Raw genomic sequence first — 142,972 nt, 5'->3', positions numbered from 1 at the left:
CCCCCCGGCTCCAGCGGAGCAGTGAACTGTAAAGCATTGTGATGTCTTAATTAACAACATACACACAGCAACAAGTCTGGGAAGAGGCGCCTGTAAATCAGAAGTGAGCAGCAGTGTTTACAGATATTACGTTTCCTGAAGTGTCTTGAAGCTCTGTGGTTTGACAAGAGAAAATGCAGATAGGTGTCAGCCGAAATTATGCTCAAACATGTTTAAACACGTTCAGTAACAGAGCGGGACGAAATGGCTTAGCAATGAAATCTCTGATTTTTTCACTCCAGATCCGATCTCAATCGATTTTATTTTAATGCAGATACAAACAGAGGTGGGCAGAGTCTTAAATAACTGTACTGAAGTAAGAGTACCACTACTTCAACATAGTTTTACCCAAGTAAAAAGTAGCCAAGAGATTACTCAAGAGTAAAAAAGTATTTTGTGAAAAGTCTACTCAGGAACTGATCAAATTATTTAAGAATTACATCATCAGACGAACCAGAATATAAAGTTAAGTGGAATCTTTTGGTATTTTAAGGACGAAAATGATAATAATACACATAAGTAACAAACAATAAAATCAGGCAAAAAATGTTTTACAAATTAGTTTTTTCAATGACAAAAACTTCTGAAACTTTAACAAAAACTGCAGGTGTGTGTGTCTGTCTGGTGAGTTAAACCATGTTTGTTTTTCATTCAGTGGGTAAAAGAAAATCCAGACGTTTTACTCAAGTAAGAGTAGAAATACTTCATGATAAAATTACTCAAGTAAAAGTAAAAAGTACAACATAGTAAAAATACTCCTAAAAGTAAATTTTTTTTCAAAAAAGTTACTCAAGTAAATATAATTGAGTAAATGTAGATAGTTACTACCCAACTCTGGAGACAAATGATAGAAAATATTTTGTGGATTTTACTTCCAGCATCACTCCTATGATGGAGTATCAGGGTCAGGCTATGAGAATTTTCAATTGTGAGAATATAGCCTTAACATTAGCAGAAAAAATATGCAATTTTACCAGAAAAAGTGTCTTAGAAATGCAAGAAGAAAAGTTGTTTTAATGAGAAAAATGCTTATTTATCAAGATCTAATGCAAAATAAACAGTTGTTTGCACAATTGTTTAAAAATCATCCTACTGATAATAATTTTATGCTGATTTGTTAATCTGAGTATTTCCATTTAGCATTATCTGTGAAATTTATGCTTCACACGGTGCTCGATATTTCTTATTTTCTTTTATTTTTTGTGTTAGCATTCTCTTAAAATTGTTTCTTTATTCTCCAAATATTATGGCATTTTTTTCTGGTAATTTAATAAAACACACTTGTCAAAGAAAATAATAAGCCTTAGGTGCGCTGATATCATTTCCCAAAAACCAACAAAAATCAATTTATTGCCCAGCACTAGTTTCTCCTTTATGACGCCTGGAAAAAGATCAGAGCAGGTGGAGCCTCAAAGTAAAAAACCTGACTCACTTGAACATAAACTGCAACAAGGTGAGAATAAAAAAAATTAGAAACACACGAGCTTGGCTCATGATTAATGAAATACTGAATAAAACACAAATTACACCAAACAAGCTTTTAGTGTCAAATCCAAAGTGCAGGTACACAAACCATACGTAGCAGGAGGCTGAGCGTAATGAGTGAGACTCCACAGCACCTTGGCTTTGGTTCTTGGTGTAATCACTTTAGCATGTTTCCATTCACAGTTTGGGCTTTTCATTTTGAAACAAACAAAAGGAGAAAGTCTGGTGAGAAGCCAGTACCCTCAAGTGACCGCCTGCCCTGGCCAAACAGTGAGGACAGCACTGCAGGAGCCAAGAAGGAACTGAAAAACCTTCACAAAATGTGAGCATGATGTGGGAGTCATGCTCTGAATCAAAGGTTTCCACAGGCGTTTTCATTGTTCTGTCCAATGCTGATGCTTAACCTTGTTAAGACTTGGAAAAGTCAGTGGAGGTATAGACTCAGGTTCCAGCAACTTGGTGCCAAATCACAAAATATTGTAAAAGAAAAAAAAGAGGAAATGTGCCGTTTTCTTGCAGCAAGAAGGTTCTGAGTTTGAATCCCAGCCTGAGATCTTCTTGCATGATTTTGGACAACGATAGGTTTAGGTTTGTATGGAATAAACACAACTTCTTTCCAAAATGATGAGTTTACTAACAAAAAGAAAATTCAAACTTACCTTAATAAAAAAACTCACTAAACTAGTAACCCTCAACTTAACTACTAAGTAAAATATAAAGGAATAATGAAACTAATAAAAAGTAGAACCGCAAAAATGTAAAAGAATGGAACCAATAAAATGATGAAATTATGTCACAGTATGAACTGTCAATGTTGAGTCGGAAAGAGGAATTTAGATATGAGGCCAAATTAGCTTTCAACAGATTTTAGATTATATTGGAGCAAAATATAATGTGAATTACTCACAACAACATGAAATGATTCATTGAAAGATGTATAGTAAAATAACTGTCAAGTATGAATGTGAGAGCTTGAAGACAAAAGTTTGTACTGAAGAATATGGAAATGAAGCCAAATGAATTCTAAAGTAAGAACATTTGGTATGTAGTCAAACAACTGGTTTGAATGAATTAATGAAAGATTAATCATTCCTTAGTATTTCCAATTAAAGCAATATTTCATTATTTCACCAAATAAGAAATAAAAAAACTTTGAACAATTGACTTAATATCGCCGCAGTTGTGGATCTAATTTTGTATTTTGTAATATAAAGATGGCGGATTTACGGTGTTGCCTCTCACAAGATGGCGGTTTAAACGGACGTACGAAGATCGTGTTTTGCTGTTTCAATCCATCTCTTTAAGCACCGTAAAGATATATACATATAATATAAAAAATTCCCTTCTCACCCACCGCGGGTGGTTCTTATCCTCTGAGCTCGGGTCCTCTACCAGAGGCCTGGGAGCTTGAGGGTTCTGCGCAGTATCTTGGCTGTGCCAAGGACTGCACATTTCTGGACTGAGATGTCTGATGTTGTTCCTGGGATCTGTTGTAGCCATTGATCCAGTTTGGGGGTGACTGCCCCGAGGGCCCCGATGACCACAGGCACCACTGTGGTCTTCACCTTCCAGGCCCTCTCCAGTTCCTCCCTGAGGCCCTGGTATTTCTCTAGTTTCTCGTGCTCCTTTTTCCTGATGTTGCAGTCGCTTGGTATTGCTACATCTATCACAACGGCTTTCCTCTGTTGTTTATCCACTACGACAATGTCTGGTTGGTTCGCCATTACCATTTTGTCTGTCTGGATCTGGAAGTCCCACAGGATCTTAGCTCTGGCGTTCTCCGCCACCTTTGGGGGTGTTTCCCACTTTGATCTCAGGGTTTCCAGTCCATATTCTGCACAGATGTTTCTGTACACTATGCCTGCAACTTGGTTATGTCGTTCCATGTACGCTTTCCCTGCCAGTATCTTGCACCCTGCTGTTATGTGCTGGACTGTCTCAGGGGCCTCCTTGCACAACCTACACCTTGGGTCTTGTCTGGTGTGGTAGATCTGGGCCTCTATTGCTCTGGTGTTTAGGGCCTGTTCCTGGGCGGCCAGGATGAGGGCCTCTGTGCTGTCCTTGAGTCCAGCTTTTTCCAGCCATTGGTAGGATTTACTGATATCAGCCACTTGGGTTATTTGCTGGTGGTACATCCCATGTAGGGGCTTGTCCTGCCATGATGGTATCTCTGGCATCTCAACCTCCGTTCCCTGTTGTCTGAGATATTCACTGAGCACATTGTCTGTTGAGGCTTTGTCCCTGATGTATTTATGGATCTTAGTTGTTTCGTCCTGGACTGTGGTTCTCACACTCACTAGTCCTCTGCCTCCTTCCTTGCGGCTCGTGTACAGTCTCAGGGTGCTGGATTTGGGATGGAATCCTCCATGTATTGTTAGTAGTTTTCTAGTCTTAATATCAGTGGCTTTTATCTCCTCCTTTGGCCAGCTAATTATTCCAGCAGGGTATCTGATTACTGGCAGGGCATAGCTGTTTATTGCGCGGATTTTGTTCTTGCCATTGAGCTGGCTTCTCAGGACTTGCCTTATTCGTTGGAGGTATTTAGCTGTGGCTCCTTTCCTTGTGACCTCATCGAGGTTGCCATTTGCTTGTGGTATACCTAGGTACTTGTAACTGTCCTCTATGTCTGCTATTGTTCCTTCTGGGAGTCCTTCTGGGATATATATTACCTTTTATATATATATATATATATATATATATAAAAGGTAATTGTTTGTGAGTGCCGGGGGCTGTGCTGCGGCTGACCGAGCAGACGGGCGCTACGTTTGAATCGCCGCAGCACTAGCTAGCTTTAGCATCAACCGTTACGGTGAAGCTTTTGAGAAAAGTGGTATTTCACAGGTATTACGGATCTTTTTATGTAGTTTAGTGAGACGGAAAACTCTGGTAATGTAGAAAAAGCTCATGTTTCATTATGAAAATGACTGTTAGTAATTATATAAAATGAACCTCTGACTACCCGGAAGGGGGCTAGCAGTGAGCCAACAGTTCTTTTTTTTTTTTAGTCTCGTCATGTGATCATGCGGCGACACTTTTTTTTTCTCCTGAAAATTGATGATGCGTTCTAGTTATACTCGGAAATTCTGATTTACCAGTCAGAAAAGTCAACTGGAACGCTCTCCGAAGTCGGATTTCTCACTGGGAAACTGGGAGCAACTCCGACTTCGCGGTTCAACATGGCCGCTCCTCACATCACCAGTGGTAAGATGCGCAGAAACATGTTTATTTGTGAAGACACGCATGTAGACGGGCGTCTAAAATCAAAGTTACATGTTGCAAATATAAACCGAAAAAACGAAAAGGTTGTTTACTTATGGAAAGTAAAGCTTAAAGTTATGTTTGTAAGAGCTATTGAAAACAATGTTTCTGGGTGTCGCCATGTTGAAATCAGGGCTTGTTAACCAGTGGTGGAGAAAGTACTCATACAATGTACTTAAGTAAAAGTACAAATACACAGACAAAAATTTACTCAAGTAAAAGTCAAAGTACCACATTATTATTTTACTTAAGTAAAAGTAAGAAAGTACAAGCTTTTAAAACTACTTAAGTATTAAAAGTAAAAGTACTTGCCGACCATAATACCTAACGGCTTATATAATGTCATTAAGTGTACCTATCGTATTTAGTTTTAATAAATCAGTAATGTACCATTTTAATGAGCAATGCTGCAGATAAAGCATGTTTTCATTGAGTTTACCCCCTGTGACAGTTTAGATTTAGATATTTTATTCTATGCATCAGAATTCCAGGGATGACCTGCAGGGTTACATGTAATTAGGCAAAATGAGAGAAATTATTATACCTTTGAAATGTTTTATTTAATTCAAAATAAACACGTTCAAAAGAAAATTGTTTCCCTGAAAAAAGGGACTTTAAACTGACCTAACAAACATCAAGCGATTTGGAAACATCTAGTCTTTCGTCCTAACAAAACATGAACTTAACTTTTTTGCCAGCTATTTTGAGAGAACTGTTAACAGAAAGGGGCTGACAATAAACACCTTCCAGGCAGGGGGGGTACGGCTGACTCTGTGGGCGGGAATGTCCGCCAATGTCGCCGGACTTGCGACAATTGCGTCTCATTGGAACCCATATTCTAATTTATTGAATATGACTGTAACTGTTACATGGAGATTATTTTAATGGCGCTAACATTTATTCAATAACCAGGACGTGAAGGAGTTTAGCGTCAACTTATATGTAACATTCATGGCGGGAGACGTGATCACGACCGCAGTAATCACTGTTACTTGCAAGTTCATGCTAGCTTATAACAATATACAGTAATCGTATTTATTTACTGCAGTCGAGTTCAACAAAAAGCTTGCTAAGATTACATAAAACTTCACTAACACAAATTAATTTAACGTCGATAGCGTTTAGCAACTTAACTTACCTCTATATGTTTTTTCAAATTTGATGGTGAATTTTTGAAAGATAGAATTTCATGCTTTCGGGGAAGGCAAAGGCGGCATTGGAATCTCCAGGAGGCGTTTTTTGACCCAGTTATTTCAAAGAAATCTTTTAAATAAGGCCATGGGTGGGGCAGGTCTTCTGGAGGATGACTATCCTTGGACTCCATTCTGGGAGTTAATGATTCTGCAGGTCCTGCGTACTGTGCTGCTCTTCTTGAGGGAGGGCCTAATGGTTATTTCCCGCTTTGGATTGGTTCAGCGGACTGATTCTGCTCTCGCCATTGGATACTTTCAAACTAACGAACAAATCAAAAAACTGAAATGCGTCTTGGATGTAACGAGTAACGAAACGCTATATAGAAATGTAGTGAAGTAGAAAGTACAGATACTTACTGTTAAATGTAGTGGAGTAAAAGTAGAAAGTATCCATTATTAAATCTACTTAAGTAAAGTACAGATACACGAAAATTGTACTTAAGTACAGTAACGAAGTACTTGTACTTCGTTACTTCCCACCACTGTTGTTAACTAGAAGGCTGAAGTTTGACAAGTCAAAATGTCCATTTCCCAGGTAACTGGAATGCAGGGTGAAAGTGGGTCAGTGCATTCTGGGATTAACAGTTTTATACCAGTCTCTTTTAAGGCTGGAGGCCCAACAGTGGAGTTTGCATGTTCTCTCCGTGAACATGTGGGTTCTCCCTGGTTATTCCAGGTTCCTCTCACTTTCCAGTTCTTTAGTAAAAATAAAACTGGACATTTTTGAGATCAGAACAACCTTAGATAATCAGACCAACGTGTTATAACATTGTTCACAATGAAAGAAGTGGTGAATGTTCAGCAACAGTCTTAAACAATAACTCTTTCTTGTGTCCATCTTTTACATACAGGAGGAGTTCTTTGGTCAGCTCGAAAGAACTCACCAAGCAGCATGATCCAGTTTGGACTAAGTTTCAGATTACCTCACATTTTGACTCTTACTTTGGCGAACTTTGGGGTTCAGAGTCTTTTGAGTGACTGCAGAGTCCTCATGTTCTGTGTTTGCAAAACCAGCACAAATCATGGCACAATAGTGTGTTTTCACATACCCTAAAAAAGATATGCAATGCTTGACGTTTGTTGTGAACCTTTTTTTTTTTTTAAAAATCCCCATTTTGTCTCTGCAGTGAAAATAGATGAACGAAGCTGTTCTGACTGATAAAGCTTTCTCCTAGCAACATTTCAAAACATAGGCAATCTAGTCTACAATTTTCTTCTTCAAAGGCTTCAAACTGTAAGAAATCTGAGTGATTTCATTCATTGGACGGTGCAGGAACATCTGATTGTGAGAAAACACACAGCTGTCTTAAATCTTCCATGAATGTCTTCCAATTTTACCACTATTCTCAAGTCTGAGCCCAGTTCCCTATAAAGGAAGCTAACACCAGCTAATTTGATCCATGATCTCTTCTTTTTGATCATCATTCATATGTCTATAGACACAACAGACTAAAGTATTAAATTCTTAATTTGGACCTGAGGAAAGTTTCCACAGACTTTTTGCATGTTGTTGCAGTTTGTTTTTGGATTTTGGCAGCTTTTGTATTTGAAAAACCAGCAAAATATTTTGTCAGAGACCCTCAGAAACCTGACCATCTGAAATATTCTTTGAAGGGATCTGTTAATTTTGCGTGAGTTTTGAAATTGTGAAAAACTTGCAGGACTCCTTTGGAGGTACACAGATAATCAGTCAAACTACAAAGTGCTTTACATCATAAAAAAAAAAAAAAAAATACAAAGTCATAAAAAACACCATACACTTAATTGGGAAAACCAGTAAGAGAAAGAACATTTTGATGAGTGGCATAATTAAATCATCAATACTTATTAAATATTTTGGTCAATGTTTCATTTATCATGATTCAAAAACTCTGAGCAGGTGGGTTTATAGCCTAGATTTAAAGGAGCTCAGTGTTTCAGCTGTTTTGCAGTTTTCTGGAAGTTTGTTCCAGATTTGTGGTGCATAGATTTATTTATTTCAAACATATTTTTAAAAACAAAAACAAGTAATCAGTCTTGTTGAACATGTAGGTTACAGCGAGCCAGATTTGGGCTCTGGGCCTTTAGTTTGACACATGGAGATGTTTACATCTTCATTCTGAGCAGAGATCTCGTCCTGTTCTCAGCACTGAGCCTCTCTTACAGTCATGCTGCATTTAGGGCCATCTGGAGAAACGAACGTCCCAGTAAATGGAGGCCTCCCTCCGTAGTGCAGCTCAGTTATGGAAACAGTGATGCCGCATGGCTTCCCTAGCTATCTGACCTCGCCGGTCATGATCCCTGCGTTTGGGAGAAGACGGACTGCAGCAGCTTCTGGAGTCAGCGTGAAAGCTGCTCATTTGCGAACCCCCTGCTGGGTTAAATCAACCCCTGCATGAGTGTGTATGTTTTCACGCTGGCCCACTGAACTCTTTCATTTCATGCCATCACAGGGCCTCTTCTGTGGACCAGTGAACCCCTCACAGCTGATGAACAAGACCTGATATTTCTGTGGAAAAGATGCAAAGAAATATTTCATATTTTGCTGCTAAAAATGTGTGACTTTTTGGGAATTATTAACTGAATTTACACCCAAGTTTGAGACAGAAAGTGAACATTTTCAGTGTGATGTGTCCTTTGAGTTGTTTTCACAGCTGGTTTTGATAAAACTGGACTTGAAGGATCAGAAAATGGAGGGGAAGCCAGGATTTACAGCGCTAAGCACCATGATAGAAAATAACGCATATATCACAGCCCCCCGTTGGTTCAGGCATGCAGGTATTTTCTCTCCATCTTGTGTGGCATCAGCTTGTAAAGGGAACAGAAGCGGCACAGACTCCTAATAATGAGGAGAGATAGTAGCAAATTAAATGCATGTTACCATCTTTTTAATGCGTATCAAGCTTTTGTGTGGTTTATTTTATAGGTTTTAAACACGTTTTCTTGTTGACTTTTATGGGATTTTTGTTCAATCGGGTTTTATAACATCACTTTTCATTTTGTGGGTTTTATTGTTGAATTTTCTTCCCTCACTCTCAAGTTTCTTTACTTTTGACCCACCCTGCATGTGCCTTGCTGCCACCACAAACCGGACTAAATATGTAATCTACTGAGATTTTCTTATAGAAATACCTTAAGCGAAATAATCTAGTACTTTTTAAAAATCATTATTAAGTAATGATTGATTTAAAACAAGCTGCTGTATATTGCTGCAGATACTTGTTAGCTTTGTATATAGCAGTTTGTATTACAGCAGTTCTGAATAGGCCTCTGACTGAAGACGCTGTCGTTGTGTGAAAAGGATGATCAGAGTTGTCTGTGAAGTTATTTTATTAAAAACCCTTCTCTGAAAAATAATTTCTTTCCAGCACAGAACCGACCTTGTCTGCTCTGTCTCTTCTTCTAGACGGCTTCGCTGTTCCATCTCTGATCCACCCGACAACTGCAGAGTCATCCGAGTATTTCTGCAGATGACAGGAGTTTGTTTTGTGCTGGAAGCTCTGACGTGCACAGAGTGAACTTCAGAGTTCACTCTGAATTGAATTGTTTTCACAGCTGGTTTTGATCAAACTGGACCTGAAGGATCAGGTCCTCACTGTGTGAGTACAGTTCCCTGTGGTACTCCTGTGCTGCTAACCACCTGGTTGGACACACAGTCCTTCAGTTTCACAAACTGTGGTCTGTTTGTCAGGTAGGTATTGATCTAGGTGATTATTGAGGCCTCTTCTTGTGTCTTCTGGAGTTTTGACAAAAAATCCTGTTGAATTTTGTTAAATTTCCTGCAGAAATAAAATCTCCACATAATTATTCTCCTTTAAGATTTTTTGTTTTAAAACCAAGACTGCACGCTAACCAACTGGCTCATTCAAGGTTTTCCTTGATTTAAACTCTTCACTTGTATGGACATCGATGCTGCATTAGAAACAAATATTTAGCATTAGCCAGTAGATGAAATAAATATGATAAATAATATCTGGACTTCATAAAGTGATGCTAATGCTGCTCCCCATATTAACGGTTATTCTGTAGTTTTTGCCGTCATCTAAGACTGTTGAGAATTTATCAGTCATATAAGCTTCAAAACTCTCAGGATGTGGGTTTTCTGGTGGTACTGGTGTGGACTGGGAACCAGTACTATGGTTTTCATACTCCTCGCTCCTGGAACAAACTCCCAGTTTCTATTAACAGGCTTCTTGCGTTTTAGTAAATGACTTAAAACTTTCTGTTTGTGATAAAGCTTACATTTGCAAACTTTTCCTCTTTAATGTCTTTTAGGATTACTAATATTACTTGCTGTTGGTAAATGTCATAATAATGAGGAAATGTTTGTTTAAACTGAAACATTTGAACACACTAATGTTGCTACACCTTAAGACACTTTTGGAAAACCCAGATGATGATGATGATGATGATGTCATGGCTTTAATGTCAAACACACTAACTACTCCTTTGTGCCATCAATTGAAATAAAAAGGTATTGTGAGTTTCCAGAAGTCTGTTTCATCTTTACGCACAGTTTCCAGATGCCTGAAGGGGCAAATGTTGATCTGTTCAAACAATTACTGTAAATCCAAACATAAACAAAATCTTACCAAGGATTTTTGGAATACATTGTAGTGCAAATATCTTCCTTCCTGCCCGCAGCATCATCATCTGCAGCAACTATTTGATGAAACGTAATATGGATTGGACATTTAATTTAGGGATTAATCAATAGTTGACAGAATTTTCATAGAATTTAATAATTGATTAATCATTAACTGGAGTATACAGATGTTAAAAAAGCCATATGATGAAAGAATAACAGTCAGAGCTGCAATAAAACCAGGACTGTAAAAAAATATACATTTTTCATTGAAGATAAAAAACAAAAACATTGCAAATATGTTCTATCCAAAACTCTTTTTTAGCTTCACCCAGTTCAAATTCTGTAAAGAAAATTTATTAAGCACATTTTCTGTCATATTATTAATAAAAACAACTAAAGATAATTTCACATGTTGATATTAAAAGTATTTTCTTTAAGATGCAGATGCATCCTTTGCTAAAAATGACTAGCAAAGACTATCTAAACTCTATTGCTGTCATATTGCATCTTAGGCAATAAACGCTATTTCCTTTATTTAAGTGGTTATATAAAAAATCTTCAGAATGTGGCAATGGGTTTATCTGATTAATCAATTAATTGTCAAAATAATTGTTAGTTGCAACTCTAATTTAATTAACTTTCTGACTAATAACATTCTTCTGAAGTGAAATTAGTCGATTTGTTTTTCTGTCAGGTCATTTTCAGCGCCGTTAAACATGAAAAGTATTTTTTGAATAATATTTCTAGTCCTATTGGCCAATTTGAGCATCTATTTCTGCAGATTTTCAGAGTCCAAACTTTTTGGACCGACGGCCAAAATCCCCAAGTTGAAAGTATTCAGGGGCCAAATTCCATCATCCATTCATTTTCTTACACCCTTGTCCCTAGTGGGGCCCGCAGGGGGCCTGGTGCCCATCTCCAGCGAGAGATTTCGGTCACGCTGGACAAGTCGCCAGGAGGAGCAAGATTTTTCTTCCCAATTAGAAAACAGAAATATCATTGCGAATTATTTCTCTTTTACCTGAACAGTGAATAAAATATTTTATGTTTGTCTTTCCATTTACAGTCACTTAACTTTTTGGGCTTATTATTTTAAATTTAAGCCTATTAAATGGTTTTAGTTTATTCCAAGCAACAAAACTGAAAATTCAAATTTACTTTGTTAAAGGGAAATTAAATGTTGTTGTAACTCAATTTAGATTTTTCAAAAAGTTTCTTTCACAAACTTTGCTTTATTTAGCCAAATAAAATGGATGGATGTAGCAAAGTTTGTTTTTAAATAAAAACTGACCAAACTTATTATGAGATAGAAATAAAATGATAATAAAAGAAAAAATATTTCTATTATACTTCATATTTTCTGCTTAAGAAGATATGAACTCTTGATGGAAATTACAAAAAGTGTTGCAGGGTCAACCATTCAGTCAAGGGCCACACAAAATCAATCCAGGGGCCACATTTTAGCCACCCCTGGTCTGAGGCCTTTAAATAAAAATCAGGAAGTCTTTTCATTTCGTCTAGACTCTGGCTGCAGGCGCGCTTTGAGTCATGTCAGCCACAGAAAGAAATTCACCCTGCAGAGGTTGCAGGAACTGTGGGAGGTTTCGGTAGCCGACAGCTCAACAAATCGCCTCCCTGGACTCTTGTTAAGACGCAGCTGATCACCTCTGTGGTCAACTCCTGCTCCGACTCCGTCACTCTCTGCAGAAACACCCAGGAAAGTTTTTTTTAAGTCCAGATAAGTGGAAACTGTGGCAAACGTCTCCTCGCTACATTGTGAAAGAGCCGTTTGTTGAGAGATTTGAGGATTGTTGAGAATCTCTGCCAGAGTTAAGTAGCAGCAGACCAGAAAACAGCTGCTGGAGTTCAGCTCGGTGGAAACTTTAACTCCTCAGCACGCAGTGATGACAGCTTTCCATGCGACGCTCAAACTGTTAAATTATGTTTTTATGCCTCTAAACTTTCAAAAACCAAATACCACGCTGTAGTATTAGGCTTTTATTCCTAGTTCCGGACTACTTAAGACATTTTTTAAACACCTTATTTAGGATCCCGCATTAGGCTAACAGAGGGACACTGCCACCTACAGGCCAAATAGAACAATACACCACCTATCTGAAGAGGACATTCACTGAATAAAATCAGTTAAACAGAAACTGATGAAGAGTTTTGGATTGACTATTCAGTCTTGGATTAAGTTTGCAGCATTGGTTTTTGTATTCATGGACAAAGAGGAGTGATAGTTTCTTTGCTACAGTTCTGGTCCGTTCCTCCTGATAAAAACAAACAAAAAACATATTAAAAAAAATCATGAGCGCTTCAATTCGTTTTTTTTAATTTCTTATTTTCCCTACAACTTTCTGAGGCGTCCTCTTTGAGTCTAATATGCACCACATTGTGTTGGTCTAACATGTAAAGTCCCAATAAAATGAACTGAAGTTTGGAGTTGTAATCATGGCTGTAACTATTCTTCTAGTAATCAATCTATTTATCATTTTGGTAATTGATTAATCAGATAAAAAAGTGCCACATGCTACAGGTTTTTCATTCAGCCATTTAAGCTTTTATGCAAGAAATGCATTAAAAAAAAAATCAAAAATAATTACATTCCTTTTTTTAAAATAAGAAAACATTTTATGGCCCAATAGTAAATGTGATAATGTTCCTTTAGTAAATCTGAAGCAAGTGAAGCTAAAACTCTACAACTTGAGGAGTTTAGAAGCTAAGGTGTTTAAATATTAAATGCAAATATGTTTCGTACAGTTTTGAATCAATTGCTGCTGTGAATATGTTGTTTTCAGCAACTGACTTTGTGGAGTCAGTTCACAATTAATCGATTACTAAATTAGAAGATAATTTCAATAATTAATCAAATTTATCATTTCATCTGTAGTTTTAATGTAACAAAATGTGAAAAAAAATAATGTATTATAAATTTTTGAAGGAACAAGTGAGGAAATGGGTGATAAAATTTTGAATAGGAGAATTTTATAAATTGTTGAACCAATTTGATATCTTTAGAAATGATCTAAGATCCCAACCCAAGTCTATTTGCAACATGATTTTCTGCTAGGTTTTCCTCAGTGTACTGTAAGCCTGGCGGGCCACCAGGCTGAGCATTGTTAATTTATCTTAGTTTTTAAAATTATTGTCTTTTTTAAGACTTAATAGTTGGTGTTTGGGTATTAATATTCCAGTATTCCAAAAATGCATAACTATCAAGTAATATTTTCAAATTTCCTGTCAACTTTAAACATTTTTTAACTCAAAAATGTGGCTGCATGAATGACTACCAAGCGCCACGAGCTTAGTACGTTTTCTGTTTGTGTTGAAAATTAAAAACCCAAAAACTGAAAAAAAAAAGAATCTGAACCCAAAGAATCTGCCTTATGTAAAGATTTATTAATTTATAATACAAGCTTTTATGTTGACCACATTGCATTTTAGTTTTTTTTTTCTTTTACATGTATTCATACTGAGCTAAAACTTCATAGCAGTGACACTGATTGACAAAAACACAAACCAAAGGACACTCAATGGAAGGAATCGAAAGGTTTCCGCAGCCTGTCACAGTGCATCACTTCAAAATAAAAATCTCACTAGTCCTCACACAGTATGCAACGTGCATCACACACCCTCAGACAAACTCGCACACAAACTCAACAAATACCTATACACAAGATAAAAATTGATATATTTAAATTTCCTTATTAATGATATTAATGAATTCCACAATAAAAGGCAAACATGAAATATAGACGGTATCCAAAATGAAAGGGAGGCGAAAACCTACCCTGCTTTCCTGTTTTCCCCCATCCATCAATATTCTGCCTCGTTAAGAGCCTCCATTGGTTGGAAGGAGAATTAAACTAACACCATCTCTCCCTCCCGTCTTGTTTTTCCGCTTTTGTTTCTACTCACCTTCCGTTATTACAACAAAATACCAAACGAATCCGTGGATCCAAAACAGTTTCTCTTCGCCAAAGCTTCTCCGACAGAAACGAACAAACGCAGGCAGTTCAGTTAGTTCTGCAGAAAATGTTTGGCAAATTTTCTACTACGTGAGAGAGAAAAGAAAAAAAAAAAAAAGAATAAAAACAATGTTGAAGGAGGAGATTAATCAATAAACACTTCATAATTAGACAGGTTAAGTGCAGCAGGACCCGGGGAATTGTCCACGTAAATAGTAGAGGCGGCTCAGAGCCCACAAAATCCTTTATAAGTCCGTTAAAAAGCTGTGAGCTTCCGGGTCTTTAACACTAAAAATGCCAACTTTTTAAAAACACCTCATGGGTGGCAGAGAGCGTGTGTCGGTGAAATCCTAAAATTAAAAAGAAATGGCTACAGGAAGTAATGCTGACAGTAAAAATTGTGTTGGTGGGGTATATTGGCACGAATAAAAACAACAGAAAAAAAATGCCTCAGATTGGACAAGAGTTCAACCAAAGCGTCCCCGAAATGGGACTTCCTGTGATTTCTTCCAGATCTGCAGGCGAAGAGGCGAGCAGCAGGAGAAAAAAGTGAGGGAGTTTGTGCATGTTTAGGTGTGCGTTATGTTTAGTTTGCACGATGTCGGGGTAGGAGGAGGGAAGGGGGTTTCGGATGCTTTACAAGAGGAGGCAGCAGTTGCTTTCTGTGGTTTTTTCTCTGTTCCTCTGACCTACAAAAACAAGACAGGAGAGACGTGCAGATTTAAAACCTCGAGTCGATGAGAAGCTCCAGCCGTAAACAGGATGAGCAATGAATCTCTGCCTTAGTTTGTTCCAAACATGAAAATATTTACTAAATATTCCAGTCAACAAATTAAATCTTGGAAGGAAAACTCTCTTGGTTTTATGACAACACTAACCATGAGAGTTGGGCTCTGGAAGAGTCTCCCTGGCAACCAAGTGCATGACGGTTGTTCGTCCCGGTGGCAGTTTCAGAGCTTCAAACAGGAAACAAACATCAGTAAACCGTTTTATTAATTATGCTTCTCTATACAAAACATGTGCATTACATTTGTTGCACAAAATTATTTTTAGATGATGAGATTTTAGCCTAGCCTTTGAAAATATTAATCACCTGAATGAAATGATTTTAATCCGCATGTAATTGTTGAAAATTCAAATAAATGATAGCCGTGTCGCCTCAATTTCACTAAACCGGGTTGTTTTAAGTTTTGTTTTATCATCAGTAAAACTTATTTCTGGGCCAATAATCAATCAATTTATATAAATATATATATAGAAATTTCTCTCTCTCTCTATATCTATCTATATATATCTATATATATATCTATATGTATAGATATATATATATAGATATATATATAGATATATATATTTATGTATTTATTTACATTCAGTATTGAAACGTTTCTGCTTTATTTTATCACGTTACACCCTGAATGTTACAGATTGGTAAATCAGACTAGTGATTAGTCAGCTAACAATCAACCCGTTCATTTGACTTCGAGCCAGTGAGCGCAGGTGGAGATCAGGCGGAGAGTAGCTGGGTCGAAAGGTCAACTGCTTAATGAGTTTAAAGAAAACAGATGATCACATTCATTTGCTCCTTAGACCGCTTTGGCAAGGCTTAGCCGTTAATTTCTGAAATCACAACCTGCTTAGATAAAGGAAGACTACTACTGCAGCTGCAGGTCACTTCATTTAGCTCAAATTTAAAGTAAAATCCGTCATCAAAAATGTTCCTAAAGATTTGGTGCAAACCGTTTTTATTTTCTCCATTAGATGAACATTATTTGTTTGGTTAGTTTGTTCATTTTTGATCATATTTCCTTCTGTTCTGTACCTCTTACTTTTTAAAACTGTTTTAAGCACTTTGGCTGTATGAAAACTGCTCTACAAATACAGTTTTATTGGTTGTCGGTGTGATCGGGTTGCATTAGAGATGGTCTCACCTCCCAGCGTAACGTTGCCATGAAGGAAGCGCCCCTGGAAAATGAGGCGCAGTATACTGGGACTGCTCACCTGCTCTTCCTCCCATCCTGTCACAAAACACCGTGTGCACATTTATTAGACTAGTAAGTATTTTGACCAAGAAATTGTGCAAATATGGCATGAAAATAAAATCTCCAACTTTTTGGGACCATATCTAATTTTAATAAATTTTTTTCTGCTAGCAAGCTGCTGCTGTGCAACCACACATCTTTGAAAAGCAGAAAGTGAGCCTCCTGTACAACCAAATGTAGCAATTGATTTCTGGATGGTAAATCAACAACAAAACACTTGTCTTTTCCAGCAGCTATTTTACAGTGCATAGATCCATAAAACCAGTTGACCAAATGTTCTTGAGTTCCGTTTGGGTTGCTAGGTAACAGCCTGGGCTTGGCAGGGGTTGCTAGGTAACGGCGCAGTGTCCATGGAATGTGACTTAGCATTTCAGATTTTTTAAACTGTTTTGAGAAGCAATTCAGTCCCAAATGGAAGAACAAAAATGTGCAAATAGTGAATTTTGCATAACAGATCCCCTTTAAAACATTAATGTTTAAAAAGGTTTATTGACATTTAGAATTAACTGGGAAATTTAAAAAACTTTTTTCCCCTGGGGCCAAAATTGGCAAATTTAAACAACTCACGGGCCACAAAATTTATTAAACTAAAAATGCAAATGTAATTTTTCTTTGACTTTAGTTTAATTTGCTCAATAAGTTACATTTTTATTACATTTATACATCTTTAAAGATTCGAAACATAAAAAAGGCTTTAGACTGTTCCCTTATTAAAAGATAAACAGACAATTTAAAATATTTGGGGTCATTGGTAGATTTTTATTTTGTTGGCCAAATTTTTATTCTTCTTGACTTTTGATCAATCAAAAATGATTTCAAGGCCAAAAATGGCCCCTGGGTCACACTTTGGCCACACCTGGTGGAAATGTGAAAGTGTACTAGATATAAATAAACTAGATTTATTATTTGGTGAAGTGCAACATAATTTACAATATCCCACACTTTGGATTAAATGTACTTCAATACATTCACTGACTGCCTGCATCTTATTGGATAAAACTGACATCCTTCATACAGTTGAAGTAGACTATTTTCACTTTGTATCAAGAATATGTGTACGCACATCTTATTCTTCAACAATATAATATAAAATATACAGCTTTACAAGAGGAGGCAGCAGTTGCTTGTGTCGTCAAAAATGTATGGCAATATCAGGAGGATAACTGAAGGTTTACATAAAGGAAATGTTCAAATTATAGAATCCATACAACGTACCTGCAGGCCAGTGGTCAAACACATGCTTGGCGATGTCTGTGGCCGAGTCGTTTGGAGAGAAAGTGAAGTCTTGTGTTTTGCCGCTGACCAGGATAAGGCGAAGATGCACCTAAAAAAAACAACAAATGAAAACATCTCAGTGCGTCCAAACCCAGAACTCGTAGCATCCGAGTCAAACGGCGTTCATACAGATGCAATCTTCCCAATTATCAGCGTTGAAACTCTTGCACTTCCTCTAACCTCTTCTGGCATGAGGTGACCTTCCGCAGGCTCAGAGGAGACGGGCATTCCAGTCTAATTAGATTTATCCACAGCAGATCTCCTCTCTTTGACTGGCTGACTTTGTTTGGAGGGGGCTTACGGTGAAGTGAGCCCTTGGTGCCAGAGACAACAACAGATGAGGGTGGGGTTAGGAGGGAGAACATGGCCCCTTTGGTGTCAGGGTGCTGCCGCTCCGCTCCGGACCGTCAGGCTAATGCGATAACCCCAGGTGTCCCAGACAGCGCCGGGTTATTAATTTAACATGGAGTCAAAGGCTGATAGTGGGTTTAGTTTAGAAGGGTTTGTAACAGTGAGGCTGAATTAATTCATTAAATTTTTGGCTTTTGAAGATTTAATTTTTGGGTTTCCATAGTTCAGAGTAACGTCAGCATGCCTAAGCATGTCTTGTTTGACAAGCGAGTTTTACAGTTTGTATTTAATTGGACTTTGAATTCTGGTCAACTCAATGACAGAATATAGGGATCAGACAGGACTGTTCAATAAATCAATAATATGTATCGCAAAAGGCACGCAATCAATATCAGTAGATAATACGTCTGATATAACATTCAATGTTCTTTATAGAGAATATTCACTGAAATTCAACTCAGAACTCACTCACTCTTTGGTTACCTAGCAACTCACTCACTCTTTGGTTACCTAGCAACAACTTGTAGAGTAACTGCCACAGCAGCAGTTTCAGGTTTCGCCACAGTGCCTCATAACTGTTTAAAAATAAAAAACAGCAGCGTGGAGTGAAAGCTGGATAAAAAAAAGAGAAAGGATGATGCCACCAGTTTGGCAGCATTTCATATATTTAAAAACTAATCACTAATTATAGATATTGATTGATATGAAATGCTTATATCGTGATACGTTTTTCAGCCATATCGTCCAGCACTAGTAGCATCAAGCTACAATTATTTTTTTATCATGAAAATAAAGTCACAATATCATTACAATAACATTTTACAGTAAAGTCGAAATGATACTAGAATAATGTCACAATATTAGCAGAATAAAGTCGGAATAAAGTAGCAATTTTATGAGACCTCCAACCCAAAAACATAAAATGAGGAATGTTGAGCATGTTGTGAAGTTATAATTTGGTATCTGTTTTACAGATAAGGAAATACTTCATCTTTTAACACATCAGCAACAAATTATTGTCAGTATACTAAAACTCTGAAACAACTGAGGTAGTGAGAGTATTTCGAAGACCGAACCACATGATGTGGATAACTATCAAAGCTTTTCCCCCACATTAATTTTTTTTCTTTTGATTTTAAAAAATGTTTCTGGTAAAATTGCATCTTTATGAGTCTGCTTTGTAATGGCTTCATAAAAGAATCCATTATAAAGCGTTTGTTATTGAGAGCGACCCAGGTGAAAGCCTTTCCTGACATTTGCCACTGATTAGCAGGCGGTCCATGAACTTTCTTCTTTTGATAAATCACAGCAAGCAGAACAAAGCGACTTAGCTGAATGAGCGTGACGTCAGGGAGAGAAAGGGGTCGACCCCGCTTCCTGATCTGTTTACAAACACAACCCACCGCCCCCACACCGTCTCGCCCTGAGGGTCCCTGTGAACCGGATAACCTCGCCGTTTGGTTGCACGTGTGTGTCATCATCATCGTCATCAACAGGCTTTGTTCACTTTTATCCCCAGCGAAATAAAAACAAAGTCAAACCTACCTGGTTGCCCATGGCAACAGCATACATCACAAATTCCTGAAATGTTTTTCTAATCCGAATAAATGTTTTACAACAGAAACACGCTTGTAATTGCCTGTTTTATGGATTTGGGAGTGCTTAAGGAGACAAAGGTTTGTGTTTGGCTGTTTTTGTTAAAATATTATCAACCATAACTTCCTTATGGACAGCAATAGAATATATGTTAATTTTTTCAGATGAAACATGTGAATATAACATAATATAACCAAGTAAACTCTAAAAAAAACTATTGATATAATGATGAAAAAGAGATTTATATCCTTTTTTTATTAAATAAATCTAAATTAAGAACTGCCAGCATTATTAAACAATAAAAACATTTGTCCCTATATGTTAATGCATTTTTTGAGTAGGCCTGTTGCAATAAACAATAAATCAATTAATTGCATAATAAATTAAAATGAGCTCAATAATTTCCATTTGCATGATTCATTGTTTTTCTCTTTTCTGTCTACCAAAAACTGCATGACAAAAGTCTTCAATCTGGTGCTTTAGTCTCAACTATCTCTTCTTTTAAAGGACAATTTTGTTAACGGAGACTTCATAATTTATTTTATTTGTTGTTTTGTTTATTTATTTTATATATTTAAAATATTATCCAGTTCCAGTGTTAAATGTTCATTGAAAGTGGAAGTTTATTGATCTTTGAAAATCAATAAACTTCTTGTATTATTGTGTTCTTGTATTATTATTATTGCATCACATTATATTACTTGGAAATGGTCTCTAAACAACAATATTATCGTTTATCAAAATTAATTCTGAGACAATTTATCATCCAGTAAAATTTATTATTGCGAGGCCAGTTGTGAGTAAAAATCAAATGGGACATATGTATTTACAATGCATTTTCTGTTGGATTTAAAACCATTTCTACAAAAGAACCTGCAGAATGTTCAAATTTATGCATTAGCCCTTGGAAAAACAAAAACAATACATCAGATTTAGCCAAAGACAAATCAGTAGGTAGCAATTCAAATAAAAACCAGAAATGTTCTGGTTTAGTCATTTGAAAAGATCCAATATAAAGACATTTATATCCCAAATTCCAGTGTCGCTTGACTAAATAATCTGACTTAACATGTGACAAATATTTTGGTTGAAATTGGGGGCAGCACACAAAGAGGGTACAATCAATTGGTACCTAAACCTTGAAAGGAAAGTAGGCCAGCGTTTAACCGAGATTAGACAGATGGTGTTCACGGGAACAGCCGTCACGATCCCAGATAAGTGTTTGTGGAAGTTGGCTAATCCACAACCCCCCTTCCACGTCCGACCGAAACCCAAAACACTTAAATTATCCCAACTTGAGCTGCTGCTTGAAACGCCATGGCAATCATACACAATGATGGCTGATTAAAACATCTTTTTGCTCACTGTTGTTATTGTTCAGGTTGCACTCACCAAATCATTATCCATCTGGGTGGTCATGGCTCAGACAGGAGGAAGGCCGTGGAGCAGAGAGGACAGGACGGGTGCGCTTCAGCTGCTGGAGACGGGGCCAAAGCCCTGGCACAAACAACACCAACACTGTGAGGCTGGATCCCACAGCCTGGCACCAAAACTGCACCGCACTCACACTGCGACCCGCTGAGCTGGCATGCTGCTAACACTACAGACAACTTCACTGCACCGTCAGTCAAATGTAATCTATTAATCAAACAGCTGATGCAGCAAAGCGAAATAAAGTTATAAAGAAAAACGTTCGCGGAGCTCAGCGGCTTCTGCCAGATTCCAGCAGTTAACATGCAATAAAACTAGCTCGTAGGCTACGATTTCGTTTTTAGCAACAGTAAACCACCATAGCTACTTATTTTCTTAAACCCGAATGAATATTTATAGGTTTTTGGTGCAAGAAATCGAATTTTGTCAGAGCATACCAATAAACATTGTGTCCTGTCCTGACAAATCTCGACTTCAGGTCTATGCTAACGGTAGCATTAGCTTCTCTGTTAGCTTAGCTGTTACTGATGCTATCGCTGGCTAACCAAAACCTGAGAAATGACGATGTTTCTGCGCCTTTGGCCTCACCTGCATCTGATGAATCGGATAAAATCTTTCATTCAGTTAAAATCAAGGATCGACATGAAGTAGTTTAACGACGTATGTTCTCGAAGGACTGCAGATGGATATCGTTAGGTTGGTTCGGGTTTCTTGGATGCTAATGGACGGGAAGACACCGGATGTTAGCAAAGGCTTGTGGGGATTGAAGTCTACAATAACAAAGCTTCGCTCTGACCCTTAAACTGCATTTTACGGGAAGAGGATTAGGCACACTGTAAAAAAAAAAATAATAATTCTGACTTTAATCTTAGAATGTGGGATTAAACATTCAGATGTTTGATCTCAGTGGATCTCTGAGATTCTGAACAGTGTGATTAACGTTAGCATTATTTTTTTTTTGAAAAAAGTCATGTTTCTGAAAAAAAGTTTAAATTCCGAGATTAAAATCAGAGTTCTGTCTTTTGACAAAAGGGCGTCTGCCTATTAAAAATGTCGACATCTAATGTTTGACCAAAGGTGGGTAGAGCACCCAAACATTTTACTCAAGTAATAGTAGCACTACTTCAACATATTTTTACTCAAGTAAACCTAAATTAACCATCCAAGAAATTACTCAAGAGTAAAAAAGCATTTGGAAAAAGGTGACTCAAGTATTGATCTGATCAAAACATCAATAATTTAATATTTAAAAATTCCATAATCAGACAAACCAGAATGTAAAGTTATATGAAAAGTTGGGTATTTTACATTCAAATTTAAAAACACTTTATTAATCTCAAATGGAAATTAAATGTTGTTATAAATCATTAATTTAGATTCTTCAAAGAGTTATTGAAGATCAAGATGCCTGTTGGCAGGAAAGATCTTCTGCAGCAGTCTGTACTGCACTGAAAATAAGGACCAAAATAAAAATAATTATCATAAATATCAAAATCAGGCAAAAGAAAACAGTTTTCAAATCAGTTTCTTTCAACATAAAACTTACGAAACTTTAACAAAAAATGCAGGCGTGTGTCTGTGTCTGGTGAATATTTGAGTAAAACAAACTTGTTTGTTGGGTAGAATATCCAGAAATTTTATTCAAGTAAGACCAACAAAAACACCCAAAAATACATATTTTTTAAAGAAGTTGTGCAATGTAAAGTAAAATAAATATAACTAGTTACAAACCAACATCTTTGAGTAGAGCTTTCTGGATTGGACAATATAACTATCCCCAGATATTTGAATCCAAAAATTCTAACTTAGAGGATCTTTAATCCATAATGATACTGGATCCAATAGAGAAATTTGACTGACATGAAAGAAAAACTCAAACTGGTGGTTACTTTCCTTTACGTCACCACAAGTGCTTTCAGGTTAGTGTGCCAGGAACAGGCAGAGTGGGTCTGCACCTGGCAGTCAGACACCTGGAGCCAGTGGACCGTCCCAAACAGGAAACCTCTCAGCATCGCCGTCTCAGGCATGACTCAACTAACGAGGAGCGGCGCAGGTTTAAAAACAAACATTAAAGATGGAGATTAAGTGCAGTTTCGGTGGGGCGTGTTACTGTTCATCTCAATGGACAGGAAGAGTCACTGGTATGCAAGATGAATCAGGATTACGACACAAAAAGCTACTCAGAGGTTAAACCACAAACATATGCTGTTAGATTAACACGCAGATAAACTACAGTCGTCACTTCTTAGTATACAAAAGTGGAATATTTTTCAGTATTATAGAGGCTCAAATAACAAAATAGTAAAGATAGACGATCAATGAAGACTAACTATGACAACTTACTTACCTTTTCATGGGTTTATCCATCGATCAGAACTGGCTCAGAGATGAAAAGAAGTGCAGTTAAAAGTTTAGCTGGTGCTGAAAATCAAGAGAGGATCTGCCATTCTGCTGGGGTGTATGCTGGATTAAAATTAATAAGCCATTACCCCTTTTTCAAATCCAGCATGTGGATTTTATTGATTTGCTGCATAAAGAAAAGCATTAAGAAGTACTGTGCAGCATAGCATTTAGAGTACAATCTAATTTGCAACCTAGGTTAGCATTTCAGTTATATAACAGGCAATTTAAAACAGCAATAAATGACAAAATATAGGCAATAAACAAATAAAGCCAAGCAATTCATGGAAAAATAATGTTCTAGCGTCACCAATCTGTTATTCCACCTTCATTTTTTTTTAAGTGGCATATTGGAGAATATTTCCAGCAGTGACCTTTTGAGAACAGACATATGCATGCATTACTGTTAAAAGTACAGACATTACCTGGATAGATAGATAGATCATGCACATCTACACAGGAAGTGCAGAATAGTGCCTTAAAACAGCCCCTTTATAGCATAATTTAAAAAATGGAATGGCAGTAATTCTTAAAAATATTTGTTGGAAATGTTATTTAACAATAATCATAATAAAGCACATAAATATATGCCATTATAATGATTATTGTCTTCTGTATTTAGACCCTAAGCAACAACAACAAATTTTGGCTTGATATTTCCTGAAAACTTTGTGTGTTTTTTTATATAAAGATACTTCAAAATCTAAAATTTTAATATATTATTATTTTTATTTATGACTATTTTTGTAGTCAAGTTAATAGTTGTTTCTGTTCACTCTTTATTCCCCTATTTTATATATGTAATTTTATTTGTCCTATTTTATGGCAGTCTTAATAGTCTATATTTAGTCATGTGACATAAATCACAATAATTCGTAAATATAAACCGGTACGGTCTAGAGCTCTGAGAGCAATTACCGCTCTAACCTGTTTAATTGCCAGTAATCATCTTAAACGGACAAAGTGTACTCAGCAGTCTTTCATAAACAGTTACATAATACAGGTACATGTCGCCTCTTGGAGCTGCTGTTTATGTCTGACACATGGGGGGACTCCGTTTCCCAGAGTTCCGCAGGGCGCAGGCGCAGATCGCGTTGCCTAACAGTGGTAAACAGACGTCAGAAGGGAGTCTTCGCCTCGAGTCAAAACAAAACAAAGCAAAATAAGTCAAAAAGAGAGCGAAGAAGCGGGTATTTGGATCGCTACGACGACAGAAAGTTTCTCAAAACTCGTCTAGGATCTGGAACGGCTGCTCAGTGGAGCCTATCCGAGGTTTTTCGCGGACTTTTTCACGGATTGTAAACTCTGGAGTAGCAGGAGCTTAAGCAGCTAGCGTTACGGTGGCTATCGTGCTGTTTGGAAAGTGCGGCGGCGACTTGGAGCCGACAGACCCGCTGACGACCGAGCTCCGCTGAGTCCCCTGGAACAAACGGTAGGATTCCTTCACCGAGTCCACGAAGGCGACCATCAGTCTGGAGTTTAGTTTGGAGCGGGGCGGTGTGTGAAGTGTTTGACCGCCGTGCGAGGCGGCAAGACTGGGAGAAACATGGCAGTTGGTGACATGCGCCTGGCCGCAATGTGGCGCATGGAACGGACCTAAGGCACGGACTTCAGGACTGCGTTTTTTTAAAAGTTTTTTTTAACACTTGTTTTTTTTTTTTACTACAATAAACTTTATCAAGGTTAGAGTAAAGCACATTCCCTTCCCCTTTTGTCTATTTTAGATATAAGTTTGGATGTTTAAATCCCAGTCGGGACACAGAGACAGTGGACAAAGTCTCAGGATTGTTTGCACAAAGTCGCTCCTTCTACATTTTTACTATTAACTCTAATTCAGCCGCGCTGGTTAGTGACTGCTGATTTTTATATTCTTGCTACTTTTTGTTTGTTTTTATTTGCAATCGTGCTCTTCAAACATAAAAAAATGTTTTTGACGGAAAAGTAAGAAAAAAAAATCTGGAAATTTGGTATAGGAAGATATTTTCACTCATTTCTAAAATACTACTTTGGTGGTTTTTAAAAACTTTGAATACTTAACGAACTTATTATTTTTAATATGAGCAGAAACCTCTGTAGATCCAGATGTTTCGGTGCTCATTGACACTCCTTCACTGTTGTTTGTGTTTCATTGAAACAAAGAGACTTCTTCTATATATATAAATCGGAAGGTTTATGATAGTTACTATTAAGGAGATTATTTGGGTTCCCTAATCTCCAATCTGAGGATTAACAGAGGCCATTGGTGTGTCCAGATTATTGCGTCTCCTTTCTAGGCCCCTTAGTTGAAGCCCCCCCTGTTGTGACTGAGGTATATATTTATGTCAGAAACTTTTTAATTTACATTTAAATATTGAAAAGGTAAATGTTTTAGGAGAACAGAACTTTGTCAGAGGGAGTTTAGAGAACCAGCATGGAGGAGTCTTCAATGCCCCCCATCGATCCCGACTTTGAGCCGCAGAGCAGACCCCGCTCCTGCACATGGCCGCTCCCGAGGCCCGACATCTCGGCTGTCAAAGTAGAAGGGGCGGATGGCGCCGAGTCCGCCGCCGGGACCCCGCCCGCAGCGGACGAGGACAAGCCCGAACCGCAGCAAATCATCTCCGAGCCCGAGAAAGCCGCTGCCGCCGCGGCGGCGGAGGAGGGCGGGGTTGTGGCCGGCGTGGGCGGAGCCGGAGCGACGCCCCGCAAAGGATCCTCCAGGCGCAATGCGTGGGGGAACCAGAGCTACGCGGATCTGATAAGCCAGGCCATCGAGAACTCGCCAGAAAAGAGGCTGACCCTGGCTCAGATCTACGACTGGATGGTGAAAACTGTGCCTTACTTCAGAGATAAAGGAGACAGCAACAGCTCTGCCGGCTGGAAGGTGAGCCCTAGCAAAAGTAAACAGCCTCTTGTGCATAATGACTTATTTTTTTGCACAACAAATCAAAACAAAGTCAAAACTACAAGATAATTTAAGATTAGGAAAGATCTATGGTTGCATTTTATGAGATTATTATTGTTTTAGATGTTTCCCACCCTGAACAACTGATTAAAATTATTGCATTCCCTCCTTAGCATGCATTCAGCTGCAGCAGAAGCCTGTTAATCATCCATTCATTTAAGCCATGTGTGCAGCAGCAGGGAAACACCTCAGACATGAAGGGAACCATGATTAAGTACAGAGTCCCTATGCAATCTGGAAAACTATTGACTTTAATTATTCTGTATATGCTTGGAAAAAGAGCATATGGGAAAATATTTAAAGTAGAAATATAAAACTATATTATCCACACAACTGTATAGAACAGTGGTGTTCAATATATTTTGTCACACAAGCCAAAATTACTTGTATGCCAAAATAATTTCTAAAACTACAAAAAAGTAGTCATTGTATTTCTCTTTTCACTACTCAACAATAAACTAAACGTACAATTTTTCTAATTAAACGGGTAGAGAAGGTCAATTTTTTATAGGAAAGGGAAGATCAAATCATTGTATAGCTAAAAGTATATTTAAAAAAGGACAACAATAACAAAATAAACATTAGGAATCTATAGATAGGAAAGAATTTGACAAAGTGAAGTAGCTGTTACTACATTAACAATTAAAAAAAATTAATATGGTACAGATTTAAGATTTAAAACGCAGACACTGTAAGAGAGAGCGAAAATGTGGATTTCTTTTTTTACCTCAACAAAATTAACTGTGCTACAAACTTATGATCCATACCACCTAAATAAACATCACTAATATGCTAATTAAGGATCAAAATAATAATAAAAAAATCACTTCAAAGTTCAAGTTAATTGAAACTGAATTTAAACTTTAAAAGCCAAATCAGTTGCACTGTAACACAGAAACAGGATTTATTCCCTTGATTAAATCTAATATTATTAAACTCTTTACTATGCTGGGGAGGTGAGAAACTGCATCCAGGTGTAAAAATAAAAATAATTTTTAAGCTTCAGAAGTTGCATGTTGCTTGCTTTTCCAAGCAAAGCACATCTAGCATTTTTTTTTAAATTTAATTTAAGAGCAATACATGCTGAAGAACATGTACAAGTTGTTCTGTGAACAGCTGATTGTTTTGTTCCACCTTTAATTTGTTGCCACTCTGTATGGAAAGCCATGCAGGCCAAAACAGATGCAGGAATTAGGAAAAATTGACTCCTTAATTTTGGGATATCTGTGATTGGCTAGAAAATTGCAACCTATATTGGAAAAAAATATTGATCATCTAGTTTGTTTTCAAACTTAGACTTCACTCATAGCACTCTGGTTTTAAAAAGTATGGACTTAGAGTAATGACTTCCTGTTGCTAAGCGACAGAATTTGTGTTTCTTGAATGTTGTGGAAAAGTCTTGTGAACATCTTTCAGCCAGCTGGCAGGCAGTTTCTCTGACATCTGGATAAGAAACAGGGGCATGAAGAAGGCTTTAAAACTTTGGCCCGTTCTGCAGTGGAACAATATTTAACTCTGTATCTTTGCAGCCATAACAGAAAACCTCCATGACCTGATGTCCGATAGGGAGGCCGCTGTGTTCTTAAAACACCTCCAAAGATTTCACACCAACCATCTGTGTTCTTTATTTTAATTTTTATGCATTATGAAGGTAAATTTAAGAAAATAATTTAGATTTTACTGGATTTCTGATTACCAGGTCCAGATCAGATTTTTCCCACATAATGTTCCAGATTCAGAGCAATTATTCTGACAATTAATGAGCTAAAAATATTTTTACTGAAGCCTTTTTGTACAATATTATAACTAAATTAAGAGTCAAATCCATCCATTTTCTTTACACTATTGTCCCTAGTGGGGTCAGGAGGGCTGCTGGTGCCTATCTCCAGCTAACGTTCCGAGCGAGAGGCGGGGTTCACAGAGGCCGACAGGACAAACAACCATGAACACACACACTCACACCTATGGAGAATTTAGAGAAACCAATTTAAAAAATGTCATGTTTTTGGACTGTTAGAGGAAGCCGGAGTACCCGGAGAGAACCCACGCATGAACAGGGAGAACATGCAAACTCCATGCAGAAAGATTCTGGGCCGGGAATCGAACCCAGGACCTTCTTTCCGCAAGGCAATAGTGCTACCAACTGCGCCACTGAGCAGCCCATATTTATTGGATTTTTTAAATAATAAAATAAACATTTATTACCTAACATACAGTAAGATAGCGTCCCTTTAGTTAACGCTTTATCATTTGAAGCAAATGATCCATCCACAGATAAAATATACTCCTCATCTAAAGTCAGCCTTTCTGCTTGACTTAACATTAATACAGTGTAGGTCTGATCTGGTGATTATTTTTTGCATTAACCTAATAAGTAGGAGATTTTTATTTATTTATTGTTTTACAAAATTTGTACCAGGTGCAGCTAAAACTATACAACTTGAGAATATGTTTACATTTTTTATTTCAAAAGCACAGTATATATATTTTTGTACAAATTTGGCTTAATTATTGCTCTGAATATGTTTTTTTTCAGCAAATTTTCTTTCTTGACTCTGTATACTCCAGTAAACGATTAATTGAGGGATAATAAATCAATAACGATATCCGTCGGGATTGTCACGTGATCAATATCGATAGATAATCTGATAGAATATTCTCTGAACTTTTCACAGTGGAATCAACTAGGCCGGTCATTCTTTGGTTACCTAGCAACAACCTTCTGAGTAACTGGTGGTTACCTAGCAACAACTCGTTGAGTAACATCCCCAAAATGTATCTTGTGTGCAGCTCCACAGCTAAATATATTTATCAAATTTTTGGCTTTTGAAAATTAAATTTTTGGAAAAATCTGGATTCTTTTTTCGCCAATGAACTCCTTGGGTTCCCAGGGTGTTTTATAGCTTCTGCTTTTTTGGACTTTGATAGAATATTCTTATTAATATATAGAATAATCAACTAACTCACTGTTTGGTTACCTAGCAACAATTAGTTGAGTAACTGGCACAGCAGCAGTTTCAGGTTTTGCCACCGTGCGTCATAACTGTTTAAAAATGAAAACTGTGAATAAAACAGAAAAGGTCACGCCAACAGTTTGGCAGTATTTCATATATTTAAAACAAAAAACTGATCATAATTATTGATATCGACTGATATGAAACGCTGGTATCGTGATATGTTTTCAGCCATGTTGCCTTTTTCAGACGTAACTGAGAGTTTTTTGTTTTGTAAAGTTAAATTTTTCTGATTTTGCTCTTATTCTTTTTTCCCAGAATTCAATCCGCCACAACTTATCACTCCACAATAAGTTCTTGAGGGTTCACAATGAGTCCACCGGGAAGAGCTCCTGGTGGATGCTCAACCCCGAGGGTGGGAAGACGGGGAAAGCCCCCCGCCGCCGAGCCGTCTCCATGGACAACAGCAGCAAGCTGCTGAAGAGCCGCATACGAGCCAAGCAGACCAAGAAGCAGGCTGGAGCGGCCGGTGGTGGTGGTGTGCTGCAGGGAGACGGCGGCGGCGGTTCTGCCGGCGCTGAGAGCCCCAACTCGTCTCAGCAGTTCCCCAAGTGGGGCGTGAACAGCAGCAGCCCGTCATCGCGTGGCAGCCTGGACGATGCTGACATGTGGACCACCTTCCGCCCACGCACCAGCTCCAACGCCAGCACCCTGAGCGGCCGCCTGTCGCCCATCGCCCCAGGCCAGGAGGACGATGACAGCCTGCCTGACGACGGCCTGCTGGGCCGCTACGCCTCCAGCAGCCTGACCCCGACGCTCACAGAGACCGTCATGGAGGAGCTGGACCTGATCGACAACCTCACCCTGATGACGGCGCAGCAGGGCGCGGCCAGTCCCAGCACGGCGCCACCGGCACCGCCCACGCCACTGCCCTCCGCTTCCACCTTGCTGCCGCGCGGCTCCGGCTTCACCTCCTTCCACCAGGCGCACTCTGCCGCCCAGCCCGCCGTCTCCCTCAAAGAGCCGCCAGCGTCCTTCAGCAACTCCCTCTTCAACCCCATGAGCAGCTCCAGCGCTCACGGTGGCGGCCACTATGGCGGCCATGTTCCCTCCAGCCTGGAGGTGCTGCTGACCTCTGACTCCCCTCCGCCCAGTGACGTGCTAATGGCCCAGGTCGGCCCGCTCATGGCGAACTCTGGAGGTCTGGGTCAGATGGGTTTGGGCGTGCGAGCCAAACCCGCTCAGCTGCAGCTGAACAAAGCGCTGGAGGCGAACGCCGTGGCGCCGATGGCGATGCAGACCCAGATGCAGCCGACGCCACAGCAGCATTTCCGCCACAACCACCAGCAGCATCAAATCGGACTGGGGATGATCCTGTCCGGACTCTCCCAGGACCCGACTCCCCTCTCTGCTCTCAAAACCCACCAGGTGCAAACCATCAGCGCTCATCACACCGCCCCCGCTCCGGCCCCAGCAGCCAATCAGAGCCTGAGCCTGCCGGCGGTTGGTCCGTTTGGCGCTCCGACAGGGTTCCAGCCCGGTCAGGAGCGACTGCCCACGGACCTGGACATAGATATGTTCACCGAGAACCTGGACTGCGACGTGGATTACATCATCAACAGCGACCTCATGGACGGAGATGGCATGGATTTCAACTTTGACCCCATCCTGCCCGGAGGCCAAGGCTACACGGGGCCAACCAACACGCAGGGCTCAGCCCACAGCTGGGTGCCCAGCTAATCCAGCAGAACCTCATCAGGTACGCCAACTCCTCTGCTTTACCTTCCAGACGATTCTTATTTAAACTGCTTAAAGAGTAAAAAGCTGCAGAATCACCACAAACTGGAAAAAAGCAGCTAAACTTTGAGTTAAAATTGGATTTTTCACAATCCAGCCGCCTTGAAAAAATGCATATAAACCAGCTAACATCACTTGTAACGTAATGCCTTACAAACATTTTCAAATGCCTTGAATCTTTTAATATTTTGCCATGATATTACAAGGCAGGACAATAAATCAATAACAACATCTATCACGATAGACAAGTGATCAATATCAAGAGATTCAAGAAGTACACTGAACTCCGAACAAGAACTGCACAGCATTCTGGGGGATGTAGGCAGAGGAAGGACTTTAGCTGTTCAACTTCCTCTAGGTTGTTGGAATCAACTAACTCACTCATTCTTTGGTTACCTAGCAACAACAAATTGAGTAACTAGTGCAGCAGCAGTTTAGGGTTTTGCCACTGTGCCTCATTACTGCTTAAAAATAAAAAACGATGACGTGGCGAAGTTCCTCCATCTTGTTTGTACTTCCTGTGTTCACTAAGTAAACTATGTCAAAGCAGCAGCTCGTCCACATCGTCTGACATATTTTCCTTCTACGTCTCATGCGGGTCGGTCCCGACAGCAGCCATTTTATTCATCTAAATTTCTCTCGCGCATTGATCCACATGTTTATGATCCGGTGAGCGGTTATGACTCACTCTTGCATCGATTGTGTCTTGTCTTGCAGGATCTCACCTCCAGTCAACTTAACCTCACTAAAACAGCAGAACAACTGGTGCACCGCCCCCTGCTGGATGAAAACAGCAAATCCAACGTCTGACCTCACGTCACTTGCCAAGACGTGCGGTTACAGGGAGGCAACTGCTTTCTTTTTATTTTTCTCTAAATGATTTTTCTTAATAACACTTGGCAACAATTTGGCTGCTTTCTTAAGAACCGGAACTGATGACTTTATTATTATTATTGTTATTATTTTTATTTGTGTAAAAAAAAAAAAAGAAAAAAAAAATATTTTTTGGAGTGTAAAGAAAGACAAATCATCAGAGGTTGCATTTCATGTCATGTTACGCCGCAGCAGCTGTAGAGATGGTACGTCCAGATCAGGCTGGCGCTGGTTCTGAACACTTTATTTTTGTTGTTTTTTGGCCAGTTTTGCACCAGCGCTCGCTCGACGCGTTGCCGTGCGATCGACTGAAAGACGTGCGAGCGATCAAGCTGCACAGACCCCAGAGAGAGTTGAGATCAGGAAGACTAACGGACTGGACGACCTTTCGGTGGCTTTACATCGACCCTGTAAATTTAACTCGGTTGGAGTTGTTTTCCTTCTGTTTGGCATTTTTTGACAAGTGTGCTATGATAGAAACCAGCTAGAGGGTGTTTTTGTTTTCTCCTAAATCCCTGAGGTGCAGTTGAACTAACAAAATGAAGAAATCGAACGTATGTGGGCATTTCAAAGTATTACACGCCAGGATGCCTCCGCTCTCTTATCGTTGTTGTTTTTGGGTTTTCCTCCTTGAGTCTGTGCATTTTCAAAGCACTTAGGTTTCCTGCCACACAGGGACCCCAAACTGTAAAAAATTGTTTATATCGTTTCAACAAATAATAATAAAAAGAGTATATAATCTTTTAAAAGAGACAATGAAATGAACACGTTGCACCTGTACTTGACGGCACGCTATGCAGATTTCTCAGGAGACAGAAACAAAACCTTGAAGGAAATCGAAGGTTTTTGTTGTTGAACGTTCTCCTGGTACGGTTCCTTGGAAAAGTATTCATCATCACTAAACGTCTCGCGTTTTGTTACAAAAACAAACTGCAATGTGTTCTATTGGGATTTTATGTGAAAGGTGGAAAATTTTTCTTTGCAAATATCTGAAAAGTGTGGCGTTGAATCACCTTTTGCTATAGTTCTAGCAGTTCGGCCAGCGTGGTTCAGAGACACTTGGCATTTGGCATATTTGCACATTTGTTTTTGTCGGCTCCTCCATCCATCCATCCATTTTCTGTTCACCCTTGTCCCTAATGGGGTCGGGAGGGTTGCTGGTGCCCATCTCCAGCTACGTTCCAGGCGAGAGGCGGGGTACACCCTGGACAGGTCGCCAGTCTGTCGCAGGGCAACACAGAGACATACAGGACAAACAACCATGCACACACACACTCACACCTAGGGAGAATTTAGAGAAACCAATTAACCTGACAGTCATGTTTGTCGGCTCCTGTTTTTAAAAATCCAGAAATTATAATTTTTTTGGATAAATTTTAAAACTCAGATTTTCACGTTTTACTGTGTATGTCCCAAAAAATATGCAAAACAACCCAACACTTTTTCTGTTTCATTTACAAATTAATTGACTTTTGAGGAAAGTTTTACAAGATTTTAAGGTGTAAATTATGAAACATGGCCTAATATAGATGCATGCCACACTTTTCATATTTATTTTCTTTACCTGATCACATTTTTACACCACTTTATTCTATTTTTTCACATAAAATCCCAATAAAACATTTAAGTTTGTGGCTTTATGGAAAAGTTTCTAAAAGGATGAGTATTTTTGACAAGGCGCTGCAAAACTGCTTTCCTTTATTTTTTTTGTACGGAGCAGGAGCTTGCAAGTTTCCTCTCACACTTTAATTTTTAAATACTAACATGAAAGCAATTAAATGACAGTGTGAGAGGTACCAGAAAAGAATATATTTGATTATAGTTTTAATATACAATTTAGATTGAGATGATAAATCAGATATTAATACGTATATTACTAATGACAAGTGATGTGTTTTTTTTTTTTTACATTGGAAGAAGCATTCTCAGATTTTTAACGGTGATTTTTCTATACTTTTATTTTTGTAAAGGACAAAATGCATGTGGATTTTTATTTTTTTTTTTTACATAACCAAAGGAACACTAATATTTGCATGGCATTTAAAAAGCGCTTGGGCCTGACACAACATCTTCTGTGTACATAAGCTTCGCAAAGCAGACCTGTAATGTGATTTTTATTTTATTTTTTTATTGGGAAGATAAAGGAGGCGAATACTTGATCATGTCAGCTACGATTCCCAGCCACCTGCCTGCGCTTTTTATTTGTTTTACTCTGAAAATCTGCTGGTTCTCATCTCAAAACGAGTTACCTCTCAGAAGCAGGAAAACAGCTGTGTGCAGATGTAATCGGATATTTATTTTGCACAAGACTGGAAACCCAACATGCCATGTCTTTGATTTAATTTCCTCTGAGAAAAAAAAAAGAGCTGATCTAAAATTAAACTTCCTGTTTTGTTTTTTTCTTTAAAGAGTATTCATGTTTAGTTGTTCAGCCATGCGAATCAGTGCTAGTTGTACTTTTTTAAAATTTTTATCTGCCAATATCCGAAACACTAGAGCACGATGTTGCTTTGTAGCAATACTTAAACCTATCATCTCCCGTCTTTTAACATTTTGTTTTTGTTGATTCTGTGCTCAGAAATAAAACCCACCCTGCATCTTGAACTCATTTTTTCACAGTAGGATTGTTAAAAAAAAAACAAAAAAAATGTTAAAGAACTCTCCTTTCCCTCCCCACAAATGTTTTATATCTTGTTTTTGTTTTTGCAAATGATGGTGCTAGATGATATCAGTGCAGTCGGTGCATATCAGGGCCTTTGTATTTTGGATTATTATAGTTAGGATGCAACCAGAACTTTTTGTTTTTTGTTTTGTTCTTACATGTACAATTTAACTCTGAAGCAAAAGTCAAACTTCTTTACTTATGCATGATTTTTATTAAGTAATATCAGTAATTATTTTAGTCATATATGCAACCAGGCTTGTTTTTGTTTAATATCTGATAATTCCCAGCTGAGGCTGCAGCAGCTTCTCTTTCTCCAGTTTACGGTCGCTGCCTCTGTGGTGTTTATTACCTGGCTTGTATCTCCTCCAACGCTGACACAACTTTCTGCTTGTTCTTATTCTTCTGTTATTGTGAGTAGCAGTTAGGTCCTGTATGTTTTTAACTTTACCCCCATTTGTTACAGCAATAAAAGTTGGCGTAGGGGGACGATGGGTTGTGCAGAAGCCAATTAATGTTTATGGTTTTAATCATGTGAATATTTTCTTTTTCTTCTTTTCCCTCCTCTTTGTTTTTGTTTCTTCTTTTCTTTACACTTTGTAAAGTCAGCCAGAGATAAAAGTAGAGATGCAGAAATCAATTCAATAAAATGTTTAACCCACTTGGTTTCAACACTCATTTGTGACGCTGCAGACTTCAAGATCTGCCACCAGAGGGCGCTGTTGCTTCAGCTACTTCCGTTAGTTTCTGAGATAAACATGAGTACGGTACGTTTAGATTTACGTAAATTTGTTTTTTGCATAGAGCTAACACTTAAATAAAATCTAAAATTGTTTATATCAACGTAATATAAATTTACATTTTAAATCAAACAGCGTCTAAGTAGAGTCGAGGTTTCTCAAATGCTTTTAAAGTTTACTGCAGTTTTACAATACAAATTTTAGGAATTTATTGAGGAACAAGTTAATTTGCACTTATTACAGCTAGAAATTAGTGATCAAGCCTGAAATCTGGGTGTAGCTATGGACTTGAAGCTTCAGACAGACACATAAAGACAGTTACAAAGTCGGCCTTTTGTCACCTGAAGAACATTTCTAAGATTAAAGAATGAATGTCCCCAACAAGATTTCGAGAAACTCATCCACGTGTTTTATCTTTTTTCAAATGTATGGACTAGACTTTAATCAATGGGGCCCAAAGTGAGTCCTCGAGGGCCGTCATCCTGCATGTTCTAGTTCTCTCCCTGGTTTAACGCAGTTGGATCCAATGATGGCTCGTTAGAAGGCATAAGAAGAACATTGACATGCTGAAAAGGTTGTTACTACCACCAGGGACAGAACTAAAACATGCAGGATGCCGGCCCTCCAGGACAGACTTTGGGTAACCCTGGAGCTGTTGCATCAACCTAGCAGACCACTCAGGTCTTCTGGTTCTGGTCTGCTCTACATCCCCAGAACCAGAACCAAACATGGAGAAGCAGTATTCCGCATCTAATCTGGAACATTAATCTGTAACAAACGTCTAGATTAATTAAAGTTTGTTCCTTCCATTAATCTGTTACTTCCATCAGTGTTTTGGCAGTTTTGACTTCCTTTAAATCAAAGCTAAAAACACATCAGTTTAGAGTTGGGATCGATTAATAATAAACAGATTATCAATTTGCTTGTTTGTTGTATGTTCCTTTAAATTGCCCTGGTGCTAAAATGGATCTGAAAAGCGAAGCTTTATGCCAGTCTCGGTGCTGCTTTCTCTCAATCCGTCCTCGATGTGTTTTTTTGGAGATAAGTGGCCTCAAGTGGCCTTCTTGACTCACACCTGCCTGCTTGTTATCCTTGAGCAAGAACTCTTTGGACTTTCTTGGGAACTCTGAAACTCCAGTCCTTGATTTGATAAGTGGCTGATCTGGTTGCAGCAATATCTCTGATAAATTAGCATGTTTGCTTGGAGATAAACATGGTGGAACTTGAACTCAGCGCAAACTTACAACATAAAAACTGAAGCTGCAAACATTTTTTTCAGCTCCATGTGAGAAAAGTGAAAGTATGCAGTTGGTTTCTAAGGAAAGACAACAGACGGTTTATTTTGATGATACATTTTTTTATAGAAAACATGTTTACATTTTTAAAATGTTTTTTGTCTTTGCACTTATTCTCTTTTTTGTACTTTTTGTTTTAAATATAGCTGTCCATTTTTTTTAACATCCATCTGTGTCAAAGGCTCTTGCTGAGATGCTGGGACTTTGCAGAAGGTGAAAAAAATGGGCGTAATATTCATCGGAAATGACGCCGGCCATCTTGCGGGGGGAAAAGAAACATTCGTTTCTGCCGCCGATCGATGCCCGGGTCCAGCCTCCAGCAGTAACAACCCTCCTCTTGAGCAGCGCTCCAGTTTTTCCAACCTAAAGGCACCTGTGTTATAACAGCGCTTTTGCTTTGTTTTAAGTCGATATGCACTTGTTTCTTCTGCACGTTGCTAAGTCTAACTACAGTCTGTGAAACGTCTACTTCTACTCAGGTTGCAGCGCAACGAGCAGGTCCTACAGTCACACTCAGAACAATACAAAGGGAGTAACGCCAAAAATTTACAGAAAAATGTAAAAATAATAAGAAAACAAAGACTGAAAAAGGATACGTTTGCTCATTTTCTGCTTTTCAAATTTAGATGAGTTTTAACCTAATTAGACTTGAAAAAGTACAAATGCAAAAGCCCAAACATGCAACTCAAACACAAATTTTCCTTCACTAAACTCTTCTGTAACGTGCTGCCAATAACATTCGATATTAGGCGTGATCCGAGTGGCTCAGCTTCTCAGAGGAGTTTGTTTGCAAACGTCCACCATCTTTAAATTCCTTCTGGCTCCACATAACGCAAGTAGGAAGAAAGAAAAACATCTCAAATCGAGTACCTTTACAGAAACCTGGGGCGGAAACGCAAAAACAGGAGGAGAGGAAAGGTGTCGGACCCACACACTTTGTCTTAATGTCTATTGATGAGCTACATTGCATTATAAATATATAAAGTTTAAAAAAGTGCTTATTAAAAGAAACTATAGTGATGTGATAACGTCCAGCAGTCACGGCTGTTTGTTCTCGATCAGCATCAATACGAAATGTCAGGGAGCGTCACAGTCCAAAAAACATCCTTCAAATTGACAAAGATTGTCAAAAAATAAATCAACAACAAGCCCCTGATCTCCCATTAACATTCATTCACCTTGTACGTCAAAAAACATTTTTTTTTTTTCTTTTTTGGGAAAGCATAGTTAATACAAAAGGAGACTTGTCTAATGAAAAAAATAGGAGTGTTGGCAACTGATAACACAACGCTGCAAACAAGCAGCTTCTCACAGACTCAACTGGAACACAAGACAACAGGGAAATTTTAAAATAACTACTAATAATTGCACGTAACCTTTAGAGAGGCAGGATGTTTTCTGAGAAAGGTGAGAGATGTGGCGGGGAGGAGCATAATAAACACGTTAAATCTGCCGCTTCCCGCCTCGCGTCACCGCTGCCTGCAGTTCAACGTTCCTCGTCCTCTCAGGGTCTCTCTGTACCGGCGGGCCGGCGGAACCAGCGCTTCAGGCGATCATATACCGTGTGATGGCTCTCATTGCGTAAAGAAGCTCCGCCTGCAGCCGGGCCTCCATGATCAGCAAGTTGACGTGTATCTGAGGGCAGAAGAAGAGTAAGAGACAAAGCTTCTCCTCAACTAAGCCTGTAAGCATATCAAATTCAGCTGGACATAAATTGTCCCGATAATTGATAATATTGTCGTTTTGAGACCATTTTCAGGCGATAATGCAAGAACACACCTGCAGTTTTTGTTAAAGTTTAGTTTTACATTGAAAGAAAAATATTTATAAAAAAATATTTTTGCTGCATTTTGAAATTATGGTATTTTTTTCCACATAACTTTATATTTTGGTCCATATTTGGTCTTATTATGTAATTTTTAAATATCAAATAATTGATGTTTTGATCAGTTCAGCACTTGAGTTGAATTTTTAACCACTTTTCTACTCTCACTTGACTAATTTCTTGAACGGCTACTTTTTACTTTTACTTAAGTAAGCAAAAGTTGAAGTAGTGCTACTTTTACTTGAGTACAATTTTGGGTGGAAACTAAAAGGAAACTTTACAGTCAGAAATTAATCTCTGAAATAATTTAGAGAATCAAAAGAAACAGAACCTGTTGGTCGACTTTGAAAAGCTGCTTCTAAAGTTTAATCTTTGTACAAATTAACTTTGTTTTTTTCAGGCAGATCCTGTAAATGCTGGTTTCTGTAACGGGCCGGTGAAATCCTATCTTACCCGTTCTGAGGCTTTCAGCAGAGTCCAGCTCAGCGGACACACCGGGGTTTTAGTGACGTCTGGAAAACAAGCCACAGCCTTGATGTACAGCTTCAGGTCTCGCTCCAGCAGCTGGTTCACCTCCACGTAGTCATAGTCATCATAACTGAGAACAAAAGTCGGCAGATGTTTATCTAGTAGATGAGCAGGAGCAGCTCTTGTTTTAGTTGTAATTCGGCGTGCTGCTGGTCTTACCGTATTCCTAACACATAATGGATGTAATTCCAGATGGCTCTCTTCAGGTCGGAGCTGTGCAGCGACGGGAGCGACGTGACGCTCCGGAACCTGTCATCCAGCAGGTGACCGATGTCCGAGTACAATCTGTTGATCAGGGAGAAGCCGTGGACTTCCCAGGAGTAATCCTAAAAATAAAAATAATGAGACAAATCCATCAAATGTATCTGTAGTGGATTAGTTTTTCATTTACAGAAGACTGAATGATGAAAACCATCCAAAAATATTTAATAAGAGATATAAAGGCGTAAACCAGACTGACGGTTTTTTAAAAGCAGTATTGTATTTAGGTTTTCCATTATTTGTATTTATGAATAAATTAGAGGAATAAAATTACTTCACAATTAAAGTGACAGAAGATTTTCTCATTCAATTTATTAATATTAAATATTATAATATATATATATATATATATATATATATATATATATATATATATATATATATATATATATATATATATTTATTTTTATTTTTACAAATTTGGGTTAATTTCTGCTCTGAGTTTGTTGGTCTCTTTTACATTCTGAATATTCATGTTAATTACTAAATTAGTAAGTTAGTTGACAATTAGCTCAATAATCGATTAATTATGATTATTTTAGCCATAATAGAAGATGAGAAGGTAAACAGCTAATATTGAATGCACTTCATTGTTTTTAGGGATACAGAAGGTTTGATATTTTCAGATTTTTATTTGTGACGTCCCCAAAAATACATAATATTGAAAGGCACTGAATTACTGATCAAACAGATTCTGGCTCAAAGTTTGCATCCAGCGTCGGCGCTGACCCGCTCTCGTTTACCGACGCCTGGCCTCACCTGAACTCTGAGCACCTGGAGGTGATCCTCGTCCCGCCGGGCGAACTCCTGGTAGCAGAAGTCGGGGTCTGTGATGAAACGTGACGGATCGGCGAAGCACAGCATCTCCTCCTCGTCTTCCACATCTAAAAAAAGAGAGTCGGTGACAGGAATGGAGGGGAGACCGTGGCTTTCGCTCAGATTTCACACCCTGGAGCCGTCAGAGTGTAAACAGCTGCTCTGACTGGTTGTTTGTTTATTTCTACTACCTGTTTGCTGGAGAGTCTGCGCCTGCAGGAGACGCTCCTCTCTCTTCTCCTGCTCCTCCTGGGACTTCTGGATCCTCTCCTTCAGGCAAACCATGTCGCAGCTCGAGTCCAAAGACTGTTGGCACGAAAACGAACACAGGGTAAAAATACTTATTCCATATTTACAAGAAAACAAAACACAACATATCTTGTCCTGTGATAAGAAATGATCTAATTTTATGTGTAATGTCACAAATGAGACCGAATGTAAAAAGAAAAAAAAACATTTATTAGCTAAGGAACAAAAAGCCTTTGGCCAGGATTATAAAATAGTTAAAGGGTAAAAATGAACCAGGTTTTCATGTCTCGTGTTTTCATTTACAAACAGCTTAAACCAGTTAGAAAACAATAAAAGTTCAGATATGTCTTTCCTTTCATACGATTACAGCTGAACATGATGCTCTCGTGTTTAAATGAGTTGCTTCATGTTTATTTGCGACAGTTTGGATTTAAATAGTTTAAATGATTTTACATATCTAGAGTTCATTATTAAAGTTGAATACATAAACTAAAAACTGGAGTACATTTTTTTTATTAAAACAGTGTCAGACTGCTGCTTCTTTATTATTTCTTCTTATGAAATTGGACATAATTTCAGATTTTTGTGTAACTTTTGTGAAAGTTGACTTAGAAAATGAGTTATTACTGTTACTAGGCCTCATCTAATAACAAATTTTAACAAAGGATAAATTACCCCAGAAGTTATTAAACAATAATATTGTTGTTTTGACACAATTTTCAAATAATATAACAATAACAGATAATAACGCAAGAACACATTTTTAAAGATTAATAAACTTAAACTTCTAATGAACATTTAACACTGGAACTGGAAGACATTTTAAATATCCAAAATAAATAAACCAAACATTTAAAATTAATTATGAATTCTCTATAACCAAACTCGTCCTCAAAAAAAGTTTCAGTTGAGACCGAAGAACCAGACTGAAGACTTTTGTCATCCAGTGTTTGGTAGAAAAAGAGAGAAAACTATAAATCATGGAAATGGAAATTATTGAGTTTGTTTTAATTTATTATGTGATTAATTGATTAATTGTTACAGGTACATTTTTAAGCTACAGAAAGTTTATTATTAGGAATGAACAGATATGAAAATTTGGGCCGATATTGATGCCGCTGTTGTGGCATTATTTACCAATATTTTATTTGATCAGATTTCTTATTTGATTACTCAGCTAATCATCAGAATAATTAACAGATTACTTGATTACTAAAATAATTGTTTATTACGCCCTTAATGAACATTTTGAGTCTCCAGGCTGGAGGCTGGTTGGTTTACCCGTCGCCGTGTGATATGTTCGGAGGGTTGCCTGAGCGACTGAGGCACATTGGCGTTGCCGTTGGCAGCATCGAAGGGGCAGAAGGTCGGCGGGGTGCCGTTGGGAGATTTGGCGAGGTGGGCGAGGTCCGAGTCCGTGTCGCAGCCGAAGACGAAGCTGCAGAGCGAGTGGCAGTGGGCCAGGATGACCACGGCCTGAACCAGTTCGGCCAGCGACCAGCACTGCTCACCGGCCTTCAGCAGCGACTGGAGACAACACAGAAGAAAAACAAGACGCTTAGCGCACCGCTCTGATTAATCTGACTGGCTGGAAGGGAAAAAAAACATGTTTAATACATTAATACAGAGATTAAAAAGGTACCATTTGAAAGTAACAACCTTTAAGGAGGTATTAAACATACTTTTTATTAAGCAAACACGATCTGATGAAATATTTAGATTTTAAATGTTGTTTTTATTATTTGTCAGCAGAAAATTATCATAATTAGGAGAAATAAAGGTAATAAATCTATATATAATGTGATGGACTTAATGAAATAAATGGACTTCTAAAAGTATTTGAGTTTATTGAACGGGTCTGCATTATTGGAGTGAAAATTAATAAAGGAATTATTAAAAATAATTAAGGCTAGTTAGCATGTCCACTGATAACAGTGGATAAAAGGTTTTCCTGGAACAGTAAGATGTTTTTTCACCATCGACACATCCAGCAGCGCATACATAAACATGACTGACAGCGCTAAGATCCTCCTCCTGGCTCGGTTGTTTTTGACCGGGAGTGAGTCGTAGCTGGAGGAGTTTGATCTTTTCACAGATTATCTGTCTCATGTTAAACTGTCACAACATGTTAAAAAGTTTTAACAAACATGTAAAAATCATATTGTTGTAAAAGTTACACACTGCAACTTTAAATTGAACTTTTATTCAACAGTTCATTTCTTCTTCCTGGAGAAAAAAAGTGTACACTAACAGATTATCTCTGCAGCTCCTCCAGAGCTACCATGAGCTTCTTGTGTCTCAGTGTTTTCACTCCAGACGATGGATTTAAGTTTAAGTTAGCTTAGCTTAGTGTAGCTGTCAGACCAAAGGGCCCTGAATAAACTCTGCGTACCTGGATGTGGGAGCCGGCAGCGAGCCAGGGCTGGTGAGCCAGCACCTTGTTTATGTGGTCAAGCAGGCGAAGACGAGGTGGAGCCGCTTCCAGACTCTGCAACCACAGCGGGTCCCCGCCGGCCCTCAGGAACTGGGCCGAGTGCAGGCACACCAGGTAGCTGCAGTGATAACGGGCCGCCGCCTGCAGAGGAACGTTCAGAGGGGAAGTTTTAAAAGAACGGAGCAGCTGAAGCGGAGCACTTCCAGCGTCAGCAGCCAGGTCACCCACCATGATGGCGATGTAATGGCGGTACGGCAGCGGCAGGGGGCCGTCCATGTGCAGGATGTAGTGCTGTGTGCGCAGGAAGCTCTCCAGATACTGGGGGTGGGACGCCATCTGCTGCGACACGGCGTCCACGCTCCCCCTGCTGACCAGTGTCTTCATAAACAGCAAGGACACGCGCTCCTTCTCACCGTTCACCATCCCCTGCACAAACCAGAACAAACAGACGACAGGTTGGTTTGTGGCAGGGAAACGGTGGAACAAAGGACGTTCCACCCATTGTAACAGAAAAACGAGGCCGAGGAAGTAACTATGAAACAAAATCCAATCAGGAGGATCTGCTTTTCTCACTGTTAAGTCAGAATAATTCAGAGAATCGAAGTTAGGAGACGGGAGTGTGCGATATGGACTGACATTATTTTAATAACGATAAAGATTGTGATAAATAAAGCTATTTATAAATTCAGTTATTATAAGAACTGAATATTATATATATATATATATATATATATATATATATATATATATATATATACGTATATATACTGCTCAAAAAAATAAAGGGAACACTTTAAGTGTGAAACACCTGTTTAAGTGTTCCCTTTATTTTTTTGAGCAGTATATATATATATATATATATATATATATATATATATATATATATATACACTGTATATACTGTATGTTACTTGAAATGAATTTAAGTTCCTAATTTAACGCCTTGTCGGCCTCTGTCTTTTTAAAAACTCCTGCTCTTTCTGAAACTCCGCCTTCAGGAAGTCATCACAACATGGCTCCTCTATTAACCCTTTAACGGCGTTTTTACCAGCGTTTCACTGAGAAGTAGCTCAGTTGATGTGCAGCTCCACAAGACCTTTGCTAATTGCTGCTGGCTAGTCTGAAGGAGCTGAGTGGGGGAAACTTGGAAGCTGCAGCTCAGAGGAGCTGCGTCTCAAAGGCGGAGCTAAGGCCACCTAGGCGTTTTGCACAGCTGAATGGTTTCCATGGAGATTAAAGGATTTCTAAAACATGCATGGAAGAATCAAAGCAACACTCCAGGAAATACCATTATAACATAACGTAAAAGCTCTAAACAGTTGATTTTACATGATACTGCCCCTTCATAAATTGTGATTTATATCACTAAACTGCACATAATGAGTGTATTTAATAATATTTTCTAATTTTCTGACATTTATTGATGTTCCCATGGAACAAACAGTGCAGAAATCAGCAAAAATAACATTTTTCATAATACCCTCAGTTTTGTTTTTTTATTTACCATCAATATCCAAAATGTATCATGGCAACGATAAGAAACTTTTCATGATAAATGCTGAACGATACGATAAATGCCCACCAATACTATGAGAATCAAAAGGCATCCATAAGCGCTTCCTCTAAATACAATGAACAGACGTAAACATGAGCAGCACAGCGCCGTCCTCCCTTCACAGCCATTACGGCCCTTTGATTTATAGCCAGGAACTTCTTGGCTCGAGATGAAGTTGGAGCGTCCAGCACCATGTGATGGCAGGCTCAGGCTGCGCTTTGGACCAGAGTCATGTTCCACACCTTAAATCAGAGGAAGAGGGGCCGTTTTGGAAGAAGAGCGGCGGTGCCACGGGAGAGTTAACGCATTCCTGGCTTTCTTTTTCCTAGAAATTCAACAAGCACCCAAACAACATCTCAACAGACGCAAAGTCAGATTGTGTTCACGAGTGAGAGGGGCTTCTTAGGCTCGTTTGATGTTTATCTAATGAAGTCGAGACGCTGGATTAACTTGTTTATTTGAAAGCTGAAAGTAAGAGAAGCACAAAAAATGCCGTTTGAAAAGGGGCTTTACACTGAGGAAGCGAAGATGAAGAAACTAATATGAAAACTGAGCGGAGGAGGCCTGAAAGAGGGAAGTTCGGCGAGGATCGAAGACGTGGAGGAGGCCAAAGACTCAAACATGGGAGCGACTGCACTGACGGGCCCGGGGCCAACAGAAACAGACCTATGTAAAGCAGGAGGCTGGCCGGTCCTCACCGGTAGACATTTATAAGCTTGTTTTTCTTCTCTCTACATAATATAACGGCTTCTAGGAAAAGGTGTTCAGGAGCCACAGATCCAGTTCCTCTGAACAGATCAAACGGGTTCACTTCAACTTCAAATGTAGAAACTTTACAACTTTATCTGGATCTGACGGCCTGTTTAACCTTTGATCGTCACGATTAAACCAGAGAAACACTACCTGAGTAAATAAATAAAAAAATCTGCAATTTAATTTATTAAGGAAAAAAAGCTAGCAAAACCAACCTACCCTTGTTAGCAAGAATAAAAGAAGCATTTTGGGTCTCCTAAAATGTTATTTCTCTATGGGTGGAGGGGAAAACAGTTAAAAACTTTCCTGTTTCATAAAAAAACGTTTCTGTGTTGACGGTTAGAGGCTACCATAGTTCTCATTTAACGTCACACTTCCGAGAACTTTGTAGCTGGCAGCCATCTTGGTAGGTATCAGTAACTAACTCTCATGACAGTTGCTATGATAACAACAAACAAGCCACAAGCTTAGAATTAGCTCTCACCTCATTCCTATCTAACTTATAAACAATATAAGTACATTACATCTATTACTTGATTACAATTTTTGAGCACTCTTTGTTGTTGGTCTCCTAGCTACGGTTCATCTATGCTTTCCGCTTGCCTACCAAGATGGCGGTTCAGTGGCACAGATCACTTCTGGTTCAGACGTATGGGGTGATTACTTTTTCATCCAAGGTTTCCGATGGCTTAATAAATTAAGCAAATTAAAAACTGTACTTTATTTACTCATATTATCTTTGCCTGATATAAAAATAGTCTGATATGATACCAAGTGTGGAGAAACGGGGCAAATACTTTTTCACAGCTCTGCTTGTAGGACGACCGGTGCGAACAGAGAGTAGCAGAGCTTGTTTTTGCACCTAAGCCCCGTATGGCTCTTTAGTATTCAGCAGCATGTTTATCTGGCTCAAAGCTCCATGTGGTATTTCACTTCTCCTTGCAGGGGATGATGGTTCCTGCCTGATCCTGCAGTAAGCTCCACCTCATGACCCAAATAGTTCTAAAGGACGCTCTAAACAGCTCGATCCTTATGAACGACACTTTATTCTTATAGTTTCATACAAAGCAAAGTAACCAAGGGGGGGTTTGGAGTTAAATGAAACATGCTGAGGCACAGACCCTGACCTTCTCCAGGCTGTCGGCGCCCACAAGAAATAGTGGAGGAGGAGAATGTGGAGAGCACAGGTGGCTGCCAATCAAAGGCCTATAAGAGCTCATTCACACGGGTGTTACTCCTCGAACACAAGCGCTACTGATTAGCATGCCTAGTTGCTGAATCTAGGTTACTGCTCCATGGAGCGCTAGCTGGCCGGATCCCTGAAAGAAGCAGTGTTGCACCAAGCAGCATTTCAGAGGCCTGCGCTGCAGAAAACACGCCTCATTTCTCAAGGACCTAACATGTCGGGAGGCACGGGCCTATTTTTATTCCTCCTCATGGTAGAATGGGCTCAGATTGCGATGTTGAGTGATCACACTTCCATTTTTAGGGTAAATGATACATGAAGCGGCTGATTGAGAAATTTTCTGGCAGAATTCACAGTGGCTTGCGAAACTATTCTGCCTCTGAGATCTTTCAATGTTTTGTCACATCAGTGTCTTTTATTGGGATTTTAAGTTATAGATTTACACAAAATGGAGCATAATTCTTCAGTAAAAGGAAAATAATCCATGGCTTTCACATTTTGACTCAATAGCTGTGTTTCCATTAACTATAAAATTGTGCAAATTTGAATGACAAATTAAATTCAGTTAAAGGAAATGCAAATTAAAAAAAAAATGTTGATAAAGTTTTTGCTCCAGGATGAGGTGTTTTTTGAACTTAGTGTTTTTTGCAAACCTGCAATGAAAACACTTTTTTCGCATCACACAAGTCATGTGATCAACAACCGGATGCCACTGCTGTTACGCTAACTCTGGTGTAAAGCACCTCTTGCTTTTGTATAGATGAATGCGTTTACACACTATCCCTGTGAAATCAATCATAAAATGAAACAGGAAGTCAGAAAAACCAGTGGGTAGCCACCAGCATCAACATGCTAGTTGTTAGCCTCTCCAATCCTATGCACATGAGTAGTCTCTTTCTCATTTGCCAGTGCCAGCCAAACATTAATCTGATCAATATCTGGCTACAGAATAGCCAAGGAAGTAGCCGCTGTTGGCAATGGTCTCATAAATTTATGTACAATAACTTTCAACTAAAAGTAGCAGAGATCTACTCAAAATGTGTTAGTGTAGTTGTTAAAAGAAAAAAAACTAAAACAGTTTAAGCAACAAATCCTCTAATTACAAGAGTCCATGGATGTGATTTTGAAATCTGATTTAACAACACAAGTGTCAAAAGTTGGTCTTTCACCAAGTGAGGAGATTGTCTTTGTCATCACTGGCGTCCCACGTAATTGATTAGGAAATTGGAGGGGTTTTTTGTAATTTCTAACATGTCTGGACAAAGTCTGACAGAGAAGTCCTTCAGAAACAGGAACTACAGTAAAGTTGAGCATTCACAAAGCAGGAAATGACACATCCTACTTCTTAAACAACATCTGTCTGCTGACAGCAGCAAAATGAAAGATGCAGTCATCCATTTGGGAAAAGCTTTCATGAAAGTCATTCTTACTGTGTTTAAAATGAGTTTTAAAAAGACAATTTTGATCTTTACTGGATGAAAACAAGCCAGACATTTTGATAAAGCATTCCTTACTGCCTGCCTACCTACTTGAAAAAAAAAAATTACACCCACATAAGAAAAGAAAAAAAAGAAGAAGTGAGAACCATGTGTGGGAGGGTGCATAAAACAACAAGGAGAAATCATCTAGACACCTGTGTGTGTTAAAAAACACACTCTGGTTACCAAACCTAAATATCTGTTGTGATTTAGTCAGAATAATAAAGTGTTTAAAATACTCAGATCACAACAGACTTAAAAAGTTTCCAAACTCTGAAGAGGTCATCAGCACAGAGCTGAGAAAAAAGTAGGTCGCCTTCTAGATTTCCTGTCACAAATGTTTCAAATCAAACAGGTTAAAAGATAACCTGAGTCAATATGTAAAATTTAAATCAAATTAAATGTTTATTTTACTTAGGAAACAAGCTAGTGGAGGCAAAAGGACCAGCCTGAAAACTTTTGTCATCCAGTTTTTGGTACAAGGAAAAAAACAAGTCAAGCAAATGGAAATTATTGAGCTTTTTTAAATTTATCATGTGATTAATTAATTCGTTGATTTATTGCTTACCGCGACAGGCCTAGCCACCACAAAATTTAAGACCTGTGATTAACATACTTAAGGCGAGGCATCCCTGCCCTAACGCAGCGAAGCAACCCCAGATCATCAGACTGCCACCACCATGTTTCACTGCTAATATCAGAGGTAAGTAAAGTCTGCACTGATAAGGATTTGTTGCATTCTTTTGAGAACTTGTGAATTTGCATGTTCTCTTCACGTGTATATAATGACCTACTTTATAAAATTAGACAGGTTTTATATATAATTAAATGTCTATGTGTGGCAGTAGTCAGACCAAAAATGTGGATAATCACAATTAATTATTGGTTTAACAAAGTGGACAATTTACAAACTAACATTTGAATACCTTTTGGTTATGTTTGGTGATCTTAAACATTTAGAAGTGTGCAAATAAACTTATTCTGTGAGGGGGCTGATACTTCTTTTTTTAATGAAACTGTGTGTTGATCGGAGAGGTTGCATGAGGCAGCAGAGAAATAAAAAACATGGGTGACGTCACTGAGGGCAGGATAGGTAAATGCAGACAAAGACAGGCTTTGATCGCTGGCAGAAAAACAGCAGCACTGTGCAAGCTGCAATATGAAGTGGAGCAAGGGTCCAAGATGACACACAAAGAAGTGGAGGAATGATGCAAGCTTTCTTTCTAAGAGTGAGTGATGCAGACACAAGAGAGGGACATTCAATCTGCATTCTGACTGATCCTGGAGAGATGGTCCATCCTTATCAGAAAACATCAACACCCCCTTTCCTCCTTGCCGGAAACAAGCACTCTGGACAGATTTTGGCTCTGCAACCTGAACTCAAGGAGTAATGCAAAACAACCCAGCTGCAGCCCAGAGCAGTTTGCACAGAGCAAGAGGAGGAGGGGGGTTTGAAGCAGTACTGCCAGGAGAAACAAAGAACTAAATAAACCCACATTCATCAGTGAGTGATTAGATCTGACTGTAAACAAGGTAGGCAGGTAGAGCAAGGGAGATTTCACTGATAACAGGCTACATTTATTGAAGTTTATTCCTCAACAAGAAGCTCTTTAAAAATGAAATATGAAATGATGTGTCATCAGCTTTGAGGAACTGTGAAGACAAAGGAAAGTGGAGAAAAAGTGGCACATGCTTGAAATGAAACCAGAACTGCAGCTCACATTGCTGTCTGTTTTATTCCATTTCTGTACAAGACATGTTTTGCTCCACAATCTGCAGCAAAACATGTCTTTGTTGGACTGCGTTCGGCACAGCGCCCCCTTTCTGTTGCAAAGCGGAAAACAACACTAAGAGGAGAAAAACAAGTTTGATTGGCAGTCCAGTTCAGGCGAAAATACAGCACAATAAGGACGCGCACAAGAGCTGCCTTAAAGCTGAGAAATCTGTCTGTTAACGTGGTTTAACACAATTATCACCTTATTTTGTTCATGCATTTAAAACAGCAGTAATTAAATGGCACTGCATTACTTCACACCACACTGAAACACCTTTTTTCCTCCTCAAACCCTCAGATGATGTCACCTTCACCTGCAGCTTCATCCACATAAACGTCCCCAGCCGTTTCTCGTTTATCTCCGGCGCGATAAAATTAAAAATATACTCGGCCTCTTATTTTAAAATGACACTGAGGGAAAAAAAAAAATAGAAAACGGTACAGTAGTGGAGACGTTTCTGTCTTTGTCCGGCCACATCGAAACTAACCTCCCAACATCTCACACTTGTTTTCTCTTCTATAGAAACGGCCGTTTTTAGATCAACTCTCCGAGTTAACGTTTCAACGCAGATGGCTCGAGCTTTACGTGACATTTTAACGGCTGGTGATGAAAAAACACTTGAATGGTGAGTGAGCCAGAAATAAACCAAATAAAAATCATCTGGTCACTTGAAGTGTTTAATCTGAGTTTCTGACCCATTTCCCGAGCGATAGATGTTAACGTTACAAGTTCGGTTCGCCTATTTTCGCTTGCTAGCGCTAGCAAACTACAGCCGCTACAGTTAACGTTACTGCGCTGAAGTTGGGTTCCGATTCGGAATGACAGTAAAAGGCCATTTCGCAGCTTTCTCAAGAGTACTTTTTAAAAATGAGTTATAATTTCATTTTAAGGTATTTAAACTGATCAAACCTGAACTGAATTACTAAACATCGCATGAAGACTCTTTAAAATACAGTCTGTGATATGAGAAACTTAAATTTTGCTTGTAAGAACACAAAAAATTAAAACTTGAAGCAGTTTTTTATACGTACATCAACTTAAGTAGCCAGACTAGTCGTAAGAAATGTAAATTTAATACAGAATAACATTTTCAAGCCGAACCTCATGTACATTCGTTAAAATGCCAAAAAAAACAAAAAACAACTTAAAAATGTTATGTTTTTGAAGAGCCAGTAATAGCAAAATAGTTTTGTGAATCACAAAGAATAATTGTGTTCAGGTTCGACCAGTCTAGATACAGCATATTACACACTTAGGCACATAAAACCTCATCAAAGTAGCCCTCATGTATGTCAAAAAATATAATAAAGATTTCACACATCAAATTGAGATTTGAAGGCAGTTGAACAATGAAGAATAATTAATCCTCTGTCTGATTTGCCTAGTTATTTTGAGCTTAATGTTATAAAAGCATTGATATTTTTAAAATTTGGCTAATAGAATAATTTTGCATATTACAATTGGTGTTTTTAAAGCTCTGTTCAGTATAGAATACTTTAAGGTTTGACTGTCTAACTACTTTGGTTTTAATGGTTGACCGAATCTAATTTGGCCCTAATGCTGCAACTTGGAAAAAAAAAAAAAAAGCTTTCAAATGGCCCTTTTTGTTGTTTCACTTATAGAACGAAGGTTTTATGATTATTAAAACGTGTCCTAAATAGTCTCCGATCAGTGTTTTGTCTGTTTATTGTGGTTTTTATAATCCATTTAATCATACTTTCTTATGGTCTCACATTCATAATACGTATTTCACAACATCACAACTGTGTTTTTAAAACGGGTTCATCCTTGTAGCATAATCCTTTCTAGGTTTGACTCGTCATAACCATTGTGGTTTCTGTCTTATAGATGGGCTTACTTATAAATAGCTTTAAATGGCCTTGTTTGTGTTTTGAGTGGTAAAATAAGGGATTCACAAATTAAAACTGTATGAAACCCTGAGCAACTTGTAGCCAGAGTGACAAATGTCAGTCCTGGTTTAACCTTCCTGACAGTTGAGGCTTTCACAACTTAATGAGGTGCTAAAACTAAAACAAAAAAACATGAAGTAGCCCTTTTTGGGCTTTGTAAAGACCAAAAACAGCGCCATGAATTATAAACTGTTTTTGAAGGCTGTGTAATTAACGTAGGTTTCACAGTGATACGTATGTTAGATTTTTATCTGGAGATAGTCAAAGATCAGATTATCCTTAAAGATGCGGAATAGCCCTTTACACAAGTTCCAAATCGAAGGCCAACTTCAGCGTCTAGTCTTACACTTTGTTTCAAAGTTTCCTATCTGAAAACAAATTAACCAAACTAACCTCCAGTTCAACTGACAGCAACGAGAATATGTAATTACCGATTAAAAGAAAATTGAGGCTTTGTTTTAAGCGCCTGTAAAGAGTGGAGCCGTTTTCTTGACAGAGAGACAAATGAATGAACGGTTTTGACTTCCCAGGCTTATACGTGTAATCCCAGCCTTACCTGATTCTGGACCCGCTTGCACTGCGATATTAGGGGGTACTCCATTTTACTCGTACAGATGATCATTTTCCAAAAACGGCGCCGTCCTGCATGGATCCGGTTGGAGCTGCTAACAAAAGGGAGCGCTTCTGCCGCTGGCCCCCGGTTCCGCCTGTCTGAAGCTGCAGCCTGGACTGAGGAGAGCAAAGCTTCCCGGAGCAGAGCTGACAGCTCCAGTAACAGCCCGGCCAATCACCGCGCAGGAGGCGGAGCTGCTAGCCGGAGGGGGTTAGCTACATGCTAATGAACATCTGCAAAACAACAGCGGAGAGGCAGGGCACGGCCAGACTGTCAACTTTTTACCAGCTCTCTGTGGGATGAGCTTCTGTCTCTGCATCTCTGATCCGGTTTGTTGTCTTGGAAAAACTATTGCAACTATTTTATTTTATTTTATTTTTTAACTTTTTCACGATTTGTGACAAACATTCCAACATTTTTACGGAGAGTTTAAAGCTGAAATATGTAACTTTTACAATAAATGTGTTTGTTTTTGTTAATGTTATTATTATGCCGCGATATAATGATAAAAAAAAAAAACATGAGCTCCTCCGCCTTCTCCCAGTACTAATTGCTAGCATGGGCGGAGCAAGAGGGGGCAAAGGGTGGCACTGGGCCCTTATAATTCCTGCACACTAGTTGGAATCATTGCAATCTACCCAAATGGGGGGGTGATAAATGTGAGTGGAGTAGAGAAAAGAAAGTGTATAAAAGTAGCCTTGGCTTCTCTTTGGCTTCGCCACTGACTGGTAGTGGTGCAGGAAAAGAAAGACAAATCCAAAAAGAATCACAATTCCTAGTCCTATTCCATATTGATTCAAAATGCTTAAAAACTGATTTTAAATTGTGTTTAAGTTGTACGTCTTTGCCTCTCCTATTTGCGAGTATACTGCTTCTCATATTACACGTCCACTTGGCCACTGTAGAATTGTCTTGCCCACTGAGTGTATTTTGAATAATTATTTGATACTCTTTTATTTAATAAAAAGTCTAGTAGTTAAATCAGGAGGAGGGTTTTAGCACTGTTAATCACTCTTACCCCTCCCTGCTAGCTCTTTGTTACAGTTGGCTCACTCCAACAAGCCTGCCAGGAATGCTAAGGCTAATTAGCTTAACCACTGATGATGGCGGATAAACATTTTTTCTGTTGATTGTCTGTCTAATATACTGTCACAACACGGTGACAGTTTAAATAATTATGGTAAAACAATATTATTGTTAAAGTTACACATGTATACAGTTTACAGAAGTTTACATACATTGAATAAAAAGAGACATTTATCTTATTTCTGGCTTGTGCAGCTAATCGAAACAGGAAGCAAAACGATTCCAAATGTATAGAAAACATTATATAAACTTAACACGAAAGTGGAACTGAAGATCACAAAAGCCATAGACCCAAACAGATACCAAGTTCAGTTTTTATATGGATTCCCAGCAGTTGGTTCTTTTAGGAAAGCTGTGTTCAAAGTTCAGTCAGTTTTTATGCAGGTAAAAGTTTCTGTCTTAAACTGTATTATTATAACTCATAACAGTGCGTAATGATTGACCGTTCAGTCACTGGACATGTTTATGTTGTTAAATGTAACCTTTATAATATAAAAAGCTTGAACAAATCTAAATGAAGATACTTATTAAAAAGCTTTTATACTTAAAAAGCACTATTTTTAGGTTATCCTATTTGGATTAAAGCAGCTGCACTAGTCTGACTCAGACACCAACACTTGTTGGTTTTTGCTGGAGAGTTACTTTTAGGCAAAAGAAATATGGCCACAGAATTAATAAAAGAACTAAAGGCCACAGAAAAGACCCTTACTCACTGAAGGCAGAGTATGTAAAAACTAAAGAACTAGAAATTTATGTTGCTATTTGTCATATCTTTATGGATGACTATAATATTTTAGAGCCAGAGAACCTCAAAATCTCCAAATTACAAAATGCATATAAATATTTAGTGGTCACTGGAACAATAGGAGTTTTTTGAGGCACAGGAACTGAAACAGAAAGGGTCTATCTTAAATGGATTGTGACGTAACAGTTCTCTACAACAGTCTGGCTAAATGGATAGATTTCTGCTGTTTTCACTACAAAATTTATGTGTTGGGTAGATGGATCGCTCAAGGAAGGAGTAAAAAGCAGAACATGGAGGCAAATGTAGCTGTTATTTATATATTTATTAAGTGATAAAGATCTTTATTTCACCAAACATTAGGTATAATCCAGCAGCATCGTTTATTTCCCGTGTCTGAGCCAAATGAAGGAAGGGGAAATTTGACTTATAGAGTTTGACTAGTGTGAAAGAATAATGTTTTGATAGCTACTTTGCTATAGTGCATTTAAGCCCTCAGGTGTATGTGTACTGAATTAATGGAGAAATGTGAGACTTGCATAAACATCACACAGCTCCCAGACATAAAGCATTACAGTGAGAGATGCTTGGGGCATCAGAAAAAATGCTAGTCAGAATGGGAGCAGAAATTACATCTGAAACAAAGCACATTTGTTAATGTTTTGAATTATTTTTCATCATTTTTCATTTCTCACTATGTCCACACTTTTAAATCTCTGGGTAGGATGTCGGTTTGTTAGATTTCTAAGCTACTGCTTAAATTTGCCTTGATCTCGTTCTCCAGACTGGACAAACCATATACATCTTAATTTTCTAAATTCAAATTCGACCTGGAGACCTTGCAAACACTAAATTTGTCTTCAGTGAAAAAGAAAAGTTGTAAAACGATTATATGTGGCATTTAAACGCTCTTGTGTTGTAAACTTTTAAATCTTTCCTTCTCAGCTTTCACCAAAGTTGTTTTTGTATGTGTATTTAAAATCTTAAACCATATGCTCAGACTACTCCTTCTTCAGACAAATTTAGAGAAACATTGTACAGTTGGGTGTGACCAGTGATCAGCGCACTGACCAAAACACGCAGGAGGAGCTTTCACCTGCAACATATAATTATATTTAGACAGTAGCGTGCTTTAAACTTTACCCCGTCTTGTAGGTGGGGAAGAATTTAAACCAGAGCCAACACCTTAAACCTCTACATCCAAAACAAACTTGGGCAAAACCTCCCCACAATGGTGACGGCATGCACTAAACCTAACTATAGTTATAGAGAGTATTTTACAGTAAAAAACAAGCTGACAGTCATGTGATGTTTTGAAGAAAAAAAGCTAAACAAAGAAGGTTCCTTTGGAGCTCTTCTTTTCCTGTGATATCCACTGTTGACCTGCCACATGTGATTTTCTCTGCCCGGTTGAATCGTATCCACTTGGGTCAGTCCTGGCTTGTTTTGATGAAAGAAACATTTGTATGGTTTCCAGAACCCAAATGAAATTGTTTTCAGAGAACATAAGTCACAACCTTTAGATCAATTAGATGCACTGACAGTCATCTCTGATGGTAATCAGATTCAAGCAGCTGCAACAAACAAATGGTTGTTTAAGCATCAAATTGGACTTTAATTTCCTTTTGAAAATTCAGATTTTTTTTTTACTTTAGAAATGCTTACCGAAAAAAGGATAAACAAATTGTTTAGCGATTGTTTTTTAAATAAATTTCCTTCCCAAACTCACTGCTTGTTTGAAAAATTGCTCAGATTTTTTTTTTTTTACTAACATTTCAGTCAAAAAATAAATGAAAATTTGGCCATGAAATGACAAAGGACTTGACTATCTTCCTCTTTCAGTAACTGATATATAAAAGTGCTAATCTGGACCTTCTGGAACCAGGCCTTGCTCTCTCCTCTGTATCTTAAGCAAGGCAAAGTTCATGACTGTTATTAGGATTATTTCAACAAGTCCAAACACAATACCTGTTTTCATAATTACACAAGGTTGTGTACAAATGAAAGCATTTTAATACAATGGATTCACGTTTTAAGGTTCTGAGGAAGAGTACGTTGTGTGCTCCCACTAAGCAGACCAGTAAGGACATATCAGGACAGCGTCTGTCGAGTGGAGACTGGGACGAAACCACTGGGAAAACAACAGCTGCTTTACTTGCTTCTACTTGCTCACTGGGAAGAGCTGGGGCAGAAAACGGGTTGCACCCTCTTGCTTTGCAGGGCTTTGCCCCACTGACTTGCTGCATGCTAACAGGCCCTAATGGAAGAGAAATGTAGCCAACCCACAAAGGTGGCTATTTCTTTTATTTGTAGAGTGCAATTTTCACTTTTGTAGTTTCGACTGAATGTTTAAATGTAGAGTAAAACATAAAGTATTTGCCTTTTAATTGTAAAAAGCACCATAACTATTCGGGGATTTTTACTCAAAAGCAAACCTGGCTGCACTCTTTCATTAAACACAGCAAGAGAACAGACAAAAATATAATAAATAAGTAAAAATGCAATAAATTTAGGACGTTTTATGCATCTTTTGTAATATGGCAAATGTGCAAAATGCACAAAATAAGACTATTCATTTATTAAAACATTGTGCGTTTATTGTTGAGTAGGTAAAACATAAAATTCATACTTTTAAAGCTTTTAATAAATTAATAAAGTGTTTGTGGTGAGCAAGATGATCTAATTGTAGTGGAGATTTTTCAGTTTGTTTCTTCATTTAGTGAAAATCCAGAATGCCTGGTTACAGAGGCTGAAGCAGATGTCTGGCGCTTTAAAACAACAAGAATATAAAAGCAGCTTGTGTGAACACTTGATGAAATCTTAAACAGTTCTCATATTCCAATTGGAGGAGAAATTACACCCATTATTTACTGTCTAAGTGGAGGCTGGAGGTGGAGCAGCACCAAAAATCTTCCTGAGTGAAACAAGTACTCTAAATGGAATAAGTTAAAAATGGATTTCTTTACATTTGCATCAGACAGTTAGTCTGACCAGAAACAATTTACGTTTCATTTTCAATAGCGTTTCTCACAGGAAGATAATTAATGGCACACAGCCTCCAATCTCTATTTACAACATATGCAAATGTGACAAAAGTTTAAAGGTCTAAAAAAGCAATCAGATAAACAACCATCATGTTTTTGAGATTAGAAACCCCCTTCACACCCAGCCCCTCTTGGAACAAATAATCTGGATTTACACTAAAAGAAGAGAATTATCTACTGCACATAAGATATTAGCTACTTATAACTCTCTTACAGGACTTCACTTCACAAATCCTCAATTATCCCTTTAATATCAGCTGGTAAGCATTTATTTTAAAAGTGTTAAGGTTAAAAAGTTTTTCTCCAGAGATACAGCATCAAATAATGCACTGCCTGCGCATTCGAATCGCTTGAACATGGTCTCATTAGAGAACGAGACACTTGTTTGTGTCCTTACAATTTGATTAACAAACATCATGTGAATCATATTGTGTGTCAGACTGGACCAGTCTGAACCAGACTGACTAAATCAAGAAAAAAACAAGACTGCTGTGAGGCTCAACCTGTTTATGGTGAGGATTTTAATTAAGAAGCATGTACTGCTGACTATCTAATTGACATTTGGTGGACTTTATAATGGATTGATGGATTTTATAATGAAAAGCGGAGAGTTAAACGTGTAAAACTAGTTTTGTTATTTGTTGGAAAAGGAAGCACTATGTTCTCTATGAACCGTCTGCATCCTGTATTTGTCCCTGAATTGAAGCTGTGAGATTGAGCACATTTAGTTTGACTTTTCAGAACTGCTCTTTTCATAACCTGCTGGGTGATTTCTGTGAGCTGTGACTAGTTTGAAGAAAGGAACTGAAGAAAGCCGCATGTCCCAGAATTACAGCAAGTCCTGTTCCTCTGAAATTCAGCTGCCAACAAAACAAGAAGGGACTTTCCTGTGAGGGAAACCTGTCAGTTTTCTGATTTATTCCTCTAATACAATATTCTTGACAGTTTAGTTAGCGGAAATAACTAAATACACCCTGAAGCGGGTTTTAGACCTGTTCTATCAGAAATATTTTACTTTCACATAAAGTCACTAATTGAAAGGATGAGATTCTCAGTCGAGTGTTAGTGCATCTGACGTCTGTGTAGCAAGAGCAGACGAAAAATGTTTCCTGTTGTGGTTGTCACTGTTTATAGGTCGAAGGGGCAAACTACAGTACGTGCAGCTTTTCAGTCAGCTGTGTTTCAACATCCAACCTGTTAGAAGTTAACTCATCAAGTGCTTCTTATGTGGGTTTGGGAACCATTGTGAAATGCATCTTCTAATTGGGAATAAAAACATTAAAGTTGTTAAATGTAACTCTAGATCAAAGCTCCTGAACATTGGTATCTGTTTTTGACTGGAGGAAGATTAAGTTGTTCTGAAAGGACGGGAGATAATCAGAGCACAAGGTTCTGATTTTAACACCCACTCACCTCTTCCGGCATGTCAACAGTGCCCTTTAAAAGTATTTATCCTTTTCACTTTTTCCTCACAAACTTTATGTATTTGTCTTTATATTTAGAACAAACATCTGATCTACATCTGCATGTCTTTTGAAGCATTTCTCTATCAGTTTTCTTGGGAAATATTTTTGTCCAATCTTCTACAACTCAGTTTGGTTGGATGGAGAGCATCTAAAATCCGTCAAACTAATTTTAATTTTGGACCATATAGGAATCAATAAAATAATATTTAAGCACACTTATCTCATAGGTTCTATTTTTGGAGTCCACAGGGCCACATAAAAACTTCTGGTGGGTCGTATTTGGCCCACAGGCCTCAAGTTTGACAAATGTGTAATAGATGAATGTCTCTGACTCAATGAAATTCAAAAGTATTTATATATATCCCAAAGGAAAATTGGATGTTGGGGAGTCAGGGATGTGATCCCGCTCTCTGTTCCTGCTGTAATTCCAGTGAAATCTTTCAACTCCTTAGTTAGTTAGTTAATCTAAACTAGTGGTGTCCAAACCTTTTTACCCCTACGATCAAAACGGGCAAATTTAAACAACTCACAGGCTGCAAAATTCATTTAAAAAATGCAGAAATTAGTTTATTGTAATTTTTTCTGTTTTTATTTTCACCTGCTCAATAATAAACAACATTTTTATAAAGTCTTAAAGATTCAAAACATAAAACAATGCTTTGGACCGTTGCCTTATTAAATGAAAAACAGACAATTTCCAAATTTTGGAGGTCAACAGTTGTTTTCTATTTTGTTGCCCACATTTTTCTCATTCTTCACTTGTGGTCAATGGCCAATCAAAATCAGTCCAAGGGCCATGAATGGCCCCCGGGCCACACTTTGGACATCACTTTCTCTGAATGTGACATGTAGGCCAGAAGTTTAAATGTTTTGGGCTCGTCTGACCAGAGCTCTTCTTTCATGTTTGCTGTGTCAACTACACAATTTACAGAGGACTTCATATAGTTTCCTTCCTGCGCTCTTCCTTAAATGCCAGATTTGTGGACTGCAGAGTCATAAACACTTTAAATTTCTTCCTGTCTGCTGTGTTCCTCTGTCTTCATGATGTTGTTTGTTCTCTAATGTTCTCTAAAAAAAACACCCGTGGCCTTCACAGAACAGCTGAATTTATGCAGAGATTAAGTTGCAAACACTCAGGTTTTATTTACTGATTAGATGATTTTGGAAGGCTGTTGGTTGCTCGACATTTTATTTAGGGGTATCAGAGGGAAGACACTGGTGTGTGAGGCTTTATTAGTACCAAACATAGTTTTTGTCAAGACAGTTTTTTAGTTCATTGACATTCATAAAGAAGTGCACTGTGTAGTTTAGATGATCCAAATAGCACTTTATATAATATTCGACTTGTTCACTGTGATCAACTTTGATTACAAAGTTTCTGATGCAACAAACAAATCAGATTAATGCAAAAGAGCTGACCTGCAAGCAAAGATAGATTTCTATCTAGTGGAAAAATTTAATTACGAAAATATTTCCTGAAGTCTTCAAAGTAAAATATTTGTGAAGATACCCTTTCTCCCAAAGCAAGTAAAATGCTCGTCACTTTACCATCAAGCAATGTAATTTGAACATTTAACAAAAAGGATATAAGAGGTTATTTAGTCTAAAACTGAGCGTTATCATTAGTTCTGACCTTCTTTGTTTATGAACTCGGCTGCAGCGGTCAAACTCAATGACAAAATGCAGGAACTGCATAAAGATTTAGAAGTTCAGTCACCTTACTGATGGTGATTTTACATTCGATTTAATGCTTTACTTAACAGTTACTTAACAGTAACTTAACAGTTTCTGCAAAGCTTTGTCATAAGCCCTCAGGCTGAGGAAGTATTTAACTGTAAAGTCATTTTAAAATGGAAATATTAAAAGGCTGAACATTCATAGGATGACAGATATATATATATATATATATATATATATATATATATATATATATAATAAAAAAAACACACCTGTAACATTATAAAGTCATGATCCTTCACAATGTAGAGTCAGCACTTTCATGTGTAACATAATCCGCAGCGTTGTGGAGTTAAAACGTCATTTCACTCCGAGGGCTTTGTCTAAAAAGTTTGCAAAGTTCTTCGGCTGTCCAGGTGGGAACGGTTGCAGAACAGAGAGGTCCATGTTCTTCAGCGTTTCTGTCAGAGTGCTGGACATAAGCACACACCGTTAATGCTGGTTAGCTTCACATCGTTACGCTGCAGACAGGCGTGTGAGACGGACGTACATACCTACATGTGCAGTACAGCAGGTGGTGGTCCATGTGCAGCTGCCGGGCCAGCTCCAGCTGGTGGTTGTCCATCAGTTTGTCATTGACCACAACTAGCAGAGGTTTTCCGGCACCGAGAGCCTCCAGACAACTTCCTGCTCCTGAAAGGAGGTTTTAAAAAGTAAAAAAGAATTAAAGTTGTGCTATTTGTTTGACTTAGTTTTAATTCCTACAGTAAATGTTAGAACCCATAAGTCAGGATTTTAATGTTTAAGGAAGTTAATATTTTGCACATTTTATACTTCCATTTGGGTCTCAACTACATCTAAAAAGAGCCAGAGTGGTTAAAAAAACAACAACAACAAAAAAAATGTTTTTGGTGTCTGGAAATGAGCCATTTAAAAATCCTTTCGATAGTTAAGTTAGAGTCAATGGGCACTGTGTTGTTACCTAGCAACCCAAGTGGAGCTCCAGCATGTTTGGTCAGCTGATTTAAACCCTGTATGTACTGTACAAAGGCTGCTGGAAAGGACAAGTATTTTGGTGTTGACTTACAAATACCACTTTCTGAGGTCTTGTTGGTTGTGCTGGAGGCTCCACTTCCGCTTTTCAAATATGTACAGTTGTATAATTGTGCATCTGTATGCAGCCTTTTTCATGTACGAGTTTAATGGTTGAGTTAAACTATTAAACTCAATCAATGGTTTAGTTTAATGGCCACCTGCAGCTTGGTTATATTTAAAGTGACAAGGCCCAAAAACAGCTCATTCTGAAAGAAGCTCAAATTAGAGCATAAAGGCCAGACTAAAATATCTAAAGAGTATGATTTTGTGCAAAAAAAATAAATAAGAAAATAAATTAATGACCATGTTTTGTACAGTCTATAAATTGTACAAAACCTATCCTAACTTGTTTAAGGAGCCATTATAGGTCACCTTTAAGTTCCTATTGTGGAATATAAACTGTATGGGTGTTGTTGCTGACATCGTTTAAGTACCTTGTCTTTGTTGATTCAGTCTTGTTTTCACACTGAGACAGAGACATAGTCAGTCTTATAGGTGCGCAGGCTTGTTTAATATTAATCCCCTTAAGCACCGGGTAATAATTAAAACATGATTCTGCGAATCTGAGCTGACAGACTACGTTAAAGAAGCACAACAAAACCGCTATATTTTAATAAACGATTGTTTGTGTAGAATAACCAAAGTGTCATTTAAATTAGACCTAAAATACGCAACTCATGACCGTTTTGCTATTCTTTGTTTTGTTTTTAAGAGGTCTTTGCCCCTGAATTACCTGCATGGCTGATGACAAGATCAGCTTGCTTCATGTCTTCTGCTATTGAGTCTTTGAAGCGAAAAGCCTCCACGCTGAGGTGAGCACAGCTGTCGGCATCTGGAAGCAAAGATCCTTTTCCGACCTGAAGAACCAGACGCTCATATCCCCGAAACTTCAGCACCTGAGAGAGGGAGCGAGAGAAAAAAACCCCACCATCTTAGTATTAAAACATAAAATTCAGCTATGTACCAGACTTATAAGACGCCTGCTCACCTGTGTGGCCTCAGAGGAAGTGACGCTTTCGATCAGCTCATCAAAGCGCGTGCTTCCGACGGTAACGAACACCGTCTTCATGTCTACTCCGGTTTTAAACCCTCGCTTTTTGCCCTAAGTTAAGATTTCAGCTTGTTTATCTTCATATTACAGAGCACAGACCCAACTTCCGCTGCTTCCGCTTCAAACGTCATCACGTCACCAGCATCCTTGAGAGACGCACAATGTCGCCATCTGGAGGCCGGAGGCCTTAGTTGCAGCCACTTGAAGTTAGGAAAAGGAACCAAAAAATTCTGTAATAAAATTTAAACGATGCATTTTCTTTTATGGGAAACTGTCGTTATGACGGTACAAAAACGAAATTATATTGCATTTTATCCTGAGGGAGGTGTTTCAGGGCAACAACGGCAAGAACAACCAGACTAAAGAACTGTTTCTACCCAACAACTGTTACCGTGAACACCACCACAAATTCATCCAAACCCTGATCATCATTTTATGAACATTCTGGTTGTTTCTTGGTTTTTCCCCTGCTATATATGTTTACATATTTATTTAAAAATATGTTTAAAAATTATATTTACTTACTTGGCCATTTGCACTTCAAGAGTTGCTATTTTTAAAAATGTTATGTTTTCTTGCACAATGAGAGTAAAGGAATTCTTATTCTATTTTGCACAACTAAACTAACTAAAACTGAAGCTGTACAGTACAGTCTGCAAAACTCTCTGCCATGACTTTTTGTGAAGTTGTGGTCCAGTGAAGACTTTGAGTAGAATACAGCTCACAATATCTGCATGGCTTCCAGCACTGATACTCAACTGCCTATGAATCGTCAAGGCTAGGGTGCTACTTTAGATTTTTATTTGTTTTGACATATGGGACAGAGGACTGTCTACCCTTATTTTGAATCCAGCTCCTACATGTATATGTGACATTGCATGAGTGCCTTGTCACTCTGAAGGCGTCCTCTGTCCTCTTTAGTTAGTGCCAGTGACGTGCGGTCAGGGGAGGCAGGTGAGGCAGTGCCTCACCAGTCATCATGGAAAGAAAGAAAATATATAATCATAAAGTAATTTAAATTGTTATATTCATCTGGTGGTTTGTACTAAAAAATATTTATTTTTCATGTAGCTTCACCAATTTCGATTTTTATTTGTTCAAAATCGCTGAATTTTCTTATTTTCCCATTCAAATGCTTGGAAGCGATGCCGGTGAGGCAGCAGCGAGCTCTGCCTCACCTTGGATTGCGCAACCCCTGGCTCTGCGCTGGCTGCTAAGCGGAGAGAGCATGTTGCTGTACGGCGTCAATAAAATGGTTTAAACAAATTTAATATGTGAACTTATTTCCAATAATTTAGCTTATGTATATAATGTACAGTGCTTTTTGTCACCAACTGTGTTTGTGTAACGTGTTTCGTGTAATGAGCGATTATAAACGGCAGAGAACAGGTTCGAGGTGAGGCAGGCAGTTCTCTTGCCTCATGGCAGGGGGCGCTCAAGATCCCAGACGTTCGTCTTGTTCACTCCTCAACTGCCGAGTAAGTGACAGCGAGCTAGGCTAAACGATTCGGGAAGCAAGTCAAGTGCAGCGATAGATTTTGTGAGCTACAGTTTGTATGTGTAAGGATGCAGAAGTGAAACATAACCTGTAAACTGTTGTCAATCTATGCATCTATTTGCAAATCTGATTCTGATGACGTCAGTGCCTCACCAGCTATGAACCTCACCGCACGTCACTGGTTAGTGCCACGCTGTCACTCCAGACTGACAGCTCAGAGGAGTGGTTGTGATGTATAGATGGCTTGTACCTGCTGAATGCAGGTGCAGCTGCTGACGGAAATCCAAGCAGCAATCAGGGCACAGGTTTGTACTCGACACTGACAGCAGGGCTGTGTGTGGGTGAATCGTCATGGCTGAGGATTTTTCTGTAAAATACAGAAGAGCCAGTGGCTTATACAAACACATTGGGGGGTTATATAGATGTTTCTGCTGCATGTGGCCATCAACCACAAATTTCTATTTATATTCCTGGAGTTCATGTGATAGACAAGCAGAAAGAAGGGCTTAATTATAAAGTAGAAGTAATGTCATGTTTTTTCTCTCCCAAGAATGGCAAGCATTTTGTTCACATTCTATTCAGTCAGTCGATCAATCAATTTTACTTGTATAGCGCATTTCAGCAAAAGTCAGAAAACAACATATAGTCAAAACATGAGAAACCAGTGACAAACATTACATTTTGATGACTGCCATCATTAAAATAATCAGTACATGAATATATTGGTCAATGTTCCATTTATTATGGTTCAAATGCAACTCTAAACAGGTGGGATTTTAGGAACTCAGTGTTTCAGCTGTTTTGGAGATTTCTGGAAGTGTGTTCCAGATTTGTAGTGCATAGAAGCTGAATACTGCTTCTCTGTTTGGTTCTGGTTCTGGAGATAAAAAGCAGACCAGAACCAGAAGACCTGAGAGGTCTGGAAGGTTGATACAACAGCAGCAGATATTTCATGTATTTTGGTGCTAAGCTTTTCTGTGATTTATAAACTAACAACAATATTTTAAAGTCTATCTGTTGATCTACAGGGAGCCATTATAACAGTCATTACAGCTTTTGCTAGGTGTTTTAAATTAGACTTAAGCTTATTTTATTGCACTGAGGCTAGAATTTTTAGCATACATGCATAAATTGTCAGTGTTTAGTCTCACCCCTTATTTTAGTGTGGAGGTGGTGGCCTGCTGCTGTCGCCCCCTTGTGGTCGAGTAAAAATCTGAACTATTTTTTGTTAAGATGACACTTCAGTAAGCAGTTTGTTTATTTTTTACGTTTTATTCTGAAAACTTCGTCCAAGCTACACGTTCACAAAACCTACCATTTTGACCTGCATATGACCAAAAGCTAAGAATCATTATTTTGGCCTTGGTGCACAACCATATATGGTCTAATTTTCCTCATTCCTGCTGTCAAAAATGTATTTTCTCCAACAGATATGTATAGTGCAAATTCATTGGTATCGAGTTTAGAAGTAAGAAGTTATATTTGAGTAACTTAAAAAAAAACAAACAACAACTTAAGAGTAGTTGTTATACTTGAGTAATTTTTTTATGAGGTTCTCCAGTAAAATTTCTGGATACTTCACCCACTGCCAGTAACTTCACAGAAGGAAGTACACGTTGGTTTTAACCTAAAATTCACCAGACAAGTTTCATAAATTTTAAATGGAAAGAAATTGATTTGAAAAATATATGTATCTTTTGCTCGATTTTGTTCTTATGTAAATTATTTTCATTTAGGTCTTTAAATACCAGCAAAAAGCAAAATAAGTACATGGAGTAACATACACGTAGGCTGCATGTCCGTAATGGCTTGCAGATAGAAGCTACATTAGCTAAATTAGGTAGTTCTAACAGTAGTAAATGTCACTGATATTTACTGGTGGATAGACTACTCAAAACGTTTAATCGAGTAATCGTTGTAATGTGCTTATATTGTTTATAAGTTAAATTTGAGGCGAGAGATAGTTCTAAGCTTGTGGTATGTTTACTGTTGTCATAGCAACTCCAGAGCAACTGCCTGCCAAGATGGCTGTCAGTTACAAAATTCATGAAGTGACGTCACAAGAAACCGCATATTTTTATACTCACCGGAAAACAGCTTTGCTAGCTTCTTGGTTGCCATGGCAATATGAAACAAACGACAGGTAAGAACCCGTTTCACCTCGAGTTATTTCTTGGATAGCTACTTTTCTTACTTGAGTAAAAATGTGTTGAAGTAGTGCTAATTTTATTTGTTAATTTTTTGGGTACTCTGGCCTCATTATCTAAATTCTTACATCGTTGGCTTATAGTCAGGGACGAATACACTGCACAGTTCTGCTTTTGGAAAAACCCTGGATAACATCCCCAAATCTGGATAAACGTTCACTGTTTTTTATTTTATTTTTTTATATCTCTGTGTTGTTTCATTGGAGCTCACTGACCTCAGTTTGACACCGCGGGCCAATGCCAGTCCGGAGAGTCGGCGGTGATTCTCGCCGTGCGGACCCAGATTAACGCAGCAGGACTCGGAACAAAAGGGAAACTTGTTTCCGTCGAGGAGTTTGGAGATCAGTCTTTAAAATCACTGTAAAACTATTCCACATTTCACCCATAACTGAACCAACTCACGTCGATAAAATGAAAGAGCAGCCTTGGTGTTCCTCCCACTATTTGATGGGAATGCTGCAAGTTCTGATCTGAACAGGCTTCCGTTGTCTTGAACAGACCGAATCTGCATGTTTTCAATCCGCATCTCCCTCGCTGCATAAAGAGATGTTGTGGAAAGAAACAAAGAACCCATTAACGCTAAAAAATGCGGTAGTTTCATGAATTCATGCTGAATATTTTGGTGCACATAATTGTAAAAGTAAAAAAATAGCCATCCAAGAAATTACTTAATAGTAAAAAAAGTATCTAGTTAAAAGGCTACTGAAGTACTAAGTAATAGATCATAACATTTGATTTAATAGTTAAGAATGATATCAGGTAGACAAAATATCAGACAGCCAAAAATGTACAGTTAAGTCCAAATTCTGGTATTTTAAAAACTAAAGCAGAAAAAAAAACCTAATTACAATGACTACAAAATAAGAGATTCAGGTTTCGCTTCTCCAAATCCTAAAAAAACAATAAAACTAAAACAGTCGGCAATGCAAATATATTTTACGTTAGAATGGGGTGAAATAGTTGCAGAGTCAAATGGCACAGCAGATAGAAAATAATAACATAAGAATAACAAAGATTATGCAGAAAAAGTCTCAGCTTAAACTGTATTTGTTTGTGTCTCATACTGTACATCTTTTTTACTTCATTCAGTGAATTTACTCACAGTGGGTAGAGTATCAAGAAATTTTACTCAACAGAGTAGCAATACTTTATAATAAAATAAACGCCTAAATGTTCATGTTTTTCTAAGAAGTTACTGAAGTAAATATAACTAGTCACAGTTTACAGATACGGTGTAAATTACTTCAATTATTTTCATTTTATAAGCCAGAACAAAGAATTAAAGAACCTCTTTAATTATTTTCTTTCTTAATATTTGGCAGAACTGGCATTTTCAAGCTGCATTACTTTCAAACATTTTGAGTATATTTATAAAAGGTTTTCACAATATGTTGCTGGAAGTTTGGCTCATTTTTCCTGGCAGAACTGGGCAAACTAGGTCCAGTTTGCCCAAACAGCTTTCCAGCTGTGGCCACAGATTTTCTAAAGTAAAAATTCCAAGAAAAAAGTCAGAATTCTTTAAAAAAATTGATAAATAAAAAATCTGGTTTTAAACTCAAAATTCTGAGAATTTTGACTTTAATCCCAGAATTATGCAAAAAAAAAGAGAAAAGTCTGAACTCTGGGATTAAAATCAAAATTCTAAGAAAAAAGTCAGAATTCTTAAAAAGATAAAATTCTCAGGTTAAAGTCAGTATTCAGATAATTTTTACTTTTATCCCACAATTCTGAGAAACAAAAAGATCTTCATATTAAATTCAAAATTCTGAGAAAAAAGTCTCAATCCTGGGTCAAAAATTTGGACAAAACTTTTGCTCATCTGATGAAGTTTTCTACTTTTTTTTTATTGGCTCTAGTGGCCTTTATTTGATCGTGAATTGACAGGAAAGAGGATAATGAGAAAAGGGGAAGAAATGCGGCAAAGGTCGCAAGGCCAGGAATTGAACCTGCAACCGCCGCGTCAAAGACTAAGGTCTCTATATATGGGTTGTGCTTAACCCCAGCGCCACCACAGCACACCCACTAATTCACTTTTTAATAATATTCTAATATATTGAGTCAACTGTAGGCAGTGGAAAGGCTAATTTTTAACTCAAAATCAATTTGCTCCACTCCGACATCCGAAATAATCAGCAAGTGCTCGTGTCTCATTTAAAGATAATACTTTATCTGTGTGTCATCACAAAAACAGAAGTTCCAGCATGTTTATTTTCAAATAATTACAGTGATTTATCTTAGAGAAAATAAAAAGACAAATGACAAAAGGGTGCAGGGGGGATGAGGAGAAATTTAAGGCTCTGTTAAATTCTCTGCTTAGAAACAACAACAAAAAAGATCCCGATAACTCAGAAAAAAACTCAAGCTAGTATAAAATTAAGCTCAAAACTGGCTACCCACGTCATGTTTTAATAAATATGTTACTGTAATAAAAAGAAAAATACAAAAAGTTAGAATCAGATGAACTGCGCCAGAACTTTCACCGGACCACTTTGTAGGGGGAGTTATTTGTAACGAGAAATGAGCGCGTCCCGAACGTAAAGCGATGCGCGTTTCTCATCTCGGAGTGTTGGACTTTAGTTGTTCCAAAAACCTAAAAGAAAAAAAACAAAAAGTGGAAGCGGAAGACCGGCGTCCGGGCTAGCCTTGAGTTCAGGCCAGAAGCAGAAAAATAATGGCTCACTTTAACATTTTCACTTTGGAGCAGACGATACTCAATTGTCCGTAACGTAAATATTACCAGTTTCTCCGTTTTCACGAGGGTCTAAAACACCAAAGAGAAAAACATAGCTGAGGTTTTATGAAAAAAAACCAAAAAAAAAACAACCTCTGAGATAAGATGATCAGCACACCTGAGCAGCACACCGGTTTAAGTATGCATGCTTAAAAATCTAAATGTTCCATTATAATGAAATACTTTATCAAATTCCAAATTTCAGACATGACACAAGTAATATTAAAGAATATAATAGTGATTAAAGCAGCTTTAAAAAGATGCTGCAACCTCACAAAACACTTCTGCTTAGTATGTCAGGAAACCTCCATCTATAAGGACAAAAGAAAATATTAAAAATAATAAGACAGAAATTCACAGAGGGCTGCTCCATGGAGTCAGTCCGTATGACTGAGTTCAGGCTCGTCACGAAGGCCGTTGAGGTTGCAGCAGAAGCATCTTCCAACACTTATCAAAAATAGGTCTCTTCTGTCTCTGTGACAGAGCGTTTTACCTGAAGCGGTAAGTTTTAGTCAGCGTCAGGTTATCCTCAGGTGCTTCAAAATGCCTGCAGGGGTCCAAATGAACGGATTCTAATTAGAAAAAAGAACAGAGGAAGAGAGGAAAATAGATTAGGAAATGCAACAAGTTTGCAGCTGGAAATAGACGCCACAATGAACTTCCTGTTTTGGACCATCAGGATGTGACGCCTTCCTCTTGCTGCCGTCTCCTTTCATCGCTCTCGGCTCTACTCCTCCCTGATCTGAGCTGCTCAAATAGCCGTGTCCTCATTTCAACATACTTTCAGAGATCTTATCAAAACATGCTCAGCCAACGGACAGTAGCACCACCCACTCCCACTCTCTCTCTCACACTTATCCGTCCGCGTGTCACTTTTTCCTCTAGTTTTTCTGCACAAGCGCTGCGGGAACATTTCATCATATTTTGTAAAAATATAAATAAATCAGTGAGGATCCGACTCACTGATTTAAGACCACTATGAATGCAATTTAAGACCTGTATCACAACAGAAATGTGCAAAAAAAACCACAACTCAATATTTTACATTGTAACAATGCCGCCTTTTTTGCACAGAAGGCAGATAGCATTTTATGGGATGGCAACAGAAGTAAAGCCAGTGTGAATTTGCAAAAAAAATTAAACTCAAAAAAGCTAGCTAGCAAGTAGAGGTGCAGAAAAAAAACAAACTCTTTCAAGAATCACAATTTGTAGTCCTGAGATTTTTTTTAACATAAAAGCTAAAACCAAAACACTTAATCATTACTTCAATTTAGATTTTTATTGACAGATAAGAGAAATAAAAATGAGCACAAGCTGTAACTTTTTGCAGATTATTTATGGGACATATATTTTTGTGTGGAGAATTTAAAAAGGAAGATTTCCCTGTAAACCAAAACAAGATTCCTAGTTTTGCATATAATGTTTGAGTTATTAAACACTTTAATATTCTGTTGAATATCTGCTGTTTATTTTATTTGTGTATTTAAGTATTTTATTTACACTTTGTTGCTGATTTCAGACAGTTTTTCATTGTAAATAATTAGCTGGGATTTATATTTATTTATTTTATATTTCCTTTGATGCATTAAACATATTGAAACGTCTGATTTTGTATATATTTACATATGAATATATTATTTATTCTGATAACTGTTTATAAAGGAAAGTTTGTCAAATCCAACAATAATGTGGAATATCGTCTTTAAATCATTAGAGGTATTTAAAAATATATATTGTGATATAATTTTTAGAAATATCTAAAGCCACGACAAAACGTAAGAGCTATGATTAATGCATTTAAAGCCAATTAAATCCTTTTTAATGAATATTTGACACATCAAGGCCCAAATTTTAGGCACATGAATTCCAGACATTTTAAGGCTGCGCGGACGCCTTGCCTACCTCTTCCTCACTGCACCACGCAGGCCGTGCAGCACTGCTCCTGCTTCTCCGGCAGTGTGGAGTAGTTCATCTGTCGGACGATCTCGGCGAACAGCTCGTCCACCATCGTCTTGCTCTTGGCGGACGTCTCGATGAAAGGGCAGCCCCACTCTTGAGCCAGGGCCCGGCCGTCCGAGCCGGCGACCTCGCGCTCCGACTCCAGGTCCACTTTGTTGCCGACCAGGATCAGCGGCACTTTCTCGAAGCGCTTGACTCGCACTATTTGGTCTCGCATCGGCCTGATGTCCTGGAAAACACATGAAGAAGAAGTTTAAAGGTTTAAAAGTGGTCTGATTTTCATCAGGTTACATTTAAAAAAAACAAAAAACTCATCAGCTCCACTGTTTTATTGTTAAATATTAGATTAATATGTTTTCATGTTAAATATTTTCATCTCACTAATTCTTATTTTTTAAAAACTATTTAATAAAGGCTGCAGCTAACAACTATTTCATTTATTGATTAATCAATTGATTATTCTGATGATTCATCGGTTAAAAATTTGGCACATTCTGCTGATTTTTCACTTAAGCTTTTTTATGCAATATTAGAAATACACTAAAAGGTGCAAATAAATGAACATATAATGTAATGCCTTTTTCAAATTAGAAAAATAAATATATTCTTGCCTAAAATGCAACACAGCATTCCTTTAGTGAATGCTTGATCATTTTTAGCAAAGGATGCATTTCCAGCTAAAAAAATATTATCATGTGAAAAGCTCAGCCCTTTCTGCTTGACTAAACATCAATCTTTTTACATGTTGATGTTGGAAGTATTTTTTTTAGCAGCAGATTAATTTTTTGCTACAAATAATAAAGTGTTCACTAAAGGAATGATGTGTTATTGCTTTTTCAGAAACAAACTGTTTATTTTTTTCTTCAACAAAAGACCTGAATAATTTATTGACATCTTTTTATGTATTTTAAAACTGTATAAGTTAAGCTTTAGATGTTGAATGAAAAATCTGCAGAATGTGCCAATTTTAAAAATTTGATTTCTCAATTAATCATCAGAATAATCAATACAAGTCTTGATAACTAAAATAACCGCTAGCTACAGCTGTAAAATAGAGATGAAGGCGAGATTAATGACATGGTCTGGATAAGAAATAAGAGAGAAATGATTATTAAACATTATTATGTTCTGTCATTAAACTGCAATTTTATTCTGTTGAATTTGAACAACATTTACCATCTTTAAAGTGATTGGTTGTGAATGTTTTATAGAATAATGAATATAAAATTGGTCTGATAAAGAAGTTAAATGAACAGCAAGAGAGCACTACTGCTGAGTAAAAACAGACAAGAGCACAAAACTTATCAGTACAATTAGCAATATTAATTATTTCATTTATCTACCAAATTTTCCACATATTCCACTTCTTTTGGAAAGCTAATACTGAAGTAAACCCATTTAATTTAAGCTCCAAAACACTTTGATTACTTAAATAAATGTGTTATGAAAGAAATGTATAAAATTTGTTACTATGCATTTAAATTTTTCAGGAGTTGGTGTTTCTGTTTAAGCTGTCTTTTAGAGATGATTTAATCTCTAAAAGAGAGATGAAATCTCTCTAAGAGATAAAATTATGGTTTATAACAACAGAGTGTCTTCAGAACCGCTGTAATACAGACTGCTACAAGAGATCCTTGCTGCCCACAGCTCTCGGGATCCTCAACTTGATACATCGTTTAATTTCCCTTTGGGATTAAAACTATATTTTTAAATCTTTTAAATAATTATGAGAATATCCTAAAAAATTGGTATTGGCCAGAAAAAGGCTGATCTGTGCGTCCTTAACTGCAATGACAGGATGTTGTTTTGTCAGTAGATGTTGGGAATTATCCTACTTTTTTCTGTACATGTGGTCAGTTTCAACATATATATTCAAATAATTCACAATTACTGAGTCTGTATGGATTAATTATCAGCATACATGGCTGTCCTGCTTACCTGGAAGGACTGCTGGTTGACCAGGCTGTAGACCAGGATGAAACCCTGGCCGTTTTTGATGTACAGGTCTCTCATGGAGGCGAACTGCTCCGTCCCCGCCGTGTCCAGGATCTCCAGCACGGAGGGCGACGAGTCCACCTCGATCTCCTTCCGGTAGAAGTCCTCGATGGTCGGGTCGTACTTCTCGATGAAGGTGCCGGTGACAAACTGCACGGTGAGCGCGGACTTGCCGACGCCGCCGCTGCCCAGCACGACAACTTTGTATTCTTTCATTGGGGCGGTGGAGGCTGGCTAACGACGCAGCTATACTCCCTCCATAAACGCTGCTCAGGCCCGAGGAAACTGCTAACAAGTAAAAACGAAATAAAATCAGCCCTGCTCACTCACATAAACCCCACTCCGACACTCATATTTGTTTTCCCGTCTTTCTTTCTTTCTGGCCTGTGAGCGACTGAAAGTTGATGTCGGTTAACTCCGATGTTAGCTCACGGTGAAGCTAGCTCCTGTCTGGCTGACTTCCAGCTGAGCCATCCCGGAGCTTCGAGCCTTCACAGCCGATCGGATGCAACTCTCAAGTCGGCCTGGACTCGCCGGAGAACTCGCCGCCTATCTACAGACAGCAAGTCACGGTGATCCGCGTTTAGCCTCCCCTAACCACAGCATGCCACTTCCCTCACCCACACATCAACCCTCCGGTGTCGCAGCGCTGCTTACGTCCGGGGTCCAGTCTGGGGCCTGGTTCTGGTTCCGGACCCGGCCCGACAATTTGGCAGCTTCGCGTCCTATCGACTAAGGATTTGTGCAGTTTTCCAGCGGTCCATTAGCTGCGGGTTTTTAGCTTCTTCGGCCTTTGTTGGGCTTAGTGTGGAGGAGTTTTTTCCAGGAGAAGGAAAATCTTTTTCCTCCAACTGGTTTCCTGAAGCTAACAGTCTGCTTCCGCATAGAGGCAGATTTCACAATAAAAGCCTCTGCAGACCTTCGTGCCGAGTTGCCCATTACACCGGAAGTTGGGACGCTGATTTGAGAATGACGTCACCCCCAACATAACTTGGGATTTGCTATTTATGCGAACTTTAATTAGAGATACAAGCTACATACAAGCTAGATACAAGATTTCTGAACTACATTTGTAGTTCAGAAATGTCCTACAAATGTAGTACAGAGACTTTTTTCTGACTATAAAAATAAAGAAACTACAACTTCTGAGTATAAGTGAACCACGACACATAAAAAGACACACAAAGTATTACAATGGATCCAAATTAACCGTGTTCTAGTTGCCAGTCTGTACCAATAATTTTAAGTCAGATCAGATTGACTGAGCCAATCAATCTCACTGATTTATGATTGAGGGTTAGTGAAAAACTTCCAACTTTCCCTCTTGATTTCTGGTTTCTGGGGATATTCCAGTTGATTTTTATGACTCAGAACTAAAATGTCCCAACTTCTAAGCAAAAACAGATTCCAGTATTGCAGGGGAAATCTAAGATCACATCTGGGTTTGACACCAGTAAAAAGTCAGAAAAGTAGAGCTTTTAGCCATTGCTGCTAGGTGACCAGGCTAACGTCAATTAGAAATACAATGAAACATTTTATGCCCTTAACACTGTAGTTGAATTTTTATATCTAATTGATGGAAATGATTGATGGGAAATCTTTGACTTTTCCATCTTTTGGTGCAGTTCCAGTTGATTTTGCTAATTGAGAACCAAAGCATTCCAAAGTATAAGTACAAATATGTTGTACTTGTAAATTGCCACACTACCTCAGAAGTCTAATGTCTATGTCAAGTCACACCAAATTTATGCATGTTCGTGTTGCAATAAAGTTGCTAATTGTTATGCTGTGCTTGATTTGCATCAAAACTTGGATGAAGGAATTGCATCACACTCAAATTCAACATCTTCTGGTTGCTTGTTGAAAAAAACAAACTAAACAGTGGAACTGGGCTGAACACTCATCCCTGAGGAACTCCTGAGCTAAGTTTGAGGACGAAGCTTGACATTATGTGCAAATGACATCATTGATTTTTTAAAATGTTACATTTTGAAGTGTAACATTCACCCATACATATTGTATACACAGTACACTCTTTTTTATTATATCTGAAGTGGTGTGGATCAAGGCTTATTACTATCAACAACTAATCATTATAAGAATGTCAGACTCCTTGGATGCTAAAAAAAACCCCAATTATTGATGATTAAAATTTTTGGGCAGCGCTGTAAATATCAGATCATCTGCATGTAAAGCAAGCAGATAAACAGTGAAAACCACAAGACTGCAAGAGGATTACCATGATGTGTTTTATTTAAGGTCAAACAGAAACAGCAGAACTGATTATAGGCACATTAACTCTCAATACCTATACAGTGCAAAGTAAATTTGCGTGGAGCACAGCAGCACATACAAGCACCACAAGCAGAAAGCCGAATGAAACAATAAATGAGTTAGAAACAGCAGTCAGTCTGTCCTAAAGCGTCCGGGAAAGATTTTCTTATGGCTTAGTCCTCAACAGCTTTAGGCCTTCTTCGTCTCCAACAGGCCGACATTCAGTCTGTGATTTTTGTACTTAACTTATACCAAAACGCGATGATGCACAGACAAGACTTAGAAAAAAAACACCCATACACACATTCAGTTTACCGTTGTTTGTGAATTTAACAAAAAAATACACTTTGTACTATGAAGGCACAATAACAGCAAACAGACAATACATAAACTTGAGAAATTATTCACCTGTAAGTGGTAAAAATAACAAAAAAAAGCCCCAGGGTGAAGACGCTGAGAGTATGAAAAGAACCATTGAAGCTTCAGGGAGTTTGCTTGGATCAGAGATCCATTTCAACACTCAGCAGTCGCAGGGCTGTGAACCAATTCAGCTGCATGACTCAATCAATCCACAACATGGACCGGAGCCATGGTAACAAAATCACTTGCTCCAATAGCAACGCAAACGCTTGACATGTCAGTTTCTGATAAAATCATGTCTGTGTAAGAATGCTTCTGCAGAAGTAAAGTCAGAATTTCAAATTTAAACCCTGTAAGCACATCCGGCACACGCTCTCCTCTTATTTTCTTTCTGCTCATCCTATTTTTTTCTTTCCTTCTGGCTATTTTCAGCTTCAGGAGGTGATTTTCCTACATGTTGTAAATAACGACATGGATTTAAGGGCAAAGATGGCACTGATCTCCTAAAGTTATTGCAGACTTTGTGGTTATCCACTTGTTCTTTTCAATGTTAGAGAATAATGAAAGAAATATTTCTCCGGAGCAAACCAAACAGTTTACAGTTGACACAGTTTAATACGTGTCATCACCAACACACAAACAAAAGGACAGATACCTCAATTGTTTTCACACTGTAATAAAACAATAGACTCACCGCTAACAATACGCTGATTGGTTATTTTTAATCATCTCTTTTATCTGTATTATTCAAAATAAATTTGGAGTATTTATGTACATAAGTGCAAACGAGGTGAACATTACACATTCTTGTACATGTTAGTCAGGACTGACATCACCCAGCACAGCTGGACATCAACATCAAGAGACTTCTGGACTATTTTTGGCCCAAACTGAAACACAACTTGCCAACAAAAGCTCTGCAGCGACAGACTGTTTGGTTTGCAGAAGGTGAATTAGTTTGACTTTACAGTTTGTCCAAAAAGCCTCTTTACCTAACTGACAGAAACGTGTTTGCTTTAAAAGTCCTTTCTTGTTTCTGAAAAAACCATAATGTACAAGAAGACAAACAATTTATGGTCAACAAAAGCAAACAAAATAAAACCTGACCTGACTTTGGAAATCACAAGGATTTAAGCGGTCTATATAAAATGTTCAAGCACAATACAAGCTAATTAGACATTCCTTTTCTCAAATAAAACAGGTAATTAAGTTTATAAGAATAAAAATGATATAATAATAGAAAGGTAGCCATGTTGTCATTTTCTTGCCATTGATTTTTCATTTATATTATTTTGCAGTTTGGGGTGAATTAGTTTTTAAAATATAAGGGGTGACATTTATTTAAATGTGTCACAGCTTCAAATGTGGTCAGAAAAGTAGATCACCAAGTAGTAAATTCAAGCAGTCTATATTTAATATTTCATTTGATGTTTTGTCATTCAAGATGAATCATTGGAAAGAAATACAGCAAGACCCCAAGAAACTGAAGTCAGTGAAGGTAGTCTGAAGCTAGGTTAGCAAGAGGAGTGAGTTTTTTACTTTCTTGGCATGAAAATCAGTTTTTCTCAGCTGTTTTTGTTTACTTCAGAATGATCTATGAAACTATTAAACTGCTCATTTTGAGGTAATAGGCTTGTAAAGTACATCCAGTTTGATTCGCTGTGCAGACTTGCAGCACCAGCCACAATTATTGGCACAAAATCCTTGAAGTAAATCCTCGTTTTGGAGACTTTGTGAGGCCAAAATGTACTGATTTCCTCAAACAGTGAGCTTTGGGGATTTTCTTATCTTCTTTACTGTCCTGTGACTTGTCATCAATCCAAGTGTTTCCAACGTTTAACCATTTTTCTGACAGTAAATATGAGCTAATTTAGGAGAAAAGCTACTTTCTTGTAGCCATTCCTGTCTTCTTCCAATACACAACAACTTCATTTGAGCGGCATGTTCTCTTGTTTTTCCCATGTTAAACAGTGGCTAAAAGTGACACTTGTCACTTTAACATCAGCAAAAAAGATGTTTTTAATTGACTTAAAAATATATAAAATAACAAATTACAGCTATTTCATAGGAAATCATAAAGGTAATAATAATAGTGACTGTTAAAAAACTAAAAGCACTTAAATTAAAGGAATAATTTTTCTAAAGTTTCTAGTTGAAAATTGTGACATCTTTTAACACAGGTCTCAACAATTGTGGAGGGTGCTTTTTATTTACTTTAGTTAGTGCGTTTTATTCCTCAAATAATAAAAATATCATCATTATAGAGCTGAGAAGACACTGTTCAATTTGACAGCTTAAGGTCAGTTTAATCCAAGTAAATTAAAACATATTACTTAAAAATTAGAAACATTTACTGAACATTTTTACTGAAAGTTTGTGTTTCTCTGTCAAATGTAAATGTGGGAAACTAATAAGGATCATTCAGTGTTTATGGGCTAAAAATCAGAAGGAAATTGCAGTTTTTCTGCAGTTTCTCTGTCATCTGCCTCATAAGACGGGAAAAGAAAAGAAAGAATAAAAATGAAAAAATTAATGAATGGAGAATGTGAAAGCTGCAGAGCTGCATGAACTGAATTTTATATTAGAAAAAAGTGTGCCACATTGACTTTCTCTTTGCCTATCAAATATGTAGTTTTGTTTTTAGTGCACCTTTTCCCACATTAAAAACAGATAGAAAAAACAAGCTCCATTAAATATGGGACCAACCAAAGAAAACATGCTTGAAATGAAGTTTTAGACTTATACATAATTTTGTATAGACGCATGTAAGTTTTTGAGCATCCACAACTTCACATTTAAATTTAGTCTTAGTTTTGGCAATTAAACATTTAATTAAAGTCTGACCTGCAAAGCAAAGTTCAAAGAGAGACGTGTGAGTTGACAGAAATAAACTTTGGACACGTTTCCAAAAAAAGTTTCTTACAGATACATAACCTGTTTACGTCTTTATAATTAGTGTTCTCTAAAGAAATTATTTTCTGCTGCATTTGCACCTCAAACAGCACAACTCTGATCTAAATTTTCTAAAGGTGAAAAATATTTCTGTTTGTAGCCACACCACGTAATGACATTAAATATAAATCTATATAACAATACATACATTTCTATACATCGTAACACAGTATCATCATGGTACCTCTGAAATAGTTTATATATGGTGATAGTAACATTTCAGCATGCCTGTTGTTCAGGGGGGCACATGTATAGTTTTTTTGCATTAGGTACATTCACAACACATCAACATTATTCTAAAATGGAAATGCTGGAACATCTGCAGCACTTAAAACCAACTAAATTTGTGTGAAATTAATATTCTCACATTTGACCCCCACCACTCACCTCACTGGTTTATGTATTTATTACACTGACAATAAGACAGCACAGCTGTCTCTGAGAAGAAACTAGACGTGGTTTCGTACAACATTAACAATGTACTAAATGAGCGATGCATCTTTGAGCACTCGTAGTTCTTACAGTGTTTCGACAGTGATGGTTTAAGGAGACTTGAAAGAGGCACATTTGAACTTGAATGAAAATGCTTACTGCCCACTTTTCCAAGTTCAGTCTCACAACAAAGAAAGCAGTTCATTTCAGTGAAAATAACAGGTGTGTTTGTATTTTTTTACCCCTAAAGTCTGATTTATTTCTTCCATTTTCTACCTCTTCTTATCATTCAACTCTGATGACTTCTGACAGAAAGAACACAGCAGTAGAAAAGGTGATGATATAAAGTCGGACACGACATTTTCAAGTTCTAAGATTTCTCCCTGAAGTGCCTTTAAACAATAAATCTTGTGCCACTTATTTACTTAAAAAGCAGCTTGAAACTAATAGTACCACAAAGAAATTTCTTTTTTAAGATGGATCTCTGCGTTCAACATTTGCACATTATTTGTATGAATTAACTTGGGTATTGCGATAAATGGGCAACTTCTTGCATATACAGACTTTAGGCACAACATTAGGAAACAGATCCAGCTTCCGCCTTGTGCAATGGCTGACATCAGATGGGAAGAAAAGGTGTCAGTGTTAACAGTTTGCAATATTTGAGCTGACTCAGGATTATAATCAATTTATTATAAGATTTATGTAGAAGACAGAAACAATTATGAGTTCGTTAAATCAAATACTGAAAGAATGAAAACAAACAAACCCTTTCTTTTTAGTTGTTGCACTATAAAACCCCACAAACAGAATAGATCCGGCAATAATTATTTAAGGCAGTTTGTTTTTCAAGACCAAAGTCCGAATCCCCCCTTCACGCTGGACTAAGATCGGACATCAACGTTCAGTATTGTGGGATTGATAAGGAGGATATAATTAAGAACATGATGGTTAAAATCATCAGCGTTATTGTGACACTATTGGCAGAAAAGTGTATCACTAGCTACAACCAATTCCTGCTAGCAAATAGGCTTCTTCACTAAACTACTGCAGCCAGTTGTGACAAGGGGCGCACCACCTCCAAATTGTGTCTATCCTCATTTGTGCTTGTTGCTGGCTCCAATTTAAACTAAACATTGGTACAAATTTGGCCTCAAAGTTCACACTGTCGATATCGATGAACACATGTTAGCATTTTGGATGAGATTTTTTGCTAACAAACTCTAACTTTTATGAAATAGTAAATGTTAGGTATATCGCAAGTAATAATTGTTTTTTAATTTCATAGTAAGCACCTTTTCCTCAAATTTTTGCTTTCTGTTAGAGCTCTGTTTGTCCGTAAATAGTAATGATATAATTATCCTAGATTGAATTAAAGGTCAGAGAATTAAACTCTGTCTTCTCTCCCAGATTACACCAAATCTGTATTGAAATGCCTGTAATATTAAGGGGCCCCCAAATCACATTTTGCTTTAGGCCCCCTCCAAAAAACCTAGGACTGGCCCTGGATTGAATTTTGTCCCAAATGTTTTATTGTAGGCTGGTCTTAATCTGGTGTGAAGGGGGTCTAAAAACCTCCTATCTGCCTCTTAAAAGTTATACTGAATGCAACCTAATTTCACATGTTTAATGATGCCTCAGTTGGTGCTTTAATCCAGATAACAATATTTAAAATCAGGCAAAAACCTTTGAATCCCGCAAATTCCTGAAACCCAACTGTTAACACCTTCATTGTTTAATACAATCGTCCCTTGTTAGCAGCCACTCGCTGATATGCAGCAAACTTGAAATTGGTATTGCCTTTAATTTCACATGTGGACATCTCTTTAATTGTTGCTGTTTAGTTTTTTTTTAAATCCTTTTTAGAAACCAGGTCTTCTCTGCAGCTCAGCAGGAAAAACTCAAAGGCACAAACAAATTAACAGCTTCTTTCTGACGTTTCATCAGGCATCGGATGAGAATAAACTGAATGATACACAACACATGGTACAACACATACTAGATTTGTAGCCGTCTTGAAACATAAATGTTCACATGTTATGAAACATTCTTTCATTTTTAAAACAAGTCATGGTTGAAGACCAGCAGCAGGTCCGTTTGCAGCTCCAATGTTCTGAGTATCCAGAATGAACTTTTCTTACTTTGGATCGGTCAGGTGTGTTGGGCTGCCTCAGGTAATGGCTGCAACCCATAAAGGGCTTTTAGTCTTGAATGTGTGTGTGCGTGTGTGTGTGCGCACGTTTAAGGTGTGGTGTGTGTATGGCTGTCAGAACGAGGGAGCTCTATTGCTCATCACGTCAGGATGCATCGTTACAGCTGCAGTGAAGCAGCTTTAAGTTCAGGCTCGTATTGCGTGAACCATTGCAGCTTTTTTTAAATTTTATTTTATAAACATTGTATAAGAAGTTTCACACTGACACTCGGTCGGTGCGCACTGTGGGCGAGGCACATGTTTGCTGCAGAGCTGCAGGTTTTCAGGGACTCTAACTGGGGTTTCGTGAAAGGCTTACTGAGTTTATTCCCACTGGAGCCGCCACCAGCAGTTTGGGGACGGGGCAGAAATGGTTTTCCATGGGAACGCACTGCAGCTCCACCGGGTCAGGGGTCAGAAGCTCGGAGGAGTCTACTGAAAGAAGCAGAAAGCAAAGAAATTGGGAGCAATGAGATTTAGTGATTATGTGCATTTGTGAAGCTTTAACTGCATCTGGTGGTCATACAGGTGTTGGCTGGTTTCCTGCAAGTGTACCAATGTGTTTCCATTGAACTTTTAGTTGCGCAAATTGGAATTACAAAATTTAATTTGCTTAATGGAGACATGGCAATTTTAATAAAAATCAAGTTTTAGATAAAAAGGTTTTGAGCTAGGAGGAGGCGGTTTGTCAGCTGTATCAAAATTAGTGTCTTTTTGTCGCATCACACGAGTCACATGATCAGCAACCGGAAAAGATGAAGAAGATGACAGGAAGTGGTAGGAAGATGATGGTTTTTTAATGACTTATTGCTTGAATAAACTTATTCATGAGTCATTTTACTTGTATTTCTTATTTAATGGAAGCACCACAATTGTGAAATTGTGGGGATTTTTTTTACATTCGTGGAATATCGACATAATACGTCATAAAACTTGATACAATGAGACCAAGCAGTCACGGTGGCAGAACCAAAGAACCGCACACTGCTCTGAACTCTGGCTACGTTCACACAGCAGGTCTTGATGCTTACTTCCAAGTTTTTGTTGAAATCAGATTTTTCATTTTTTTGCATAATTGTTCATACTGCTGAATGATGCGACTAATCAGATTTTTGTGTGAATGTTTTACGACCCCAAAGCAACCCACATGCGCAGAAGAGGAACTTAAACGTGACACAGCAGCAAATCTTTTCATGGAAGTGATAATGGACGGAGCCGTTTATGGATCAATTTTAAAAGTCTTTACAGGAACGAGAGCTGACAGGATTGTCACAAAATCATTACACAAACAAAGGAAGCTAATAAAAATAAAGCACAACTAATAGTGATCGCCATTTGTGGAGAATTGACAGCAATGTCTGTAGAGAAATCTGTCTGGATGTTCAGTCAGAGTCAAGAGTGGAACAGACGACTTTTATAAGTTAATAATTATGACTTTTTCAACCAAATCTGAGTGACTTGTGCTTTTTGACTGATACGCTTTGGATTTTTAGTGGTGTTCATATTTTTATAGATCTTTTCTTATGTATTACTTTAGCTATTTTGTTTTATTCATGTTCAGTCCAGTACATGAGCATTTACAAATTTTTGTTTTTGGTTTGTAAAATGAATTAAGTCAAGCATAAAAATGCCAAAAACTCAAGTGATGAGTCACTTTTGCTTACATACAACAGATGACTTAGTTAATGTTGAACAGGATTTTTGGGTCTTATTAAAGGCAGGTTGTAACAAGAACATTACTTTAAAAAAAGTTTTTTCTTGGCTAAAAACTTGGCATACAGTCGATGGTTGACAGAAAGATGAGGAAGGATGACGGCGCTTAGTTACACTTCCTCTTTTTATATAAGTAGTCAGAGCTTACTCACAATAATGTCAGATAAACGGACATGATTGTCAAACTTCCAAGAAATCTCTTGAAAGATCTTCAGAAAACCTGGAGAAATATAGATCAAGAACGCTTTAAAAAATGTGGTAACGTACATCTCATCCTTAAACATTTGGACAATAATATAGTTTTAGATTTAGAAATTATTTTAAGTAAATAAGCAGGCAGATAAAAATAAAAATCCATTTTGGAAATGATGCTACTTTTATTTAAGAGACAATGTGCAGTGCCGTGCAAAAGTATTTCATTTAGTTGAATTTATGTTTAGATTTTATCACGTTACAAAGACAAACCTTAATGTATATTCTTAGGATTTCATGTCATAATCAGCCACAGACACGAGGTAGTGGAAAGAAAATGCTACCTGGTTTTCACTTTCTCCTATTCCCAAATAAAACTACACATAACCTCAGCTAAAATAGACATTTTCTGTGGAGGACTGGGAGATTTTTAGAGAACATTTTGAACAAAGAGAATCATTCAAGAGTTAAGATTCAGGTTGTTACTTTAAATTTAGGCAAATCTTGATAAGATGAAGCAAAGAATCGAAAGTCTACATCAACTAAAAGATGTCATTTCTCAAGAAAATGAGCAATGTTTCTGTTGAGGTTTAATGAAACCCTTTTAGGTCACAGAGTAAGATACAGTAGATGTGATGTGGTTAAAAAAAATCTAAGAGACTTCCTCATAAAATAGTTTCCCACTTTAAGAATTTCCTGTTTTAATTGGCTCGTCTGACAAAAGACTAAAAAGGGACGACAGATGAAATGTGAACAGAACTCAGTACAAGCAGATGGTTTCTTTAACTAAATAAAAAGAGACAGTGAGCTACAAAGCTAAAATAAAACAGAACTGAAATGAAAGAGCAAACCTGATTCGAGGCGGCGGATTCAGCGAAAGGAACATTGGTGACGGGGGTCGAGGCCGACGAAACAGTGGAGGTGGCACCGTGCATCATGGGAACTTTAATTCAGGCGAGTCAGACAAAAGACAGAGGACGGGGAATGTGGGAAGGGAAGGAGGAGGAACAGGTATGATATGGTTATCATGGCAAAAAGTGCAGAATAAAATAAAAAAATAAAATCATGGGATATAAAGTGATGAAGATGAATTTAAACGGATATCAGGAGACATGCAAACAAAAGAAGAGAAAGAAAAATACATATTTCATTAGCTAACCACTTATCAAATAAAATACTAACCAACAAATAGTTAACCCAACAAGGAGGTACACGACCATACAATCTGATCAGACTGGAGAATCTGATAATTGTATTCAATGAACTGGGTATGAATATGGAAAAAAGGCCACTAAAAATACAGATTTTCAGCTAAAAGACAATGTAAAGATGATCTGTTTGGCTTCTTCTGGTGCAGAATTATGATGCATGTCTCATGTCAGTTATGTAAAGTCAGATAAGATAAAACATGGGAACTTTAATTCAGACTGCAGACAGTCAGAACATCTACAATCAGATCTGAAAACAAATAGATAAGTATCCAATTTAGTATTACACATGGAAATGGCAAAAATCAGATTTTTGCGGGAGTGAAAATATTGAGTTGAACCGTTCAAAGTGCTGTGAAAAAGTTGGATATGCGTCATATTTGTCTGCTGTGTGAACATATGTTAACTATAGTGCTGATTATCATACAATGCTGGATGTGCAACAAGTCCAGTTGTGAAATCTCATCACTAGTTACGGTGTTTTCATGAAGATTCATTTCCATTGGGAACCAAAAGCGCAATATTTGTTACAATTTTAGCTTGTGTGGTTCTTTATCACTGCACTGTGTCAAACCAACCGAACACTTTGAACGACCTGTTCCCCTGCTCGCCTGTGGGGGCGCTGCACCAAAACCCAACGAAGGAAACAACACAAGACCTCTAAAGAAGACAGTTTCTTCTTCTAGAAATGCAAACAAAAATGGAGTAGCACCAGAGTTTTGCAGTTGTGGGATTTCTCTTTTGTCTTTGGTAAAAAACTACAAGCAATTTCTCCTGCTAGCGCTAGACTCAATGTTTGTTTTGGTTGTTATTACCCAGAATGCCCGGCTGGCGCTGTAGTCCACTTCCTGCTTTAGGAGCAGTTTCCGGTCTGCTTAGCGTTCTTACATACCAAACAGAGTTCACTTCAACCAAACCAAGACCGAGGTTTTTAGACGGACCAGAGTTTGCTTGTTCGTCCCAAATTAAAGTTTGATTGTGCATTCAAACCTCCACAAACAAACCGGACTTTCTAGACTTTCTAAACAGAGCTGGTGTGAATGCACCCTAAATATTTCAGCTCCAGCTGTTAGTGGTGTTAGTTAGGGGTCTTCAGATGAGCTGCTCAATCCAACCCTTACGTCATCAAGTCATTAAAGTTTGGAGGCTCTGGACTACAGAAGAATGGAGGAGTGTTCCCTGGCATGACGAAGCTTGCTTCAGTCTGACAATGCCATGGGCGAGCCTCATCTGGCAGCAGCACTTGCCCGGCTGCATTGCATCAAAGGAGCAGCTTACCAACATTTCTTTAGAGAATTTTATGCTCCCAGCTTTGAGGGAGCAGTTTGGGGATGGGCTCTTCATGTTCCTACAAGAGCACAAACTAAAGACAATGAGAGAATCTGATGTGGAGGAAATGATCTGGTCTGCATAAAAGAGTAACTTGGAGATGAATTAAAGTGAGCCGGACTTCGTTGTCAGATATACCTTTAAACAAACTCAGAAAACCTTGTGGAAAACCTTTTGAAAAACAGCAAAAGATGTTATAGCTGCAAAGTGTCGACCAACATCATATTAAACCATAAAAATTGAATGGAATGGCCAGCATGAACGCAGATTAGTGAATACTTGTAGGAATAAAGTGTATTCCTCACTGTGACGATTCATTTACCAAAGATAACACCAGAATTAAAAATAAAACTAAACAGCTAGTAGAAGCACCTTTAGTCTTTAAAGTAGTTGTTTTACTTTATGACTTCATCAGTCTCATTTTTAGCAGCATTGGGTTATTGCTTAAATGACTTGTCAGTTTCAGCTGTCAGAGAATTTCATATTTGACTCCACAGGACTTTGGTATACAGACGAGTTCATGGTCAGGGCTGGAGCAACAAAACAAGCCCAAATCATCAGTCATCCACTACCGTGCTTGACAGTTGCAACAGGTTTTCTCCAGTTTGTAAGTTTCCTCTACTGAGCTTTAACACTTAACATGCTTCCTGAGGCCTGCAGAGTCCAACATGTCACTGTGACTTCAGAGTCAATCTGCTGGTGCATGCCCTCCTGCGAAGACTGGAAACTATCATAAATGTTAATCTATCTCATTGTAAAATTATAATGTTCAAATTGTTTGGAAATGGCTTCATATTACTGGTTAGTGCCTAACCTCATCGGCACTCTGTTCAGAAAAATCTGAACACTTCAGACGAACAAACTGCCTCTATATTTACATTCACTGACAATCAATTAATTGCTTGAATGTGATTAACAGCGTCTGGTTGCTAATTTCTCTATAAAATCCAAAGAAAGCATGAGAATTCATTTTTAATGAATAATTTCTGTTTTTAAAGACTGTTGAGATTCAGATGAAACTACAAAAAGGTGAATATTGAATAATAGATCCCTTTTAAGTTTTGTTCTTTCCTCATGATTCAGTTTTCTTTGTGAAGTGCACCAGTCCCTCCTGCAGTAAACCAGCCACAAAACACAAAGCTACCACCTCTGTACTTCAGAGATTGTCTTTGTATCAAAGTTTTGATACAAATGTGGCCAAGCGCTTCTGTTTTCGTTTCAAAACTTCTTCCTTGCTGAGTGGCCTTCCAGTCTATGCTTGTACAGAAATTATTTAATTGTGCAAAATAACTTGTTACCAATCATCAGATGTTTTGCCTCATGTTCCAGGGTGAATACATGAATTCAGCACCAAAACACGTTCATGTCTGGGACAGAGACTCCCTTCCTGACCAACATGGCGGCGTGACGTTACCATAACGTTTATGCTTTAATTCTGGCACCTTCAGGCATCCATTAAGTAGGGCGGGGCAATAAACTGATTTAATTGATTAATCACATTTTTCTGTTCTTGAAGATTACATTTTTGGGAAATCAGAATTTTTTTTTTTTCACCAATGGGTTTGAGAATTACCATGGCTGAAAATTACCATTAGCCATTACTATGGCTGACAAGCGCGTTTTACAGCTTCAATTTATTTCAACTTTGAATTCAGGTTAACTTACAAAGAGATGCTGCCTTAAAATACTATAGATATCAAAGTTTTTCAGAGTCATATCATATCCGTCTCCTCCATTTAGAGGTTTATCTTTTTTCAAATGTGACGTTTTTGCTTTAGCATGACCGGTGGACCCTGATGTTGTTGCCGCACTGAAAGACTCACCAGTGGGGATGAAGGCTGGTTGCTGGAGCTGCATGTTAGCCAGGGCTTGCTGGTAGTGGAACATGCTAGGGTTGAAGACTGCAGCTGCAGCGCCGTTGCTCTTCTCTAAAATCGGCCTCTTTGGCAGCGTTTGCATGCCGCCTGGAGCTAAAGCCTGGGCAGGTGGAGAAATAAAGTGTGAAAAAGACAGAAAGGATTTCAACAGACTTTGTCTGTACAGAATATAAATACTTAAAATGTATTCCAAGCCCTTATTGTTGTCTCTACTATGGCTCCTGAGATTGTAAACATTTTTACCGGCACAAGGGGGCGCTGCAACCTAAAATGTGAACTGAATGGATGCAGGACCACACCAACATCAAATAAAAATGAGAATAAAAGCAAGTTTTTATTCTCCAAAGGGGCATTGCTTCTGACTGCACAAAAGGATGACCACATGAGGTACTAAAATGAGCAAAATACAAATAAATTATCCTCATGAGATTAAACTGCTGTAGGATGTAACGACAACATGACCCTGAGATATATTTAGCTATTTTGATTTATGTCAGGTCAAATAGTTTATAGACAGAACCAGCAAGCAGAAATTTAGTATGTAGCATTAGGCAACAAAAACAACAAGGAAAACAGAATATAATCTTAGTCCAGTGATCAGGAAGTTTTGTTTCTTGTTTACATGCATGTGCTGGAAATGTATAAGTATTTATTATGATTTAGTGATACAGTGGAGGACCGATTTCAGTTAGAAATGTATAAACAGTAGCCAAAAATCTTACTCCAGCTTTGCAATACTTCAAAATATTTTAACTCAAGTAAAAGTAAAATGTAGATGTCCAAGAAATTAATGATAAAAGAGTAAAAAAAAGTATTTGATAGAAAAGTTACTGAAGTACTGCGTAACTGATCAAAACATAAATCATTTGTTATTTAAGAATTACATCATCAGACATAACAAAATATGGTGTATATGGAAATGTTGATATTTTAACACCAAAATAAAAATGTTTAGAAATAAATACATTTCTTTCAAAATAAAGTTTATGAAACTTTAACAAAAACTGCAAGTGTGTGTCTATGTCTGGTGAAGTTTTGGATAAAAAAAACAAGTTTGTTCTTCGTTCAGTGAAATTACTTACAATGGATAGAAAATCCAGACATTTTACTCAAGTAAGAGAAGGGATACTTTGCAATGAAGTTACTCAAGTAAAAGTAAAAAATACAGAGCAGTAAAGATACTCATAAAGGTACATATTTTCCAAAAAGTTACTCAAGTAAATGTAACTGAGTACATGTAACTAGTTACAATCCAATTCTGAATGTCACTCAAGCAAAAGTAAAAAATGCAGCGCAGCAAAAGTACCCCTAAAAGTATTTTTTCTCTATAAAGCTACTCCAAGTAAACCAAAGTAAATGTAACTAGTTACTTACTACCCAACTTGAATATTTCTCAAGTAAAAGTGAAGAATACAGAGCAGTAAAGATACTCCTAAAACTTTTTTATTTTCAAAAAGGTACTCAAGTAAATGTAACTGAGTGAATTAAACTAGTTGCTATCGTTCTTAGGTTCAAGTGTAGATCTCAACATCTTAGAGGATGGTAGAAAATATCTCAACATCTTGCATGGTCACAAAGAGGGAGTATTTCCAGTCACATTCCAGGGAGGAACTCACCAAGGGAGCAGGCGCTGTGTTTTGACTGGCTTGGTGCTGCGAAGCCTTGATCCTGGCCTGCAGGTGAGCCGGCGGGTGGAAGTACTTGCACTTGTCCCTGCTGCAGCGGCCCTTTATGTAGTCCATGCACACAATGACGGAGTTCTCGCTGCAGTCCACCATGCCGGCCTCCAGGGGGTGAGCGTAGCGGCAGTCGCTCTCACCCCGTGTGCAGTTGCCGCGCTGGAACTCTCTGCAAACCTGGCAGGGCCACCGGGAACGCCGGTCAACATCTCCCTTTCATCGAGCTTCGACTAAACTTAGAAACGCAACAACTGCACATGGGCTGCATACCTCCAGCTTGTCTGTGCGAGTGTGCTTCTGCGCCGAGGTGCCGTTGCCCATCGCTGTGAGGCTGGTGGGACTGCCGGGGACGAGGAGGGGCGTGCTGGGCAGCAGGTCCGGCATCAGGCCCACGGCTGGGCCCATATGGCCCAGATATGGACTGAACGCCATGCTGGGACTCGTTGCCAGGGATGGAGTCACTGGAAAGGTTGTCTTTAAGCGAAAGGAACCAGAGACAGCGTTAATAACAAAGCAAAACGAATATGAAGCGCTTTCGATTGTTTCAGGTGTTTAAAGAAGCCTACAGCTGAAATTGCATAAACATGTTCATTATTGTGGAGAAATCAGTTGATCAATCCTGGGTAGAAACTCAAACATTTACTCTTCTCACTTGTTGTGTTTCTATTAGAAATGTGCGCAAATCTTTATCTGTATACTGTTAATGTAAAAAAAAACATAATTTCACAATTGTGGTGTTTCCACTAAGTAAGGAACACACGTGAATGAGACTGTTCACATGTTAAGTCATTAAAAATGTTGGCAGCGACGGGTGAGATATATGTTTATAATTCAGCCATGGTGCTAGCGTTCATCATTTATCAGCTATCAGAGGAGACGTTGGCATCTAATTCAGGCGTTGGAGCCACAAATCCCTTATTCTTGGGGCAGCTGCATATGCAGCATTTTGGGAAATTGGTGATTTTACAGATCTTGTATTTTGTATTTGCATAATTTTATGGTTAATGGGAAACGCAGCTACTGATAATCGTTGTGCCACGCTGAGGTAACAACACCACTCTTTGGTGTAGATGATGTTACTGAGTGAAGCAGACTCAAAATTAATCATTGTAACAGTGAGGTGTTTAAAAATAGTCAGAGATGGAAAAAGCTTTTTAGACCAGAGTATAACAAGTTGTTTCCTCACAACATCAATGAAACTAAAACATGTTGAATCCCTTCACAAAAAGGCTGAAAATACTAATAAGAAACTTTTATTGTATAGTCATTGAACTATGGAGTTTAAATTTGCTGCTTAATGTACAAAAATATTTAATGGTTTAGGTATAAAACATTTAATAAATAAATTGTTAAATGTAAATACCACAATAGTGGGATGTATTCAGAAGGCCATTGCATCTGTGTAAATTTACCAACTTGTGTCAGAAAAAAGTTCTAGTCTCTGTTTTCAAGAAAAAAACTAAAAAGTAAAACATAGTGAAGGTCAGATCAGAAAAGTAATCTCACCTAATCTGCAACTAGGTGGGATTACCTAGTCGCAGGTACGATGAACTAGGTACAAAGGCACGATGAACTTTTTTCATCATGTCTGAAAAAAGTTATGAACTTTATAACTTCCAGCCCACAAGAACCACAAAATCTTAAACAATAAGTTAAACTCTGTTTTGCAGCAGTTACACATTTCACATGAGCTAAACAAATAACATAAACAAAATCAGGTAAATCTTTCAAGGTTTTACAAAAAAACAATTCTGAACGATGCAGTTCTAGTTTTGAAACATCCTAAGTTTCTTCATGTTTTGCTTAAATTAATATTAAACTTTCAATATGATCTTAGTTTTCTGCTCTCCAGCCAGGCTTTCCGTTTGCTTTCTGGACTACATGCGATTTACCGATAAAGTAATTTGACTTCATTAAAATTTGTGACACTTCAAATTGCTCCAGCTGTTGTCGAATATGCAGGAACAAGTGGATATTTATTCAGAAAAGCTGAGGCATCAGTATTAATGCAAATTAAAGCTGCGCAGAATGAGAATTCTTTAACTAAGTATTCTGAAAAGCACCACAGTATGAGAGAAATCTTAGATCCGTCTTGGTCTGCGTTCATGTGTGTTTTATTCTCAGCTCCTCACAATCGGCTGCAGCTGTGCTCCGGGCAGCATGAACTGCATCTGTTGAGCCAACATGGCCGCCGCGGCCTTCTGCTGGATCAGGTTGTTTCTTCCATTAATCTCCAGCTGGGTTTTCAGGTGCGGAGGTGGGTGCAGGTATTTACAATTTTCTCGTGTGCATCGGGCCTGAGGAGGGAACAGAAAAGAAGGAGGCAGAGGGTGAGAGAGCAGAGCGGAAGAAAAGAAAACAACAAGAGAGAGAAACTAAATGGATCAAAGCTCGGTTTTGGATGCAAATGACCACAGAACTCTCAAATTAAGCAGGAAATTTTATATTATTGTTAGAACTCAATTCAGTTGTGCACAATTTAATTACATAAGTAGTATTTTCATCAGTCCTTCCAGTTTCTCGTGATTCAATTCACACAAAATCAGCACATTTTCTGCACAAATAGCCAAAAACATTGGATTTAAGTGATACTCACTCCCACCTGCAGGTGGCAGTATTTATTGCCGCTATTACACCATACTATGTGATCAATATAGCGAGTTGCAATTGTCTGAAAGCATATTAGGGCCATTGTAGATATTGAAAAAAGAGGAGTAAATTTCCACCCAAAAACTCAGAAATAATCTAGAAAAAACTTGAAAATTTCTGAGTTTGAAAAGTTGAAAATTTGCCAGAAAAAACTAAGAAATTCTGAGATTAAACTCAGAGATGTTCTGGAATAAAAGTGTGGAAATTTCTGAATTTGAAAAGTCAAAGATTTGACAGAAAAATCTCTGGGATTTTGAGATTAATTTCTTACATTTTCTAGAAAAAATTGAGTTTCAAAAGTAAAAAAAAAGTTGACTTTTGAAATGCAGAAAATTCAGAAATGTTCTCCTTTTTTTCTATCCACAGTGGCCCTAATACTCGCTGTAAAGTTAAGCTATTTAAATTCTTTAAAGGAAAAAAAAATTCTGTTTTCAATCTGTCTGTTATTTTTTCTCATTTTATGTAAATTTTAAAGGGGTTTAACTAGAATAAAATACTGCAAATATTCCTTGCAAATATTTCTAAGATACTACAAAAACAATGATTCTGATTGCACAAAATATTTAATAAACAATTTAATAGAAAAGTTCTGTCTCAATTATATCTTATTAAGAGTTTGGCTTATTTTTAGAGGTTTTCTAATGCGAGAAATGTAGCAAAATTACAGAAAAGAAAACATTTTTAATAAATGTTAGACCAGGGAACTTTCAAACTAAGTATATCTAATAGATATTTGAACCAGGTTTATATTTTTTATCCTAACACAGGAGGAAATTAAACCCCCAGGGTTCAGAAATAAACACACATATATGGTGAAGTGCTGCATGAACACTGCAGATCGTCACAGCTAGAGAAGAAACTGCAGTCTTCCTCTAACTCCTGGGCCAACAGCGCATCTCCACCGCTGCAGAAAAGCAGTAAACCTGCTAATCTGCCTCCTCACAGCATCAACCGGCCGTATAATGAAGACAGCACTAAAGAAAGGGAAAATTAAAAAGTCTGACGATGAGCTGAGGTCATATTGCGGGTAATCTGACAGTGATGGATGGGGACACATAAAATGGTTTAGCACCATGCAGGAGGACTTTGCATGACAACAGGAGACACTGCAGAGTCTCCGTTGTCTGAATCCTTTCACATCAGAAAATAAACACACAGGTGAGCCTGTAGCTGCATGACAAACGGTCCGACAATACGGAGGCTAACGCGAGCACCCGCAGCCGAGATGCGAGCAAGCTTTGCGTCAGCAGGCTTGTGTGCTTAGGGATGAGTTAATAATGAAAAGAAAGTCCCAGGAGCCCAGCACTTCTGCTCCACCTCGGAGGGGACAGAAAAGCGCCTCTTAACGATCTAATGCTTCTCTTAGAAAAATAAACTGCATCAGTGTCTGAATTGGGGATTTGGCAGACGTAAAATGGATTATGTGGCTACAAAAACTAGAGAAAGATGCCTGTGGAAAGCGGTGCTGAGGAGAGGTCAGGAATCTCCTTGTTTTGGTTGCCGCGGCAACGCGCTATGCAACACAGAGGAAGGCCGCACACTGACAGAATAGAGAGAGATGGGAGATGAATAAATATGATCTCTGGGACTGCTGCTCACATTTTATGCCTTTATCTAAGACATAACAGCAGGAAAAACTCAGATGATTTTATTTAGTGTTTATTTAGCTGGAGAAAATAAGATAAAAAGTGCATCATTACGTAAATAAAAGCGTAAATAAAAAAGGATTTTGCATGTTTGCTGTATTAAAAGAAACATCTAGTTTTGGGGGACATTTATTCTCAGTTGTAATAACTGGTTGTGGGTCACTTTCTTACAAAATGCTTTCTAATATTCATTAATAAATTCAATTAAAGATGATTTGGCTCTTCAGTAAAAGACTTGTTACTGTTAATACTTAGTAAAAGAAAATTTATTATAAAATGTATTATGTATATACTGTATATATACTGTATATATATACTGTATATATATATTAATTACAACTAGTTCCACTGGCAGATTTTTACACTTGAAACACAACATTTTTTTCATGTAATAATAATCTGCCATTGGAACTGGTATTTTTGTCAGTATTCCAAGAATTATTTACTCAAAACAAACTCATCAATTTTGCTGAAAAGTTACTTGTAAGTTAATTTAATTTAGTTGTATTTTAAGTATAACAAGATTCACACTTGAAACTAGAGAAAAGAATATTTGGCAAGATTTTGTGTTTTTGCAGTGTAACTTTGGAGAAGGATAAAAAGGAATCTTAAAACCACTAAAAACTGATGCCACAGTTTGCTTACATTTTGTGACGAAGGAAGTTGCGCTCTGTGTCTTCTTCTGAAGTTTTTGTGTCATTTCATTCAGTGGTTCTTGGTGCAGTGCCACCACAGGCAAGGAGTGGAACAGGTTTTTCCAATTAGTTTGGTTTGTTTGATACAGTGTAATGTGAAAGAGAACCTAAGCAAATGTTACAATTTTGGTCTTTAAACTAAATATAACCTATATTAACAGATTTGAGATTGCGACTGAATCTGCTGTCTGATGATGGACAAACGGGATTTCCACACTAATCACATGAGATGACAGCAGCACTCCAGTTAACAAGGTAAGAAGAACTAAGTGGTTAGCTGCTCGCTCCCTCCCGTTGAAGCCCATTCAGGCAGGGCCGGCAGACCTAATGGAGAAGCAACGGGGAATGACAGCGGTTGGCTTGTGTCGGCCTGGAGATGGCACATACGGGAGGGAAGCCATTAGCAGATAAATCCATAAAATTAACATGGAAGGGAGGGGAGGAAAGAGTGATGCATGGGGAACAGAGAGGTGTTTCACAGTTGACCAAAAACAGAATCAGCTGAGTGTAATCGTCAAACACACAGAGGCTAAGGGCTCTGTTTCTGGAAATGTTTGTTTACTGCAGCCCTCATGAAGAAGAGACTGGTTCGACCTTCAGCTGACTCCAACCTCAGCCCTCTCCCGAGACGGTCAAATGGGGCTTTTAATGGTTCCTCGCTACCTTTGATATATATATATATAAAAGAGACTCCCTCTGTGCAACCGGTACAGAACCAGGCTGTTGCTCTGTGCTAAAAACAGCCATGCCACTCAGAAAGATCAAACTATCCAATGGGTGTTCAGTCCTGTGCTGTTGCTAGGCCCCTTCTCTCTGTCTCTCTTCTCCATCTCCCCCTTCTGCTCCGTAGGACATAACACAGAAAAATGGCTGAATAATAAATTCTAACTCAATAAACCAGGAGACAGCAGCTGCACTCAGACAGAAAGCCTCTTGTCTGGGTCCCGATTCTTCGCTGTAGAAAAGCTTTGAGAAAAATCCCTCACAAGGCTGGGAAACACAACAACAGTCTGCTTAGAGGCTAAAATAACTGTCTTTTTTTAGCTGATGCTACCTTAAAATGTTAGTTATTATCACTACAGAGTGGCTTACACTCATGTATATGCAGAGTGTTGATGTTGTGGTTATCAGATGGAGAGAGAGCAGCAGCATTGATGGAGAAGCAGATCACCAGTAGATTAGCATTGGTCGTTTAGCTCAAACAACAATAAATTCTACTTGAAAACACTAATATTGAGCTAAATATGTATATGGATTTAATTAAAGTCAAATCTGTGATTTGATAAAAACTATGCTTTGCTTCGTCCAGGGGGTCTGAATTCTCAACTATTGAGAAACGATTACGTCCTGGAGGCGTGGACTCCATTGAAGATTAAATTTCACCCAATCGCTAACCTTTGGCCATGACGTTGGTAATGCTCTCACAGCTAAGAGAGAAGAGCCGATCAGAACGAGGCGGCTGCTAACGCTAACTCTGCAAGCTGTCTGCAAGCGTGGTCAATTAATTAATTTTCAAAGTTAAGAATGAAGCTAAAATGTTTCAATAATCAATTCATCCCAATTAATCAAATTAATAGTTTCAGCCTAAGTTATGTTATTTAATGTTTGAGTCTACTGACTTTAGGAGTTTGTATTTCACCTCCTAGTCAGAGGTCGTATATTTAAAATGCATCATTAAACAGATCAACGCTAAACCTCATGGTTCATGGCACTTATATCTGTACATTTCAGGCTGGTTGCTATGCTAGTATCTGCAGTGCAGTATTTTAATAACCTGAGCCGAGGTTGGACACTTTAGTCCCACCAAGTTTGTGTCTGAAGGATAAATGCTTATCAATGAGTCACAACTGAAGTACAGGCATAGAAAATCGAAGAAGTAAAGAAGAAAACTCTCAACAACTGAGCTCAACCTGGCAGAGAGAAGGCGTTTTCTACTGCACTCCCTGAAATTAGACCTAAAGTAAATTGACAGACAGTATATAACTAGTATATGGTTTCTTTCACAAAACATTTACATCATAATTCCTCAAAAACAAATCCCTCACTCAGAAATAACCAGAAGACTCAATCTTACATAGAAGTTGCTAGGTGACTTAAGAATAAAATCTCAGATTTCTTTTTCATACCAGATCCAATTTTAATCAATTCTCTCCCCTCACTTTCTTTTAAAAAAGCCAACAAATTACAAATGATAGAAAATGTTTTCAAAAAGTGGCTTATTAGTCAATCGTCCCTTCTGAGTTATACAATGGAGCATTAGGGCCAGGTTACAATTTTTTAAAATTGTTTAACCATGACAATATAAAAATTAATGAGAATTTTATAACAGTTATAGCAGAATAAAATTTAAATTTGACCAGTAGAACATTTTAAAATTAGTAGAACAGCAACTGGGGATGGACAATAAACTAAAACTAAATACAAAACAAAACAAAAAACAGTGATCAATATAGATCTGATAGAATATTCAATAATTTCATTGAACTTTGACCCAGAACCGCACAGCATTCTGGGGGATGTAGGCAGAGGAAAGGCTTTAGCTGCTCTCACAGTCAGCTAAACAAGGTCGGTGGAATCAACTAACTCACTCTTTGGTTGCCTAGCAACTCGCTCACTCTTTGGTTACCTAGCAACTCGCTCACTCTTTGGTTACCATAAATAAGAAACAATGACAAGAAGTGAAAAGTCTCGACACAACAGCTTCACATATTTAAAACAAAAATAAAAACTCAATAATTATTTTATTTATGATGTTGGGTTGTTGCATGTAGTTTTATCCTGTATAAAGTGGAGCTAATCCCAGCGTTTATCATCATCAACAACATCAACAGGTCAGCAGTCCTACACGGGGAGGACACAGAGACAAAAATATTAAGAAAAACTCTCCGTCATGCTAGCTAACATGGCGGAACAAACCAACCACCACCCCCAGCAGCAGCAATGACTAAGTGGAAACCTTATATCTAAATCAGGGACTTTCTGGCTGTGAACAGACAATGCTAACCACCACACCACCATCCAGACCCTGTTTTCTCTGTACTTTCCTTATATTCATCAGGGAATGATCTTTAATTGTGTATTCATCCTTTTGAAATACGTGATTGGCCTAAAACATCAGGACAGATAAATGGAGCTTTTATTTTTACAGCATGCATCCTGCTTTCAGTTTCGTTTCAATGCTTCCCATTCGAGAAACAAAAGAGACGTTACCCACACATTAATCAAAGAAACAGTCCTCCAATTTTCTCCTTATTGTCTACAACTAAATTAAAAAAAGCAGCCACTCTATAATCAACTCTGCTCCCAACAAACCATTTAAATACAATATATAAAGTATCCATGTTTCCATCTTCAATTATCTGCACTTATAAGCAACAACTCTATTTAATTACAGCTATGTTTTATAGTCTGCCAGATTTCTGAGAAAATAGTTTTAGGCTCAAATTCACTTCATGTGAAAATATTTTCCATGCAAAACCTGCCTTGTATCTTCCACAAAATGTAGAACATATACATTTTCTATATATATCTTTGGGTGAAATTTATGCAACTATATTTAGTGTTCTTCAAAATATAATGTTCTATTTTTGTACACTTTTGTACTATTATGGTATTATTTAGTACCATAATGTTGTTAAACACTGGGATATTGACAAAAATATGTTTCTGATAGGTCAGTTTACAACAGTTGAGTTAAACGGAGGAAAATATGTGGATGTGTTTTAGGGCAACACCTTTAAGTTGCTGCTTCTTTGTGAAATATCATGAAAGTTACCCCAGACATCAGTTCAAGAATCACGGACCTCAACAAGTTTGATTCATCGTTGGGTGCAATTTCCAGGTGCCCGAAGGTCACACACTCATTGGTTCAAACACATATATAACCAAGTCCAGGACAAACACCATGGGAATAAACAAACATGACACCTTCCAGGAAAAAGACGGGTTCTGTGTCCCAGGGATGAAGCAAATTCAATGTGGAACGTGAAAATCAACCCCAGAACCAAAGCTGGTCCAGTGCCAGCATGAACTGAAAGGCCATTCAGCGAGAAAGAAGTCAATACTCCAGACAATTATAAAAAGAAAAACTAATTAAAGACAAAGACCCAAATATTTGGAGGCACGTAATGAGGTTTGATGAAACTTAAGTTGAAGCATTTGGCCACAATTTCATTAAAATCTAATCAAATCTTGTCATTGTCACTTTTTACAAAGTAACAACAGAATAAAAAATGTGTGCAGTCGACTTAGCAAGGTATAGATATTAAAATGCGGAAATTATTCACAAAACAAATAATAGCACTAAAATTATGCATGATATACAAAAGTCCAGCTATGTAAATAAATAGCAGTGGTTAAGATAAATCTCTATTGAACATTATAAGATTATATAAAGATGTTTTATTGTTAATTCAGGGTATTTTTTGCTAATAGATAAAGCAAATTAGCACTGTTATTTAGATTTGTCTCAATAACATTTTGCTGGATGGTAAACTGTCCCAGTAATTATTGCAATAAATTATAATATTATTGTTTTCAGACTATTTTCAAGTAATAAATTGATAATGGCATAATAATGCAAGTTTGCCCTCTCAAAGACCAATAAACAATCATTTTGTAAAGAAAACACTGGAACTGGTAGATATTTTAAATATCCAAAACAATAAAGTAAAGAAATAATAATAAACACAACTGAAACCACAAATAAAATGGATTAATAACCAATAGGCAATTAACTGCATATTGTAACAGGTTTATTGTTATTTGCTTTCGAGACTGGGAAGACCAAATAAAGTTTGAAGTACGGAGGTGGCAGAATAATGCTGTGGGGCTGTTTTGCTGCAGGAGAAACTCAAGAACTTCACATCAATCCGAAAGTTCACGCTTGGCCACAAATGGGCACCTGAAGAACATTTCCAGGATTAAAGGACTAATGTCTCAGCCAGACCTAGAGAAACTCATCCATGCGTTCATCTTCAGTCGTATTGATTATTGCAACAGCGTCTTCACAGGTCTGTCCAACAAATTAATCAAACAGCTGCAGCTGATCCAGAATGCTGCTGCTCGCGTTCTCACTAAAACCAGGAAGATAGAGCACATAACACCAGTTTTAAAGTCCCTCCACTGGCTCCCTGTAGCTCAAAGAATAGACTTTAAAATACTGTTGTTAGTTTATAAATCACTGAACGGCTTAGCACCACAATACATTAAAGATATGCTTTTATTGTATCAACCTTCCAGACCTCTCAGGTCTTCCAGTTCTGGTCTGCTCTGCATCCCCAGAACCAGAACCAAACGAGGAGAAGCAGCTTTCAGCATCTATGCACCACGAATGTGGAACAAACTTCCAGAAAACTGTAAAACAGCTGAAACACTGAGTTCTTTTAAATCTCAACTAAAAACCCACCTGTTTAGAATTGTATTTGAAATGTAATCAATTACAAATTTATTGATGTAACTTGACTTCTATATTGCATTGTGATTCTGTGTTTGTTATGATGTAAAGCACTTTGAAATGCCTTGCTGCTGAAATGTGCTATACAAATAAAATTTGATTGATTGATTGATTGATTAAGATGAACAACAACTAACACTGCTGAAGGCTGCTTAGGGACAACAAAAACAATGTTTTGGAGAACCCATCATGAAGCTCTGATCTCTAGATCATTTGTGGGCAGATCTGAAAATGTGTGGCTAGCAAGGCTACCTATAAACCTGAATCAAATACACCAGTTCGGTCAGGAGGAATGGGTCAAATTTCCAGCAATCTATTGAGAGAAGCTTGTAGAAGGAAAACCAAAACACTTGAGTCACACAGTTTATAAGGCAATGCTGCCAAAAGTTGCTCTATAGTTTATTTTAAAGGTCGATTATTCAAGATTAATCATGACTAATCTGATTATTTCAGCCCTAAATCCAACCTGACTTAAACCAGGAAAAAATAGTCACATTTAATGAGAGACCATGAGATAAAGATGGTTCTAGTTTATTTCAATAATCAATTAATAACAATTAATCTGATTGTTTCAGCCTGTATTCCAGCCTGACCTAAAACAAGAAATAAATCATCCAATTAATATCAGACAATGAGAAGATTGTTCTAGAGTTTATTTAAGTAATTTATTAATCATGATTAATCACGATTAATTGTTTTAGCCTTAAGTCCAGCCTGACTTAAAACAAGAAAAAATTGTCAAATTTAAGGTCAGTTTATTTCAATAACTGATTAATCTGACTAATCGTTTCATCCCTATTTCCAACTTGACCTAAAACAAGAAAAAAATAATCCAATTTAATTTCAGACAGTGAGAAGATTGTTCTGGACTTTGTTTAAATAATTGATTATTCATGATTAATCACAATTAATCCGATTAATCGTCTCATCACTGACTTAAAACAAGAGAAAAATAGTTCAATTTAATGTCAGACAGAGAGTACAAGGTTGCTCTACAGAGTATGTAAATATGTGGCCTGAGTGCTATAAACTTTTCCAGACGACTGAAGCTGACATGTCTGACACAGAACTAGAGGAACAAACAAGCTGTAATGCGGCAGGAGCTGATGCGTGTGTGATGTGCGCTGCGTTGTTACCTTGAGCGAATCAAAGCAGGCGATGACTCGGCCGTTCTCCACATGGCAGCTCCGGGAGGGATGTGCAAACTTACAATCGGTGTCAGACCGCGAGCAGGTGCCTCTCTGGTACTCGCGACACACTTCCAAGGTCAGCCATTTGGTGTCTCGTCCCATGGTCATGCTGACAGCCATCTGAGATGCTCACAGACACTGAGCAAGGGGTGGGAGCGAGTGGATGGAAAAAAATGGTCTAATGCAAGCAGGGCTGACTAATAGTGATTCAAGAGAGAGAGACAAAAAAATCCCTTTGGGGAAAAAAAAAGCAAAAATATTTTTCCTTCAGAGCAAATAGGTAGCAAGTCCCTTTAGACTGCAGTATTTTGGGGGATGTTTATTAGCTGTTCCTGGGAAAACTGTCAGCTGAAGTTTTACTGGGTGAGATAGCAGGGGTTAACTGGGAGCAGAGACCAGCTCTGTCTCATGAGAAAGAAAGAAAAACGTTCAGAAAACATCACCATAGTCCGCTCAGATGCGTCTCTTTTACATTCATGTCAACATGGTCAGAGCAGAGGAAGTCGCCGCAGCTCTGTTGTAGTTGTTATTCTCTGACAGACAGAGGGGAAAAAGCAGAACCTTACACCCGTAATGTCCTTGTAATGATGAGACAAAGCTTCAGCTCAGCTCTGGGAATGTGGGGACTGCAGCTCAGCAACGTGGGATGGATGACTTTGTGGCTGTCAGGACAAAATATAGCCTCCATTCAAGGCCAAACGAACACCGAGCCCTCTCCCCTGCTGTAGGACAAAACCGTACTGTAGGCACTTTGGAATCCTGCTTCCTCCTCTTACTTGAGTCTGCTTCTCATCCCTCCGTCTCCGTTGCCTCTGTTGTCATCCTCACTGACCTCTCCGCTGCATGTCTTTGCTCGCTGTCTCACTGTGAATTGCAGAAAACAGAGAAAAAGCGACCGTTTAGGCTGGAAACTGCTACGTCTTTAGGATCACGCTGCAGGAGAAGAAAACAAGCAAAACAGAGGAGGGAGGGAAGCAGCAATGAACAGGAAAGGGCAAGCTATGTCTTGATTAAGTGATACAGATAGGAGAGAGAGAGAGGGAGGGAGGATGGAGGGAGGTTGCAGGCAGGACAGAGACGTCACCTCAACTCATTTACTTTCTGCCCTGCGGAAACTGGACATCAGCGCGAGACGCGGTGAGTAATATTGTCCTTGACGTGGCAAAGTTCAGTCGATTCCCCCAAATGAAGACGTACGGAAAAGACGACACAGCGTAGTTCTTCACAACTACAGCTGCTGTGTGTAATGCAAAGCAGCAGCCAATCACGCTACGTTTTACAGCCAAGCAAAGCATCTGACTGATCAATGAGGAAGCACAGTAGAAGGAAGACTCCTCCTTGCACAGAGCCTGTCCTTGTTCCTCACTTTTTCACACTGGAGCCAGCACAGTCATGACAGTCACGTCTGAGCCACATGCTAATATTCAAACTGTGCAGCAGCTCTGCTTGCACACAGGGACGGAGGAGTTTCTCACGTCTCGCTCAAACATACTGCAGCGTGATGCAAGGATGATGCATGCAGACCTCTGTTCTGCTCACAGTCAGGGAGCAAAGTCACGTGGCCAGACACTAAGTGAATACAGATAATAAGACACATAAGGGCATGACGAGAAAAATGTTGCAGCTTCATTTTTAATTTAAAAGATGAAATGTAAAGGGAAGTAGAGCTGACACGATTAATCGTGATTAATCAATTATTGCGGTAAACTGTAGAACAACTTTTCCCCCATTGTCTGACATTAAATTGGACATTTTTCTCTGTTTACATCAGGTTGGATTTAGGGGTGAAATGATTAATGTGATTAACCGATTTTTGAAATAATCGTCAACTAATTTAGTAGCTAATTAATCATTAACTGGAGTACACAGAAAAAAGCTATAAAAACACATTACAATATCAACATCACAATTAAGCCAAAAGTGTACAAAAATATATAAATTTGGCACTTAAGATAAAGAAAAAACTTTGTCTGTAAATATGTTCTACCCAGAACTAAATTTGCAGTTTTACCTTCACCTGGTTCAAATTCTGTAAAATAAAATCCTGTTAAACACCTTTTGCCATCTATTTATTAATAGCTTAATCCAAAATATAGTAAATTATAATATATTTCTAATATTGCATAGAAAAGGCTTAAGAGTAAAATCTGAAAAAAGGGGCCAGTTCATCCGATTAATCATCAGAATAATCGATTACTACAATAATCATTATTTGCAGCCGTAAAGGTAAGGCAAAAGCGTGGTCAGTATTAAGCAGCTCAATAAAGGACGGAACAGGAGGAGAAGAGGGCGTTGAAGCAGATATTATCAGCCTCTATGTCTGATGGAAGCAGACACAGACGGAGGAAGCAATGGGGGGGAACCACAGCGAGGGAACGAATGTGTGTGTTTGTGTGTGACGGCATGCAGATACACAACATGGATGGGTAATGCTGCAGCAGGAAAACGAGACCGATGGATGAGCAACACAAAGTCACGTCCCAGGCCAAACAAGAGAGGCAGAAAAGAGAGAAGAGCAGCTATAACAATTGCTTCGCTTGCTGAACCATTACGCTTATCGGTGCATCCTCCTCCTCCAAAGCCTACAGATCAATACGAACTTTTCTCTGGGGGGAAACCAGACAAGCGTTCCTCCTGCAGCTTCGCCCGTCCTGCATTTATGTCCACGTCAGTGTCAAGAGTCTGTGCTTACGCACACCCTGACGAGGCAAAAAGCATCCAACATCATCAAAAAGCTCCTTAGCAACACTCCGGACACCAAATGGTGCACAGCTGCCATTGCAACCACTCGTGGAGAGATATGCAGCAACACTGGCTCCTCTCCAAAGCTACCCTAGTTTACACTGCAGCCGGTACCTGTGAAAATAAACAGGAGTGACCTTTCACTCACTGATAAAGCGCTCAGGAGTCACTGCAGCTTTTGGATTAAGGATTTTTCACTTAGATTCACCAATGCTTCCTCAATTTACTTCAACTGCGCAAATCAAGCACTGAAATATCTCTAAAAATTTAATTGTTCTTCATTAAATGCATCACACCACATTTATGTGTTTGTTACACACAATTGATGAATTGAAACTAAATTTACTTTTCACTTGGCAGACACTTTGGACAAATTGAGACACAAACACCATTTTCCCTCACTTTCTGACGTTAAATCAGACTTGATTTCTTGTTAAAATTACCAAAATTATTTCGATTTACTAAATGCTACAATGATTAGACAGAGAATATGTCAGAGATTTATTTGTTAATGAACTCAAAAGCAGAAGTTTTCATACAATTCCTCAACATTTGGAAGCATTTTGCCTTAAAAATGTATGATTTGGGTCAAATGTTTTGGGTTTCTTTCCACAAGCTTCTGACCCTTTTCTGCTGACAGAACTGGTGGAACCAAGTCCAGTTTGTAGGACTGAGGTTCGCGCTTTGTGACGGCCAAAACATTGACTTTTTTATCCTTAAGCCATTTTATATCTACTTTAGCTGAATGTTGTGTTATTGTCCATTTGGACCCGAGCTTTAACTGCCTGGTTGATGTCTTTGGATGTTGCTTTAATTTTTCTACATGTTCTTCCCTCATGATGCAAAACAGCCCCACAACATGATGCTGCCACCACCATGCTTCAGTTAGAATGGTACAAGCATCCCCAGTTTTCTTCCAAATGTAACAGTGGTTCTCTTCCTGATATCTTGGCTGATTTATTTTATTTTCCCCAGCATGTCAAACAAGAAACCAGTGTGCTTTGGGTGTGGTCTTAAAATTTATCCACAGGTTTGACTCTAATTAACTCAAATGTGTCAGTTAGCCTAAAGTGATGACATCATCACCACGTTTGAAGCAATAGTCATCAGTCTGTATGTAAACTTCTGATTTTGAAGTCATTAAGAAATAAATATCCTCTCATTATTGTGGTATTTGGCATATATAAATAATTTTAATAATTCTAATTGACATAAAACAGGAGAATTTTGGTCTGATTCAACTTCAAACAGTGACTAAAAAGTGCGTGCGTCTTTTATTCTGTGTATGTCGAACTGTATTGATGTTATTCTACAAAGAGCAGCACAGAAAAAAGACATAAGAAGATGCTCAATGGGACACTTTACTTGAAAACTAAAAATATTTGCTTTAGTATTTATAAATAAAAGTCTGAGACAACATTTTCATACCAGCAATAACCGAGATTATATAAATACATTTTGTAGCAGAATAATTATGATTTCATGATCGTTTGATCAGATTAGGTTCCCCAGTTTAGTTTATGTTTTCGTTGTAAATGCTGTGAAGCTCTGGTATTTTTACTTGAGAATATCATGCTGCAGAAATCTCATACCAGACTGGAAATCCTCCAACAGAATTAAAAACAAAATGAATCCCATCAAATAATCGTACTGGTCCATGAAAACCCTGATCAATGCGTCTATCACAGCAGACATGAGAGATGAACAAATCTTTAGATAAATGACCGAGCATTCAGTTTGGAACATGTTGGTTCATAATGATCGAGTAACAAAGCCTGATTGTTTCTGGATAATTAACGATGCATTTATTATGCAACCTCACTCCTCAAGTCACCAGACAATGAAGAAAGTTTAAATATTACTTTTACAGTTAATTTAGAGCAGAAAAGCAGCATATGTTTTTCTGCAGATAAAGTTCTTCTTTCAGACCTATTGAGATGTAACACTAACACATTTTTAACTTCAGTAATAAAATAAAAGAGCTTATTTTTGTCCAGTTTTTGCTCTGCAGTCTAAAGAATAAAATGAATAATTAAACAGTGGAGGGCGTCTGGAGGTTATGGGAGTCAACATTCAGGTGGAACCTGGCTGGGTGGCACAAGGTGGACAGACCAGAGCAACAGTAGCTGACGCAACTGTGCAGCGTCCTTCATCAAACACGGAGCAGCAAAAGGCTTCCGACAGCGTAACCTTCAGCTGAGCTCTGACGTCTGCATTATGGCTGCAAACTGAGGGCCACCTAAACAGGAGGGCTGCAGAACGGCACAGAGGAATATCCTCATTTTCTCTCCAATCTAATCTACTGCAAGATTTTCTGCAAAATGTGTGTTTATGCTTGCTGTGTGTTTGTGTTGAGCATCTGGAGGACAACGGTGGAAATAAGCTCTTTGTTTTGTGTTTTTATCTTTGGTGACGATATTTGATTGTCGTGATGTTAATGATGTTTATTTGTGTTATTGCCAAATAAACACAACTCATTTGTTCCCCATTATTAATAAAAATGAAGAAAAGGAATAAAAATTAAAAAGAGTATCAAATAAATAAAAAAATTGATGACAATTTAAAATATTTTTGAAGGTATGGCAGAATTATCGTGGGTTATTTTTTAATCTTTTCAAGTTAGTCATTATATAAATTTACTTGTACAATTTGAAATGTTTAGCCTTAAATGTCTGAACAAGTAACAAAACCTTTATTTATTATTTTAATACATAAAAAGCAACAATGTTGACATATTGTGGCTTGCAAAACTATCAATGCCTCTTGATTCTTGTTTATAATTTAATTTACAGCCTCAAATAATGTATTTATTATTTTTATTTGAATGAATTAATGAAAACAAATGTGAAAGGTTTGGCTTGTATTTGCTTTCACTCCCCTCTACTTCAACATCCTTAAATAAAATACAGAACATCTAATCGCCTCAAATCAGAGCATATTCTTTTAAAAACTGATTTTTAAATCTCCTTATCGATCACATTTGTCTGAGCTATTTAGAAAGGCAAAATTGACACAAATTATAGTTCCTTTAGGTAGTAAAGACACCCAGTCAAACTTAAAGCTGTAATTAGATCAAGATTAGATAGATGCACACCACACTTTTAAGATTCACCTGTAAAAAACTGAAAAATCTTGAAAGTCATGTGTGATTTTTCCTCCCACTTCATGTTGACATGGTGTATCATATAAAAATCTTTAAAAACCACCATGACATTTTTAGGATGTAAAAATCTAAAAATGTTCAAAGGTCTATAAGATACCATGAACTGTAAAACACAACAACTTGAGAGGTGGGGATTCTCTGGTAAAATCTCATCTTCCTAGTTTTTATTCCCTTTATTGTAAACAGTGTCAGTCAAATTTTCACTTCTGGATTTGAAAACATTTGGGTTTTTCTCTTATGTCCATTTTGGTTTCATACGCGAATACGACTTCCCTATGGGAGTTTTTTATTCAAATTGGAGATACCTCACTCCAAAAAGCTTGGTGAATTCCAGTTTTAGAGGTGAACGTGGTTGTGTAACAGCAACTAAAGCTGTGAAAACACGACTTTAATCTTCATCTGCCTTATCTCAGGGTTATCATTCACTAGCTTGAAAACATGTTTTCAAGGATGAGAGCAGAACAGTCCAACATCAGCCACCAAACGATTGATTTAAAAAGCGTAAGGAAACCAATCTATAAATCACAGTGTGAGAGAAAGGCAGCAGCTTAAATGGAGAGAGCAAAGTAATTAGGTTAAGTATTGGTAATCCTTTCAGCTCGTTAAAAGCACCACAGCTTTAAAACACACCAACATGAAACGCGTTACTTCGACAAACAAATCAGCATCACCTAAGCATAAAAATAAATAACTTAGGCTTTTACAGTGTATACACATAAAACTGGGCATTCCGAAAGAAAAAAGAAACATTACAAGCAATAAACAGCAAGATAACTAGATGGTGACCAAGTCGTATACGTGTGAGAGGAGAAATGAAAACTGGTTGCGTGGGAAAGGTGACTCCACGCACGCCTGTCAGTGTGAGCCTGTTTGTCAGTTTATCTGTGTTTATATTAAGTAAAGAAAAACTAGCCAGACAGGTACAGAGTCCACAGCCGGGAGGGAGTGTGAACTTGTCTTGACTGGCTGTTTTGTTGAACCAGACAAGATAAAGGGCAAACGACCAGTAGGATTGCATACAGTGTATGCAAACCAATAGAGACAACACAGAATGCTATGGCGGTTTAAGTCTGACCCCTTACAGGACAAGCAAGGACAGGACTTCATAACTCCTGCACTTGTTGTATGTACAGACACTGATAGCGAAAGTCTGCAACCCTGCAAGTCAGTAACGAAAACGCAACCTGCATTGGATCTTCATTTCACCTCTGAATGCATGGAGCTCTTACTTAAAAACCTAAACGTGGTAACTGCAAAGACAGCTTATGCTACCTCATAATAAAACAAAACCCCTTTTTACTGGCTTGGACATGGAAATTTTTCACCACATCATTTGTATCCAGACAGAGAAGTCTCAGACCTCCCAACCCATGTTTAACAAGAGCGCTATGACTAATTTGCCTGAATTACGCCCATATTTAACAACAAAAGCCAGCTTTTGCGCGGCCATGCAACAGGCAGGAGTTGCACAAGCGAACAGACGGAAAATACGAAAACACAATTTCTTTTTATAAATGCGTCAGAGCGCATTAATAATGCTGCAAATGCACCAGGCGTGCCGCGGCCGCTCACCTGTTATCAGTCCAAACAGATCAAATGTCTTCTTTCACATCAACGTCGACTGAAATGAGCTTCTCGGTTCGGTATTTCCCGCAAAGACTTCCTTATTTATCTGTATGAGACTGTAACAGCGCTGCACTGAAGCGTAGGAAGGATGGCTGAAATAAAACGCGCTAGCGAGAAATAATGTACATTAAAAAAATCAGAGCGAAAAGCGCGATGCAGCTGCAGAGGAACAGGGAAGCGGCGGCAGAAATGTCAGCTGTAACTACAGTGGATCGGCAGCAGAGCAGATAACAGATTTGGCCAAAAAAAAAAAAAAAAAAAAAAAAGACAGAGGGAGGGTTTATCAAATGGGAGGAGTTGGAAGACAGGGGAGTGTTTGTTTATTATTTATCATGAAGTCACGACTAAATGAAAGATGGTGCAGACTGCAGGTAATAGGACAGTTATGGAAGTCCATTTCCGCCAATTCATTCGTCCTTCTTTAGTCATATTTAAAAAATGCTACAGAAAAACAAACCTGAGAGACTAAACTTCATCCCAGTTCAACAATGGCATTAATATTCATGTTTATCTAAAATGGCTTCATGGCCAGTCATAACGTGTAATGTTGTTGATTTATTGAATATATCTGTAGGTATAGTGAAAATACTCGTTTTCTAAAAGTTGGGAGCAACAGAATCAAACTTTAAAAATCATTTGAAAAATTATCAAGGAAACAACCAAAATCCTATTAAACTATTTTTTCATAATAAGTTATGATTTGATCCAATTTCTTTTGCTTATGTACTAAGGAGATTTCCTAACATTAAAAGAACTTTACCACCTCCTGCTGGTAAACCCCAGACTTGCAATTGAGAAACATATAAAAGCATGAGAGTGAAACAGTAGTTTGATAAATGTAAAAGCATAGTTTATATAAAAAGAGACAAATTCCAATGTTTTACAACATTAGCAGATAATGCCACAAATTGAGGTACTGATTAACTAATTTTCCTGTTCTGCTGTTGAAAAGACACAAACGAGTACATTTCAAAATATTCAAGACATTTTGGCAAACATAAAGATTGTTGATCACAAACCTGTAGTGTTTCCTGAAATAAGAAAAACTATTTTCTTCCAAGCTGCATTTTCTGAATTATAATGTGGTTAAAGTCCAGAGAAAACATGCTGAAGGCTGGCGTCATGACGAAAAGAAAAACCTTCCTATTTTTTGACCCGATTAGAAAGTCTGTTACAACAATCTGTTTAAAGGAGACATATTATGCAAAATTCGCATTTTGCAAACTTTTGTACTTCCACTACTTCTAAAAAAGGCTCAAGTTCGAAATAAAAACTTTCCACAGTTTTTGGCAATAAGTTAGTGTTTTTGGAAAATGAGTCGTTTTAAAAACCTCAAGATTGTTGAGTCACTCTGTGCAATCACAAGAGGAGATCCAGCACATTTAGTAAGCTGGTCTTAACGCCGTATGAGCTGTACAATGGCTGCTGGATAAGACAAGTGTTTTGTTGTTGACTTACCATCCAGAAATTACTTGCTGCATTCTTGTTGGTTGTACAGGAGGCTCTACTTCTGCTTTTCAAATATGGCATTCCCAGAATGCTGTGTGGTTCTGGATCAGAGTTCAGTGAAATGGTTGAATATTCTATCAGATGTAATATCTATTGATACTGATCACATGTCTATCAGGGTATATATTGTTAAGGGTTTATTGTCCAGACCAAAATGTAGGGTTGTATAATTGCGCATCTGTTTGCAGCCATTTTTACCTGCAAGTGTTTCACCAGCTTGTTTGGATTTAAAGTGACAGAGGCTTTTCCTTCTGAAAGGAGCTCAAAATAGGCAGAACTGAGCAGGCTAAAATCTCATTAGCTAAGAATAATTTTGTGCAAAAAATGTTACAAACATGGTTTGTATATCCTATAAACATATCCCAAACTGTTCAAGGAAGCATAATAGGTCGCCTTTAAAATAAATAAATTAAAGTCACATTTAAAACATTTCATTGTCACAAAAGAATAAGAGAAGAAGGCATGTACTGAAAATAACCTGAATTAGCAAAAACTGACAAGGCAGCTCTTGGTACAAAGACAGCTGTCTGCTACCACTGCTCCACATTGCCTATGTAGTCCTCCATGGTGCTGTTCTCATCTACATCCCACCAGTCTGACAGAAGCACTTCGGACTCCAGGCTGTCCTCCGTTTGACGCTCTTCGATCGAGCGCGTCGTTTCAGTCGGCTTTGGCTGCCGCCCTTGTTTTGCTGAGAGTCTCCCCCGGAGCCGCCTCCTCTCCTGTTGCCGCCGCTCCCTGGCCTGCCTGCGCTCCTGCTGTCTCGCCACCTGGAAGCGCTGCAGGAAAAGGTCACGGGCGTACTCATACAGCTCCACGTCCCACCGGTTTAGCTGGCGAATCCTTTGCTGCTTCTCGGAGGGTACCTCAACGCTGGAAGCTCGCGTCCCGTTCAGCTGCGTGAAAGGTGCGATGAACTGTAAGTTGAAGGTTCTCTCGAAGAGGTACTGCGTCTTACGCTGGTACTCAGTCAGGCCAAAGAAGGCCATCCCCTTCAGGTTGCGCTTGGCGCTGTCCAGAAGCACCGCCCAGCGTTCGTCTTCGCCCATGGAGGAGACGTTGTAGCAACCCACCAGACTGAGATCTGCCAACATGCGGGTCTGTCGGTTGTTGGCCAGGTTGTAGGGGCAGTCCATGAACTCCTGCAGGTTGCAACCCGACCAGTCGTCGCCTGGATAGCAACTTGGCAGCTCTGACAGCGTTGGTGAACGTCCGTCGCACACGTGGAGGGAGGCTTTCCAAGTGGCTCCACGTTGCACGTGACGCCACTCGCTGAGGTAACGCGAAACAGGATCTCTTAAGATCGTAATGTAGTAATAGTTTCTACTAGAAAGAGAAGAAAACAGAAATTAGTGTTTGCAATTAGGACAGTAGCAATAAGCAAGAAATCAATTAATTGTATGATACATTAAAACAAACTCAATTTGCACGACTTATCGTTTTTCTTTTTCTACCAAAAACTGAATAACAAAAGTTTTCAGTCTGGTGTTTTGGTCTCAACTTGTCCTTTTATTGAAGGACTATTTTGTTTACAGAAACTTCATAATTTATTTTATTTATTGTTTCTGTTGTTTTTAGCTTACTGCTACGTTTGATATAGTTGATCATGATACTTTATTGAGTCGACTAAATTATTGATTAGGTATTAGAGATACTGCTCTGAGTTTGTTCAAATCTTGTCTAAATGATAGAATTTTTTCTGAAACTTGTAGCAATAATTCTTCCAGTTCAGCTTCTCTTACTTCCCCAACTATTATTTTCCATTTACATCCAAACCTGGAAGATAAAAATTGCTCAATAACGTGAACTTAACGTGATTTTCCTCCAACCTTGGCTGGTTTTTCTGGGCCTCTCTGGAGTCCATGCGTGATGGGACACAGTGGGTCAGCTCAGTCCAGTCCGCATGAAGCCCGCAGCTCCAGCCGGTGGAAAACCGAGAGAAGAGCCAGGTTTCCTTCTTACCCGGCCGGAGGCAGGTGCACTTCTTCTGGCCTGCGTGGCACTCACAGGGCCGCTCCAGCTGGATGTTGCGCACCAGGTGCCGGCCAAAAGTTGTGCCCCCCGTTTTCTGGATGTGCAGAAATACAATGACATCATCCCCTTTGATGTTGAAGTCCACCTCTCGGTTTAGGTCGGCGCTGGTGAAGTTGAATCGAGGGACAAATCGGGCCAAAGCGCCGTCTTCTGCGATGTAGGGGTCCTTCTGGAGCCCGTCCTGCGATTCACCATCGCCGATTCGGATGCCAGGTCCGCCCCTGAGGGTGAACCAGGCCCCCAGCTGGTGGAGCATTTGGCACTCGGAGCTGCTGGGACAGGCATACTGGATCATAAAAACACCGAAAACCCCCACCATGAGCAGGAAGAGCAGGAGCCGCTGGTGGCTGCTGGTGGACTTCTCATCCATCTTCCCGAACCCGATGAAAAACCATCCCTCGGGTCCCCGTTTCAGAGCAGCAGACAGGAAACAATAACAATGCAGCTAAAAGCCGAGAGCGAGCGGCGTTAGGTAGCCAAGCAGTCAATCACAGCGCAGCGCTTTCTGGGTCCATCTGGGTTTTACCAGGCAGAACCGGGCGGTTCTGTTTACTCTAGCGGACGGATTAGTGGTATAAAAAATATCTTCTTAACAGGGCTAATGCTCATCTTCAGCACCAATCGATTCTTGACCTTTCTTCCCGTGAGTCACTGCGCGTAAACGTGCGTCATCGCGCTACGTCAAAGTGGACTTCATTTTCAATGTAGTTTTCTTTAGGGGAAAAAAGCAAGGAATTGCCTACAAATACGTTTTAAATAATACAAAAATAAAACAAGAGGTTTCTGAAAAAACATTTTTTAACAAAACATTTAATTAAAAATGTTCAATATTATACTTTAGTTGGAATAACATCATAAAGAGAAAATAGAATAGAATAGAATAGAATTACTTTATTCATCCCAGCAGGGAAATTACTTCGCAGTTACAGCAGCATAGAGACAAGACACACAAAATCTCATGTAGGCATGAACTGACAAAATGTATATAAAAACAGTTTAAAAATGAAATTCCTGTTAATACATTCACCAGAGGTGTTAAACATCCATGTACTTTTGAAATAAATGTCTCCAATGAAGCTTGGGTAAAATGATAAAAATGATAAAAATTTAATTCTTATGATAAGAAGAAATGTATCATGATATCAATAAATATAGATGTTTATAAATGCATAGATCTTCGTCTGACGTTGCATATATGCAAGTTTGTAAACTTGAACGGCAGAAAGGCCACAATAAACATCTGAATGAGTGATTATGTAATCTACCGGATTATTTTACCTGAAAACTAAAAGATTCCTTATATTCCCTACAGTCAGCAGTGGATAATTTTTATTTATTTCAGACCCAGTTTATGTACTCTGCAGGAGGGTGGGAATTAGGACTGTAATGACGCCAGGAATTGGGTTTCAATTAGTATTTTTAGGAGTAGCTTTACATTGCTGCACTTTTCATTTTCACTTGAGTAATTTTATTATGAAGAACTACTACTTTTAGTAGAGTAAGATTCACTGTATCGTTTGTGAGTTACTTAGTGTTACCTAATATAACAGTGAGTTACTGTAGAATAGGCTCAGCAGCTGAAATGATAGAAAAAAAATTAGCATATCAGTTTTATATCGAAAAAAAATGGATTAGCAAATTTTTTTCTTATTTTGAAATTAGATCATTTATTTGAACGATTTTTTTTATTTCAGTATTTAAAATACCAATATTTGCACATAAATGTATGTTTTGGTCTGACTATTGACATCATTTTTAATATTGAATCAGATTTTATATTCAGTTACTACTCAGTACTCAAGTTGTTGTTTTTGATCAAATACTTTTTACTCATACCTAAATTATTTCTAGGGAGCCGGTTATTGGTTTGACTTGAGTATATATATATGATTTCATTTTGCTTTTACTTGAGAACAAATATGGTTTCATTCTGGCTTAATTTCTGTGCTGGAATCTGAGGTAGGGTTGTAGTTCTGACAAGGAGCCAACAGGTGGCGGCATTTAACAATCATGACCCCAGATTCAAGTCACAAACCAAAACCAAACTGATTTTCTATGATTTATCCTGCTGGCTGTACAGTTCATACAGGTGGAGTTTTTAAACAAAAGAAGTAGACAATGTCATCTGTGATTGGCCTTTAGAAAAAAAGGAAGTGACGCACCTTTCTAGAACAAACTATTAAGCGGGAATGAAAAAGTCCTTAAGTACCACCTGTTGAAACAGAAAACGAGTTATAGATTTAGATATTTTGCACGGAGAAGAATAAATGAACACCGTATCAAGACGGAACTGAAAGGTAAATAAAGTCTAATAAGTAGGAACGTCTGTGGACGACTGCAATCCAAATTTGGTCGATCAGGAAACTGCAGACTTTGACTAGGATGCAGAAAAGCAGTGGGAAAAGGAAGTCAGCCATTACGATTGGGAAAATGTTTGATTAATAAACAGACTTTACGCAATAAGTGAGTGTAAAATAACTGAATGATTATAGAGGCATTTTGATTTTCTGATTGCATAATCGTAACACTTTATTTGAAGGGGCGTTCATAAGAGTGATACGACAATGTCGTAAATACAACATAACATCTGTTATGAACACGAAAGAGTCTTTATGAACGTTTATGAATTTTACCGCGAAGTGTCATTCGGTACATAATGACAATTTTTTTTTTCTCTGATAGTAAAGTTTATTTTTGGTTTCCTCCTTTATATCTGTAGCAGGAGCATAAATGGCATGAAAAACAGAAAGTGTAAGAAATGAAAAGTGAATAAACTATTGTCATTTCCAGAGTTCATTCCCTGTCCCACCGTGCTACTCATCCATCCATCGCTTGCATCTTCTCCCTTTATGTTATAAACTTTATATTAAAACAGAAAATACTAATTATTTATAAACTAGGAATAATTTTTGTTGTTAATCATTTCAAACACACCTTCAGATGTAGTACAGTGCTTCTGACTGATGCACCGTCATTTTGTGTCTTAATAGGTTGTTTTTGTGAGTGTTTGATATTCTGCTATGAATCAGCTTCTGCAGGACGTTCTTGCAAGGGAAATTTTACCACCAGGGGAGGATGAAACTCAAAGGTCAGGCCAACATCCGATCAGAATAATGGCTTATTTATTTTAATCTGTGCTCAGCGTAATTATGTTGGTGAACAGAGTTTGTCAGCTGCAAACATGTTGTAGGGTTTGTTTTAATTTTAAACAATGCTTTATATCATTCACATTTTCTGTTGTTCTGAAGGCCAGCTGTCCAGCAGCACATTGAAAACACTGCTAAACCTGAAATTACTGGACCGGTTCCAGCTCCTGACCCAAGCTGTATGTCCATGAAAAGTGACTGGTCCATGCAGTCTCCTCCCTATTTCAGTGCATCTGTTGATGAGAGGTATAACAGAAAAAAACATTTTATATAAAAAGAAAAATAAATTTTTTGTTTATTTTATTAAAGCTTGAAACATACAATGAAATATGTCAGAATTTTGGTGTTTTGTTCAGAATCAATGCCAAAAAACATCTTTCAGCTGTTAGCAAATTTTGATACAATTAAATGCTTAATTGTCTTTGTATGACCTGCAAACTTTAGTTATTTCAAAATGTTCATACAAGTGTTATAAAGAAGTGGATTTAATAATCTAGAGTTTTTGTTGTTGTTGTTTCCTCTGTATCTTTTGTTTCTGTCATTAATTAGTAAATTTGTATAAAAGTCCTTCTGTTATGTTAAAGTTAATGTTGCTATCCAATGTTTTTCCTCAACAGAAATCATCAAAGAAAAGGTTTACTTTCCTTTCAACCAAATAACAGTGACGGCCATCTAAAGGGATGTGAACCTCCTACAAAGAAGTATGCTACTGAAAACTGTGTTCATATTCATAGGCTTTTGAAGTGATATTATATATAAAAATAAAAAGCAGATTTTAAAGTGATATTAAACTCATTGTATAAAAAGAACACATATTAATTCAGTTAACTATTTTACATAAGGATAATTGGTGAATATATCTCTGTAATCAAACAAATCTGGATTTTATCAAAGTTATGTGATTCATTACCACAATAATAATAATAGTTCAAGTGTATTTAATATATGTGTATCCATTAGGAGGAAACTGGACTGTTCAGACTGCACTGAACCTGATCTCGAACCTGCATTCAAAAATAGTGATTCACGCTGCAGAGATGGACTCCATGATGCAAACCACAGGTGAGGATTGGCTTTAAAACCTTGATCATGTGGGATTATGATACTCCCAGTTGTAAGGTCTAATCTTTGCCATTTATCATTCTGTGCCAAGACGAGTAGAGCCTCTTTATCTACCACTTTTTAAAATAAAATTTCTCTCTCAAGAATCAATCCCTTCAGAGTTCCTAAAGGTCTTCCAGACATTGTTTATTGGTTTGCGTTGACTTAGGGATTACTTAATTGCAATCCCTATACTTGACATTTCTTTGATTATTGTGCTAGTTTTCTGACCAGCAAGATGACCAACAAATAATCTGCATAGTGTAGTAAGGGAAGGATGAGAGAGACGGTAGGCGAGCTGATGGATGCTATTGACTTTCTTAACACCACAGAAGAGCCAGAGACTGATCATCTTTTATTGATGCAGTAAATCATGCAAAAGGAGCCCCAACCAATCATTGAGGGCTTATATTATACAATAGATGGACATACAGTACTGTTAAATAATGGTGGTGTCATCTAATCTTATTTTCTGACTAGCTGAAGTTTCTGTATATCAAAGTTAAAATAACTTAATACTCTGAATGCATCATTTGTGTATATTAGTTTTACTTTTTAAATTGAGAAATAAGTAAACTTTAATAGTATTCATAGTAGGAGGAAATATTCTCATCTTTTAACCTGAAATTTAAAATTCTTTGAACACATGCAGAATTGTTACTCAAATCTGTTTTTAGACTTCACAAAATGTCTGTAATTGAAAGCAAATACAAAATAATGATGAGGGTTTGGATGATACTGGAATCTGAACTATTTTTACATTGATTTCTTTTCAGATTTGAAAATGAGAGAATGAAGTTTACCAGGCACCAATCAACCCAGCAGCATCTCAACTCCATATTTATGGTCTGTACATCAACACCAGATCTGTTTTGATTGCTGTACTGACCAAAAATCATTTGGTTACCAAGCAGAAGCAATGTTTAGATGTATTTTGTTTGTTTTTCTTCCATTTTATTCAGCCCATGTAATTAATTTTCTAATCTGTTTCAGGTCTTGGAGGAAAACATTGTTGCTTTTGTGAGGAATGAATTGAGTCACATTTCTAAGGCTGTGGCTTCAGGTTGCCCAGAAGACGGTCAAAGCAATGTGAAGGATGTGTCGAAGGGTGAGGATGAAGAGCAGAAGAGGAGCAGCAGGGAGGCAGTTCTGAAACTTGCCATGAACTTCCTGAGGACGATGAAGCAGGAAAAGCTGGCCGACCTTCTACAATGTGGTGAGGATTTAATGTGTTGGCTAAATAATAAAGTAAAATGTTTTTTTTTCTTTTTTGACTGATTGGCTAAATATTCTGACTCGTCTTTCAGGGACTAGTGCTGCAGTTGGTCAACGTAAGCTTAAATCTAAGCTGAAAAAGAACTTCCACTGTGTGTTTGAAGGGATTGCTAGAACAGGAAACCAAACCTGTCTGAATCAGATTTACACAGAGCTCTACGTCACAGCGGGCGGGAGAGCGTCAGTCAGCGATCAACATGAGTTCATGCAGATCGAAACCGCGAGCAGAAACCCAGACAAAGGAGAAACCAAAATCACGCACGAACAAATTTTTGAGAGTTCTCCTGAAAAACTTCGGCCAATCAGAGCGGTGATAACGAAGGGAGTGGCTGGCATTGGCAAGACAGTCCTGACACAGAAGTTCGCTCTGGACTGGGCTGAAGACAAAACCAAACAGGATGTCCACTTTGTGTTTCCATTCATGTTCAGAGAACTGAATGTGCTGAAAGAGAAGTTCAGTTTGATGGGTCTTGTTCATCACTTCTTTACTGAAACCAAAGAAATCTGCGACTTTGAAAAGTTCCTGGTTGTTTTCATCTTCGACGGTCTGGATGAATGCCGACTTCCTTTGGACTTTCACAACAACGAGATCCTGACGGATGTGACGCAGTCTGCGTCAGTGGATGTGCTGCTGACGAATCTCATTAGAGGGTACTTGCTTCCTTCTGCTCGCCTCTGGATAACCACGCGTCCTGCAGCAGCCAATCAGATCCCTCCTGAGTGTGTTGACATGGTGACAGAAGTCAGAGGGTTTGCCGATCCGCAAAAGGAGCATTATTTCACTAAGAGAATCAGGGATGAGAAGAACGCCTGGAGGATCATCTCCCACATCAAAAAAACAAGATCTCTCCACATCATGTGCCACATCCCCATTTTCTGCTGGATCACAGCCACAGTTCTGGAGGATGTGTTCAAAACCAGGGACAGAGAAAAGCTGCCAAAAACTCTGACTGAGATGTACATCCACTTCCTTGTGGTTCAGACCAAAGTAAAGAGCTTGAAGTATGACGGAGAAGCTCGGTTGGATCACTGGAGTCCAGAGAACATAAATATGATCAAGTCTTTGGGAAAACTGTCATTTGAGCACCTGCAGAAAGGAAACTTAATCTTTAATAAATCAGATCTGGAAAAATGTGGCATTGACATTCGAGCAGTCTCCATTTCTTCAGGAGTGTTCACTCAGATCTTCAAAGAGGAGAAGGGAGGTCTGTATCAAAACAAGGTGTTCACTTTTGTGCATCTGAGTGTTCAGGAGTTTCTAGCTGCTCTTTATGTCCATTTGATGTTCTTCGACTCTGACGTCAATCTTCTGGAAGATGAGAACTCATCTGAGTTTGAAGATTTCTACCAGAGTGCTGTGAATATGACCCTCAAAAGTCCCAATGGACATCTTGACTTGTTCCTCCGCTTCCTCCTGGGCCTTTCACTGCAGAGCAATCAGACTCTGCTGCAAGGCCTCCTGAGAAAGACGAGTGTCAGCACACAGACGGATATTAGCCCAATTACCATTGAAGTTACAAGAAAATACATCAAAAAGAAGCTAAATGAAGGTCTTTCTGTAGACAAGAGCATCAGTTTGCTTTACTGTCTGAATGAACTGAATGATCATTCCTTAGTGAAAAAGATTCAAGAGTCTTTGGCCTTCGAGCAACTTTCCACAGATGAGCTGTCACCTGCAGACTGGTCAGCACTCGCGTTCCTTTTGCTGTCCTCAGAAAAAGACCTGGATGTGTTTGAGCTGAAGAAATACTCTGCTTCAGAAGAGGCTTTCTTCAGGCTGCTGCCTGTAGTGAAAGCAGCAAACAAAGCTCTGTAAGTACCGCTATGATTATATCAGTAAAATCAATAATTTCCATTTGCATGATTTACTGTTTTTCTTTCTACAAAGTACTGGATAACATATCAATCTGGTGTTTTGGCCTCAATTAGCCCTTTTTTAAGACAAATTTGAGACTTCATGATTAGTTTTATTTGTAGTTTATTTATTTGGATATTGTCTTCTAGTTCCAGTTAAAATTTATTGATCTTTGAGAATTTTTTTTTGCATTTTTATGCCATTACCATTTTATTACTTGAAAATGGTCTCAAAACAACAATATTATCGTTTATCGCAAAAACTTCTGGGACAATTTATCATCCAGCTAAATTTATTATTGTGACAGGCCTAAATGCAGGGCTTTTAAAGCTGCAGCATGTAACTTCTATTTTTTAAAAAATGTTTTTTTCACATATTTGTTTAAGCTATCAGTATGTCCTGACAGTATACTATAGACAATCTCTGATAAAAATCAAACTCTTTTCCTCCCTCCATGTGGTGCTACTGCCATCTGCAGAAATTTAGTCCCCTATGTTTTTATTTTTCTTCAAAGTACATATTCCAAAGAAATAGCTTATTGTATGAAATAAAATAAACAAAATCTGGAAATAATTTATAAATTATTTATATTTATGTATAGAAATTGATTTTACTCTGACATTTTTAAAAACTTTTCTTTTGAGGCTGAGTGGTTGTAACCTGTCAGAAGGAAGCTTTGAATCGTTGTCCTCAGTGCTCAGCTCCCACTCATCTGTCCTGAGAGAGCTTGACCTGAGTAACAACGACCTCAAGGATTCAGGAGTAAATCAGCTGTCAGCTGGTCTCAAGAGTCCTTATTGCAAACTGGAAATACTCAGGTCTGGTTTCATATTTTTGTTCAATATTTTTTTATTATTTTAAATAAGATATAAAATTGGCAGGTGTACTTTATTTCACAAATAATAAATAAAATTGCTGTGAACTGCCATCTTGGTTGTCATATCAGATCCAGTGTATTTTGTTAAGTACTTGTTTTAAGGTGATAAAAACATTATTCTTATGATTCTCTAATAGAAAACTAATGGGTACAGTTTTTACTGAACAGTTGTCCAAAATGTCCTTTTTATGTCAACAGGTTGAGTCTCTGTAACCTCAACAAGAAGAGCTGTGAGATGCTGTCCTTTGTGCTCAGCTCCAAATCCTCTATTCTGAGAGAAATGGACCTGAGCAACAATGACTTGGAGGATGTGGGGGTGAAGCTGCTCTCTTCTGGACTGGAGAGTCCTCACTGCCAGCTCCAAAAACTCAGGTCAGATTAAGCAGTGTTTTTCAATATGAGGTTAAACAGAATGATGCAATGGTATTGATGTATTTGAACACGTCATCGATTATTATTCTCTCTTTCAGATTACTTTAAACCCACATTTGACCCAAACACTGTTAACAGACAGATAAATGTGTATTGCTCAGGCTTAGTATGAAGCGTCTTCTTGATTAGGTTGTGGTTTGTCTGCAGGCTGTCTGGCTGCTTGGTAACAGAGGAGGGATGCAGGTCTCTGTTCTCAGCGCTGAGCTCCAACCGGTTCCATCTGACAGAACTGGACCTGAGCTACAACCATCCGGGAGAAGCAATAGTGAAACTTTTCTCTGCAAAGCTGCAAGATCAAAACTGGAAACTGGATGTTTTAAGGTATCAGTTGGATGAATTTAATTATTTTTATGTGTTAATATTAGTAGATTATTATTGTTTTACTGTCATTGTCATTAGTTTTTATTTTGTTTGTTATATAACTAACATTATGTAAGTATAGTATATGGTATATATAGATTAGCGAGGAGTTGGTAATTATTCTGATTGTTGTTATGAGTCAGTTTATAATTTTTTTAATGTAATATAATTTACGTGTTTCTTTATCACAGTAAATTGAACAGGCATATGAATACCACATGTTTTTAATTACACATTTCTGATAATTACTCAATTGCTAAGTGATGTATTTTATTAAATTGGATTAAATAAGTGTTCACTTCCTCTTATTCTTTTTCAAACAAAGGCGTAGTGGTAAGCTTATTATTTTGTTCATGGTTACTTGTTAAAAAAACAACAAAAAACCAAACCACTTGTTGAAGGCTGTGAGTTTTAAAAGATTTATCTTCTCGACCATTTTTAGAGATGTAGCTTTGTGCTTAAAGAGACTGAATTGCTTTGTTTTTTTTGTTTTTGTTTTACAGGATGGAGCCTTTTGGAGAACAATGGTTGAGACCCGGCCTGAGAAAATGTAAGTGTAGTTTTAAATAAACTGCACAAACTTCCTATAGTTCACCTAAAACTGTACACTGCAAAAACACAAAATCTTTCCAATTAGTTTTGGTCTAGTTTCTAGTGCAAATATCTTAGTGTACTTGAAATAAAGCAAAGCTAACAAATAAATGTTCAGCAAGATATAGGAATAAGTAAGTAAACTTTTTATATAGCACCTTTTACAAGTCAGAAACTACAAAGTGTTTTACAAAAGACATAAAAATAGGAAATAAAACAGAGAGGCGAAAGGCTTGTTTTAAGTTAATAATTTTGATTAAAAAGTATTTGTTCCACTGTCAGATTATTTCACTTATAACATGGTAAAATGTCTTGTTAAAAGTGAAATAATCTGCCAGGAACTAGCACTTTTTAAAATGTATATTAATAAATTATGGACCTAAAAGAAGTTCCTATATCTTTCTGAAAAGTTACTGATATTTTTACAAGAAACTAGAAGAAAATTACTAGGAAATATTTTGTGTTTTTGCAGTGTACTGCAAAAGTAAATTAACACATCATCGATTATTATTCTCTCTTTAAGATTACTTTAAGCCCACATTTGACCCAAACACTGTTAACAGACAGATAAAACTGTCTGACGACGACAGTAGGGTCATACATGTGCGAGAGGACCAGTCATATCCTGACCACCCAGAGAGATTTCAGGACTGTCCTCAGCTGCTGTGCAGTGAGGATCTGACTGGTCGCCATTACTGGGAGGTGGAATGGAGCGGATGGGTGGATGTTTCAGTGAGTTACAGAGGAATAAGCAGGAGAGTGGAGAGAGCAGACTGCAGGTTTGGTGGGAATGAGCAGTCCTGGAGTCTGAGCTGTTCAGATGGGGGTGGGTACTATGTTTACCACCAGAAAAAAAGATCATTTATCTCACACTCATCCGCTGCGCCCAAGAAGGTAGTGGTGTATCTGGATTATCCGGCTGGAAGTGTGTCGTTCTTCAGAGTCTGTGATGATGCTCTGATTCACCTCTACACCTTTAACACCACCTTTACTGAACTTCTGCGTCCGGGGATCGGCTTTAGATTCAGGCTCAGGTCCAACACTGATTCCTTTGCATCGTTATGCTCCCTGTGATTACAGTTTGCAATGACTGACCCGACGGCTCAGTCTAATACAGCATTAACTCCACCACTATGTATTGATTTATATTTGATGTCTGTTTTATTGTTTATATTTTTTAACTTTGATATTTTGTCTTTTAGTTTTTGTACTTGCTGCAGTGTCAATTGCCCATTTGGGACACAGACAAATCTGAATCTGAATCAGCAAATTAATCTTTCACAGGACTGAAATACATACGAGTATTAGGGCCACAATAAGAAATTGAAAAAATAAAATAAAGTCATAGTATTATGAGGATAATTTTATTCTTTTAGTACTAGAGCTTTATTCTCGTAAAACTGACTATTCTTTTACAATTGTATTCTTGCAATGTGACTTCATTCTCATTATTTCATTAACTCTGTAGCCATAGTTTAAAATAGTATCCTAAGTAATATTGAAAATATGTCATCAGCAAAAGTATGAAACGTGATCAAATCTATTACATTTATTTTTAACAAGGTCAGCAGGTGAAACAGCTGGAATACTTTGTGTTTTGCGTGCTGCCCTCTGGCGGACATTATGTTGAAAGACATCAGAGCTGGAGAAAAAAAAAAGTTTACTGTATAAATGATCAAAGTGACATTATTTAGTTAGGGGAAAAATCTAAAAATCCCTTTAGATTACTTTGTAATTAAATTAATTTATGTTTTTTGACCAGGCTTAATCTTGTCCGGATCACTGCACAAACAACTCTTCACCAGTTAATACAGTAAAGTGTAAAGAAAATGTAAGGAATAAATAAAAATGTAATTCTGTAGAAATATTTTCTCTGCCATTTTATAGTTTCGTTTTTTAGTTTTATTTCCCAAAATAAATGCTTCAGCTGGAATGAGCACACATGCTGGTCAATAATATTGATTTAATTCAAATTACCATGTAAAAGCAGAGTGGTTTTATGCTAAATTAATGATAAATTTCTTTTGCAACATGAGCATCAATCTGTTATGTAACAAGACCAAACATAATATAGTGACTTTAAATTAAATCTCACATGTAATCACATTCTGGCAGAAGCAAATTCAGAACTGAAATGAGGCTCATAAAGTGTTTATAAAGATTTATTTAAGGACACTTTAGGCTTTTCAATATCCAGAAAAGCAGTTAAACATATTTACACTTATTTACATAAGGATAAAGCTATGTAAAATGTTAATACTTCCATTTGAGTTCCCTTCTGCGATGGTAATGTTGATTTAGTGGCTGAAACGTGTTGATCTGCTGCAGAACTTAACTAAAAACAATGTAACTGTGCCACTGTGGCTCAGTTACATCAGAAAAGTTATTAGAAAGTTAAAATTAACTGAAGTAGAACTCACTTTTCTTAATATAAGAAACACAGATACAGGTAGAAGTAGACAGTATCACAATATTGAGTTTGATAATCACATTGTGTCAAAAATGTCACATACATTAAAAATAATATATTTTTTCTCATTTTAGTGAATTCTAAAAATTACACCTCAACCCTTTTAGTCTAAAAAAATCCCAATTAAATCAGTTATTATTCAAAATTCATTAAGAAAATCCACATGTCTCAGTACTTGCATGTCTAACTTACATAATGTCACTAAAATAACATTTTCAGATTTTCTTGCCTGCTGCATTTTTTATCCAACAGATCATCACATGAATGCCATGTGACACTGTGCAATAAAAACCATTATGTGCCTGTAATTTCCCCCACAGACAGGAACATGTGGCATCATTATAAAAACCTCCAGATGTGCAAACTCAGCTCAGATTCAGCTGCAGGACTGATCCATAACAGACTTTACCATCTTCAAGGAACACACACATTTTTTTTTTGGCAAGCAAAACGTTTTGTTGACACCTAAGTCATCCATCTGTCAGTTTACTTTTATGTTGCAACCTAAAAAGAGCTCCAATGCAATTAAAACATTAATCTAAAACTCAGATTTATCTTACTATGAAAGAACATTGGGTCATAAGGTGTAATTGTGTTTTAAGTAGAGGAAAATTTCCACAGTTCCGCTGAACTCATAAAATTATTGGAGAAAGGTAAAAGCAACATGGATGATCTTGAATAACCTTTTGCAGTTTTTCCTTCATTTTTACTTTTTGACACTTTTTATCAAACTTATTGAACAAGTTTGTCCAGCCAGGCAAAACTAATGTGTCCTATGTTTCAGTTCATGCACTCCAGCCAATTAAACTTTCTCAAAGACCTTCAGGCTACACTTGGCCTCCATAAATGTATTTTTATCGTCCCTTAATAATTTACTAAATTGTGCAACAATTCTTTGTGCAATATCTTTTCTTTGCTGTTACAGCCGCTCATTCATTGATTATTTAAACATCAGAGTATCCCATTTGCAACAAACATGTTAAGAAATAATTAAAAATCATTTAAAAAAACTTCCAGAAACGTTTCTTAGCTTATCTAAAGTATCATATCTTTCTTCTTTAACACCTGTGTCTGTTTCGGCGAATTAAAATGTTAAAGCAGAAATCTGCGCATGAACACATGCATAACTTTGGTGAGCCGAATAATCAGATTCAGATTATTAGACAGTAAAACATCACTCTTAAAGTAATCTAACTGTGATAAAAACGGTTAATTTTGGCTCAGACCTAAAACATTTGACTAAAAGCTGCTGACTCTCGGCCATTATAAAGTGCTCACAATCTCTCGTCTAAAGCAAACTGGCTCCGGTTCGCTGGGTTTCTGGCCCAGCGTTTCCGGATTCCCAGCAGTCCTAATGACTCCTGAAGAACTGTAGAGAGAGTTCGTACATCAGGAACATGGTGGAGCTCATTGGGAAACCTCGGATGGCGTTCACAGAAGCTCCCCGGAAGAAAACCTGCAGAGAAAACAGTTCAGTTCTGATTTTAGGAACTGCATGTTGAGCTTTCAGTTTGGGTTTTCCATTGGTTTTTATAGTTCAGGTGGAGAGTCATAGATGCTCTTTCCACTCTATGAAGACACATTTGCAATAACATGAGCAAATCTAAATATTTTTTGTTCTTGCATTATTATGCCATTACCATTTTAATAGTTGAAAATAGTCTCAAATCAACATTATTATTGTTTATCGCAATAACTTCTGGGACAATTTATCATCCAGCAAAATTTGTTATTGTGACAGAAATAAAGTATTAAAATAAAATATCTAGTACTTTCTTTTACACTGTATTTTCTGGACTTTTGGTTGTCTTTCTGAATCCATGCTGTGGGAGAAACACCAGGTCCATGGTGAGACATAGACAAGCAAATAAAAGGAAAGACACTCAAACTTTTATAAGCTTCCTCAGCAGTGTCCTTTAAACTCAGCTCATCACTAAAAGGTCTTAAAAGCACCTTGTAAGCAATTAAGCGCATTCTAGCAAACCTTTATGTTACATCACGAGGTAATAGTCACAGGTGATATTTGCTCACCTTGCTTATCTTGTCTGTGTTGCAGAATCATGATAGGTTTTATAAATCCAGCTAAAAACGGACAAGCTCCAAGAATTGCACACGGTTTTCTGCCTGAACATGTAAAAAGAATTATTCTTTGACATGCATTCAGTGTTTGCGTCACTTAAATGTCAATCTTTTCTAAATGTCTCTCTCTCTCTCTCTATATATATATATATATACTGTATATATGGTGAAGTGATAGATATAAACAAAGGTTTACCAAATGCAAAAGTAATTGAAGTGCCTTTTGAATAGATTATTTTTTTATTATTTTGAAATTTGTAAAGCAAATTCAGATCATAGCAATTAAATATTAATCAGTTATGTTATCTGCTGTAGTTTAAAAACAGATTTGCCTTAATGAAAGTGACCTTGCTCAATAAATTCGGCAGAAATATTGAAAAATAAGTGATAGAGGAAGACTTCGTAAACCATTTAGAAATGTCTGGATGTGCGATAAAACATGAAAAAACAGAAAACATGAGCTAATTATCAGCTAAATCACATAGACCTTAAGATAAACTTTAATTAAGTGGAAAATATACAAAACGGTTGCATGATTATTGGCATAATTGTTCCCAACATATTTTCATTATAACATAACAAAAATAAAAACTCAATGAAGCTTTATTTTTAGAGATAAATCTAGTTTGATTTTTCCTGTTCAGACCAGTTGGTGGCAGTAATGCACCTTATAGTTCACCTGGTAGCCTTCATTAAACTCCAGAAGAAGGAAAAAAAGCAACAAAAAAAGTGAAAGAAGGTTGATTAAGATTAATTTGGGTTTTCTCTGTCATCTCATTAAAAATGACTTTATTTTGTGTAACCTCAGCTTTTAAAATCCTTACTTAACCTGTTTTTATTTGCTTTATTCGGCTTTGTGATTAGTTTCCTCTTTGTGTCTGAATGGCTTTTTATCAGCTCTGAAATCAAACAGCAGGATTAAGATAACCGGCTTTTATCTGATTAAAATAAATACATTCAGCTCGTACAGAGCGACTTGTTATTTAACTTTGCAGGACTCTGACCCGTTTTAACCCGAGTCATTGATCAGCGAGCGTCATGCTGCACAAACAGTCCAGTCCACTTTCTCAGAACATCAATGATCTTCTGGTATTGATCACACGACTGCTGCTGTTTTTATCAACACAGATGCTTTAATGTTTCTCCACTGACACAACAAACAGTCCGAACATCTGGACGCAGCGTTCAGCGGCGGACCGGGCCAAGAACGAGGCCGAGTTACAGCCAGCCAGTCACCTGATGAACACCCCACCATTCAATCAGCACAATGTCACCAAAACACCTCCTGTTGCTGGAACATCTGCCTTCTTAAGTCGTCACTTGTTTTCCAGTAAGAGTCGTTTTTCTTTTAGTGAAGTTCAAAGGATAAAACAGGTTTCAGGAGAATTCACACACAGTTTGTCTCCAATTGGGATTTTAATGTGTAATTAACCATTAAAAGGTCAGGAAGTAACAAGTTTAATGATTAATACAAAATGTTTCCAAGTGAACTGAAGCATATCCTGTAGTTCGTAGTAAAGAACAAATACAAAACTAAATGGTGGCTGTTTTATCCCCAGTTAATGACACAAAACCTAAACTGGGATATTCTGCAGCTTAATAATTTAGTTAAATATATTGCAGAGTATTCACACCCCTTAAACTTGACCACAACCAGGAAGTTACATTTACAATAATCTTTAATAAATTAGAATATACATGATCTGACCATCAAAATGCTTTGATGGTCAGATTAAGAAAGACTTTCAAATATTAATTTCTCTGTAATTAATTTATATATCGTGTTTCACTTAATAAAAAAGTTCCTAAAACAATATTTTTATATATTGAATGGTTCTGGATTTAAAAAAAAAAAAAATTCAGGCAATTAATCAACAGAAAAATTAGCAAGAAGAAAAGAAGGTGTTCTGGTCAGATGAAAACAAAAGTAAACTTTTTGGGGGAAAAAGAACAATACATCAAAGAATATTTATTTTTGAGTGGTCTAGTCAAAGTTCACACTTAAACTCTATTGGAAATTGATGCAAAGATTTGGATCATCTACATCAAATCTGTTAGAGTGCTGCATAGAAAAAGGGGCAAAAACCTCAGACTTCACCTTTTGATTTGTGAAAAATTTTAGAAAACATTTCCAATGCTTCTTAGTACTACTTGGTACTTTTTATTGGTCTATCACTTCAACCCAAAATTTATTATTTGTACAGTAGAATAAAATAGTTGTAATGTGATAAAATGCGAGAAGACTAAGTTTTACTAACTGATTACGGTTCATCTGCTCACCTCTGCTCCCTCGGCTCTGTAGCTTTGGACGATGCAGTGCAAAACTCCCTTATACTTCTTCTGCAGCTGGGCGTCGGCCTGCATTCGGCTCTTCACCACGTCAGCTGGCGTGGCCGTGACCCAGGAGATGGACCCTGAGGAAGACCAGAGAAATCAGACCACCAGAACAAACACAATGACGGCTCTGGGTTAAACCAGAGGACATGCTTGATACAGGAAGCAATTCACCAAGGAATTCAGAGTATATGCTCATTCATTCATTTTCTACTGCTTATCTGAAGCCGGGTTCAAGCAGAGATTCTCCTCACTTCCTCTTTTTCCATTGGTTTTCCTGAGATCCTTCACATATAATCTCCACAGGAAGTCCCAGATCTTGTCCAAGGTTTCCTCAGGGTGGATCAGGCCGGAGGGTGGATCTTCCTCAGAAGTAGAAGCTTGAAATGCGTCACTACTAGTTTTGATTTCCTTTGTGTCTTGAAGGGTAAATCGTTCCATAAAGAGGGAATACTGTGGTCTAATTAGTCCCCACCCAGACAGGTGATGACTAAAAGGTGCACTGACAGGTAACACAGCATGTTTAACTCCGTCATTTAAAGGGGATCTATTATGCATAATTCACATTTTGCACATTTTTATACTTCCATTTGGGTCTCAACTGCTTCTAAAAACAACCTAGCTGTTTATTAGAAATATGTCAATATTTTTTGGTGTTTGGAAAATGAGTCGTTTCAAAGACCGCCAGATTGTTGAGTCACATTCAATGGAAACTGTGGCATTTCCTAGCAACGCAGGACTCCAGCACGTTTGGTCAGCTGGTTTAACAATAGCTGCTGGAAAAGACAATTGTTTTGTTGTTGACTTACTATCCAGAAACCACATTCTGGATCGTAAGTTCTTATCAGTTGTGCAGGAGGCTCTACTTCTGCTTTTCAGACATGTATGGTTGTATTATTGAGCAACCATTTGCAGCTACTTTCACATGTGACTGTGAATGTTGACGTGAAGGGGGGCTGAGAGGAGGGTTGCAAAAAATAAAAAAAAGAACTTGGCATGTTACTTTTTACTTAGAAGACAAAATTTTATTCAAATACGACAAAATGCTTTAAGAAAAACATTTTGGATCAAGTTTAAATGTGAATAAGTGGAAGACAGTTGAGATTAGTTCAGTAAACATGACTGGATTCAACAACATGGCCTTATATTTTCTGACAGTTCTGGTCATTTAATGGGTTTGAATTCTGGTATTTTCTGATTCCTCTTAAACTGTCCATAATTTAGACCGTGCTCCAGTTTTTGCCTCACTTGGACCCGTTTAAAAGTAGAACCAGTTTGGGCCTCACTGATTTAGAGCAGCTGACTGAGCCCCCCGCTCCGCCACGCTCTCACTCTGTCACGTGTTCGCAGCTGGTCGGCCTGCATCTGGAAGCAATCCTTCGCTACCACATGGCGTTTATCTGCTCTGCACATACAGCACGCATACACGCCATCCGAGCCGCCTGATTGGCTGTCAGCTGACACACCCGTTCTTCTTCATGGATCTGGGTCTGGAGTTTTTCTGACTCCAGATTCTTAGTCTTTCCATATGTTGTTTGTTTGGAACTACATTCCCTTGAAATGGAGGTCACTGCACTTTTAAAGCTTACAGGCTGCAGTCATGTGGATTTCAGAGTTATGAGAGAATCACGAGGAAAAAATATGATAAAGCATCAAGATATAAGACTGAGCTAAAATGTAACATTTGACAAGATTCTGACAAATGTGAGAGCAAATGTTGGCTAAAGTGAAAAATACTAAAAATCTTGGGGTGTCGTAGAGAAAATGTCTGATTTTTGTGCTCAAAAGTAAAAATAAAAATATTTTTCTTAAAAATGAAACTGCAATATCAAAATGCACTGTAAAAACCTAACATTTTACCAAGTATTTTTGGTCTAACTTCTGGTGAAAATATCTTATTACATTTGAAAGAAGACAAGCTAACTTATAAGTAACTTTTCAGAAAAATAGAGAAGCTTGTTTCAAGTACACAATGCCTTAATATTCACAATATTAAGGAAAAGTACCAGTACCAGTAAAAGTACCTGTAATAAAAAGTACCAGTACCAGTAAAAGTACCTGTAATAAAAAGTACCAGTTCTATTGGCAGATTATTTCACTCATAAATGGGAAAAATGTCTTTGAAATGAAATTATCTGCCAATGGAACTAGAACTTTTTTCATCCATATTAAGGAATTATTGATTTAAAACAAGCTCATATTTCTTAGTTACTCTTAAGTTAGTTTTGTCTTATTCCAAGTGTAATAAGATATCTGTACTAAAAATTAAAGAAAGATACTTGTTAAGACTTTGTGTTTTTGCAGTGTGTGTGGCAGTATTTTGTAATTCCTGTGAGATTATAAACTGGGACGTTTTAGCCATCAAATTTAGATGATAGGAAAATTTAAATGCTTCACAAAATGATGCATAAAAGTCACTTAATTAATCTTATCCTTAACATATCCAAAGCTAATTTAAAAGAAAAATTTCCAAGTTTAGCAATGCTGTCATATATGGAAAATAAATATATTAACATCATATAATCAAACTGGGATGCAAAGGTTTAAAATTCTAATAAATATTCAACATTTGATCATTTTCATTAGAAGTTCATCAAAGTATCTAAACAAAAAAGCAGGAAATAATATTAATTTGTGCTTTATAGCCACTTTTGGAAGTGGACAGTTTTATCCACAATAACCAGAAACTACAAAAAATTAAATCATGCATAAAAGTTAAGATGTTGGAAGATAAGCAATTTATTTTTTCTATGTGCCTGTAAATATGAATATATGTTACATAAGACATAGTTTTAGGGGACTTTGGTTGTAATTGGTAATAATTAAAAAAGGGAAGGAGGATTAAATAAGCATGCTTCTTCTTCCTTCTCACTTTCGTTGCTGTTTTTTGTTGTTGTTTGACTATTTTGATTGTTGCTAAGCTGCTGTTTTAATCAACTAAAACACTTTCAACAGCTGATCCTTAAGAATCAACATGTTCTAATCCAATCAAGCCTATTTTGTGAACAATTTGAATATTTCAGTTTATTTGCAACATCAGAAACCCGGTTATTCATGTGTCCTTAAATCTCTCAGCCGCATGTCCTGCAGTCTGGTTCAGTTGTTTTCAAAACACACTCCTTGCATATGAAGTTGAACATAAAGAGCAGGAATGTGCGGTTAGACCATGCATTCCTTCAGACCATGTGTGCACATTATTTTAAGATGTTAGGTTATGGCAATGTGAAGGGAAAATGCAACTTCAATTTAGCCTTTTACTATCACTTTTTTCCAAATGCTTACAAAATGTCTAGTTTTTGCAACAACTTGCATCTCATTTTAACCTGGACGTCTTATTAGCTGTTTTTTTATGTACTTTAGTTGCGTTTCCACTGACCAGATAACTAACATTTTGAAAATAAATTCTCTTAATGAAAAGACTTCAATTTTGAAAAAACTCTTGTTAGATTTATCACCATTATTTATTGATTGCATTCAACTGGATTGAATTGAACTTCTTCAAATACCTTTTAGTCCTTTGACCTTTTAGCTTGCGGCTACTTTCATAACCAACTTGAGGTGAATAAACAACTCAGAATCCAAATCTTTATAGTAAAAGTTAGTAGTGATCCCACTATTTACCTGCTAAACCTCCGGCTAGCCAGATGGAGCAGGGGTGAGGGCTGGACGAGCTGGAGGGGGTCAGCAGGTCACAGAAGATGGCGTAAGGGATGAAGTAGAGTGCATATCCGGGGACGTCCCTCAGGATCATGGCCCCGGCCCCCCTGTAGAGTCCCAGTATGCCCTGGGTCTGCAGGATGTTGCTGATGCAGTGGATCGGGCCTCTGTACAGTCGCTGGTTGGGAATGTCAACGGAGCGAAGCGGGATGTTGGTGCCGTTGGCCACATTACCAGCCAACTGGAGGTTCTCTGGAAAAAAGAAAAAAATATTTTTACATTAGTTTAATAGAAGTAACAGGGGCAGACTGTGGTGCCACAAAGAAAGAGAAAAGAAAATTGTATTTATTTTGTGATTTAAAGAATAATTTTGGATGTCTAAAGTGCCAGCTAGAACTATAGAGCCACAAAGTTAAAAAAAACCCAATTGGAAATGTACATATATAAGCCGCACTGGGCTGTAAGCTGCTGGTATCTCCGCTGCTCTCGGTTTTCCGCTGCGTCCTTAATAAATTTGCTATTAAGGATGCAGCCCTGCGTCTCCAACGCCGAACCATGGGTTCGTTCACGCTGAGCTTACATACAGCAGCTATCGATCTGTGCTGCCAGATCGATACCCTTCAACGTAAAAGCGGCATCATATGAACTTCTTCGTGTGGTTTCCATGATGAGGGGGTATGAGTTTGAAAACATTTCTCCGTCGTGCCTGCAGCTAGCATGTGCTTGTTCTAAATGAAAATCAGCATTTTCTTCTTTGATCTCCTATTTCTTGATTCACTTCCCGCTAAAGAGCTCCTTGGCGGCTGAAGAAAAATCCACAGAAAAGCCGCACCGGACTGTAAGCCGCAAGGTTCAAAGGGGGAGGAAAAGGTAGTGGCCTATAGTCCGAAAAATACGGTAATAAATATCTTGTCAATATTATGCTAATGTCGCAATTGTGTTTTTTCCAATTAAAATGCCATGTGAATAAGTTATTAAAAAACATGCGGCGCCATCATCCTCCAACCTGCTGTCTTCTTTGTCTTATACGGTGAATGGAAACACAGCTAATGTTTCAAAACATGAAACAAATCCTAAAATAAACACACAATCTGAGTAACTATGAATCAATGGAGATAAGGAAGATGTATTCTAAGCAGAAAAAAAGCTAGTCAAACCAGGAGGTTACAAAAGAACATCTACCTGCCTCTTTTTAGGTGATCACTGCAAAAACACAACATTTTACCATTTAGTTTAGTTTCTTGCGCAAAAATCTTAGTACACTTAAAATAAGACAAACTAACTTACAAGTAAATTTTAAAGGAATTGACTTAAAACAAGCTCCAATATCTTATTGAAAAGTTACTTGGAAGTTAGTTTAGTCTAATTTCAAGTGTAGTAACATATTTGCACCAGAAAATAGCAATACTTTTGTGTTGTTGTAGAGACGGTATCGGGATAGTTTGGACTTCTTAGCTGCTTCAGGATCAGGATAATTTGATTAAATTAAATTAAATTACGCTCATTTGCACAAGGATATTAATGTAAAACACATCAGCAAGTTTTTCTCTGAAAACAACCATAGTGTTTTCAACAACTTTTTTGTCAGGTTACCTCAGCACTTTTTCACAGTCACCATTAAAAATCTGACATAATTTTACCACATGACCAGCTGTGCACCACTGCTTTAACAAGCTGGAGTTTATTAACCACTAAGAACCATCACTTCCGCGAAGCTGACGTCCAAACCGTGTCCTCAAGTCTGACTTAACTTTCTGGCCCTTTGCACCTCTATAAAACAATAAAAGAGATTTTAGAAACCAAAGCCAAAGTGTCTATGAGGAACAATTAGACGAGGCCAGGAGTAAAAGGCGTGAAGCGGCTATAAATGTTTCATCTACCATTTTATCTTTCAATTGACCTACATCCACCCTGAATTTATTGGTTTACTGTTTAACAGATCACGGCAGACCAAACTGTCTGCCACAGATATGACCTTGCAAGACCCGATAATGGTGAGACTAAGAATGTATACGCCCTCAGAAAAAAACTCTAATATTTAAACTTGGACATGATATAATAAAAATATTTCAAAGAGGAAGAAAATAGAGTTTATGGAAAGGGGGACATTTCATACACGTTCAGTTTTGAAACTGGCTTTGATGAAACTGAAAGTGACATATCTGGAGGAAAAAGGGACCAGTCTGCAAATTTTACAAGATTGCTGCCAAGAAAGAAAGTAGTTTTTACATTTTCCTCAGTAAATTACAGAAAAATAAAATCTCCAAACAGGAAAAAAACAAACACACAGATTTACCTGCCAGAACCATTTGTGTCTGCATTTGCAGTCGGATCTTGACCAGGTCCACTGGAGCGCCGAGCCCCACTGAGATCAGTCCGGTCAGCATGCTGGCCACAGTCAGGTCCAGCATGCCGCAGGGATGCCGTCCGTCGCCATAGCGATACTTGCTTATGAGCCTTTGAGTGTTGCTGAAGAAGCCAAACACAACTGAGTTGTAGACAGTGATGCTGGCGAGCGGGAAAGACATGCCCTTAAAGAACCCCATCACCTGAGCGTCGCATTAAAAAAAGAAAAGAAAAATCAGGACTTTTGGTCCATTTAAATAAAACAAAAAATAAGTGGAACAAATAGAAAAAGGCAACAAAAAAGGTTTTGAGGATCAAAACACAGCTGTCCACAGAGCTGTAATTATGTGCAGTAAACCAATAAAACTGGTGAAAACCGACAAAAAGAGAAAAAATAACCAGTCACGATGTAATGAATACGATGGAAATCAACAGATGTTTATGTGCCGTAAGATGGAAGTCACGTGCAGTTAAAATGGCGGTTGAGAGGAAGTTCAAAGGTCAGGTGTTTACCGTCTCCTTCCTGTAGATGGAGAGGATGCAGTGCAGCGTGTTCTGGTTGCCACTTCCTGCCTGGAGCCGCGTCTGGAGGACGAAACGTCCAGAAATTAGAGAGGAGCATCCAACCAACCAACCAACCAACCAACCAACCAGCCAACCATCCAACCAACCAACCAACCAACCAGCCAACCAGCCAACCAACCAACCAGCCAACCAACCAGCCAACCAACCAACCAACCAACCAACCAACCAACCAACCAGCCAACCAGCCAACCAGCCAACCATCCAACCAACCAACCAACCAACCAACCAACCAACCAACCAACCAACCAACCAACCAGCCAGCCAGCCAGCCAGCCAGCCAGCCAACCATCCAACCAACCAACCAACCAACCAACCAACCAACCAACCAGCCAGCCAGCCAGCCAGCCAGCCAGCCAGCCAGCCAGTCTAATTTCTAAACTGTAGGAACCTTTCCACCTTTTTCCAGTTAAATACCAGACTTTGAAAAATGAAATCATTAAACTTTTTTATTCAGAAATGTCAGAGACAAATACTCCCATTTTCTTTTCTGTAATGTTGAGTCACGTCACTCTGTCTGAAAATGCATAAGATAAGATAAGATAAGATTTATTGTCATTGTCATCAACAGATTACAACGAGATTGAGATTTGCTCGACTCGAGTTAAGATGCAGGTTATGTGTATATACGTAATATACAAAGATAAAGAAATAAATAGTACAAAATGAGAAATAAATAGACATCAGAAGATGGTTGCAGCGCCTGGAGGTGTCGCAACAGAATTTACATTTTTAACAAAGTGGTGTCAAGAGCTTATGCCTTTGAATTTAGTGCCATGATTGCCATCGGGTAAAAACTGTTTTTTAGGCGATTTGTCCTGGTTTATATTGCTCTGTATCTCTTGCCTGATGGCAGCAGCTGGAAGAGACCATGGCCAGGGTGTGAAGAGTCATTTAAAATGTCCAAAACTTTCTTGTGGAGCCTGGAAGTGTAAATCTGTTCCATAGTGGCGAGGGGGCAGCCTATGGTTCTCTCTGCTGCCCTAACAACCCTCTGGAGCGCCTTCTTGTCCGCGGATGTGCTACTGCCGTACCAGACACACAGACCGTACGTGAGCACACTCTCTATGGAGCAGTGATAGAAAATGAAGATAAATGTTAACCCGGTTTGTTGAAAAGAAGAAAGGATTGTTGTTTGTCCCCTCCATACTTTTTGTAGCTGCACATAAATAAAATCAAAGCAACGTGTCTAAAAGGTTTTAGTGCAATGAGGTAGAAGTTATTGAGCAACATGTGGTAGTGTCTTTATGGAGGCTTTTACCATGCTGCAATCAGGAGGAGACAGTTGTAAAGATTGAAATACGGGGAACTTCAGTCTTAATTACCTTCACTGTGTCCAGCGGATGTCCTACGACCACACTGGAGGCGCCTGCAGCCAGCAGAAAAACACAGACACACAGTGAATACAGAATGTACCAGGAGAAGAAGAAAACACAAGGTATGTTGTTGTTGAGAGAAAAACACGTCCTGGTAACTTTCTGAGAGTTTTTTTTACTTTTTAAGACAAAAACATGCTCTCTCATCAAAGAGAGAAGAAAGAAGTCTGTTAACTTACTACATTTGAATGGTAGCTTTGTGATGAAACTTGTGATGAAAACATGGTGACTATTAGACAGCAGCACAAAAGAAATATTATCAAACAAACCATTCAAAGGGAGAGTTTCCAACCCTGGGACCAAGATAATGACATGTTCTGCTAACCCAGTGGGCCCCAGCAAACATATTTAGGACTCAACATAAAGCTTTTACATTGAGTGTAAAAGCTTTATGTGCTCAAAGCTTTTCTAAGCTCTGGGAGCGATGCTGCACATGACGCTGCTGACATATCTGAAGATAAAGCCTTCTTTTATCGCCCTGATGGGTTGGTATGTCAGAAAGTATGAATATGAGGCCCATCCACACATGCAGCAAGCTGTTCCCGATGCCGTGCATATGAGCCCACAGAGGAAACCCCCATAAATCATCCGTTAGTCTCCTGTGGATCTACTCCAGGGTTTCTGTTTCCCTGGAAGAACTAAAAATAACTCAGAAAGATGCAACGTTGTAAAGAAAGACCAATCCAACTGGGGCCCTCACTTTAAGTTTAGCAGTAAAATGGGAAAAGTCTTAAATACCAGAACATTTCATATTTTAGACACAAGAAAAAACACCAAGAATGAAATACTTCCAAAAATAACTCAGTAACACAAAAGTATTATGTTGTTTATTTGCCAAAAGTATCAAAACTTAAAGTAAAATTGCCACAAGTTTTGATTAAATAACATTTTTATGATTTAGCTTTTAACTCCTTAACTAATAAGTTGACAAAATGACATCCTTAAAATGAGAATCTCAACATATTCGGAGTTAGTTCTGCAGTCATTGCTGTATCTGAAGCACGAAAAAAGTTAACACAAACAGCTGTATTTTTCATTACCGTTGGGAGTTGATGAGTAATTTAAAAAAAAATCAGCTAAGTCCATGTCTCCAAGACTTTGTGCAATCAGAAAATCCAGAGGAGCTGCAGAAAAGTGTAATTTGTAACCTGCTTGGTAAAAGATTATATATTTTTGTTCTCTACTTCTTCCGTAAGAAAGATGTGAAATTTATCAGAGAAAGCAAAGTATCCATGTTTTTCTCAGTAAACATTTTTCTTTTGGGCCTATTTCAATGAGATTCAGTGTCAGTAACAAGCAACATAATTCACTCAAAGAAAGAAATCTAATCTAATAAATCCATAAATTAAGTAACGCTGAGTAGAATTACAGATTAAATATGTACTGGATGGATGAAATACTTGAGATTTGCCAAGTGAGGTACTGTAAATAAAATAGAAACACTTTTTTTTTTTTTTTTTTGCCACACTACAGAAGCAACCAACCTGAACAACAAAATATTTTTCCAGTTGCAGATTATTGATTTTACTGTATTTAAACCAATTAACTTTTTATCTTCAAATTTTTGCAGCATTTAAATTTTTTTGTCTGTTTTTTATTTGTAGTATACAAAATAATATCAATATGATGCAACACCTTTTTAAAAATAGATTAAAATTAATTTACTTAACTTTATTATTGCATAGAGTTTTATTTTACATGATTGGCAAACCAAATACTTTCTGTTTACTGGACAAACAACCACTTGATTTCAGATCCAGACCTACTTTCCTATTTGAGTTACGCAACGTATGAAAGTAAGCAGTAGGGCCCCCTACTGGCCACATCGTTCACTGCAAGAATTTGACTAAAAGCGGATTTCAGAGCAACAGGAACAATTTGTACGCAACGAGTAACGCACAGTCAGAAAAAAAATATTTTATATATGCAAAAATTAAACATTTTACAACTTTATTTAATTTTTGGTAATAAAAGGAGGAAAGGAGAAAGCTTTCCAGTGTGGTGAAAACGGAGGAGGGAGGAGGAGGATTCCTGTATAGACCCCCCTTTGTTTTTACAGGATGTGGATGCAGTAGTTTTCCATCTTAAAAGTTGCTGCTGGATATTAACGGAAGATTGTGCAGGTGTATGAAGCAGGTTATCTTACCTCTCAAATGTAATTTAGCAAAAATAATTCATGGTTATAGAAAGGAAAAAATTTGAAAATAATTCCCTTCATCATTTTCCTCCACTGAACAACGCGTTTCTGACCCAACACATTTAGCAGAAGAGTTTATTTCTCACCGCCGATCCATCCTGCGACGAAATCATCCAGACGAAAATTCTTTGAGGTCATTTTTTAAACTCAGAAATTCAGCTCATCAGTCCAGCGCATCAAAACTCCGCCAGAAATCCTCCGTATCTGCGAAAACAGGCGAGCATCGCTTCTTATCAAAAACCAACTGACTCCACGCCTTTCTGGGAAAACAAAACTATATTTTAGGCACTGTCTGAATCGATAAAGAGAGAAAGACGCAGCGCTACGCAGCCAACCAATCAGGATTAAGTGTGGGTGTGCGGCACAGCTCCAATGCCCAATCAGGGGCGTGGTTTTGAAGCCGAGCAGCCAATAGGAAGGCCTTCATGGTAATGAGCCATGAGGAGGAAAAAGCAGAATATCAGAACCGTATTTCTGTTAATAAACATGGAATTTGAAGTTCGTCTTAGAGATACGGATCTTTTGCCTTAACTAACCTGAAAGAACCGGTTCTTTCAGCTCCCGAACAGATTTTTTTTAACCTAATATTATAAGTACTTACGTCAAAATTCAAACTAACTGTATAACAATATATATTTTTTCAAGATGCATTGTCAATAAACGTATTTTCAGTGTTTATATTATGATATTATGAAATAAATACTATAAATGGTGTTTTTAAAAAACTTTAAAGATCTGGAGACAGCCTGTGTCTCACAGGTTATTTATAAATAGCATTTTATATCTTGAATATACACAACAAGTTCACTAATAACTGCATACAAACACATAGGATAAAAAAAAATATTGAATATACTTAAAATTTAAAATTGAAGGTCATATTTATTTGACAAGCAGATACAATTTGTACCCAGAAATAGACAATAAAACTATTCTAACACAATCCAACCTCATATTACAATTAAATTCAGTTTAGTAAAGCGTTGCTTATGATTGGAAGCCCAGCTGGTCGCATTAGGTATACATCAAAACACAAAGCTCTTGTTTTTAGGTTTTCATAATTGGTAAAGCTGATTTCCAATACCAGGTATTTCACAAGCACCATCTACTGTTCATATCAGTGAGTTGGCACACAGAGTCCGACACACAACCAATATCAGCTGTAAGCTATAATCCAGGTTACTGTCTGCTGTCTGACACACTGAATATTTTTACAGGAACCAATGAAATGTGTTCCAGCCTTTTAGACGCTTCTTGTAAGCGAGAAGAACCAGCCGAGTGCCTGGAAATAAATCTGTTCTCGGGTCACATCCTGGAGCTGAGGGAAGCAGCAGGAGGCCAACCTAATATTTAAACCAGTGAACCTGCAGAAAACTCACACAGCCATGGGACCAGACTGAAACCGACCCACACTGAAGTTCAAACTCTCACTAAGATGGCACATAACAGCTTAACAGCAGAAAAGAAGTTCTGATCTGAGACCTTATTTCTTTTGCCTTCCAGCTATCAGACAGACAGGATTTGTGTTGATTTCTTTAGTGAAAAGTCTGACTTGTGTGTCGTTTTATACTTTTAAACATAATTTCAACATTCACTTTTATTCTAAAAACCTTAGAAATTCACTTTACACCTATAAACCTACTTTAGCTTCCAGAAAGGGAACACAAGCATTAGCTGCATTCATTCCTGTGGAATTTAACTAAAATCAGGAACAGCCTGACCCAAAGCAATGCTAAAGAAACACTCCCTGACCCAAAGCAATGCTAAAGCACCACTCCCTGACCCAAAGCAATGCTAAAGCACCACTCCCTGACCCAAAGCAATGACACAGAACCACTCCACACATTCATAACACCCAGGCTGAACTGTGCTTCCCAGAATTTCCAGTCTGACCACTGGAGGCAGATTTTGTAGTTTTGAAGCTTCTCTGCTAAAACTCTGAGTTTTATTTTACCTATACAGGCTAATGTAATTTCCCTGCTGGGATGAATAAAGTACTTCTATTCTATTCTATTCTATTCTATAACATTGATTAATGTCCCTGATGGCACCCCATAAATCTTTATCTGTTTTTACAACATAAACAAAGACTATCACAATCAATAAATCTCTTATTTTTTTGACTCCTGTTCTTTGGAAGCACTTTAAAATAAATATTCGCCTGAAGTACCCATAAATAAATAGTATCCAGGTTGAATTTATTACAAATTATGACAGAAATGTTGCCCAGACATCTTCTTTACCAGCTGAAAAATTCTTAAAAACAAAACGTTGCTGCCTGGTTTTAGTAAAACTAGAGTGGCATTTAGTATTTAAGGGGTTAATTGGTCTGTAAACATATAGTCTCTATAAAATAGCTGAAGTTAATGTTTAAGACAACCACTGAAGGACACTCCCAGTTTTCCTCCACTCAAATCCCAATAGGCTGAGATATCAAAATCTTCTAAAGAATAACCGGAAATAAACAAGATGTATCTGTTTTTCCTCAGGGCTTTTAACTCTCCTATCTAAAAGCAGGACTAATAACCATCCAGGCAACTTTTAGAAAGCTATTAGATTTAAAATGTATAATTATTTTTCCTGTTTAACCCACTTTAGTTGTTTCTTTTGTTCTGCTAGAGAGTAGTGTAAAAACACCCAAAGTTGTTGTGAAACCAAAATGTTATGATGTTTGTCCTCAAGATATTAAGAAGGAAAAAACACAGCATTATTTTCACAAACCTGCAGATGATTTGGTGATATTTTGCAGCCACTGAATCGACCATGAATACCCCAATATACCAAAGTATTCTGGTGTCAACAACACCGCAGAAACACAAAATCCTACCAAGTATTTTTGTCTAGTTTCTTGTACAAATATCTTAGTACACTTGTAATTAGACAAAAGTAACTTACAAGCAAATTTTAAGCAAGACACATGAACTTGCATTGAGTAAATAATTCCTTAATGTTGATGGAAAAAGTACTATTTCCACTGGCAGTATATTTGACTTATAACAAGACATTTTCCCCCTATTATAAGTTAATCTGCCAGTGAAACTAATACCTTTTCATCAATATTAGGTAAATTATTGACTTAAAAACCAGCTCCTTTTCCTTGCTTAAAAGTTACTGGTAAGTTAGTCTTGTCTTTTGTCAAGAGTACTAAAGTATTTGCATAACAAACTAGGCAAAAATAATTGGTAAGATTTGGTGTTCTTGCATTTTTCAAAAATCTATTTAATTAATTTTCTTTCTTAATGCTAATTTAGCTAATATAATTTCCTCATTTCTCTGAAATTCCAAGTATTTACTCTAAATTATAACTTAAATAAATTCAAATCTCAGTTATTTAGGAGACAGTCATTTATTTCAAATACCGTCAACTTCCTAAAATAATAGACCAAGTCATTTTTTCCCTAAATGATTGTCTGGAAAGAAATTATTTACGCCATTATTATAGGAAGGTGACAATATTGCAGTTGGACTAATGGAGAGACCTAACAGTAAGTGTAGCTTGTTGGCTGCTCTAAATAATCTTAGGCAAAATGTTTCGCATGATTAAATATTTCACAGGCTTATCATGTCAACTACAAAGTAAATCTTTAACCAAACTATTTATTCCTGCTGTAAATTAGATTTATAGCATCTGAAGAGCCTAAACTGTCCAACATAAAGCTGGCAGAAAGTTGTAAAAATATTCAGAGCATTAGAAAAGTTTTCCAATGTTTCATGGCGTTTTTGAAAGAACAGGTAAAATCCTGAAATGTTTTTAGTCTTAATGTTTTAGATTTTTGTGTCTTCCTGCCCCCATTAAACTGGATTATTTAAGTTTAAGGGTCTGTTGTAGTTTAAAGGAACAGCTGGTTAAATGAAAGAATATAGATTAGATAAAACATACTATCAAAAAGTTTATTCAGCAGTCAAGTTTTCTGTTTATTTTTATTTTCTCATCTCAACTAAATATTAACTCACCAATAAAATAAACCGACTTCTATCGTCTCAGATGACTTTTGCTCTTTTGTTTGACGTTATGCGATTTCATAATGCACATAATTAGTTTCATAATTCAACACATTTGTCCATTTTATCCAAATGGAGTGAGGAGTGTTTCTGTGTGAGTGTTAGTTTGCTGATGATGCGTCTCACGTTTCCTCAGTGTCACATTTCACAGAGCTGCTCCTGATTATTGACTCGGGTCAATAAGGTCAGAACCAACCAGCAGCTGAACCCAGAAGTCCAGCCACATGCAGAGTTTATTTCTTCTGTTAGACACGCTACAAATACTAGAGCCATCAGTTTAACTTCTCAAAACAAAATTCTAAAATACCGGCTTTGGAAATTTTATTCATAATTTGTTCAGCTTAATTTGTAAAATGCATTCCACTTGTTAGAATAAGCCTCAAAGTGTTCATTAATTTAGATTTAGCCGCACATGCACAACACATTCCTCAAACATTTGGTATTTAAGCAGTGCAAAATAAGAAAAATTATATTGTATATGGACTTAGATTTTAAATTCACTACCTGAGGTTCTGATTTCATAATTGTTTGAGAAATCTTAATATTTTTCCTCCTTCTTTTCACGCGTA

General features: G+C 37.7%; 9 protein-coding genes across 13 annotated transcripts; 2 read left to right on the top strand and 7 right to left on the bottom strand.

Moving 5' to 3' along the window:
• Positions 1–13,925: 13,925 nt before the first annotated feature.
• On the bottom strand, positions 13,926–21,962 carry LOC102226815 (ubiquitin-like protein 3). Its single transcript, XM_005799481.3, has 6 exons — positions 21,797–21,962; positions 21,170–21,274; positions 17,771–17,879; positions 16,445–16,531; positions 15,392–15,469; positions 13,926–15,202 (listed from the first exon to the last, which is right to left on the bottom strand). Exons 2-6 carry the CDS (start codon positions 21,194–21,196, stop codon positions 15,150–15,152), a joined length of 354 nt encoding a protein of 117 aa, XP_005799538.1. The 5' UTR covers positions 21,197–21,274; positions 21,797–21,962; the 3' UTR covers positions 13,926–15,149.
• Positions 21,963–24,684: 2,722 nt separating this feature from the next.
• On the top strand, positions 24,685–32,291 carry foxo4 (forkhead box O4). Its single transcript, XM_014468943.2, has 3 exons — positions 24,685–26,471; positions 29,825–31,265; positions 32,021–32,291. The coding sequence occupies exons 1-2, from the start codon at positions 26,019–26,021 to the stop codon at positions 31,244–31,246; spliced, it is 1,875 nt and encodes a 624-aa protein (XP_014324429.1). The 5' UTR covers positions 24,685–26,018; the 3' UTR covers positions 31,247–31,265; positions 32,021–32,291.
• A 4,632-nt stretch (positions 32,292–36,923) lies between these two features.
• Positions 36,924–52,387, bottom strand: LOC102226559 (sestrin-3-like). The gene is made up of 9 exons (XM_005799480.3): positions 52,200–52,387; positions 43,215–43,412; positions 42,945–43,127; positions 41,834–42,079; positions 40,495–40,609; positions 40,247–40,371; positions 39,386–39,552; positions 39,152–39,296; positions 36,924–38,508 (listed from the first exon to the last, which is right to left on the bottom strand). Exons 1-9 carry the CDS (start codon positions 52,263–52,265, stop codon positions 38,419–38,421), a joined length of 1,335 nt encoding a protein of 444 aa, XP_005799537.1. The 5' UTR covers positions 52,266–52,387; the 3' UTR covers positions 36,924–38,418.
• A 7,309-nt stretch (positions 52,388–59,696) lies between these two features.
• Positions 59,697–62,915, bottom strand: LOC102226133 (UDP-N-acetylglucosamine transferase subunit ALG13 homolog). Of its 2 annotated transcripts, none has more exons than XM_005799478.2 (4): positions 62,355–62,915; positions 62,100–62,262; positions 60,826–60,964; positions 59,697–60,743 (listed from the first exon to the last, which is right to left on the bottom strand). In XM_005799478.2, the coding sequence occupies exons 1-4, from the start codon at positions 62,433–62,435 to the stop codon at positions 60,632–60,634; spliced, it is 495 nt and encodes a 164-aa protein (XP_005799535.1). In that variant the 5' UTR covers positions 62,436–62,915; the 3' UTR covers positions 59,697–60,631. The 2 variants fall into 2 exon arrangements, with proteins under 2 accessions (XP_005799535.1, XP_005799536.1); XM_005799479.2 differs by having other exon boundaries at positions 60,653–60,743; positions 60,830–60,964; positions 62,355–62,603.
• Positions 62,916–68,269: 5,354 nt separating this feature from the next.
• On the bottom strand, positions 68,270–73,721 carry rap2c (RAP2C, member of RAS oncogene family). The gene is made up of 3 exons (XM_014468945.2): positions 72,751–73,721; positions 70,756–71,041; positions 68,270–69,425 (listed from the first exon to the last, which is right to left on the bottom strand). Exons 1-2 carry the CDS (start codon positions 73,021–73,023, stop codon positions 70,763–70,765), a joined length of 552 nt encoding a protein of 183 aa, XP_014324431.1. The 5' UTR covers positions 73,024–73,721; the 3' UTR covers positions 68,270–69,425; positions 70,756–70,762.
• A 1,321-nt stretch (positions 73,722–75,042) lies between these two features.
• On the bottom strand, positions 75,043–108,405 carry LOC102225612 (muscleblind-like protein 3). 3 transcript variants are annotated; one of them, XM_023328219.1, is made up of 8 exons: positions 108,127–108,405; positions 100,596–101,513; positions 91,147–91,311; positions 89,285–89,488; positions 88,952–89,191; positions 87,282–87,435; positions 83,773–83,864; positions 81,348–81,448 (listed from the first exon to the last, which is right to left on the bottom strand). In XM_023328219.1, exons 2-8 carry the CDS (start codon positions 100,767–100,769, stop codon positions 81,431–81,433), a joined length of 1,047 nt encoding a protein of 348 aa, XP_023183987.1. In that variant the 5' UTR covers positions 100,770–101,513; positions 108,127–108,405; the 3' UTR covers positions 81,348–81,430. The 3 variants fall into 3 exon arrangements, with proteins under 3 accessions (XP_023183986.1, XP_023183987.1, XP_023183988.1); XM_023328220.1 differs by having other exon boundaries at positions 81,366–81,451; XM_023328218.1 differs by lacking the exon at positions 83,773–83,864 and having other exon boundaries at positions 75,043–81,451.
• Positions 108,406–109,949: 1,544 nt separating this feature from the next.
• On the bottom strand, positions 109,950–112,362 carry LOC102219383 (heparan-sulfate 6-O-sulfotransferase 2-like). 2 transcript variants are annotated; one of them, XM_005799543.2, is made up of 2 exons: positions 111,519–112,362; positions 109,950–111,015 (listed from the first exon to the last, which is right to left on the bottom strand). In XM_005799543.2, exons 1-2 carry the CDS (start codon positions 112,091–112,093, stop codon positions 110,220–110,222), a joined length of 1,371 nt encoding a protein of 456 aa, XP_005799600.1. In that variant the 5' UTR covers positions 112,094–112,362; the 3' UTR covers positions 109,950–110,219. The 2 variants fall into 2 exon arrangements, with proteins under 2 accessions (XP_005799600.1, XP_023183953.1); XM_023328185.1 differs by having other exon boundaries at positions 109,950–111,012.
• Positions 112,363–115,053: 2,691 nt separating this feature from the next.
• On the top strand, positions 115,054–122,821 carry LOC102219122 (NACHT, LRR and PYD domains-containing protein 3-like). The gene is made up of 11 exons (XM_023328881.1): positions 115,054–115,115; positions 115,487–115,570; positions 115,830–115,931; positions 116,747–116,816; positions 116,964–117,186; positions 117,278–119,057; positions 119,745–119,918; positions 120,176–120,349; positions 120,557–120,730; positions 121,273–121,319; positions 121,884–122,821. The coding sequence occupies exons 1-11, from the start codon at positions 115,057–115,059 to the stop codon at positions 122,432–122,434; spliced, it is 3,438 nt and encodes a 1,145-aa protein (XP_023184649.1). The 5' UTR covers positions 115,054–115,056; the 3' UTR covers positions 122,435–122,821.
• A 687-nt stretch (positions 122,822–123,508) lies between these two features.
• slc25a48 (solute carrier family 25 member 48) lies at positions 123,509–138,688 on the bottom strand. The gene is made up of 7 exons (XM_005799541.3): positions 138,488–138,688; positions 136,154–136,197; positions 134,760–134,831; positions 134,197–134,449; positions 131,865–132,152; positions 128,190–128,323; positions 123,509–125,286 (listed from the first exon to the last, which is right to left on the bottom strand). Exons 1-7 carry the CDS (start codon positions 138,537–138,539, stop codon positions 125,182–125,184), a joined length of 948 nt encoding a protein of 315 aa, XP_005799598.1. The 5' UTR covers positions 138,540–138,688; the 3' UTR covers positions 123,509–125,181.
• Between the last annotated feature and the right edge of the window lie 4,284 nt (positions 138,689–142,972).

This window comes from Xiphophorus maculatus, chromosome 23, assembly GCF_002775205.1.
Source record: "Xiphophorus maculatus strain JP 163 A chromosome 23, X_maculatus-5.0-male, whole genome shotgun sequence".
NCBI classification, from domain to species: Eukaryota; Metazoa; Chordata; class Actinopteri; order Cyprinodontiformes; family Poeciliidae; genus Xiphophorus; species Xiphophorus maculatus.
Note: the sequence above shows the minus strand (reverse complement) of the source record. Positions and strands in the feature narration are given on the sequence as shown.

Bases quoted from the DNA above. Each gene is read 5' to 3' on its own strand.
- LOC102226815 (XM_005799481.3), bottom strand. From the start codon at position 21,196: ATGACCACCCAGATGGATAATGATTTG. The intron at 16,532-17,770 runs GTACGTTGTATG...GTTTTGTGACAG, and splicing joins GTTTGACCACTGGCCTGCAG to GATGGGAGGAAGAGCAGGTG. The intron at 15,470-16,444 runs GTGAGACCATCT...TCCTGTTTGAAG, and splicing joins TGGCAACGTTACGCTGGGAG to CTCTGAAACTGCCACCGGGA.
- foxo4 (XM_014468943.2), top strand. From the start codon at position 26,019: ATGGAGGAGTCTTCAATGCCCCCCATCGATCCCGACTTTGAGCCGCAG. The intron at 26,472-29,824 runs GTGAGCCCTAGC...CTTTTTTCCCAG, and splicing joins ACAGCTCTGCCGGCTGGAAG to AATTCAATCCGCCACAACTT.
- LOC102226559 (XM_005799480.3), bottom strand. From the start codon at position 52,265: ATGATCATCTGTACGAGTAAAATGGAGTACCCCCTAATATCGCAGTGC. The intron at 42,080-42,944 runs GTACGCAGAGTT...TGTTGTCTCCAG, and splicing joins CTGCCGGCTCCCACATCCAG to TCGCTGCTGAAGGCCGGTGA. The intron at 38,509-39,151 runs GTAAGATAGGAT...TTCTGCCCTCAG, and splicing joins TGCTGAAAGCCTCAGAACGG to ATACACGTCAACTTGCTGAT.
- LOC102226133 (XM_005799478.2), bottom strand. From the start codon at position 62,435: ATGAAGACGGTGTTCGTTACCGTCGGAAGCACGCGCTTTGATGAGCTG. The intron at 62,263-62,354 runs GTGAGCAGGCGT...TCCCTCTCTCAG, and splicing joins CTTCCTCTGAGGCCACACAG to GTGCTGAAGTTTCGGGGATA. The intron at 60,744-60,825 runs GTATGTACGTCC...GCTTATGTCCAG, and splicing joins CTGCTGTACTGCACATGTAG to CACTCTGACAGAAACGCTGA.
- rap2c (XM_014468945.2), bottom strand. From the start codon at position 73,023: ATGAAAGAATACAAAGTTGTCGTGCTGGGCAGCGGCGGCGTCGGCAAG. The intron at 71,042-72,750 runs GTAAGCAGGACA...TGTGTTTTCCAG, and splicing joins TCAACCAGCAGTCCTTCCAG to GACATCAGGCCGATGCGAGA.
- LOC102225612 (XM_023328218.1), bottom strand. From the start codon at position 100,769: ATGGCTGTCAGCATGACCATGGGACGAGACACCAAATGGCTGACCTTG. The intron at 91,312-100,595 runs GTAACAACGCAG...TTCCCTCCTCAG, and splicing joins CCTGCTTTGATTCGCTCAAG to GCCCGATGCACACGAGAAAA. The intron at 89,192-89,284 runs GTATGCAGCCCA...TGGCCCTGCCAG, and splicing joins CTCGCACAGACAAGCTGGAG to GTTTGCAGAGAGTTCCAGCG.
- LOC102219383 (XM_005799543.2), bottom strand. From the start codon at position 112,093: ATGGATGAGAAGTCCACCAGCAGCCACCAGCGGCTCCTGCTCTTCCTG. The intron at 111,016-111,518 runs GTTGGAGGAAAA...TTCTCTTTCTAG, and splicing joins GCCCAGAAAAACCAGCCAAG to TAGAAACTATTACTACATTA.
- LOC102219122 (XM_023328881.1), top strand. From the start codon at position 115,057: ATGAAAAGTGACTGGTCCATGCAGTCTCCTCCCTATTTCAGTGCATCT. The intron at 119,058-119,744 runs GTAAGTACCGCT...TTTTCTTTTGAG, and splicing joins AAAGCAGCAAACAAAGCTCT to GCTGAGTGGTTGTAACCTGT. The intron at 121,320-121,883 runs GTAAGTGTAGTT...TCTCTCTTTAAG, and splicing joins GAGACCCGGCCTGAGAAAAT to ATTACTTTAAGCCCACATTT.
- slc25a48 (XM_005799541.3), bottom strand. From the start codon at position 138,539: ATGACCTCAAAGAATTTTCGTCTGGATGATTTCGTCGCAGGATGGATC. The intron at 132,153-134,196 runs GTAAATCTGTGT...TCTTTTTTCCAG, and splicing joins GACACAAATGGTTCTGGCAG to AGAACCTCCAGTTGGCTGGT. The intron at 125,287-128,189 runs GTGAGCAGATGA...TTTTCTCTGCAG, and splicing joins ACAGAGCCGAGGGAGCAGAG to GTTTTCTTCCGGGGAGCTTC.